General features: G+C 34.8%; 10 protein-coding genes, 1 long non-coding RNA gene and 1 other non-coding gene across 15 annotated transcripts; 6 read left to right on the plus strand and 6 right to left on the minus strand.

Moving 5' to 3' along the window:
* The first annotated feature begins 1,727 nt into the window (after positions 1 to 1,727).
* LOC144572795 (uncharacterized) lies at positions 1,728 to 2,327 on the plus strand. The gene has a single exon (XM_078322468.1). It carries the CDS (start codon positions 1,728 to 1,730, stop codon positions 2,325 to 2,327), a length of 600 nt encoding a protein of 199 aa, XP_078178594.1.
* Positions 2,328 to 9,780: 7,453 nt separating this feature from the next.
* Positions 9,781 to 16,896, plus strand: LOC144572850 (succinate dehydrogenase [ubiquinone] flavoprotein subunit, mitochondrial). The gene is made up of 16 exons (XM_078322528.1): positions 9,781 to 10,010; positions 10,738 to 10,890; positions 11,028 to 11,115; positions 11,546 to 11,692; positions 12,193 to 12,333; positions 12,787 to 12,872; positions 12,965 to 13,057; positions 13,163 to 13,226; positions 13,572 to 13,715; positions 13,957 to 14,144; positions 14,495 to 14,669; positions 15,349 to 15,519; positions 15,903 to 15,972; positions 16,080 to 16,200; positions 16,323 to 16,360; positions 16,554 to 16,896. Exons 1-16 carry the CDS (start codon positions 9,912 to 9,914, stop codon positions 16,654 to 16,656), a joined length of 1,881 nt encoding a protein of 626 aa, XP_078178654.1. The 5' UTR covers positions 9,781 to 9,911; the 3' UTR covers positions 16,657 to 16,896.
* A 6,758-nt stretch (positions 16,897 to 23,654) lies between these two features.
* LOC144572162 (uncharacterized) lies at positions 23,655 to 28,927 on the plus strand. Its single transcript, XM_078321599.1, has 8 exons — positions 23,655 to 23,877; positions 24,570 to 24,651; positions 25,512 to 25,565; positions 26,162 to 26,253; positions 26,671 to 26,784; positions 27,412 to 27,479; positions 27,973 to 28,084; positions 28,443 to 28,927. Exons 1-8 carry the CDS (start codon positions 23,824 to 23,826, stop codon positions 28,536 to 28,538), a joined length of 672 nt encoding a protein of 223 aa, XP_078177725.1. The 5' UTR covers positions 23,655 to 23,823; the 3' UTR covers positions 28,539 to 28,927.
* A 3,047-nt stretch (positions 28,928 to 31,974) lies between these two features.
* LOC144572398 (uncharacterized) lies at positions 31,975 to 33,439 on the minus strand. Its single transcript, XM_078321960.1, has 2 exons — positions 32,827 to 33,439; positions 31,975 to 32,364 (listed from the first exon to the last, which is right to left on the minus strand). Exons 1-2 carry the CDS (start codon positions 33,291 to 33,293, stop codon positions 32,067 to 32,069), a joined length of 765 nt encoding a protein of 254 aa, XP_078178086.1. The 5' UTR covers positions 33,294 to 33,439; the 3' UTR covers positions 31,975 to 32,066.
* Positions 33,440 to 33,487: 48 nt separating this feature from the next.
* Positions 33,488 to 33,560, minus strand: TRNAR-CCU (transfer RNA arginine (anticodon CCU)). The gene has a single exon. It is a non-coding gene; the product is annotated as a tRNA-Arg (tRNA).
* Positions 33,561 to 36,799: 3,239 nt separating this feature from the next.
* On the minus strand, positions 36,800 to 47,692 carry LOC144572851 (FAD/NAD(P)-binding oxidoreductase family protein). Of its 4 annotated transcripts, none has more exons than XM_078322529.1 (16): positions 47,319 to 47,690; positions 45,397 to 45,558; positions 44,864 to 45,043; positions 44,478 to 44,535; positions 43,319 to 43,369; positions 42,839 to 42,921; positions 42,476 to 42,563; positions 41,556 to 41,600; positions 41,179 to 41,253; positions 41,009 to 41,077; positions 40,447 to 40,562; positions 39,763 to 39,875; positions 39,537 to 39,646; positions 38,119 to 38,239; positions 37,479 to 37,545; positions 36,800 to 37,088 (listed from the first exon to the last, which is right to left on the minus strand). In XM_078322529.1, exons 1-16 carry the CDS (start codon positions 47,600 to 47,602, stop codon positions 36,959 to 36,961), a joined length of 1,752 nt encoding a protein of 583 aa, XP_078178655.1. In that variant the 5' UTR covers positions 47,603 to 47,690; the 3' UTR covers positions 36,800 to 36,958. The 4 variants fall into 4 exon arrangements, 2 of the variants coding, with proteins under 2 accessions (XP_078178655.1, XP_078178656.1); XM_078322530.1 differs by having other exon boundaries at positions 39,537 to 39,616; positions 47,319 to 47,689; XR_013517816.1 differs by lacking the exons at positions 36,800 to 37,088; positions 37,479 to 37,545 and adding an exon at positions 38,636 to 39,062 and having other exon boundaries at positions 47,319 to 47,692.
* An 11,325-nt stretch (positions 47,693 to 59,017) lies between these two features.
* Positions 59,018 to 60,217, plus strand: LOC144572853 (glycine-rich RNA-binding protein GRP1A-like). The gene is made up of 2 exons (XM_078322531.1): positions 59,018 to 59,265; positions 59,637 to 60,217. Exons 1-2 carry the CDS (start codon positions 59,152 to 59,154, stop codon positions 60,027 to 60,029), a joined length of 507 nt encoding a protein of 168 aa, XP_078178657.1. The 5' UTR covers positions 59,018 to 59,151; the 3' UTR covers positions 60,030 to 60,217.
* Positions 59,640 to 61,171, minus strand: LOC144572854 (uncharacterized). Its single transcript, XR_013517818.1, has 2 exons — positions 61,057 to 61,171; positions 59,640 to 60,354 (listed from the first exon to the last, which is right to left on the minus strand). It is a non-coding gene; the product is annotated as an uncharacterized LOC144572854 (long non-coding RNA).
* A 647-nt stretch (positions 61,172 to 61,818) lies between these two features.
* TTN5 (ADP-ribosylation factor family protein) lies at positions 61,819 to 65,137 on the minus strand. The gene is made up of 5 exons (XM_078322533.1): positions 64,893 to 65,137; positions 64,686 to 64,796; positions 64,440 to 64,602; positions 63,583 to 63,663; positions 61,819 to 62,243 (listed from the first exon to the last, which is right to left on the minus strand). Exons 1-5 carry the CDS (start codon positions 64,955 to 64,957, stop codon positions 62,106 to 62,108), a joined length of 558 nt encoding a protein of 185 aa, XP_078178659.1. The 5' UTR covers positions 64,958 to 65,137; the 3' UTR covers positions 61,819 to 62,105.
* Positions 65,138 to 90,414: 25,277 nt separating this feature from the next.
* On the minus strand, positions 90,415 to 95,478 carry LOC144572856 (malate dehydrogenase, glyoxysomal). The gene is made up of 9 exons (XM_078322534.1): positions 95,284 to 95,478; positions 94,063 to 94,278; positions 92,471 to 92,785; positions 92,042 to 92,131; positions 91,885 to 91,968; positions 91,548 to 91,583; positions 91,362 to 91,451; positions 90,876 to 90,970; positions 90,415 to 90,652 (listed from the first exon to the last, which is right to left on the minus strand). The coding sequence occupies exons 1-9, from the start codon at positions 95,344 to 95,346 to the stop codon at positions 90,580 to 90,582; spliced, it is 1,062 nt and encodes a 353-aa protein (XP_078178660.1). The 5' UTR covers positions 95,347 to 95,478; the 3' UTR covers positions 90,415 to 90,579.
* Positions 95,479 to 108,788: 13,310 nt separating this feature from the next.
* LOC144572857 (Leucine-rich receptor-like protein kinase family protein) lies at positions 108,789 to 113,009 on the plus strand. The gene is made up of 3 exons (XM_078322535.1): positions 108,789 to 111,139; positions 111,304 to 111,697; positions 112,269 to 113,009. Exons 1-3 carry the CDS (start codon positions 108,911 to 108,913, stop codon positions 112,646 to 112,648), a joined length of 3,003 nt encoding a protein of 1,000 aa, XP_078178661.1. The 5' UTR covers positions 108,789 to 108,910; the 3' UTR covers positions 112,649 to 113,009.
* A 26,159-nt stretch (positions 113,010 to 139,168) lies between these two features.
* On the plus strand, positions 139,169 to 142,958 carry XIP1 (Leucine-rich repeat transmembrane protein kinase family protein). The gene is made up of 2 exons (XM_078322017.1): positions 139,169 to 141,827; positions 142,336 to 142,958. The coding sequence occupies exons 1-2, from the start codon at positions 139,292 to 139,294 to the stop codon at positions 142,719 to 142,721; spliced, it is 2,922 nt and encodes a 973-aa protein (XP_078178143.1). The 5' UTR covers positions 139,169 to 139,291; the 3' UTR covers positions 142,722 to 142,958.
* Positions 142,959 to 144,179: the final 1,221 nt, after the last annotated feature.

Here is a 144,179-nt window from a genome sequence, read left to right on the forward strand (position 1 = left end):
TTCGGCCTCCTTAAATTATGCCCATTTCAGATTCCAGCTGGATTTTCCGAATTAGCGCCCTACGGGCCGTAGGGGACCCCGTACGGGCCGTATGCCTGTGCTTTACCTTGGAGACTTTGTGCCTCTGTTGTGGAACCTTATGTGCAGTTGGGCAGATCCTGTACGGGCCGTACAAAATGTCATACGGGCCGTATGAAAAGTAGTCAGATCCAGTTTTTCGCCCTTTTTTTCCTGCAAAATACCAAACAAAGCACAGCAGTACCACATTTCATCGAAATATAAGTAAAAAGTCCACATTTATAGGCTTTAAAGCACATGTTTCAGTATAAATCAGGGCTGTAATTTAGATATAATATGGAGATATCAATCCCCTTGCCTTTTTCAGCAAAAAGTTGGGACCAAAGAATCAGAATCTCTCCACCTATGAAAAAGAGTTCCTAGCATTAGTTTCTGCAGTGGTGAAATGGAGGCATTATCTCATGGGGGGCAGATTTGTCATTAAAACAGATCATATCAGCCTAAAATATTTGCTTGAGCAAAAGCTTAACACCTCAACTCAGCATAAAGGGTTGAGCAAGTTGCTCGGGTTAGACTATGTGATTGAATATAAGAAGGGGAGTGATAACAAAGTGGTTGATGCCCTTTCAAGGCAAGAGAGAGAAATTTCTGATTCTGATGCTGATTTGATGGCCATTAGTGAATTAACACCAAGCTGGGTTGAAGAGGTACGCAACAGTTATGAAGGTGATGAGTGGATTCAAAGGGTGAAAGAGCAAATTCAAAGCGCCAATGTAATTTCTGATGTGCCAGTCACTAGCAGCAGTGACACCAGTTCAGCCCAAGCAATACAAAACCAGTGGACTCAACACCAAGGCATAATTAGAAAGAAAGGAAGGATCTGTGTAGGGAATAACAACAATTGGAGGGAGAAAATTATGAAGGAATTGCATGACTCTACCTTGGGTGGGCACTCTGGCATGATTGCTACTTATCAAAGGGTAAAGAAGTTGTTTTACTGGCCTGGAATGAAGGAGGCTATCCACCAGTTTATTAGAGATTGTGACAATTGTCAATTGAACAAAGGAGAGCATATTGCAATTCCTGGGCTATTACAACCTCTCCCTATTCCAAAAGAGGCATGGTGTAGTGTTGGTATGGATTTTATTACTGGTTTGCCAAAATCTAGGGGTAAAGATGTCATTCTGGTAGTGGTTGATCGTTTGACTAAATACTCCCATTTTATACCCTTGTCTCATCCCTATAGCGCTAGTGATGTAGCTCAAGCTTTCATTGATCATGTGTATAAATTACACGGTTTACCTGAGACATTAATCACTGACCGGGACCCAATCTTTACAAGCCGATTCTGGCAAGAATTGCTGACTAGGTTGGATGTTAAGCTGAATATGAGTACAGTTTATCACCCACAAACGGATGGTCAGACGAAGAGAGTCAATCAGTGCTTAGAGACATATCTGCGAAGCATGGTGTTTGATAAGCAAAAAGAATGGAGTCGTTACTTGTCCCTAGCTGAGTGGTGGTATAATACCACATTTCACCGCTCGACAAAAATGACACTGTTTTAAGCACTATACGGGTATCAGCCACCTCAATTGGGTCTGGGAAGTGCCCCTAAAAGTAGAGTTGAGGTAGTGAATGCATTGTTGCAAGATAGGCAAACCACTCTAGCTCAATTGAAGACAAATTTGCACAAGGCGCAAGAAAGAATGAAACTTTATGCCGATAAGCATCGCACAGAAAGACATTTCTCAGTGGGGGATTGGGTTTATCTTAAAATACAACCTTACCGACAAGTAACAGTTTCTGGAATGGGGAATCAGAAGCTAAACCCAAAATTTTTTGGTCCTTTTGAGATACTGGACAAAATTGGTACCTGTGCTTATCGTCTAAACCTCCCTGACGGTTCATCCATCCACCCTGTTTTCCATGTGTCACTGTTGAAGGCTCGAGTCGGGTCTAATCAAGCAGTTGCTCCTGTTTTACCTCTGATTGAGCCCAATCCTGAAATTTTAAACCTCCCGCAATCAATTGTTGCCAGAAGAATGGTTAAGCGGCAGAATTCTGCTATTTCCCAATTGCTAATTCAATGGAAAGGGCAAGGAGTAGAAGATGCTACATGGGAGGACTATTCAAGCATGGCGAGGAGGTTTCCAGACTTCATTCTCGAGGTCGAGAAACAGCTTAAGGAGGAGGGATTGTCAGATGCCGCATTAGTGGGCATTGACGGGTCTAATTCAGACTCCGCTAAGAGAACTGAAGAGGGAGAAAGAGGAACGGGTCAGCGCGGTCAGCACTCGTTTAATTGAAGTATCACTGCTTACTGGACCCAGGGCAGCTTAGTAAAGGAAGCGACCGTTATGAATAACAGGCTCTGACGAGAGGGCCCTATTGTCAGATTTACATAAGTAGTTTGTTAGTTACGCTGAGATGGCAGCTCGCGATTCAATTGACGAATCCGCTCATTGTAATCTTGTAATTCTTTCACTTTTCAGATCGCCTATATAAGGCTGATAGTTGTAACCGAATGGATTATGAAATGAAATATCAATTTTGCCTCTTTTCCATTTATCTCTTCTTTCACCATTGTTACTGAGCTGAGCTCAATTGTCGAAATTCGTCCAAGCAGCTGGGATTCTGGCTCAATTGCGAGTGGAGACGGGATAGTCAGATTGAGCATCTGACAAATGACTTGACTTATTGCTAATTTAGGGTTTTTATTTCAGTTTGAAGTCGGACTGAAGGAATTAGGGCAATCTGATGTTCTATAGGAGTCATTTCGATTAACATCAAGATTCGTATGAACAACATTAAGATTCATACAGACAAAGTATACATTAATCAATACATGTGAATTGAACGATTCCTATTAGATATCGGACTCTCCTTTCATCTCTTAACAAAACTAATTTTATTTAAATTATGAATTAATTTAACAAGAAAATCTCTTACCTTTATCATGTATTTAATTGTGATCATTCGACTTTAACTTTAAACCGGAAGCTGCATCTTCTATATCAACTCACAAATCACAATTCGAATTTAGTCCGGACCGTCCAATGAGAATTCAAACTAATTCAGTTCACATCTATAATGCACAAATTCCCTTTAAATTTCATACTAATATGACAAACAGATTACATCTAAACTCAGACTAATCCAATTCACATATGTAACGCACGAAATCCCTTTAAAATTCATACTAATATAACAAACAGATCAGATCTAAGGATTTGAATTTGCTATTATCCAAATGTAGGGGTGTAAACTGATTGGATATTATCCGATTTCGTCCGAATCAGAATCCGGAAAATCACCTAAATTATCTTATCCGTATCCGTATCTGTTTCCGTATCTGAAAAATTATAACGGATAAGGATACGGTAAGACTTTTCACTACCCGTATCCGACCGTTTACACTTTTAAATCACAACAAATGTGTTATATGTTCTTAAATTGATTTATTAAATTGCATATTGTACCAATAATTTATTAAATTACATATAGATATACTAGTATCATACCCGTGCGTTGCAACGGGACATATTATAAGAAACAAATATATCGATAAAACTAATAACTATTTAACAATATAACACTATGACATAATTAGTGACTAATATTTCAAATTATATAATAGATGTTTTGTAATCAACAAGCTAATTATTAAAAATATCCGTATCCGTCCGATATCCGATCTGTATCCGTAACATTAATATCTAATCCGTATCCGTATCCGTATCCGAGACTATCCGTATCCAAAAAATTATAACAGATACGGATACAGATACTGTAAGGCCACTATCCGATCCGTATCCGACCGTTTACACCCCTATCCAAATGAGATGACAGAACTGTTATTTCCAATTCAAATGTTGAATTTTTTTTTTTAATGCGTGAATTTCAACTAAAATTAACAATTAAATTTGAAATAACAGGTTTTCCATTAGAAATGGGAGGTAGCACAATTGGCTAGAAAAATGTCATAAAATTGTTGTACCCAAAGGTCGAGAGTTTGATTCCCTCTCACAACTTCACAACCCCTGCGAAGGTTTTAAAAAAAAAAAAAATTTCCCACTATTCCATTTGAATTACAAATCTAAACTCAAATGGTGCTTCAATGCAGATGATGAATTCAAGACACTACCGTGAATATAAGTCCGTTATTGGATTCTATCTCACCGGACTATTCTACCTAGTGTTCTAAATAGCGCGCTATAGCGTTTTTGGACTCTAAACACTAAGCTATAGCATTAACACACGCTATTTAAGCTACGGATGCTATAGCGGTAATAGCGGTCCGCTATAGCGCAAATAGCGCGCTATGCAACATGAGCTGTTTTTTTTTTTCAATTTATATGGGCTTTAAAATAAATAAATGGTGAAGATATTGTTTAATTTTGATGAATATTACATTATATCAAATTCAGGTCCGCTATAATAATTTTTTTCATTTTGCTCTTGGTTTTTTTTTAACTAATGATAAATCAAATAAATAATTGCTAAATTATGGAAATTTTAGGGACTAACAAGAATTTCTTCAAGGATCATCTGTTTATTTTACTAGAAATATGAATTTTTTTTTTCAATTTCTAGGTTATTTTGAAATTTAAATAGAAAAAAGATAAATTATGTTATGACGTTGAAGATATTTTGAATAGAAAAATATTGATAGTTTATGATATTAGTATTACTATGGATATTTTTGAGTCGCAATTTGGAATTTGTATTGATTCAATATTAATATTATAATTTTTTAATCAATTTGGTATTATTTATTGTTCTATGAGACTAAATAATATTGATATTTAGTACAAATATATAATATAATTTTTATAAAAATAAAAAAATACTATGTGGCATAGTTTTCGCTATAGCGTCGTTATTCGCTATAGCTTTTTTTAAAGACTCCCCGCTATGACGCGATAAACACTATTTAGAACCTTGATTCTACCTATCTCATACGGTTATCGTGAATACAAGGGCTTGTATAGTTTTATGATTAAGACGGATTGCTACTAGATCTCTCCATAATATTCCCTCCTTATCATCTCCTCGTTACCGTTTGCTTTTCAACTACCAATAAACTAGTCTGAAAAAGAAAGAACACATTTTTTTTGAGTGAGAAAAAAGAAAGAAAGAAAATACATTAAAGAAAGCATTCAGCTTAATATATGCTCAAGCACCACTTTAAGAATCAAAGTTGCATCCATAGACCAAATTGTAAATATTCATCACGCCAGAAGTCTTCCAATCTCTATATATTAGCATATTGATTGTTAAAATACTTTATTTTACTAGATTAAATATTTGCAGTTATTTACAAGATCCAGATACCTTTTGATCGTAAAATTAATTTTCATGTCATCCATAATTTTTAGGGTGATTTTAGTAATGCTTAGAATATTTAATGTTTATGATAATTTGGTGTAAGATTGTTTAAGAAATTTTATTTGAAAAAATAGAAGGGATAAGTGCTCTAAAATTTAATTTATGTAACTTTTTTTTTAATTTAGTTCCGTAGTTCGGTAAAATAAATTTTTCTATCAAACCAACATTAAATATTAATTTAAAAATTAAAATCCTACCACGCTTGTCATTTTTTTTCGTAACAAACAAATTATTAAAGAAATATCAAGAACAAATTCAAAAGTTGTTTTTCCTAGATACAATGAAAGTAAAGAATAATAATTTTTTTATTTCATTTACACTATTATATTCAAATCGTACGTCTAACTGAGATAGCGATAGACATTTTCTTCTCATGTAGAGATTTAAGTTTAATTACTTCAAAAGACATTTAAGAAAAGTGAATAACAAATTCAAACAATTAAACATATTTAAATTAAAAATGAATGATATATACATTAAAAAATCCAAAGAGGCTAAAACAATTGTACTTTATAGTTTTTTTTTTAGTAAAGGTTGGAGATCAAGTCACCAAATTATTTAATATTTACAAAAGATTTTCCTATCTAAATTCTAAACCTGCTACCTCCTACACAGAAGGTATTGCCTTCGACACTAGATTAAATGTTGGTTCTCACTTTATAGTTATTATTGTTATATATTTATGTTGCTAATAAAATATTAAAACAGTAGAATGAAATTACCATGTACATAAGACTGGATTTTTTGTCCTAATTGCTTAATCTCTCCATGTATCCCACCACAATCAAGCACCTAGTTTGAATGTGTTCATCCACGAAATTACAATACAAATATGGAAGCATACATTCACATGCATATGCATTTAGACAATCCTTTTCTAGGCATATGTGACATCCACCGGAAAAAGGTAATCTCGTATTTCGTGTTGAAGTTCTTAAATTTTACTTAACAATATCAATACATAATTAAAAAAGAGTTAAGATTCCTTAACAATGATTTGTTTTGATAATTTTACTAACAATTTTTTAAGCCTGCCAAAAAAAAAAAAAATGAAGCTGATAATTGTACCCCAAACAAAGTACCCGTGCGTGTCCCCCAACCTTCTAGAATGTCGTTGACAAATAAAGCATGTTTTACTTCATACAACACAATAACAGTACGAATCTTTATTTATTGTATAGAATTTCGCTGCATGAAGCGAAAAATACTCCATTCAAAAAGTTAACAAAAGCAGCACCAAACGCAGCGAAACAATCGTGTAATTTAAACATACAAATGAAAGCGTTTAATCAACTACGTTCCAGTGTGTTAACTTTCATTGTAAATGAGTTAAATTTTAATTTTTTAAAACAAAAACGAATCATGAATTCGTCCCCGAGTGCAAAATGTTGACAGCTCTAAATTTTAACAAATCCCCGAACCCGTCCCCAAGCACACATTAAAAAAAAATTATCACATAAACAATATAAATCTAACTCATTATCCACCATGTGTAAACAATTAACTATAACAAATTAGAAGCATTGAAAGCTAACGTAAATACCATTAAAAGCTAACTGATACTCCCCCTTTTTAAACCATTAACTATAACAAATTAGAAGCATTCAAAGCTAACGTACAAACCATATAAATCTATTCACTTCATAATTTAAACATCAGTTAACAAACAAAAGTGAGGAATAAAAGTATTCAGTAAAAAATGCTCAAACTTACTATACTGTAAGGTTTGAAACATCGATCAACGATGGAAAGCACGAAGAGGAAGAAAATAGAGAGAGAAGAAACGAAGCAAAACAGAAATAAAATGGAGCTTCAAAATGGAGATTCCTTTTTTAGTTATTAAATATTAAAAGCAGTTAATTTTCATCATTAAAATTTGTGCTTATCATTAAAATTAGAACCAATCCCTGAGCTAATCATTATAACTTGTACTTTAAAGTACACTAAAGTACTTAAGTAGTTAGCAAATGATTAGAGGACTCTTAACAAGCTGGGGGACTAGCTCGGGGATTGGTGATTACAACTGCTCTTAACAAACTATCTACGAAATTAAAACACAGTACAAAAGCATGCATAGCTAACGTTTAAAACAATCAAATTAAAACAATGATGCATTAATTAATGACAAATTAATAAATTATCATTATTAGCGGACGGTTAAACCCAGTTAAACCAGTTCGGGAACGAGCTCGAATTTGGTGGCTTGGAGTACTAGAACATTTCTCTAAAAACAATATACATAGTTGTTTTCTTTATAGATTTGCATTGTTCAATCTTTATACAATTTAAACATTATATGGAATTCCATCAAATGCCATTAAATATGAATAATAAAAAGTTTTATGTCATTTAATTAAAGACTAAACTTGCGTCAAGTTTCATTATTATTTTTTTATCATATAATATGCCGAAATTTTTATTAATACCCAAAAATATAATAAAATTATCAAATCTACCCAGTTTTTGAATGTATTTCAAAAAATGCCCCTTTCGGTTATTAGATAACCGGATTCAGAATACCTTTTCGCTGACCTAGTAATCAAAAATTACCCTTATGTCCGGTTACTAAGTAACCATACTCCCTATTTTTAAAAAAAGATGCAGTTTTTGGCAGTTTTTTTTTACAAAATATTTTTTTTTATTTTTTGTATTAAAATATTAGAAATATTGAATATATTTCTTTAAAAATAGATGAAATACAATATAATTTGATTTATTAGAAAGACTGCAATAAATAATCCGAATCAATATTTTTCAGGCTGGATTTTTCGCGGTTGTAAGAAAAATTATTATATTTCTTTATGTGTTATTGGAGAAAAAATAAAAATACTTAGATTCTGAGTTATTGATCCCGGTTCAAAAGTCACTTCTAGGTAAATACATAAAATATTGTCATCCATCTAGTACTTTAATTTCTAAAAAAGTTGTATCTATTTTAAAAGAAAAACAAAAACTTTAAGTTATTTAATGATTGATATTCAAAAAGAATTCTCAAAATAAATACTATTTTTTTAGAAATTAAATGTACTAGAAGGGTCACAATATTTTTTGTATTACCTAGAAGTAACTTTTGAACCGCAATCAATAACTCACATTCAAAGCATATATATATTTTTTTCAATAACACATAAATAAATATATTAATTTTTCTTACAGCCACGAAAAATCCGGCCTGAAAAAATGTTGATCCGGATTATTTGTTACAGTATTTCTAATAAATCAAATTATATTGTATTCCATCTATTTTCAAAGAAATATATTCAACATTTCTAATATATCAATACAAAAAAAATTAAAAATTTATATTTTGTTAAAAAAAAGCCAAAAATTGCATCTGCTTTTTAAAATAGTGAGTCCGATTACTTAGTAATCGGACACAGGGGTAATTTTCGGTTACTAGGTAACCGGGTATTTTTCATGGACTAGTTCAGCGGAAAGGTATTTTGAGTCCGGTTATCTAGTAACCGGAAGGAGCATTTTTTGAAATCTATTCAAAAACTGAGTAGATCCGGTAATTTCATTATATTTTTGGGTATTAATAAAAATTTCGGTATAATATGAATAAAATTCAAATTATATTTATTGCCGGAGTAAAATTATATATTAATTTTACAATTATTAAAATTGTCAATAAATCTCCAATCTAAAATATTATCTATAGGCAGACTCAAATATTGGGAAATTTTTTATTCATAGAAATTATGAAAAAGGTAGAGAGAGAAATAGAAAGAGTGCATAATTTGTAATATTGGTAGAAAGATCGGTATAGATTTTACCGATCTAAACTATCAAACAGTTAGGATAGGTATAAATTCCACCTATCTAAACTACCAAACAGTTAGGATAGGTAGAAATTCTGCCTATCTAAACTCCATTTCAAATAAAACTGTAGCAATTTGCTGCAAACAGATGAAAGAAATAAAAACAAATTAGGATCGGTAGAATTTTTATCTATTCTAACTGTTTGATAGTTTAGATAGGTAGAATTTCTACCTATCCTAACTTTTTTTATTGTTTTGATCGGTAGAATTTGTACCAATTTTTCCATTAATATTATAAACTATGCACTCTTTCTGTTTCTCTCTCTACATTTTTATTAATTTCTATGAATAAAAAATTTCCCAAATATTGGGTTACTTTAGGTGAGTTCGTTGGAGACGCCAAATTTTCTCTCTGGAAATAGAATAATACAAGTGGACACATCCGTTGTCGCACAAATCCAAAATCCAACGAATGTTGTTGCCTACACATGGTATATGGGTTGCAGCTGCCCCAATAACCGAAATAATTAGAACCCACATGTCAGTATAATGTGGGTTTAGGAAAAACCCGGTTCATAAAATAATATTCTCAAACCCAGATAGACGCTGACGCTGTGACGCACACAGTATAGAGAAAACGGAAAACCCCGTAACCCGTTTAAAGTCCAGTATTCCGTCTTCCATCAATCTTACTTTCTTATATTGCGATCAAGAGAGAGAAAGAGAGAGGAGAGAGAAAAAATGTGGCGAAGCTGCGTCTCACGATGCCTCTCGGCGAAGAGGGCGGCGTCGATCGGAAACCAAATCGGAGCTGCTTCTCGATTACTCTCTACTGACGCGGTATAAATTCATACGCACGCTCACTCTTTACATTATGCGAAATTTGTATTCGAGCTGTTAATATAGTACATAGATCGTATTTGTTCCACATTCCCAAGTACTTATCTATTCTTTTTTTTAGTGTTTGTTTGAATGTTTACTGTTGATTTCATAGTTGAGAAGTTGAAGGGATAATTCCAGTAGTAAATAATTATTATCTGATGTTACTTATGTCTCTTGTTTGGAATTACTCTTTCTTTCTTGCATCTCTAGATTTTGCCGTGCATAGATTTTGTTAATATTAGGTGCTCTTTGACGAGAGATTTGATGATTACTTTATGTTCTAGCTGTTGACCATCTAATTTGATCTATTTCATTCATTATATATAATTGTTGATAAGAAGGCTCAATTCCGTTTGATCTTTTTTGTGGTCCTTTCTGGCTACTATTTAATGTGACAGACTTCATTTAGAACTTGTTCCTCCTATTATGTTTCTAACTAATAGATTATAAATGATTGAAATTTCATGTATGCTTAGATTTGCATAATATTCAGCATTACATAGGATAACCTGAGTATCCAAAATTTAGTTCAATTTTCGGGGATATTTCAACTTTTCATTCTTTTCTTTGTTTATTTTTGTACATCTGCAATGATTAACTGTTGCAATATGTATTTATGTATGATGAAAAGTTTCATGATTAAGAAAATAATGTGATGTGATTTATTTGGTAAAATAAATCGCAGAGCTATACTGTTGTAGACCACAAGTATGATGCGGTTGTGGTTGGAGCTGGCGGTGCTGGGCTCAGAGCAGCTATTGGGTTATCAGAGCACGGGTTCAATACTGCTTGCATCACCAAGCTTTTCCCCACCCGATCTCACACTGTCGCCGCTCAGGTAATATTTTTATCATCTGCTGTTCTTCTTTTGTGCAATTTAATATTTTAACTCTGGCCTGCTTCGGTCAGTGCCCTTTTTTCTTTTGTTGGGTATTTTTCTACCAATTCACAATTGCGTGATACTTTTTTCTGCAGGGTGGTATCAATGCTGCTTTAGGAAATATGAGTGAAGATGATTGGAGGTGGCATATGTATGATACTGTCAAGGGAAGCGACTGGCTAGGTATTTTACTGTTAAAATACTGTTGAAATTTGTCTAGAAAAACCACTTTCTTGCAGTTTCCTGGAAAATCTTGTATTTAATATGCTTGAAAAATGAGAAGAATCTGGCACCCTGATTCGAAACATAAGAATTAGCAACTCCATGTACTCCCCCTTTTTTACAAATGTACTCAGGTACCTTCTTTCTCCACACATGCTTAGAAACAGAGTATGGGAGGGATATATTGGGGCAAGCAAAGGCTGTGTGAGACATTTCTCTTGCCTCACTGGCTTTTATGATATTATATGATGTGTTTTGTTGAGACAATAGTTTATAATTGAGTTTTTGAGGGGTAAAAAAGGAACTTGCTCATTTAGAGCACAGGAAATGGAGATTGCTAATTTTCTTTGCCATGGCAATGTATATCACTTTCCTTTCTCCCCACTGTCAGGTGACCAGGATGCAATTCAGTACATGTGTAGAGAAGCACCGAAGGCTGTTATTGAACTGGAAAATTATGGATTACCCTTCTCTCGCACGGAACAAGGAAAGATTTACCAGCGTGCTTTTGGGGGCCAAAGCTTGAATTTTGGAAAAGGTTTAACAATATATACTCAATTCTAATAAGGATGTCACATTTGACTATATATATATATTTTTTTTTTTTTTGCAATAAACATCATATAATTTAACTTCAACTCCTTATAACCCGTACAAATTATGTTGGATACTTGTTAATAACACCCAAGTGTTAGACTATATGGAAAAGGTTATTCTGATGAGTGATAAAAGTTGATAGTACTCTAAGAAAAAATTAAATGATTATTTTGTCAACTAACAATAGATATTTTACCACATTTGCAAATGACACCACTATTTCTCATACTTGCAACTACATTCACAAACCATCAGCCGGTAATAATACCAAGGACTGGTTGCATAGTTGACTATGTTGCAGTTGAAATTTCATATTAAACAAATCAAACTTTATAAGCTGTGTTTCAAATATAAATCATTCTTGATTAAGTGCAATATGGGTGAAATGAAATTGTTGGTCAGGACTAGGAGAATTTAAAAACATTGTCTGCTTTTGTATAGGTGGTCAGGCCTATAGGTGCGCATGTGCTGCTGACCGTACTGGCCATGCATTGCTTCACACTCTTTATGGCCAAGCAATGAAGCATAACACACAGTTCTTTGTTGAGTACTTTGCTCTAGATCTCCTCATGAACAAAGACGGTATGTGGTTTTGTGAGACCTTACTTTGTACTGTGACCACATTCTAATCTAATCCAAATTCTCTTCAGAGCAAATGTTGTTAATTGATTTTTTAAACATAGCCGGGATTTTTTTTAAATAATTTGATATTCTTTTTATTTGCTGAATGTTGGAAGCCAAATTAGAAAATGCTAACAAATGTACTTATGTACCTGATGCACGTACTATAACATCCCTTTGTTTGACTTAACATATATAAATAATGATCTTCCCTTGGCTTTATTTATTATACACCTTTAAAAGCATGTACAGAAGACACAATTAAAGCACTTTAACATATGTGAGGAACTTCTGTGCTCTATGCTATTTGCTTAATCTATTTACCTCCAGGCAATTTCTGTAACATTTTAGATTTTGATTATTAGTTCTTCTTACACACTTCATTATAATAATCTATTGTATTTCTGAACTTAGGTGAATGCCAAGGTGTGATTGCATTAAATATGGAGGATGGGACACTCCATAGATTCCATGCAGGCAATACTATCCTTGCGACTGGGGTAAACCATTTTCTCTGCTTTCTGTCTTGTTCTCTGTGCTTAATATAAGTGTTATATTTGGATTTAATTAAGTAAAATTGTCACTGTACCAGGGTTATGGAAGGGCATTCTTCTCTGCCACCTCAGCTCACACATGCACAGGAGATGGCAATGCCATGGTTTCGCGTGCTGGGCTAGGTCTCGAGGTTAGTCCTTGGTTGTTTAAAATTTTCTTTTACATTGTTAATTTGACGACGTTTAAGTTTCTTGTTACCTTTTACTGATACAAGTGAAATTTTTATGCTTTGTAGGATCTTGAGTTTGTGCAGTTCCATCCTACTGGTATCTATGGTGCCGGTTGCCTCATTACGGAAGGTTTGCATTTGCATTTCAAAGCAATTCATATCTGTTAAAGAAAATTGCACATGGGACCCTAGGACTACATTTATGGATACCATTTTTGGTGATTTAGTAAGCGCACATGCCTCGGAAAAACAATAAATTCACATAATCTCCACCGAAGAATGGGGATCTGAAAAGTGCTGGAAATCTATAAAGTTTCTTTTTATCGTGAAAGTCTGCAAGAGATTGGAGGGAGTGGAGAGTGAATTTGCAGTCAATCTATTTTTGTGTTTCCTGAATACATGTACATCGGTTACATTATATATTAGTGTCTTACAATTCTCCTTTTCTCTTGCTCTATGAAATTTGCGCTTCAAGGATCCCGTGGTGAAGGTGGTATCCTCAGAAACAGTGAAGGAGAGCGTTTTATGGAGCGGTATGCACCGACTGCAAAGGATCTTGCTTCTCGTGACGTTGTTTCTCGTTCAATGACTATGGAAATCAGAAATGGCCGTGGTGTAGGTATGGAATTAAATTTGATAGTATTGTTTATTTGAAGTTGAGTTTACCAGATAGGGTTTGGGTACTCAAAATTCAGAAACCAAGAGGTGGCAGAATCAAAAATGAAAAGAAGGGCTCTGACACAAGTATGATACCACCTTATTGTTGATGCTTTGCCGGTTATCTGTTTTGGTATGGAATGACACCTTTGGTGTACTGAGTTGGAATATATGTTTTTAATTCTGTACTCAAATTTAATTAGGTCCCCTGAAGGATCACATCTATTTGCACTTAAACCATCTTCCTCCTGAAGTGCTGAAAGAAAGGCTCCCAGGTATTTCTGAAACTGCTGCCATTTTTGCGGGAGTTGATGTGACTAAGGAGCCAATTCCTGTTCTTCCGACTGTACACTACAACATGGGTGGTATTCCCACTAATCACCATGGAGAGGTAACCTTTCAAATGTTGCAAAACAGAAAAAAATGATGGATATATGCAAAAAACCCCACCTTTGCAAATGATAGCTGGAAAGCTTCTTTATTTTTTCCATAGAAACTACCTGCTTTGGCCAGAAAATTAGGATTTACATGATACATGGTTGAAATGAGTTCACGCCACAAGTACTAGACCTCGGTTTAAATTGACCAGTTAAACTAGTTTATAGCTGGTAGAACCACCCTGCATGAATTTTTTTCCAATGACCATTTATGGTAAGCAGAATTGGTGATATTGAAAAAGAACAACATTTCATAGAGAGTAATGTATTTTAAGTATATTTGTATTTTGTTTTATACTGTCAGGTGGTTGACATAAAGGGAGACAATCCTGATGAGGTGGTGCGTGGTCTGATGGCAGCTGGCGAGGCTGCATGTGCATCAGTGCACGGGGCAAACAGGCTGGGTGCCAATTCTCTCCTTGATATCGTTGTTTTTGGTAGAGCTTGTGCAAATAGAGTTGCCGAAACTGCTAAACCAGGCATGCTTTCTCAAGCTTTTTGTGTGGTTCCAAATCATTCAACAACAATAACTACCAACCCTATAGTCCCAAACAAGTTGGGGTAGGCTAGAAATGAAATCCAATCGTAGTGGTTTCAAATCATTCAATTAGACAAATCCCAGCTTCCATGTGAAACATAGAAATAGAAGAAGTATTGTCATAACTTCGAAGTCAAGTGAAAAGCCATCTAGGTAAACAAAATTAAGAAAAGGAGGAGAGCCCATCATTCCTTTTTTCTTGCAAAAACAGTCCCTTCTTAAGCATGGGTTGCATTTAAGTTTAGTAGAGGAAAAGCAATATATGGAACTTAATTGTTTTATTAAAGACGATTTTGATCATTTATTATATTGTTAACCTCATTATGAGGAAATCAATAGCCGGGGCCTCTTAATTTTCGAGTTTCATTAACCTATCCTGGTTTTGAAAGACATGCAAAATAAATGCTGCCTTAATGCAATCAGCAGCCCAGGTGTATTTTTTTTAGTTCATGGTCAAACAGGTGTACCCTTGCATATAATGTTTTCTTGAACAGAGAAACTCTTTTTCAGAACTCCAATAGTTCACTGACAAATACATGTTTTTCTGTGTAGCTTTCATAACTTTGATTGACTTCTATTTCTGTAAACATTATTATTTGGTGGAATGTTTTCTTGATCAGGAGAGAAACTCAAGCCCCTAGAAGCAGATGCTGGCCAGAAGACTATTGCATGGCTAGAAAAGCTAAGGAACTCCAATGGATCTCTCCCAACCTCCAAGATCCGTCTCAACATGCAGCGTGTCATGCAGAATAATGCTGCTGTTTTCAGAACTCAGGAAACCCTAGCCGAAGGTATCTTTGTCCTTCTTTATGCATTTACCCTTAACAAAAAATATTGTTTAACTGCGAGAAGTTGGTTCAGGAAAAAGGCTTCAATTGGTAATCACTTATTAAATTTTTTTCTTAGCTTGACAGCCACTGTCAACATTTTCAGAAAAAAAAGGGACTTAAAGAGTTTTTACTACTGTCAACATTTAAAAAAAAAAAAAAGACTTGAGAGTTTTTACTTCTTGGTGGAGCTCCCTTTGAAATAATCTGTTTGATGTTTGACTCACAAATTTCTTTCATCTTAAATAAGAAAGCTTGCCTTTTGTTCATCAAGTTATTATCCGTTGAATTTATTGTTTGGCTGAGTTCAAGGATTAAGCATAATTATCTTATAATGTCTTTTTTAGGGTGTGAGCTGATTGACAAGACGTGGGACAGCTTTAGTGATGTGAAAGTTTCTGATCGTAGCCTGATATGGTGCAAAAAGATTACTTGCTCATTGTCTTATATACATTTCGTTTTGATTAAAAAACCATTACTCGTCTCATTGTTATAACTCGTTCCATGTTCTTATTTTCGTGTAGGAATTCTGATTTAATAGAAACAATTGAGCTAGAAAATTTGCTGATAAATGCATGCATTACCATGCATTCAGCTGAGGCTAGGAAAGAGAGTCGAGGAGCTCATGCGCGTGAGGATTTCACGGTCTGTTTATTTATTTTCATCAATTTTAAATATTTTGTCCATTCTTGTTATGTTCTCTCTTTCTTTTAATCTATTTATTTGCTAATTGGTATGCTTTTCTTGTTGTTTTTTTTTCTGTACAGACAAGAGATGATGAGAACTGGATGAAGCACACATTAGGGTTAGTTTTCTATATCATTAGCCTACACAATAGATTTATATGGTTCTAATTTGTCAATTACCAATTATAAAAACTATTTTTTTCTAACATATCTTTTCTTTTGACAAGATGCCTGTTTCTTTAGCTGTTTGGGTATATAAAACAATGTGGTGGTTTACTTTTGAAATCTAACTATTAATTTTGTGTTATATAGGTATTGGGACAATGGGAAGGTTCGACTTGCATATCGACCAGTGCACTTGAATACTTTGGATGATGAGATCGAGTCATTCCCACCAAAAGCACGTGTCTATTAAGTTGTTTTTTGAACTTTGACCCCCTTTTTCCTCGGGGTGGTTTTGTATGTCAACCTGACTGATTTTTTTCTTAATAAATCAGGCCTGTTATGGCAGACTCTTTTCTGATATTATGGTAGAAAAAAAAAAAAGGAGAGGCTAATTAATGCAAGCAATGCACAAGATACATATGTTATATATGTTGGGAAATTAGTACAGTTTGTCTTTCAGTGCAAATAAAGTTGGCTTCAATTTTTTTTATTTGTTTTGCCTCCAGTGTAAAAGTAAATTTTGGCACAGTGTTTGGGCATTGAGATCCTGTACCACAATTTTCTCAAGCTTTGTGCTTCTGTTAAGATTCATACTAATAAACTTTCCTCAAAAATCCACACTGTCCATCTGCCCCGACAGTGTGAACTGAGCTTGCATGGATCAAGCATCAGTCTATTGTAATCAACCATTGTCGCCTGTTGTTTTTATATTCTGCAGTTGTTAGTCCCGATATGTTATAATTATTTAATTTCAACTTTCAGCCTCCTGCAAAGTAAAAATACGGCATTCAAATCAGACAGCACAGATTAAACTTGACTGTGTGCCTGCGCGAACATTGCAAGTTTTCAATAGTCTTGTCAGATGTTATTTGCACTGAATATGAATGTTCAAAATGAGTGTCATGTCTCACAGTTTTCTAACTATAGCGTAATACATGATCTATATATATACTTTTTACAACTAAAAATGAAGACACCAGATATCTAGCGGCGGTGCACTATTTACTGCAAGCAAGAGAGCTGCATCTGAGATGTTTCCCAAAAAAGCGAGAAAAAAGATTAAAATAAGTTATAACTAAACTAGAGATGCTAATTTTGGCAAAAAAAAATGAAACGCCGGTTTTGAAAGGAAGCACAATTTCCATAAAAAACAAAATACTACCGACCTTCCTCTAATACATTTGCAAACACTACAAGTTGAAAGCGAGAGAGAATATCATTCGAGTTTAATTTTTCACAAGTCTCTCTCAGGATTGCAAATTCTTGATCAAGACCATTTCTCGGGCAGGTGAGGCTATAAGTTGGTCAAAGTTAGTCAGAGTGAGTTTACACTTTGATTAAAACGCAACAAATTGAAGAGTACTAATTCTGTTTTCTTTATTTCATTTTACCTAATTTTTTTTTTCAATACCAATTGAAACATGACCCGATGAGTTTTTCTTTTTCTTGTCTAACTTTTTCCAAAATGCTCTTATATTTTAATAATCAAATTCTTACAATTGATTTTCGCTATTTCAATCCTACTTTTTTATTGCTTATTTTTTTTAAATAAATTATTTGGAGAATAGCATTTATAAGTCATATTCATTAACAACATTTTTTAAAGATTGTTTTGTCTTTTAATTTTTTTTTTTTTTTGGATAATAACATTTATATATGGAAATATAATCGACCATAACCGTGTCAAAAAACAGAAGTGGGTCCCCAGAGCAAAGAAAAATTAGAAGCACTTTGGTTGGGTCTTGTGGGAAACTGGTAATTAATTATAGCCAAATTCAATACAACCAGACAATTGCTAATTGTGAGAGGTCATGTTGTCAAAAAAATAATAAACTGAGATGATAAGTTTTGCTAAATAAAAAAGGAACAAAAAGATTAAAAACCTACATCCTTCAATTTCTCTCTTTTTCCTCTAATTATGCTTAATATAAATGAATACAGTAAAATTATAGAAATGGAGAAGGTGAAACATATACATAACAATGACGTCGTGGTAGGAGACACGACCTCCTCGACCGGTAGCAATTACGTCATTATTGGCGAATTAGAACTATCAGACGATGCCACATCAAATTCAATCAACCAACATCAATTCCAACCCAAAGCTGAAAGGTTCATATAATTCCAATTGATATCACTATTATGTCCAAAGAAGCTGATTTAATGCACACCGAGAGCTCGAACTTATATATGTTATGGTCTATATAGCAGATAGCTCACCAATTATTATTTCTAGCTTTGATATTTGGTTTTCTATGAAACAAGTTTAAAATTGTATAAATACCAATCGAATTAAGTTGCATCATTAGAGCCAACTCAGTTTTCACCTTATTAGCATATATAAATAGAAGTTAATGTAAATTGTTTGCTGAAACACCAACAATTCAAATCAAATATTGACCATGCACAATTAGAGGCTGAGCTAGTAATATTCTAACTACATAGTATATTTTCTTTCTTTCTTTGTAGTGTTGGATATATATTCAAGTTGTCTAATGGAAAACCTTATAAGAAACAAAGGGACGAAAATAATCTTTTAATTGCACAAGCAGGTCCTTATGATAGCACAGCAGAAAGTGACATCTGTACGAATGAAGTAAGTCAATGTTTTAATTTGGTGCAAGAAAAAATTTCATGTTTTCTTGTTATCAGAATTTCATTTTTCTGTGCTCACATTTTCCAGTTGACATGTTTGTAAACGAGTTGAGGTATAATCGACTCAAGTTACTGGATTAGACATTTCCAGTATGTGCAGGAATTGTCATTATTGATAAATGTTGCTGCTCCTTTCAATCTTTGTATTCATTTGACATTTTCACGATTGTGCTTTTGTGCAGAGGAAATGCACACCGAAAATTATCTGCGACGAACTTGTAAAACTAGGAATTGATCAATACGCCTTCTTCGAGGCTTATGACATGCTCATACATAATACCAAGGAGTCGGAGTTATTTTTTGGTTTGCCACCCAAGTTCCGCAATGGTTGGTTAACGAAGAGAATTCCTAGAAGGAGAGACTTAGAAACTGAGAAGATCCCATATAAGAAAAGAAAATTAAGTGTGGATTGAAAAATGCTTCCATTTGGAATAAAACACAAGCAAATTTTGTGTTTAGCATGAATTTAATAGGTTCATTGATAGTTTGTTTTTGGTTTGGGGAAGAGGAAATTAAAACGAGTCAGAGAGATTCTTTTTGGTCATTTTTGGTGAATGGTATAGGAAAAAAAGATCAATGATAAAAAATTTAGATCATGTTTAAAAACCATATTTTTAGATATGTTATGATAATCTACATTGTATATTGCCTTTGTTAATTATATATAGTAACCGTATCGTCTAGTATTTTTTTTCTTCTTGTTTACCTTCCTTATAGTTTGTCTTTGTATCTCTTATGGCAAATACAGTTTTCAGCTTAGATCAATTCTATTTGTTGAGTAAATTCTACTATACATATTTATATTGGTGTAAGATTGTGATGGTTCCTTCTACTAGAGTATTAGAATGAAATTCAGGTTGATTTATAATATGTCAACCTTTCTTTTGATTTGTAATAAAAATTTGATGGTTTCTTCTACATGCATGGTTAGTTTTTATTTGCGTTTCATATGATAAATTGTATTGTCATAAAATTTTATTTTCAAGATCATAAAAAAAAATGGGTATGATTTCTAGTATATTAATATAAAACTTAAAATTTAATCCAGATTTGTTATTTCCACTTCCAAATTGAAAAAAAAATGTTGTTTCTAACATCACATCAATAATAACTAAGTTGTAGAGGTATGTTCGTAATTTATCAACACAAATTAATATTGTTAATTGAATTTAACGGTGGTGGATGACTATGTTTTAATTTTTGAAAGATTGTGAAAATTAAAAGTTTGGGTAACTAATTGCTACGAAGTGACGAAGTAAACGTAGAGTCCGATAACTTTACTAATAATAATAATTAAAGAGTAAAGCTTAGGTTTATACGAATTCAATGACATTGTCAATGACATTTTAAGTTATTTTTTGCCATTTTTCATAAATTATAAAAAATAGTAAAAAAATTTCAAAAGGAGTAAATATTATATTCTACAAATTAATTATATAACTAATTTACTGAGCTACTTAAATCGAATTTTTAAGTTTATACGATAGGTTTTTGAAAACGTAACACCGAAAATCTTATGCTATCCGTAACACTAAAGTCTTACTCATAATTAAAAGCCGCAATGAGTAACGTGAATCTGTCTTGCTTGAAAATTTTAAACAGTGTAAATTCTCCAATGATATCCCAAACATTAATTTTTGTTATCAAACGTATAGGTGAAACTTAGCTTCAACTCCCACTGTCACATAAACGAAAGAGAAATTTAGATATATGCCCATCATAACTTCATCAATTAGATATTTACCCATCAAAACTTTAAATTTAGTTATTTCCCCATTCAAACCTATTTAATTTATTTATATCCCCATTCAGTGATTTAATCAATCAAAAACACTAATTAATATTGATAGAAAAATAAAATTACAATTTTGTCCTTATCTCTTCATTCCCTTTGCTTATAACCGGTCCTCTTCTTCTCCATTAGTTATTTCTTTGATTTCTTTTTTTGCAAAAGAAGAACTTCAAAAGTGGATAAGAAAATGTGGCTAAATTATAGAGCTAAGAGATAATGATATTTGCCTATGTGCCCAAAATATTTAATCAACGGTTCTCCTCAAAATGTCACACATCAACACACGGTTGGAATCCTCACTTCCCTTTCAATGTCATGATAAACTGATATATGATAAGCTGAAGAGCACAGGTCATCAATGGAAATGGAGGAAATTATTTCAAGGAGCAACTCCATTTTGATTTGACCCGTCGGATTGAAATCGAACAGATGCTAAGATTTTATCTCAGTCGCTATTTCCACAGGGATAGCCTCATTTTGATGGATACTAGGATTATATCGCCTTGCTTCAAGTAATACCCAAATCCTGGTTTAGCCTTTTCTTTATCTTAAATTCTACCTGTTAGCACACTATTTCTTCTTAATTTGGAGGTTTATACAGTGACTTTCAGTCATTCTGGCATGCATTGGGTTATCGGAGATAAATGGAACTCAAATAGGCATTGTTTGGTTCTTTGTTTTATACTTTGATTGAACTCTTTTAAAATGGGGAGCTTTCTCTTTTGGATAAATGCAAGCACGATCAGCAACACTGACGTTGCTAATTGGGTCTCGAATTTGATTGTGACTCAGGACATTTTTCTTTTGCAAAAAGAAATGAGTAATGGAGAAAAGAGGAGAGCCGGTTATTAGCAAATGCCGGATAAGGGCAAAAATGTCATTTAATTTGATTATCAGTGTGAAGTAGTGTTTTTAATTGGTTAAATCACAAAATGGGTATATAAATAAAATAAATGAGTTTGAATGGGGAAATAACTAGATTTAAAGTTTTGATGGGTAAATATCTAATTAATGAAGTTATGATGGGTATATATCTAAATTTCTCTAAACGAAATGTGCTTGATGAATTCATATGATACCATTAAGCGATTAATAACAATTGTTATGTAGCTTATTAAAATAATATTTTATGGATAGTTACTGTTTAAGTGAGACATGGTTATATAAATATTACAGATCAATATGTGTTATGAATTAATATCTCAAGTTGGGCCATGGTGAATTGCAATGTATAACATCTTTTGTACATTGGACTATAAATTACCGAATTCAAAGTCCAAATAACAGATTCAAACCATTAATCTTGTTCTTCATATTAATATGTATTTGGAGACCAAATTTTATATTTTTTGGAAAAATTTTACTATTTTTTTAGATTTATTGAAAATCGCTGTTTTTTTATGGTCCAGATTTGTCTGAAAACAGCGATTTTCAATAAATCTAAAAAATAGTAAAAAAATTCCAAAAAATATAAAATTTGGTCTCCAAACACATATTAATATGGAGAACAAGATGAACGGTTTGGATCAATTATTTGGACTTTGAATCCGGTGATTTATAGTCCAATTTACAAAAGAAACTATACATTGCAATGCACCATAGCCCAACTCTTAATATCTCTATTTTCATATAGTTTAAACAGTTGATTTAATCCATAAACGTGATTTTTATATAAAATGTACATGGAAACTGAATTTTACATTTTTAGAACCTTTGTACTATTTTTATCTATCATAGCACAACTCACTTGTTATGCCTTTTATATTATTTATATTATCAGTATAAACAAATAGTTAGACAGGTATATGAAATAACTGCTACTATTATATGGATGATACATGTACACAATAAAAAATGTCTTCAACTGAAAATGAATATGAAAGTCTTCAACTGACGAATAAGAAAATCTTCAATTTTTTATTTATTTTCGAATTGTTTTCTGAGAAATAAGAAAGTTTTCAACTAAAAATGAACATGGCACGCATACATCTAAAGAATAAAACATGGGACTCTTTTATTGAATGTGAGAGCAAGAAATGTGCATAGCTGATTTGCTGCTTTTTGCGTGGATCCTTTGTCAGAGTAAAAGAGAGATTGAGAAGGGCGCTACGTTACTGCCCTTTTTTCTCTGTTCAATGATTCAATCAGATTCAAACCTTTTGCTCCTTTTCTCTTCATTACGCGTGGAAATCATCACCTTCGTTTTTCTCTTTTTTAAATTTCTGATATATATTTATCCTTTATTTGTTGTTCTCTTGTCCTGTTTCTTTAATTTTTCTCTATTTATTTAGAGTTAACAAGTAGGCTTAATATTAGTTTTGGACTGATTATCTTTATATAATGTTGTTGCTATTTTTTAGTACAAAAAAAGTGGTTCATAAGCACATTTCTCAGCATGTCATCTCTATGTTCAAATAAGAAAGCTCAGATTTTTTTTCCCTTTGATTGTTGACATTTTTACTCTTGTTAGTATTTTGTGTTTATCTCTGACTGAATTTTTGAATCTGCCTCTGTATGTGCTATATTATGAGGATCAAAACGCTTACATGTGCAATACTATAATTTAATTAAGTGGATAACTATGGGATATTTATAACAAAATCGACTCCATCTTGATTATATATAGGGCAATTAAATGTTAAAAAACTACAATATTACCTTCGCCAGCAGGAGCAAAACCAACCGAATTCGTATCCTCTGCATGGGACAGCTTTCTCCCTGGGGGTAAACAATGGAGAAAATTATTTTACATATTGGGCCCAAATCCATTGCTTTCAACAGGGCCGAAAGCCCATTAATTATTCGGCCCAAATTGCTAAGTAAGGCTTTGAAAACTACGGTGTTGCATCTCTACTTCCTGTTTCGCTTTACGGTTCTACCCCTTCTCTCCTTCTCTGTACTCACCGTCATCCCATCGACGTCCGATCGTGAAAAGGAGAAGTCTCCATTTCCTCTTTGCATCTCGCGGCCATGGCAGGGATCATAGCTCGTCAAGCTCTTCAGGCTCTTCGCGGGAGACAGGCGGTATCTTTTCTCTTCAGATCCCAGCTCACTCTACCTTTTCTAGCTCATTAATCGCATATTTAGGGCAATTTTTTGACAGATGTAGTGTTAGTCCCTTTCCATATGCATAAAATGGAAACTGATCGCTACAATTTTGTTTTTTTTTCGACTTGATTAGCTCGGATGCTGTTTCGTTTATGATTATTCTATCGTTTCTTCACATTCGTTTCATTCTTAAAACGAGTTTTGGTGATTGGTCCCAATTTTTTGGCGATGTCATAGGCATAAGAATAAAAGGAGAGAGCTGTTTAGAATATGGTAAGTTGATTAGAAATGAGCTTAGGAAGCACCTGGTTCTGCTTGTTATTTCAAGCCCAACTCTTCTTCCTATCAAGTTACATCAGTTGCTGCACAATTTTTTATCCTTTTTGTGCTCTGGTAACATAGTATGTTCCAGTTTTGACTGTCATGTAACTAACACCCTTACAGAAAAGGACATTAAAAATGTAATGACTTGAACAGTAGTAAAATCAATAACAGAAGCTGTACTGTACATCCCATATTTTATTGTGTTAAAAGTAAATGATAGATTAGATTAGAGTAATTGAAGAAACCGTATTTAAGTTGTCTTGGTATTATACTTCTGTGTTTAAGCTGCTGAAATTGGTGATAATATTAGTGAGTTGCTAACAAACAAAGGACCATGATATCAGGTGCCAGCTGGACAATCAGCAATTGCTTTGCAAAATCAGTGGCAAGGTTATAGCTCCCGTGCTAATTCTTCAAAGTTCAGAGGTTTGTTTTACTGTGCTAGCAACGGTTGGACTTGGACTAAGCACCAATGATGATATGTTTTGAACTGGATTTGGCATCTAAGTGTCAATACTGTATATTTAGTAGTTTTAGCTGTATAATATATTTTGAGATATGATTTACTTCCTAGATTATAGGGATTAGAATAAATGAGATTTACTTCCTAGATTATAGGCTAGATTATAGGGATTATAATAAGTGAGATTTAATGTACAGATTGTATAGGAGATCTATAAAAGAATGGTCTGAACCTCATATTGAGGAGACAAGTTATTCTAATATCTTCTCTCTTGAAATATTCTCCAAGTTGTCACTAAGTACCCATGTCGAACCCATGCAATTGAACTTTGATGCCAAGACTAAACAAAAAATAATTAAGAGGCGTAATAGATTCCTGTATATTAAACCTAGCCAAAAGAGTTGGCAAAAAAATGGTCTAGCTGGTATCACAATCTTAACATCTAGTCCGTACTAAAATTGTTTAGGTTTTGAGACTGATCTTAACGGTGCCCAAGTCACTTTTTTGCTGTGCATGTCATGCTAGTGTGTAGAAGTTGGGTATACTCCTAAATTTCATAGCTCCTAAATTTCTTAGCTATGATATGTGCGGAGCATTACTTTTTGAAGAAATCAAGTGATATCCTCTTTTGTAGAGGGTTTTCACTTTTCACTATCACCTATTTATTGTAATGCAGAATACCCATGATTATTGTTCTCCCGGTATGCATATGCCACATATATCAGGAGCGGAATAATTTCCATTTTCTCCATCATAACTTTTATCCAGTTGGGATATCTAATTTATTTTGTGACTTCTTTTTTTAATATATGAAAAAAAACAGAGGATGAAGAGAGTGAACAACTGGCAAAGGATATTGCCAAGGACTGGAATGCCGGTAAATTCTTTTCCCCCTCTTCTCTCTTTCCCTCTCCGTCTATATTTGAGTGTTGCATTCGTCTGCAAGTGCATGTCTTGTTTTTACCGTGGTCATTATATGCAATCATTTATTGTGTTTTCAATAAAAAAAACCCAATCTAAGTTGTTCACTTTCTGGGTTTAGGGACAAAAAACCATAATGAGCTCTGCTCATGGTCCAATAAAATCCCAAGCTAGCACTTAGTATTGAGCCTTCTCCCTTTAAATTGAATCATTCTCCTTCTAGATTCACCATTTTCCTTTTTAATTGCAATCTGTTAACCTAATTACTTATTAGATAAGAAATTATAAATGAAAAACAGTTTTTTGTAGTTTTTTATCAAGATAACTGTGTATCGAGATAGTTGAAGAGGTGAATTTGTCCAATGGAAAGTTTGCTCTATAGTGTGAGAATTCTGTTTGAAATTTTCATATCCATATGAAGATGGTTTTTTGTTGCAATTGCAGAAAATCATGATTATTGTATGCAAATATTCTTGTTTGAACTTTGTTGTCTACTGGAGTGCTTTTGGCAAATAAAAATTTGCAAAACTAAATCGAAATGCTTTAATGCAGTGTTTGAGCGTAGCATAAACACATTGTTTCTGACTGAGATGGTTCGCGGTCTCATGCTCACTCTCAAGTACTTCTTTGATCGCAATGTTACTGTAAGTGTTAACTGTAAAGGATTTTGATTTTCTCCAAAAGTAATATTACCAACCCTCTTGGTGTAAGATATTGATTCTTGGTAAAAACTTATGTAGTTTGCAACTTGATAGTACTTTTGTGGCATGTACTTTTTGGTAAATAATGTTTTTTATCACAATTTAATGTTAAGTTACAGCATTGAACAGCAGGATTTAGTTGAATAATTGCCGAGATTACAATAGGTACAAACTGCAGTTTCAGTTGGTACATACTGGTACTGTTATGGTATTAACAGAAATCATACCATGCCAAAAATGCGAGTTCAGTGGATGTGCATAGTATTCTAGAGCATTCCTTCACTAATTATGCAAGGTGATGAGAGTGATTGCTCATCATGATTATTAATTTAAGATGATTGCCTCTGAACAATGTTGCAGATAAACTATCCATTTGAAAAGGGTCCACTGAGCCCTCGTTTCAGAGGAGAGCATGCTTTGAGGCGGTATCCAACTGGAGAGGAGAGGTGCATTGCATGCAAGCTTTGTGAGGCTGTGAGTATTTACCAATTTCAATAGTGGCACAAATTTTGAATGCATACCTGGAAAACCTAAATGTCAAATTATTTGTGCACCAAAGTACAATGAGAAATATCTAAGATGCCTCTAATGCCTCTACTATGGAATTTTTTTCTCTAGCTATGACTACCATAAAAAATTCTAAGTTTGAATATCAAGTATGATGCTGGGGCATACAAGGAAAAGTAGCTTGTAGCATTGAAGAAATAACGCTTACAGAAAATCTTGATGTTTTAAATTACCATACACATTAGAACTCTCTTACCTTGGTAAATTATTAGTCTTCTCTGTGTTTTTGTTGAAGAGATTACATGAGTACCCTGCAACACCATTATCTTTGACTTATGCCCTCGTAGGCCTGTACAGATGAGAAATATTGTTTATAGCCTCTAAAACTAAAAATTGTTCCATTATTTCTCTCAAATTTTGGGTAGCAGAACATTGGGAGTGAGGGGGTAGCTTGGCTTTTTTGTAGGAACAAGGGAATATGAGATATGGGATGTTTCTCTTTGATCATATGCAACAATTCTATTGTACATTGTTTTCCAATCCATCTCTGGCTATCACTGGTAATGAAATTTTATTGTATTATATTATAATTAGGTCTGCCCGGCTCAAGCAATCACTATTGAGGCAGAGGAGCGGGAAGATGGGAGCCGTAGAACCACAAGGTATGCCATTAAAATGTTCGAGCTGTGCATACTGGTGTGGGACCAGAGTTCAGAGAGGCGTGGGTCTAGTTATCTAACGGCTCCAATTGAACATCACTAAGTCTTCACTTGACCCAACTGTGCCTTAATTTAACCTTCATTGCAAGGTTGCGACTTGGTTCCAATTGATCCAGAATATTGTTTTCAAGCATCAATTTGACCCAAGTTTGCATCAGTTTATCCTTGCTTTTGCAGTTGAAGGATCTAGCAAGTCAACAGAATTTACACAAGAAGAAAACAAAACACTAAACGTGCTAAATAATTGGTCTAGCAGATATCCGTAACATTACACACAAACTGTTTAGGACTATGTAGTACTTTGCAGAAGATCTCGATTTTAATAATGTCACTGATTATTTAAGGTGTATTTATGTCATGTTTTTTCTGTTTGGGACTAAAGGCTTGGTTGTTGTTGTTTTTTTCTCTTTGGTGGTTTGAATTAATGGTCACACAGGTACGATATTGACATGACCAAATGCATATACTGCGGCTTCTGCCAGGAGGCTTGCCCTGTTGATGCTATTGTTGAGGGCCCCAATTTTGAATTTTCCACTGAAACCCACGAGGTACTTAAAGATTGTTTTTTGTTTCCAATATCAGGTAGTCGGTTAGATTTGGTTCAAACTTATCGTATTGTTCAAATCAAGTTTGGACGGGCATCTCAGGTTTGTGTTTGTTGGGTTATAGTGCATTCGAACATGCTACTGGTCTGGTTTTGTGCAAGTCCGTGCTTTTGGTCTGAGTTGTATCATACGTTGCTAGCTCTGCTTCATCTCAATTCAACATAAGAAAAAATAACAAGGGAAATAATGACTGAAAAGTAGTCTATTACATAGTTGTACTGCACAAGGGGGTATGTAATTTCTTCTGCCCTTGTCATTTCAAATGAAATCTTATTTCCGGATTTGTTGAATTCTTGTATAGGAGTTGCTTTATGACAAGGAAAAGCTACTTGAAAATGGAGATCGCTGGGAGACTGAAATTGCTGAGAACCTCAGATCCGAGAGCCTTTACCGTTGAAGAAATGGAAGTGGATATTTGACATGAAACGGTTCTTCTCTGTTTTTTTTTCTCAGTTTCAATGCTGAATAAGAAAGCGCACTTTGTATTTTCATTGCTGCTGGACATTTGAATTTTACACAAGATTGGAACTTCGTTTTTTTTCCTTTTTTTCTTTTGAAAGTTATTTTCTTTTGTTTTTGTCATCTTTGCTGTGTGGCTGCTGTTAAGACAAAATGGCAAAGATGTTAAAGAGTCCTAATAGCTGTTTTTAGTAGAGATTGTTGTGTGAAACAATACGCTGTTTCATAACCTTCTATTTCATAATTTTGGAAGTACAGATTGGCAGGTATTTGAATAATTCTCAAAAAAACCATAAATTTTCCATATTTGAAGAAGTTGGATGACAAGTCCCAATTTTCTGATATCTTGACAGACAGATTAAAGATTGAGTGAAGATTATCCACCAAACTGGGCCCAACATGGTCTGGTAGCATCATTTTAAAATATTTTGAAACAGTGATTATTATTAGTAACAAGAATAACAATAATAATAAAAAAAAGGCACGTAGGGGGTTGAAGGGCTGGTTCTCTGCAAGTAAAATAGAGGAAGAGAGGAAGAGTGAGAGCTTCACAAATTGAACTACATTTTACACTATTCCTGTTTTCCAATTTTGTTCGGCAATTGAACAAGGCGGAGTGGAGAACTAGACCTATTCTATCTTGTGAGAAAGACGTTCCTTCACTATTGCACCCCCTGCCATTCCTCCGGTGAAATAGGAAGAAATAAACTACAAATAAGAGAGATATGATTTGGAATTTTCAACTTAATTTCAATTTTTACAATTTCATTCTACTCCAATTCGTTCCGCATCTACTCTTAACTCAATTCTGTACTCCCAAAAAGTCCAAAAGTGATCGGTATAAAAAAAATCCAATGCATGCGTTGAACTTATGATGGGCATATATCTAAATTTATCTAATTAATAAAAATTGACATGAATGTTACAAAAAAACGTTACTAATTTGAGAATATGAGTATGGTAAATAATTAAAACAAATACGACACAGTGCCATTGGCATTAATGTTAAGCAATTGTTATTAATTAACTAATAAATGTTGGAGGCTCAAACAATTTAAGCAAGAGTTAACATAGAAAAATCAATGATCAAATAATCATAGTTGTTCTACTTGTTCTTTATGCATTGCACAGTAATAACTTTAGAATTAGAAAAAAGTTCCTCCAAATTTTAAATTCACGAATCTGAATGGAGCTGGAATCTCCTTGATGCATCCAATGAGCTCCAATTTTATTTTTATTTATTTTTGGGTTCAAGCCCGTGGGCATATTGAATTGATTATGGCATTGAGACTTGAGAGTAAAGTATTGTGCCTGCTTTGAGCAGGGATATCAGCAACAGTAGAACATAGAAAAACTGCAGTAGAGCTGATTCATATTTGCGAGAAGAGGGGATAGGTGCAGCCAGTATACGTGATCATTGTAGTGCGCGTCAGAATAGCTAGTTTGTGGGCCTGCGTATTTTCTTCTCGGCTAATAAAAACACATCTGAGACCTGGGTTGTAAGCCATCAGATTGACGATTTGCATGAGGTCAATGTATGCTCACCAGTCTGCACATTGGGATGAGGCAGGCGACTGAAAGGAGTGCGCAAATAGTGATGAATCAGTGTAGAAATTACAATCTGTGAGCCGCAGTTCAGTAGCCACCTTGACAGCCATCATAAGGACTAGAGTTTCCATCTGAAATGGTGAGAACGCCTGGTGGTGTGTGAGGCCATACCTAATCAGCTTGCCTTGAGAAAGAAGTATAAAAGCAGTCCCTCCTTTGTCTGGAGGGCTGAACGAGCCATCCGACCAGCATTGGTAAGAGGATCAAAGGGTACCAGAGTGGAGGGGCAATGGGGTTGATGTCCCCGAGCGTGGGGATGGGTGTATCCACTCAGCAAGCTTTGCATTGTGGATGAAAATGCAAGCTGAGATGATGGTGGATGGGGTCTAGGTGCTTGGAGTCGGAAAAAAAAAAACTGCAACGTACTTTCCAGATGTGCCAGAGGGTTGTGAAAAAGAGTGGGAGGTAGAGGTAGAGGTAGATGCTGTCAGATCATCAGGAAGACATCAGTAAATGACATGTGTTGTAGAATGCGCGTCTTGAATCCCAGAGGTGAGATGATTCAGGTGGCTCTGGCATGGGAGCAGTGGAGAACAGGAGAAGTGCGTAGTTAATTCAGCATGCACCCAAATTTCTATCAATTTTTTTTATTATTTCCTCTGGGAGAAGTGGAGAAGTGCGTCATTCTTTTATATTTCTTATTTTCCATTCAACTTCTACGTAGTTTTTTTTTTCTACTAATTAAATCATGAGGTTAAATATAATTAACTTATAAAGCACTTTTTAGTTTTGAACTTTTGATATGTAGTTTTTTTTTTTTTTTAAAACACTGTTCTCCTTCCCTTTTGCTAAAAAAAACCTCTATCGAACAGTAGCGTCAGATGGAGTGGATTTCAATTCATCTCAATTTCAATGCCCATGTGGATGGGTCATGGATAGGGAAGCAGCTTGGGTCCGATGCCCATTGGATCCAAAGTGGTTTCAATGGGTTTGCGAATTTCGTGTCTGCTTTAAAATTCGTATACACAAATCCTAAAGCAGATCCGACGATTACCGAACCCATTGGAACCACTTTGGGTCCAATGGGCATCGGACCCAAGCAGATTCCCATGCATAGAATGGCAGGATGGAGTAGATTCTGTGCTACACAAAGATGGTGAATTGGTGGCCTATCAAACAGCAGCGTCAGATGTGTGCTGCCCCACACAAGCAGAGGCTGTCAGAGAAGTTATGTTCTATGTCAAAGGCAGGGGTATCAGTGCATCTACCTTCTTTACTGATAATGAAACAATGGAGATTGTCTGCACAAATCTGGAGCCGCCCATGGAAAGCTGATTGGAGGGCATTTTAGGAAATGTATGAAATATGGAAGTTGTTGAAGGAAAACAAGGATTGGCTCTGTCTGCACATTAATAGAAGCTGCAATGATGTAACTGATAAACTTTCAAAGAAGGGTAGTCAAATGGGTTGGAATTATACGGGATTTCCATACCCAATGTTTCATGTTTAGGGCTTACGAGTTATCACCTGTTTGTAACAGGTCAATTTTTTTTACTGGTAACTGGAATGTATGAATACTTTGGTTTCTCATAAAGCGGTATGATTTCTGAAAAAAAAAACACAATTTCCATTCAACTCCAATTCGTTCCGTATCTATTCTTAACTCAATTCCACAGCAGGACTTCTATTCCTTTCTTGCAAAAGGTTCAATTGTTAAACTTTTAGCAAAATATAATAATACGAGCCATCATTCATCATTCATCATACAAATCTAGAATCTTCAGAGAAACAACCGAAGATTGCCATCATTCATCATACCTGTGATTTAAATCTAAATCTAAATCTTACTGTTACTAAAGCAATTGTAAAAAAATCATAAATGTAAAAAACCACAGTTATTCCCTACGTTGACCTTTTCCTATTTTTTGGCAATGAGACGGTACACTGTAACCCCACTCCGCCATTCTGGGAGGGGGGGATCCTTGTGCAAAACCTCAACACTGAAATTTTTCCTGGCCTTCCTGAAGAAAGCCGCATCCCTTTTCTTCCACCGCCTCAAATGGGCCATTACAAAAGCCGTCTCCCCCTTTGCAAACACCTCAACTGTCTTCAGCAATGGCTCTATGAGCTCTTCGTAATATACAACGTCTGAGCCCACCACCAGATCAAAATTCTCGGTGGATGCCACATTGGTCACATCCTGTTCATCCCCCCACCTGCCAATCGTATTAATAATATTACCATGGATAAGATTCCTCTTTCTCGTCAACTTCAACCCATTCGTGAGTCCGGCATTTAAATTTTGTAATGAGAGGAAGTGTTAGAATTGCATGACCTTAACAGTGCATCCAATCACACAAAATTCAGCAGCTTAAAAAATTTCATTAAGAAGATTACATTATCTCATCATATTCTCATTTAATATGGATATACTGACCAGAAAGGGAGATTAGTTACCAGTTCAATCCTTCCTACAGAAGATTACAATTTTGTGATGCTAGTACCTATCATGCCCCTCTATAATGTACTGTTCAAATTATGAATGCACCGTTAGTTGGATATCCAATAATTTATCCTGAACAAAGAATAAAAAATGTTTAGAGGTTTGTTTGATCTCACAAAGGAAAATTCAACAACACGAGAACTTTAAATAGAGAGTAACTGATTGGTCAACTGACCTAAGTTGCTGCACAGAGATGAGCCCACAACGCGAGGAGATAATTGAAGAGTTCAATTCAGCATTGAATTGGAGATTCGGAAGCACATTAGGGAGATCCGTCAGAGTAACATGCGCACCGAGGAGTGCAGCGGCAGCTATACCTACAAGGCCAGTGCCAGAGCCTAGCTCAAGGATTTTGAGAGGGTTTTGCTTCAACTGGAGAGGGGAGAGAAGCAACGAGGGATTGAGGTCCAACAGGGAGACAAGAGAGGAAGCAGCAGGCCAGAGCTGAAAGGAGAGGCCTTGAGACCTGAGCTCTCTAATGGTGATTGTGGAGTTGATTGAGTGAAGACAATGGTGATGGTCGAGCTCCACGAGTGCAACGCTTGTGTGTTGACTTTTTTCTTGTTTTTCACCTTCGTCTGATTCGTCGTGGAGAGTGGAGAGGAGGAAATCGGGGTTTTCGTCGGAGTCTGAGCTGGCCATTGTAATTTAGAGAATGGATTGGGTTCAAGCGGGACCGGGGTACCCCCAAGTGAGAGGAGAGATTCTGAAATTGATGGAGCTCTGAATAAAATGTGGGAACTTGAATTGCGACAGAAAGAATGGGGAACAGCCGAAGAGCATTGAAGAAAAACGGAGCTCTGAAAACTTGAATAATATAATAAAATAACAAAAATCGCGCCAGGTAGGGGTCGAACCTACGACCTTCTGCTTAGGAAACAGACGCTCTATCCACTGAGCTACAGGCGCTTAATGTAATCTAGAACCAATATTAATACTTAATTAATTTCATCTCTCTATCCACTGAAGCCTAAAACCAATATTAATTACTTATTTAATGGCACCAAAAATGTAAACATATTTAAATTATTATCAGGATTACTTTGATAACGGTTACATCAAATAACTCAAATTGATACCTAGACGAACAACATGCATACGAAACATTGTCAAAATTGTGTAAACGCCTTTATAATTACTTTATGTGGTAAAACAAACTTCAAATTTAATTATAATTGTAGATTATAGGGTAAATTTCATCGAAGGTCACTAAATTTTGTTCTTTGTCACGAATTGATCACTCAAATTATCCCTCGAAAAGAATTATTGGGTGGCAATAGCATGGTATTCCCAAATAAGTTAAAAAATTTATTAAGTTTGCCATATAAATTATCTTTTTCTTTTGATATTTGTTCCTTTCATGTTCTTTGGATGGGAAATAGCAGTAATTCGCTATTCTTTTGGATGAAACAAGAAATAGAGCAAAAATAGAGTTAATCTCAAATTTGAGTATAGTAACTAACTCAACTTTTGGTTGAGTTAGTAGAATAATGAGCTAATCCACATGTGACAAACAAATAATAGTGAGTTATTGTTATTTTTGCTCTATCCAAACATCGCAAAGTTCAAAAGAATAGCACTATTCTTAGATTAGTGTTATTCTTACTCTATCCAAACGCACCCATATTCAATTTAGAGGATAAAACAGAGTAAAGTTTGGGTCGGCCAAAGCATTATGTTATGAAGATCAAGAAATTACCAGACATGCTTAATCTACTTTCTCTATCACTTCATAAATGTATTGAATTAAATAGTGTTATCAGAATCGGAGCGGATCGGACGAGCGGACTAAAAAAACCGGAACCGATCACTTGTCCGATTTGATTCGTTTAAAGAATAGTTTATGCTATTAGACCGGGAAAAATCAATTTAATCGAACCGTTATTCAAAAAATCGCTGAACCATTTAAGAAAAAAATCCAGTTCAAAACAAATTTCAAATTTGAAGTGAAATCGACCAGAGAAAACATATCAAATCAGCGAAAGAAAAAGGACGAAGAGAGGAAGAAGCTTATGACAGTGGACCCATTACTTTAAGAGTGTAATTAATGTTGTTTAACTTATGCGAAGCATATCAGCCCAATCAAGAACCCACTTTTTTTAGCTCAATAGTCTTTTTATATAATATATATTTGTTTAATTGGACTGAGAAATAGCTCAAGACGACAAGATCTCAAGTAGCCTAATTAATTTATTTTAAATTTAAGGCCAAATACACTGTAGTAATAGATTGTTGAATGCTTATGCAAAAAAAAAAAAATTATGAATAAGTGGTTCACTTTTGTATATTACAAAAAAGAATAACAATTCTTATGTTTTACTGCAAGAAAAAATATGCTATATTCTCAAACGCTGTTATTTTTTTTCATGTATGTATGTAACATTATTTCATTGTGTAAAGATGGAATTTACAATTCAACTCTATCGAAGTTTCTATTTGTTTTTAATTTTTACATGCTTGTGTTCTGTTGATTCTTGTGATTCCTTATATTCTGTTGATTTTATTAATTTTTTTTTAATTTTAATTAGCATCTTCATCATAAGCAATGTTTTTTCTTTTTCTTCTATTTTTCCGTATGATTCTATTTCTGCGAGAAGAAATAGTTGCTCTATTTCGTTTCGATTATATTTCTTTCCAATCAATTTGTTGACTTCCTCTTCATCTGAATCGAGTTTATCTTCATTCATTTTATTCAGTTCCTCTAGATCTAGTTCTTCTTCAAGTAATTATTTCTCGACATTTTTTTCGTTTCTCTTCCATTCACTCTCCACTTGTAATCATCTTTTTGAATTTATCTTGTTTCATCTTAGAAAAATTGATCAATTATTAAAATAAAGGATTCAAATAGAAATTCTTTTCAAATCAATTCTTTTTTTTTTTCAAAAATTCTTTAAAATGAAAATAGGATTTCATCATGTTTAAATTCTCATTTAAATAAAATGAAATGGCATAATTTTGCATAACACAATTTTTTTATATACTATTAATTTACTCAACTGATAAGATTGACAGTTAATTTATTGGCTCGGAATCAAAAAATGAATTGAGATCATATCTAATGAATCCATTTTTTTATGATTAAATCACTCAATTCTTTTTTTTAGTATTTTATCGATAATGATCAATGAATTTATTATAAAAGTGGGTTATATTTAATTGGCTCAAAAAATTTACAATCAACATAAATTTGTATCATCTTTAGATATTATGCTGACAGGACTTGATATGCCACTAACATTTAAAAATAATTAAGAAAATTGTTATTTGACGTTTTATGTAATAAATTGTAAAAAGCTGGTGTACGTCAATTAGAAAATATATAAACATTCTCGTTTTAATTATGTAGTTAATGAATTTGCTCAAATTAAATTATATACACAAAATATTTTTTCAAATAACAGTAGTTAATGAATTTGCTCGAATTAAGTTATATACACAAAATATTACTTCAAATAACACTTAAGAAATAATATCTCAGTATCAAATATAACAATTATAAAAAATCAACGGTTAAACCGGTTGACCCACTAATCCAACCAATAAACCAGTGACCCGGAGTTTAGGGTTTAGGGTTATATTTATCTGGTCCGGTCCGGTTCTGATAACATTGGAACCGGTTGACCCACTTACGGTTTGTACATCCGTATTTAAAGCTCTCATGCCGATCCATGACCGTTAACCATCATCCTAATACCGTACTTAAGGTTATTTACAGCATTTATACTTCAAAAACAAAAACAAATATATATAAAAGAACTTCAACCACTAATTATGTGCCACGCTACTTAAGCTCAACAAAAGCTTGATCAAGCAAAGAAGAAAATAAAAGAATTTGAAAGCTCATTCCGAACCAGATAACAAACAGCCCACCTGTACTAATGGAACTACTCTCACGTGACATCGGATCTTTTCATTAACATAAACCCCGTTTTAAATCCATGCACAGCGGGCAGAGAGCCCTTGACAAGCTGGTTTTGTTAGATCAGTTCCGGTACTAATCTTGCAAGAAATGGACGGTTCACAGTGTGCAGCATCTGGTGCTGTGCTGGATAGGATATGGATCCCATCCCAGGCCAACTTTGCAAAAAGTTGGCTGTCATTGACGGGTTTATAGTTCACGAGAAAACCAACCAAGAAATAACCAGATAGAAGATAACTGAAAATATTTTTTCACGACAGAACAGTCTAACTTTATCATTTTTATTATTAAAATAGTAATCAATAAGCCCACGAAAAAGAAGCTTTCATTAGGATTCCCATAAACAAATTTTCAGCTCATTCCTATTATTGATGACAGCTCAAATAGATTATGACCTTTTCAGATCTTGAATAACAACAGAGGCTGCATTGCGGCCAGGTGCACCCATCACACCTCCTCCAGGGTGGGCCCCACTGCCACAGAGATACAACCCCTTCAAAGGTGTTCTATAACCAGACCTGTAAATTTAAAAAGGAATCATCTAAATAGCCAGTTCTAGATTGGACTTCAAAATTCAAGGATGCTGCTGTTTTTTTTTTTTTGAAGGCCCTTGAAAGTTTCAAGCAACTCAAAATCTTCATCGTTACAATTTAACATTTCTCGTTATGGTAATTAAAGCTAGAGAAAAAGGAATTAAGAACAATACCATTATAACTGCTGGCATCAAGTAATGAAAAACAATGTCTCAAACATAACATTCACTTCCAGAAACCATATTGGTACGAAATGAAAAACTTCAGGAGATGAAGACATAGTTAACTTCGGAGAATGATCAAAAATTACCCAAGGAAACAGATTGTGTAATATTCTCCATAAAATAGCAAATTGAACTAGCATCCAGGACTTACCATCCTTTGGTGGGCCGCATTAGAAAAAGAGAATCCAACCCCATTGCACCATGAAAGATATTACCTCCTGTTTTATATAATAGCCAAATAAGAGTTGTTAGTTAAAAAATTGACATATAAATAAAAGTTATGAGCACTAAAAATCAAAAGATTGTTATTTTTGTCTTTCGGTTACAAGTCACCATCCTCATTAAATCATATTTTTCAAACAGCGTCCTCTTCATACTTTAAACCAGAAACTTTTTTTTTCTCTAGAAATGTTTACCAACGATCAACAGCATATTAGACTAAGCACATAATACTTGCAAAAAACCATACTCCCCTAAATTATCTGGCCTTAAATCTCTTATGAGCCCTTTGCCTAGACCAAACCAAAATATAATGAAAGAAGAGGATTTGCATATTGGATACCGAACTTTAATGAAGTTGTTTGATTGAAATTCATAATCTGGTTGAGTTACTATTGCCCCTCAGAGACGGTTCATTTATTAAATATATTAATATCAGTTATATCACTTGGTATCCAATGCATAAAACCCAAAATATTAGGAGTTTGCCGAAAATACAAAAATATTAATGGTAGTCCTTTGCAGGTACAGTTTTTAATTGTATGTTTTCTAATTTAAAAGCATGAATCTACCAGTTAGTCCAAATTCCTTTTCCAGATCAAGAGGAGTAAGCATGTCATAGCCAACTATCGAAGAACTAAATCCTGGTGCATATTCATCAATCAGAGAGAAGCATTGATTTGCAAATGTTTCCTGAAATTAAATGAAAAAAAAAAAAATCAGATGAAGCTGAGGACTGACGGAAAGTTTCAATGCCTACAATTAATATTAAAAGGGTTCAACACTACCAAGATAGAGATGGAGGGAGAGGGAGGGTCAGAGAGAGAGAAAGACCACTCCGAGATGCCTATCCAATCCACCACATCATAGCCCCCACAACTGTGGATAGCACTGACATAGTTTTTTTAGATATGAAGGATACCACTTACTAGAGATGGAGGCTTCAGGTCAGTACTCCGCGAGGTCCATTTACAGGGTTATGATTGGAGGGGGGAAAGTAGGATGGAGGTTCAAAGGAATCTGGAAGGCAACAGTGCCACCATCAGTCAAGGTTTTTTCGATAATGCTACTGAAGGGGAAGATACCTACACATGATATGTTGCGTGCTAGAGGAATCCATTGTGAGATGCCCTGTCCAATGTGCTCAAACTGCCCTTGTGAGTCGGTCTTACACTTAATCTTTTTATGCCCTTTTGCGGTGGAGGTATGGTTTGAGTAGCCAGAGAGGTACTCAACATTGCAGCATGGTACCGGACACATCAATTGAAAGGATCTGGGAGCGCTCTAGAGAGAAATCAAGGTTGCAGCAGAATTTTTCAAATTCTAAATGGCTATCACTGTTTGTTTGTACGTACTGGTATATCTGGAGACAACGAAACTCTATGATTTTTTAGAGAAGCAGTCTGCCAGCAAAACTGCTAGCAAAGAGGATTGATGAGGAATGGCAACTTGGGGAGAAGTTCTGTGTAGTTTAGTAAGAAAGGGCATGAGAAGCCTCACAGTAGCATGCATAGCCCTGTGAAGATCATTATAGTGATGTAATTACCAGTATCTTGTTTACTGATGTAGCTATTTTCATAGTGACATAATAGATGTAATAGGAGTACAGGTGCTTAGATGAAAAGAGGACTCCTCTAGTAGTTTGCGGTTCGTAATGTAACTTTATTCTATTCAATACAACACTTGACAGCCACTGTCAAGTTTTCAAAAAAAAAAAAACAGAGAGGATTAGGAGACCACAACACAGGTGTTATTATGCAGGGTGGTGCAGGACACTAATTAACAGTACCTAAGGTTTTGCTAAGTAGCTCTCAGTTTTCAACCTCTAACATACTTGTTTACGTTTCTGAAATATGTGTTGTGTTGTGCTGTACAATGTTTGATGCAAACTATTTCTCTGTCTAATACAAAACAACTTGGCAGCTGCTGCCAAGGATTTTTTTTTTTTTTTAAGAAAAAGGGAGGGAAGGAGGGAGGGAGAGAGACTAACTCTGACAACAGGATCATGCCAACTACCGTCGCATAGTTTGTATGGAGTGTACTGAACAAATAGGTTGATAACATGTTGACCTGATGTATCAATAAAATCAGTTTGGTTTCCTGACCAATAGATCTTAAATTAAAATATGTACCTACTGTAATGACCTCACAAGCTAAAGCTATGATCACTATTCATTGGTTCCTTTTATAAGTATAAGCTGGATAAAATTTTATACCAGGAGGGGAGATTGTTTTATCTAGGATGGAAGGAATCGTCATCTCAATAAGTGGCCTTCTAGAAGGTATGCCTCGTACAGCATCCTTGTATGCTACGTCAATCTCCTCCATGCTTCAAAATTCAAAATTAATTAGAAGAGAAGTGTCAATAGGAAAAATGTAAACCACTCCACGTTCAATATACTTTATCAACTCAAAAAGAAAAATTCAAGTTGATTCATTAACTTACCTTGACTGTGGGTCAGAGATATACCTTATGTTTTGGTAGGACTTTTACCAAAAATAAAATGACAAAGTCCAATATACTCCCCCTAAGAATGGGAAGTATCTCTGTACTCCTTTAACAACATGAAATTATCACATATGCCCAAATTCGCTTAATTATTTGAAGCACCCAATAACTCTCTCCTCTACCTCATATATGTAAATCTAATAGCAAAGGAGGATATTGAGGGGCCTTTTACATAAATTGTGCAAATGATGGACGCATAGAACAGTTTTCATGTTTTATAGTGATATACAATTGCAAATATTATTTTCCACACATGTGCATTATGTTTCTTTTACTTTTTCCACAGGTGAATATGTACATGGCGTATATGGACATGATATTTTGACAACTGATATGGGTATTTAACTATAACTTTTGCATTTGAATATAATTATTTGGTTTTGAACTATACCTCTCAGATCCTATATGTATGGTTCCAACATGCTCAGGGCCTCCCTCAGCAGAGCTACTTTTGCAACACTTAAAATTTGGTAGTCTATCAACTGCCAAGTTAATTTTTGTTGTAGCCTGCACAAGAACAATACAGAAAAAATGAAGATCATAAATTTCCACAAATGGAAGCCGTCAATAATATAATATAGAAATATTAGCCCACTTTTAAAGATATATGGAATGAGAAGGTTACAAAAATTTAAACGCCAATTCCCCTCACCTATGCAATTTTATAACCAAATGAGGAAATGAATGTTTCTTATTGTTAGACTCTACTTTCAAGTTTTATTAAATTGACAGTAGACCTGAGTACGTGAGAGATAAAGATCAGTATTATATGTCTGAGTTCTTGAATGCGAATTGGGGTCAATTTGTCAATATTTCAGCACCGCCAAATTGTCTTAAGACTTATGAGTGATGGACATATTCCATAAGTTTGGCGGACAAATATATTCTGGAGTAAAAAAATTATATATGTTGAAAAATGACAAGATCATTGATTTGGTAATAAAGAATCTTACGGAGCTATAATCCAAGTTTCTAATAGATAAGAGAAAATCATCAGAAAGAAAGTTGTGAGGCACTAGTTCCTGCAACAAAACAAACCATAAAATACGACACAGTAATTACTTTTCCTTTTTCTTTGCCTATAAGAATGTGTATTCTTAGATGGGGTCTATAAATGAGTTACCACAAAAGTTTTATGAGCAGTGGCATTTGAAAGGACAACAGAAGAATGCACCTCAGATCCATCAGCCAACACTACCTGCAAAGATAAATTTCAAAAGCCACAAACTATACATTATACAATAGAAAGTCATATGCTCTGTTCAGTTTTAGTGAAGTACCGGTACAAGTTTCACCGACTCTATTCCAAGTCAAATTTTCGTCCTACTTATCGTGTTTGCTTCTTTTGATTAATTATGCAATTGAATGAGGGAAATTGGAGTGAACAGAGGCTTACTTGACCTAAATGAACCAAATTAATGGTGATAGTATGGTACCGAGGTAAAGCCGTGTGCAAACCAAAATTAAAATCTTGCAGTGTAAATATAAAGAACTGCTCACCCCTATTGCTTCTTTGGTGTTGACATCTACAAGGAGATGTTTCACCTATACAAATAACACTGAAACAATTGAAGTAAAATAACATGAAAATACTTGAGATAAGCTAGTACATAGAAGATTGGACATAAAAATTTTACGAGTCATAGTACAAAAGAGGAATACAGTATCAAACCTATTCTAAAGGTGAGTGAATACATCTCAATATAATATTCTTTTTGACACACTCACATATACAAATATATTTTTCATTCTTTTATGGGTTTGTTCTTAGCCTATTTCTGCTTAATTGGTAGTTCAGGCAGGAATTAATGCTCAAGCCAGGTGTTAAAATGACTTGTTGGAATAATAGTGGCTATTCCATAATGAAGGAAACTGATACAATGGCCCTATTAGATTTCTGCAAACATGCTAAAGTGAATGAACACAATAAGCAAACAGCAATAATAAAAATGCTAAAAGAGAGAAAACACCCGTTGTTTAATTGTTTGCAAAAAATAAAACAAGTATTGCACTAGCGCAGCTGAGATGAGAACTAACTAGGATTTAGAAAAAAAGTAAAAATTGGTCATTTGTGCATAACAATAGACCCCAGTCAACCCACACATTTTCAACCTTTAGGCCTCAGTTGCCGACGCCAAGATAGAAACTTTTTTTCTCCTCTAAATTGTTTTACCCTTTTTACATTTTTGGAGTCTTCTCTCATTTATTGAACACTTTTTGCTAAATGCAAACATTGTATAATGAGGAGAAAAAACAAACTTTATAGTAATTTTGTCAGAAGCCAAAGGAAAAGACAAACTTCTGCCCGAGAATAATAAAAAACGAGTGCTTCTTGCTATAAGCAATGTGGAAAGAAGTCAAGGACACTTTCTGCGAATACAAACAAGTGATTTATTGCAATAAGGGTCGAAATAAAGTACCTCTGCATTGGTCATAATGTGGACCCCGGCTTCAAGAGCAGCTTTACTTATAGCTGAGGAAACTGCACCCATTCCGCCTTCGACATAGCTGTAAATATTAATGTTTGTTCTCTTAAAATATCATCTTCGTATTAGAGTCATATTCTTCATAATGATACCACTTTTGGTTTCAGTATTGGTAATTACCAAAAGAATGTCACAGATATTGGTTTAGGCTGCTAAGTAACTCCTCTTGGTGATAAAATGTCTTTATGTTTTTCGCAGGTTCTAAAATAAGTGGTAATCTACTCAGTGGTATATTCTGGTGACATGTTGAACCTCGCCAATCAGGGCCCAGCTCAATTGAAGAAAGAAAAATCTTACGACCAAATGCCTCGTTCTCCTTTAGTTTCTCCCATCACATGGTGTAATAAGACATATCCTGAGCCAGGTGCATGTGGTGTTCCCTGTACAGGTTTTACATACAGAAGATAGTAGTATGAAACTCGCATCAGCTGTTTTCATGATTTTTACATGAAGTGCTTGTTGCTAGGACTTCATTTACAATCATAAGGACTAGAGAGACATGAAGTGGCAATTTTTTCACATTAAAAGGTAACATATCGCTTGATTTTACAATATGACCCAGCAATTGTACTTGTCTGACATTAAAGAGCATCCCTATAGGGGACAATTTGTCTCCAAATCTAATTAAGTTCCTTTCCAGTTCAATAGGAAAATAACATAAGTTAATGATACTAAAGTACTTTCAAAGGGATATAGATATAAATAATGGGTACCTTTCAAATTTTCTCCTAATTCTACAAAAATCATGCGTAAAAGAAAGGGTTGAGGACTTGTTACCATAGTGCCGATGACAGAATCAGTTGCAAGTGTAGCCTTCAAGACCTCTCCCTGCAAAGTAGTCAGCAATGGTACAAAATTTCAATAATGCAGACTCTCATTTTGATAGATATATCTCTCATTTTGATAGATATATGTTTGGATATGAAGTAGACAGTTTCAATAATGCAAGGATATTTAGAAATAGTAATACTTCAGAGGAACAGAAAGAGTCCAGTCAAAATTTGAATATACTTTTTGTTCTTGTATCTATTCCACGCAATTACAACAAAACCAGTGGAAAGGTAAAACATGCTGATTCTTTCAAGAACAATACCAGTACACACTGCCCAAAAACTAGGGGTGTAAACGGATCGGATATTATCCGATTTCGTCCGGATCCGAATCCGGAAAATTATTTAAATTATCTGATACGTATCCGTATCCGAGACTATCTGTACCCGTATTCAAAAAATTATAACAGATAAGGATATGGTAAGATTTTTAACTATCCGTATCCGACCGTTTACACCCCTAAACCACAACAAATGTACTCATGTTCTTAAATTGATTTATTAAATTGCATATACATACCAATGATTTATTAAACTACATATACATATATATTCTGATGAACAATATAACACTGTGACATGATTAGTGACTAATGTTTTGATAATATGATATATGTTTTGTAACCAACAAACTTATTATAAAAGATATTAGATCTAATTTATGAATGAAAAAAATATATTTAGATGTTATTCTTTACTAGAATATATATTAGTATTTTATTTTTAATTATCCGAATTATATTTATATCTATATTTGTATTTGTCTGATATCCAATCCGTATCCGTATCCATTTAATATCCGATCCGTATCCGAATCCGAGACTATCCGTATTCGCATCCGTATCCGGAAAATTATAACGGATAAGGATACAGTTTGACCACTATCCGATTACCAATATCCGTATCCGACTGCTTACACCCCTACCAAAAACACAAGACAAACAGGTAAATAGTGTAGACCCAGATTACTTCAATGCTTTTCTCAAGCCTCTTTTGATTAATTGAGAAGCAACTAAGTAAAAAGATTGAAAATTCCAATTTAGGAAAGAAAATGCAAAAGCACCAAAAGAGAAGCATAATTAAAAGGACAGGAAATTGGGAATAACCTCGAACCAATTGTTTAGGACCTTTGATGCCGGTGAAAGTAGCAGATCCATAAAATCTCTGGAAAAGGAAAAAAAAATTGTCCCATTACGGTATTATGTTAATAGAGAATCAAATGAGGAAGAACAAAGAAGTTTTGTTCATAAAGAGAGGACAATAGTATAACTATGGTTATGTCAATACCGGTCGAAATGGTACTAATTAAGTTGAATATTTTCCCAACGTTTGTCTTTTGTTTATTTGCCTTCTATTTAGTTGTCTTCGTGTCTATTTAAAATTTTCATCAGGTAAGGGCTAAACAATTTTCATCAGGTAAGGTCAAATGAAGCAATTTAAATTTCTTAAAATTGAGTTGCCAGCTAAGGTCTAATCAAATACATCAACTTACACCATGTCCTTTTGTCCTAGTGTGACAACATGTTGGAGGCAGCGGCTCCAAAATGCAGATTTGTGAAACTTATCCTTCATTTTATCAGCTAGAGATGGTAAATCGTGAACCAGCTCCGGTGGTGGTGAATCAATAATGAAATCCATGAACTTGCAGAATTTTTCCAACTGCATTTCATACCTATACTGAATGTATCAGATAATATATAACATGTTTTCTCTTAACAGCCAATATTTCTCATATCTGCAACTTAACCTTTTAGATTATTTGCAAATAACATTTAACACTACTCTGAATAGTGAAAACATAAGAAACGTTACTTTTTTTGCGCACAAAGTTAAATGTTGAATAACATTAGCAAAGATTTTATATAAAAAATAAGTATTTGAGTATTTATGTACTATGGGGAGCTCCACTGAACAAGTTCAATTGATCAACTCCAACTACAAAGCACTTGAGTTCAGTGGAGAGATTGCAATCTCATTTTTATACATAAGAGATAAAGTAAAGTACAATCGAAATACTTCCACGACCTTGGGTATGCTATTGCATCTTTTTTGGAGAACTTGGCAATTTCTGATTGGTTCAGGTCCTTGTCGGGGCCCAGTAGAAGTGATTTGCCATCAAGGCATGGTGTAAAGGATGATGGCTCCCGCCGATAAAGCTTCAAGCCATGTCTCTCCAACTCTAGATCCCTTTGAGAGTAATGACAGGATAAAATAATCAGAATACTTTTGGTTGCAGCATGATAATTTTCATAAACATAACCTATTAGGTGTTTAACACTCAAGATTCACGAGGTACCAAATGTTTCAGCCTATAACCTGAGACCACTGCACAAATCGCATTACAGATGGAAATTGAGTGAGTTGGTGGATGTAAACACAGGTGGCTGGGATGTGGAGAAATTGTTGAGTAATTTTGGTATGACTCAGACAATGTCTTCTGTAAGACCGCCAAATCAAGAGGCAGGTGAGGATTCTCTAGTTTTCACCCTTGCAGGAAATGGGGTCTTTTCAGTAAGGCATATGAAGCACTAGCACAAGAAGGGACCCCTCTGCAACAGCATAGCGGAGAGGTGTGGAAGCTGATCTGGGACAAAGGCGAGTTAGTTCCAAGAATCAGGCTATTTGCTTGGAAACTTATGCATGAAGCCCTTCCATTAGCCAAGGTAATTCAATCTAGAACTGGGAAGGTGGACCCTATTTGTGCAACTTGTGAGCAAGCGGAAGAGGACCTGTCTCACATGCTGTGGCAATGCACTTTCTCTAGGTGTTGTTGGCATAATGGGTCCTTGCCAATTATATCCAATAGGCTACCCAATTCGGTACAGCAGGTTTTTCTATTGTTTAATACTGATGAAATGATTGAGAGGTGGCCGCAATTTCTTAATTCAATCTGGGCAATTTGGAGGTGTCACAATGATCGGGCCTATAGTGGATTAGAGCCTTCCTTTGGGAAATTCCAAAAATAAAAGATGCAGATTGACAGAGAAACGTTGTATGCTGGTACCGGAGTGGCAAAGAAACGAAAAAGATGGACAGCTGGGATGCAAACGCCTTCTGACTTCTGAGTCTCAATCACTGTCACACACGTGTTTTACGGATGATCCTGGAAGGAAAATTGGACAGGAGGTACCGGTTTTGTTTTAGAACTCAATGGTGAGTTACAGGTGTATGGTTCACATGGACATGGAGTGACAGGTTCCCCCCTTCATGCTGAGGCAATTGCCCTTCTCCAAGGGTGTGAATTTGCTAAGGCGCAAGGTATCACAGCATGTTCATTCCTATCTGACTGTGAGGTTCTGGTAAATGCGGTGTCTCAGTTTCAACCTCCAACTGAAATTGAATGGATGGCTTTTAAGGAAGCGATGCAAGTATGGGAAATTCTGAAGGGAAGTAGAAGCTACACCTGCTCCTATATCACTAGAGAACTGAATACCATTGCTGATCTTCTGGCAAGGAAAAGCCGTGAAGAAGGAATGGGCAGTATTGGGTTTACTTATCCAACCTTTAAAATCTAGAGGTTTGGAGCTAGCTTAGACTCATGTAGGTGGATTCTGGTATTAGTTTCTGTAATAGAAAGTTTGAATGTCTGATGTAATGGTACTGGTCTAGCCTACGGGCATTGTAACACGCAAAAAAAAAACTGTCAGTTGTGTGATACCCTGTTATGCTACTCAACACCCAACAAAACATGGAAAAATGAGGATGGATGGATAACAAAACATGGAAAAACGAAAAGTAAGCAAACAGGCCGAAACATTATCAGACCAGTACCAATGCATAGCCTGTCGTCTTATCTCTCTTCCTTCCTGTGATGGAAGTTATGGTACACGAAATCTGGTATAAACAATGCACAGAAAACGTCCCCAGACAATGTACTAGTCACAGAGGCAATTCAGTTGTACAGTACGAGTGAGGGATAAAGCGGGAGAAAGATGTGACCAGTGAACCTTATAACAGAAGGTCGGAGAAGGCTCTGGAGGTAGCTACAGCGTGAGAACTTGAAGCCAGGCACGATCTCCTCCGTCACTGCAGCGCCTCCGACAAGATGGCGGCGCTCCAGCACAGCCACCGAGAGGCCGGACCTCGCCAGGTATGCCGCCGCCGTCAGGCCGTTGTGGCCGCCGCCAATCACTACCGCGTCCCATTTCTTCGTCGCCACTAAATCCTTCTCCGGGGAAGTGGTGGCGGAGAAGCGCCGGCGGGAGGTGAGGACTCGTGTTAGCCGAGACATGGGAAGAGACGAAGAGTGTCAGTGAGACAGTGAGCGAGACAAAGGAGCAGGCGGGACTCGTGTCAGCACTTTTGGTTTATTGTGTCTTGATTCTCGAGTCACTGCGAATTTATTCTGATATATCTCTATGTCAGCTATTGCGCGGCATATTATGCAACGGGTTACGGGTGGCTCGGGGATCACAGTGACACAAGATACCCGAATTATACCCGTTTATTTTTTTTTTTGGAGATGTCAAACTGAACACCGAATTATTCAGTTGATCAAACTTTGATCGAATTAAACTTGAATAATTCCCGAATTTTTCACGAATTATTCACGATTTTTTTCTGAATTTTTCCAAGAACAATTATTATATTTTTTTTTTTTTTGCTCCGTTGCAAAACTGAGATTTTTGATCCGAATAATTCCGAATAATTCCGAATCATTCCCGAATTATACCCGAATTATTCCCGAATCACGAATTTTTGATCTCACTGAATCGAACCCGAATAATTCATCTGTCACTATGTCGGGGATAGGGACGAGTAAGACTGTGCTCCATAAACAATGGCCTAGAGGAAGGGGAAAGAAAGGAAAGAAAGGGATCAATACTAATTTCATTCTCACTACACTCCGATTTACACTCTCATTTGGAGGTGACCACAACTTTTATACAACAAACTCATTCTTTTTCCCCTTCGCTCCCCTCCACTTCTCCTCCAATTCTCCTCTTCTAGAACAAGGGAACGATTCGATCAAGATCGGTCTGCTGGTCTTTCCCCTCTGCTCCTTTCCCTTTCCTTTAATGAAGGATATTTCATCTCTATCGGAGCACAGCCTAAAACACCAATGATGGAAGGGAAGGGGAGGAAGACAGGAGTGAGCTACTCCTCTATACAATAATTTTACATTTCAATTTGAAAGTGAAAGATTTTGTCAAAAATCAACATGATTCTTACCTCGTCTTCCCTCTGCACAATAATCGCTCATCTCTGTTTCCTCTCTGATTCTTCTTTTCTGGAGAAGTGGCAACTGATAGAACGAGCTGGCGACATTTCTCCTCCGCACAATGATTTCTTCTTTTCTTCCCTCCGTGTACCCTCTTCTGGAGCACACCCTAAATAACTCATACCTTGTGACTCGTTTAAAAGCTCACTAACAATTTATTCATTATCAACTTAATAATAATTCGTTACTTATTAACTTGTTTGTTAATTTAATATAAACAGAGCATGAGTATATTGTAACTCACTCGTTAAGAACTTAATTACATTAAATCATGTCATATCCAATCCCAATCGGATCAAATCCAACTTTGTAGGTATGTGAGAAGGAGATAGTTGTGAGCCTATAACATGTAGGGTCGTGAGAATTGATAAGAAGATAGTTGTCTGATTTTGTTAAATTTACTTATGAACTTTTTTTGTTAAATTATGTATTGTTTAAGCATGTTAGATTATGACAATTTGCTAAATTCTATCAATGTTAATTAATTTTTTAATGATGTATCTGAAACAAAAAAAACTCGAAACGAAATTTAAATTGCCTACAAACTTGATTTCTTAGGCCCCGTTCGGTTGCTTGGGTTTTGATAGGAAAAAACAAAATATGAGTTTTTGTCCCCATATGCGTTCGGCAGTGTGGTATTTTCCTTTGTGAGTTCCCAATTCAATTCCAAGAGATTTATTTTTTCTCTTCTAATGACACTATTCTCATGGGAAAAAACAAATTCAATCAAAGCTCATTTTTTTCTTCCCAAGTGGCACAGCTTATCACAAGCAATAAAATTAGTTACTTATTAGCATAATTAAGATATTTTATCATAATTATTAATATTAAATTTGATTTAGCTAATAATTTAAAATTTAAATACTTCGTGTCTTGTCCGTAGTACGTAAAAAATTTTAATATATATTACTTTAAAATCTTTAATATGTTAGTTTTTATTTTTATAAATATTTTTTAATATATTTGTATCCATTTTCTTATTTTATTTAATTATATTATTAATAATTTTATAAATAAAAATAATTGTATAATATTAATCATTTTAGAAAGAAAATAAGAATTTTCACAACTAATTTCACGGTACAACCGAACACCCATTTGAGCACATTCCCATAATCAATCCCTTACATACTCATAACCATGGGTTCCCACTTTTTTAAAAGTGGATTCCCGTCCCCATCAAATCCCATCCCGTGTAATCCCGTGACAAACGAACAGGCCCTTAATGAGTCGCTTAATGTGTACAAATCAACTCAAGCATTTAATAAACCGAATATGAGCATACCCCAACTCACTCGAACTCGCTCACTAATTACCCCTACTAAGAAATGGAAATTTGCATCCTCTGAGATAATCTCAAACTTCTGAGTGTTTTTTTTTTTTAAAAAAAAAAACTGAACCATTCAAATACGTTTTGCATAGATCTCAACGCACAAATGATGTTGGGACCGAATAGGGACCATACATGTCATTCAAGGAAAAGTTGAGGAGTAAAGCTAGCGTGTGACATGCTCACCAAGAAAGTTTGGTGAGCATAACTCCAAAAGTATATCGGATCGACGTCAAATGTCAAATCCAAACCGTTGAAATCCATGTACTTCATGAGTGATGCATATATATGCAAAATTTTGAAAGTTTCGAGTTTATTTGCTACACGGTCAAGTGGTCAAAGAAATGAACATTTTATTATAAGTTATTTTATATATTCAATTTTTATTATTTCTTTGACCACTTGACCGTGTAGCAAATAAACTCGAAACTTTCAAAATTTTGCATGTATATTCATCACTCATGAAGTACATGGATTTCAACGGTTTGGATTTGACATTTGACATCGATCCGATATACTTTTGGAGTTATGCTCACCAAACTTTCTTGGTGAGCATGTCACACGCTAGCTTTACTCAAAGTTGAGATATCTTATATGATATGCACTGCAGTCTGCAGTCTGCAGGGATGGCATCTTTCCTAATGTGCAAGCAGGACAGCTACATGCTAATGAATGGAGTTTGAACAAGTCGGAGTCTGTTCGTACTTAATTCATTAAATTAATAAATGACGAGCGAATCAATTCGAATTAGAAAGGCATAGCCGAGTTGAAAATTTAACTTGTAATTAATTTAGAGAAGGGTTAAAATGCACCATTGATTTTGTGCTCCAACCATACTTTATGTTTTTATCTCCGTTTACAAAGTTCAAACAGTCGATCTGAACCGTTCATCTTGTTCTACATATTAAAATGTGTTTAGAGACCAAATTTTATATTATTTTGAATTTTTTTACTATTTATTTATATAGGTACAAAATCACTGCATCTGGACCATCCAAAAACAGTGATTTTATACATATCTAAAAAAATAGTAAACAAATTTCAAAAAATATAAAATTTGGTCTCTAAACACATTTTAATATGTAGAACAAGATGAACGGTTCGGATCGACTGTTTGAACTTTGTAAACGGAGATAGAGACATGGAATATAGTTAGAGCACAAAACCAATTGTGCATTTTAACCCTACTCATTAATTTATTTACCAACTCAAGTTGACTCGTAACTCATTAAGTTAAATAGATATTTAAATTTTAAGTAATTTTATTTTTTAAGGACTAAACAATACATGATTAAAAGAAAAACAAATTTAACCTAAACCATACGGTAGGTAATTGAGTTTTCAGGATTGCACTATTATAGTGATTTGGAAATGGGTTGAATCCGATTGCGATGTGCGTTTTGAAATTAGATTTATTGAATTAGGTGACTCGAGTTCAATTGAGATTGGATATGGCATAACTTCATATAACTCGAGTTCGTTAAGTTAATGAGCCGACCAACTCAAACTAATCATGAATAAGTTATTGACGAATATTTAACAAACAAGTTACGAACTGAGTCACAGACTATCTATGCAGCTCTCTGTGCAAGTGGCATTCGCTCTCTAAGTTCTTGGGCCCCTTGGCTCTGCTTGGCTCTGCCAATGCTGCAACTTTTTCCGAACCTGTCCAGCGGACTTTTGAAAATAAATTACAGCCGAGTTTTGAACACGGAATATATAAGAAATAAAAGTGAAAACTCATCTTTGGCGTAAAAAAAATAATAAGAAGAAGAAGATAAATATGTTGAAATTTATTACCATATGTTCTGAATATTTATTAACATTTTTAATAAATAAAAATATTAACTCAAAAGTTCTGCCATGATTAAAAGAGTAGGATTAATATGTATTATTGGTTTTATGCTCTAATCATACTCCACATTTTACAATTGATATGAACCGCTCAACATGATATCTGTATTAAAATGTACTTAGAGACCAAAATTTTAAAAATCTGAATTTTTTTTTAACTATTTTTCTAAACATATACAAAATCACTGTTTTTGAATGGTCTAGAAGCAACAATTTTATATCTATCTAATAAAATAATTAAAAATTTCCAAAAAATATAAAATTTGATCCCTAAACACCTTTTAATATAAAGATCATGTTAAACGATTTGGATTGATTGTCTTAACTTTGACAATAGAGATAAAAAAAATACAGAGTATGATTGAGGCACAAACATAGTGACAAGGTACGCATTTTATTCGCGTTTAATTTGCAAATAATTCATTTTTTTGATATTACCGAACCGAACACCGTATTAAACGTTGACTGAATCTTTAACCGAATAAAACGCGAATTTTACGAATTATTCGTGTTTTTTCCGTAAAAATTCGTCTGAACTGCTACTCAAAAAACTTCTTCTCACGTGGCCTGGCAGAATCATGCGGGAAAAAACATGTGGATATCAAGCTTCTCTCCTCACGTGGCTTTGTCAGAAATATTTGAGTGGATATCAAGATCTTCTGTGGCTAGGAATTACATAAATTTTGTATAGCAACTTAAATTTGGATGATTTTTTTTTGCTTCTTGGTTATATACTTGTACCGAATCATTCCCGAATTATATCCGAATCACGAATTTTTGATCTCGCCGAACCGAATCCGAACTATTCATTTGTCACTATGGACACAAGAGCAACAATGCGTTTTAACTCTACTCTTGTTAAAATTTATAGATATATTTTAAATATTATTTTTTACGTGCTTGTAAATCGTATTGTGAAAGAAGAAAAAAGACATGCACTAGAAAATCATTTACAGTACATTGTGAACGTTGATTGATATTATTTTAATCGATAAAAACATCATTTTATGTCCTAAAATTTACAAATATACTCTCTATAAAACACATTTCTCTGCTTGTAAATTATTTTGCGCAAAATAAAAAAGATACAACGTATGTTATATATGCAGTGAAATATGTCGCAAAATATTTAGAGTGTATCCGTAAATTTTTAATATTTTTAAAACTAGAACAAAGTCTCTGTTGATTAAAACTTTAATATATACATTAGGAATGCGTTGTAAATTAATTCCAACTCATTGATCTTCGTTATTATGTGTTGTATTTTTTAGTTTAGTGCAAAAATATTCTCTAACACGTGCAAGTTAATATTCAGAATAGTAATTTTCATGAGAACTTAAATATATAATCTCTACTGATTAAAAATATTAACAAACATTCACAGTATACCGTAAAATGAATAACAACACATTTGTCGACATAATATAAAGAGTAAGACTAAGATATACACGAATCAGTTCATACTATGAATTCATATTTTTTGTTTTTAAAATTCAAAATAATTGATCTGAACTGTTTGATGCAATCTTCATGTGAAAATATACATGTAGTTGTAGATCAAATTTTATATTTTTTATCATTTTTATACTACCTTTTAAAATCGATAGAAAATCACGTAACTTAAAATATTTGGACCATCAAAAAGTAGTAATTTTAACCTATCTAAAAAATTAGTAAAAAAATTCTAAAAAATATAAATTCCAGTTTTCAATGATATTTTTATATGAAAATCGGATTGAGTGATTCAGATCGACTGTTTAAATTTTTAAAACATAATTTAATGTAAATAGTAGCTGATCTATACTCTGCAAAGTAAAATAGCGCCACTCTAATGTAAATATAATTTTGTTTTATTTTGAGCAAAACAACTTTTTATATCAATGCACGTCGTATTTTTTGGGGTAAATTTCGCTGTAGGTCACTAAACTTTGTTATTTGTCACGAATTGGTCACTCAAGTTTGATTTGTCCCTTTTGAGTCACTAAACTTTGTTATTTGTCCCAATCAAGTCCTTCTATTTTTTTCATCCAAAATTTTAACGGAATATTCCTATTCCGTCCAAAATATTAACGGAATATACTCATTTCATCCAAAATATTAACGGAATGAGCATATTCCATCCAAAATACTAACGGAATTAGCATATTCCGTTAAAATTTTGGATGGAAAAAATAGAGGGACTTGATTGGGACAAATAACAAAGTTTAGTGACTCAAAAAGAACAAATCAAACTTGAGTGACCAATTCGTGACAAATAACAAAGTTTAGTGACCTACAGCGAAATTTATCCTATTTTTTGTAAAGCTTGTGTGATTTATAACGAACGATTCAAAATCGCATCGCAAACAATTCAGATACTATATACTGTTTATTTCGACTTGGTCTATTTCCTTCAACGGATTGCACGTGGAATTAATGAATTCAGATTCAGTGCAATTCATGAATCATGACTGCTTAGAATTAATGAGATCTGAGTTGTTCGTTATAATACGACATAAATCTCAAATAAAAGTCTTAAATTTTAAATAAGCACCAGATGTTCAAATTGATTTTGATTCGATATCAGTAGGAATGTAAATAGATCGGATGCGAATTGAATATTAAGCAGGTATTAATACAATATTAAGAATACAATTTAGATATTTAATTTAAATAGTGTTAAAATTAATACGTTATGTTATTATTCAATAAACTATTTTTTATTAAAAAATAACAAAACAACATAAAATATATTTCTAATTCAGACATTCGTTAAACATGTTACATCGTTTCAAAACACATACATTGTTAACAAAACTTAATCACCAACATAACTGTGTCTTTAATCAATAAATACCAACAAATTAAACAAAATATTCCCCTCCAACTATGTATGATTATAAAACACGAATACGGATGATGATCTGAATAATAATCAATATGTGTTCGAATATATATGCACAAACGAATACATGTAAAACAAAAAAAAATACAAATACAAATAATTATCAATACCTGTATTTGTAATTGCTTCCGAAGACGAAATTGTATTCGTATTCGAATATCTAAATCCACAAAATTTTGAATATAGATCCAAATACATATGGATAAATCCGATCCGTTTGCATCCTAGATGTCCATATTCTATACATAGTTGTATCGTGCCGTGTTTAGGTGTTTCCATAACACATGAAGAGCGCAACAGAGGTAATATCATCGATACATCCTGGCAAATAAGGCAGCAGAAGAAGAAACATGAGCCAACAAAAAGGAACAAGTGTTACCAATGGGAGAGCTACAGATAAGCCAGCTTAATTAAAAAGAAAAGGAAGCTAAGGCTTTTGGGCATAATATAAATCAAAGGCATTTCTCAAGGTTCCATCTTTTCATAACACTGGTTTAGAATTATCGAGTCCACCGATCTCACGACTGCCACCATCACATTATCATCAAGTTCGCCATATTGTGTCAACACGTAGAGATTATCTGGACACGTGATCGAGTTAATTTTAATTGTTAGTAAATTATGTAGGGTTTATATTATCTTATTTTCTCACATCTATGTTTAATTATTAATTGAAACATATTACTATTATTCAAGTTTGTGTTTTAGTGCAGGAACCATATTTTTGGACTATTTTACATTATATGAAGCAAGAATCGGGTCGATTGGTAAACCGCAACATCGGTTTTAGAGCTCTGTTACGGGCCGTATGACCCCATACGGACCAGAGCCTAATACGGACCAATATCTAGATAGTCAAATCCAGCAGCGACACTCTATGAGTATGGGCCGTATGATCTTGTACAAACTGTAACCAAGGCACCATTTGATGAATAACTGCTCCAGCTGTATCAAGATCAGATCACTTGGACTCCGCTCATCTCCAGGCACCCCATCACTCCTATAAAAACATATGGATTGAAGAGAACTCATCTTAGATCATTTGTGTATTTTATATTTTATAGATTAGTATAGAGGAGTGTGTAGAGACTAAGTAGGAAAGTACTCCGTGTATGGTTGTATCCTTCCTCTCATCTCTTGTAAACATGTTGTTTAGCGGCTAAGCATAGTTCTTAGAGTGGGCAGTAAAAATGCTTTGATGTATATTTTATTTGAACATTGTTTAGTTTTTTGTTGTTCGATTGCTTTTCAGCTTTATGTTTGATCTTGCTTGATTTTGTTTATTAGTCTAGACTGCCACTGTGATGGCCACACATGGAAGTTAGTCACTATTAGGCTAATCGAATCGGGACAAGGGAGAATAAAAATACTAGATTATTGGTGGAGACCTCAGCCAGAGATACCATTAATTGAATCAACAATAGTATACATGAGAGTCTCGACATTCGCAGACGAATGTCGCATTGTTGTGCTTTACCATGTGGACACCTAATATGACCAGATGATGGAACTGATTAAGTAAAGTCTGAGATCTTTGGACTAGTCAGAGATCTCCTTGCACCAATTGAGTCAAGCCTTAACGGAAGTCTTGATTGGTAGAGTGATTGTTCGGTGAAAGCGATAGTCACTAAATTTAATATATTAATAATATAAAATATTAATTATATATTAATAATAATTATTAATAATAAAATACTAATTATATAATTATAAATTAATAATAATTATTAATAAAAAGATACTAATTATATAATCTTATTAAAATAATTATTTAATATATTAACAATATAAAATATTAATTATATAATTATATATTAATAATAAGATACTAATTATATTATATTAATATATCAATAACAACTATAATATATTATAATATTATTATAATAATGATTTACTATATTAACAATATTAATTATAAATTAATAATAATTATTAATAATAAGATACTAATTATATTATATTAATATATTAATAACAACTATAATATATTGTAATATTATTATAATAATTATTTAATATATTAACAATATAAAATATTTATTATATAGTTATATATTGTTAATAAGATACTAATTACACAATATTAATATATTAATAATAACTATAATATATTACAACATTATATAATAATTATTTAATATATTAACAATATAACATAATAATTATATAATTATTTATTAATAATAATTATTAATAAAGGGATATTTATTATATAATATTATTATAATAATTATTTAATATATTAACAATATAAAATATTAATTATATAATTATATACTAACAATAATATACTAATTATATACAAATAAAAGAGTAAGGCTACGCTACTTCACGAATTAAACAGGCTGTTTTAATTCGCGCTCACATCTCTAATTTCGAAGTCCAAATAGCCGATTCAAACCGTTAGATGTTTAATCTATATTAAAATGTGATTGGAGACCAAATTTTACATTTTTTGAAATTTTTTTACTATTTACTAAGATGGTTTGAAAATCGCTGTTTTTATTAAAATTCTGCATCTTAATAAATAGTACAAAATACATCAATTTTCAAACCATCTTAATAAATAGTAAAAAAATTTCAAAAAATATAAATTTTTGTCTCCAAGCACATTTTAATATAGATTAAACATCTAACGGTTTGGATCGGCTATTTGGTCTTCGAAATTAGAGATATGAGCGCGAATTAAAACAACCCATTTAATTCGCGAAGTAGCATAGCCTTACTCAAAATAAAATATTATTATAATTATTTAAGTTAGACCATAATGTGGAATAAAAATTAAACCATCATGTAAAGTGATTTAATTTAGGCTGACTTAAAAATTAACTTATGTCATCTTAGTCCGGCTCAATTAAGATATATTTGATGGAATAACGAACTCTAAACTTCTTATTCACCGTTTAGGTCACAACCAAACATGATAAATATGTTTATCGGCGTTAGGTTTGATTTTTGCTAATACGTACTAAGCACGAATCACGATGCACTACATGGGGTCCAGATTTTTTCTGCTCCCGTGCAGAGGCTGTCGGAACGTCCGGACCTGACACGGTCAGCAGAAACAGGACCGCTTTTCCACGCACTCTCTGAGTCCCTTTCCACTAGCTCGGTCTTTAGAAATATCATGAGCCGAGAGGATAAGACCTTTTGGAGGGCTAAAATGGTAGTTTTACGCGTTAGATATTTTGGGCACCATTCTAGATGGCTGATGGCCCCACCACATCACGTGGGGCTGGTTACATTCTTTCCTTTCAAGTTGCCAAAAGGCAATAATATCTCATGAAATTATGCGAAAAGATACTAAAAAGTTTGACAATTACATATTATTCGGGGTACTAAATTACTTATATACCCCTAAAAGATACTTATCACTTTATCAGCTTTTAATACTGTCAAAGATATTTTGTTGAATCGCGTCCTTTGCAGTTGCACATTATTTGACTTTCGGGTTGGGCTCAGATAACCAACGTGCAAATCGCAAATGATTTGAATATTTGGTTTGCGTAGATTTATCTAATAATAATTGAGAGGGCGTATCAAATCGACAATTCATATACTATTCATAGATTTAAAAGCGATAAAAATAGTGTCTTTCAAATCATTTACAAATGTTAATAGAAGCGTACCACGAAATTGTATTTTTAGATTTTTTTCATCGAAGTAATATTTATTAAATAGATTGAGATTACAATTCATATTTGACATAATAAGGAAATATGATTTGTCATTTTTTAAATCCTATGAAAATTAAACATTTGTTTGTGAATGTTAGTATACACTTCAACTTGCTAAGATGGTTGGCGAGTTTAATTCAAATGACAAATTCAAATTGTAGAAATCGATCTACTATGTAACTGTGAGTGACACATTTACATTTTATATTTAATAATTTATTTATTATTCAATAACAAGTGAAGTTGTCAAAAATTTATTTATTATTTTAATCAACTTGATTACATACAACTTCACTTCTTACTCTATTGATCGAAGTAATATACAGCAATATTTTCATATGTCAATATTATATCATCACAATAAATATTAATATTTAAAATGAAAGGTCGAAATGATCGAAAAAAATCAATTTCATCTTTATTTTAACAAATTCAGAATTCATTTTTGTTCTCTATTGCAAGTTTTGTACGTCGCAACTCCAGGTGCAACCACTACAAAAAAACCCATTGGATGGACCAGGGATATTCGCATTCGGAGGGGGCTAAAATTCAACTGCTCCCAAGAGCAACATTGCTAATCCTACACCATCGGTATTGACCGTGCGATCAAAACGGAAATGAATCTCTTTCGTCGGCATCTAAATGGCCAGCGGCACACTGACTACTCGTTCCAATCTATAAATCTAGGGTTTAGTGAGAAGCTTGATTTCCTCGTGCTTTCTATAGAGGTGGGTTGGCTTCTCCTCCCCCTCAGTTCGTTTTCTCTAATCAGATCTAGGGTTTCTCTCCTTCCGATTTTTCCCTGTTCAAAATGGCTGCAACTGATGTTGAGTACCGTTGCTTTGTCGGTGGACTAGCCTGGGCCACCGACGATCGCGCCTTGGAGGAGGCCTTCAAGACGTACGGCGAGATTGTGGAGTCCAAGGTACGATCTACTCATCTCTTCTCATTAATCCTTTCGTGATTTACTTATAGTTAAGGTCTTGTCACCTCTTAATGTTTGTCTGATCTGTTTTTTCTCTATTGAAAAAATACTGCATATTTCGGTATTATTGTAGTTGTCGTGCTTAATGTTTTTGAGAAGTCTGCATTTGTTTTGTTGATTAGAGAGAGATTACAGTCTAAATCTGGGCATCGCATCTAAATCTGTACTTCCAAATAGATATTTTCTTGATCTACAGATCGAATCTATGCAAGTGCTATTTTCCAAATTTTACTAACAAATAATGTTTTAAACTATACGATCTAAGTGACATGTCATATAACTGACAAATTGAAGCTTTTTTATGGACGCAGATCATTAATGACCGTGAGACCGGCAGATCTCGTGGATTCGGCTTTGTGACCTTCTCCAATGAGCAGGCAATGCGTGATGCCATTGCAGGGATGAACGGTCAGGACCTTGATGGCCGACAGATCACTGTCAATGAGGCCCAGTCTCGCCGCAATGGTGGTGGAGGTGGAGGTGGAGGTTTTGGTGGTGGCAGTGGTGGTGGCGGTTACGGCCAGCGCCGCGAGGGCGGTGGTGGTTATGGTGGCGGCGGCGGCGGCTATGGTGGAGGCGGTGGCGGCGGTTACGGCCAGCGCCGTGAGGGTGGTGGCCGTGGAGGCTATGGCGGTGGTGGCGGCGGTTATGGTGGTCGCTCCTCAAGGGGTGGCGGTGACTCTGACGGTAACTGGAGGAACTGAGTTGAGATTAGGGTTTAAAGGTCGTTTGGGTTTGGTACTTGCTGTTGTGTTCGTGCTTCTGTTCTGTTTTAAATTTTGACCGGGTGATGCTGTTCGCTTATGGTTCGAAATGTAGGTGTTCTTATTTTCAGTAATGATTGAACTATGGTGCTTTGCTTAGTAATTGAGAAATTATAATGGCAACTATTTAGCTAAATTATTGTGTGTTTTTGTTGGCTCCCTCTGGTATTTTGTGCGTTTTTGGTGACTGCTGAAACGTGCGTGTCATATCTTTGTCAATTAGTAGCTGTGTTTACTGGAGGCTCGCCGTTGGGGAGCAGTACAGCTTATTAGAAATGCATTTAATCACACATTTTATCCGAGTTTGGCTATAACACGAGTGTTATTTCAACTTGTATAACATAACTCTAAAATCTATTAAATTGACATCAATTTCAAAATCTATCAAATTGACTTTGAACGACTAATTTAAACCGTTCAAATTGATTTACATTATGAGTGATACGTTTATATATAGATTTTTTTTCAACTTGTAACATCAATTCCAAAATCTATTAAATTGACTTTGAACTACTAATTTAAACCATTCAAATTGATTTACATTATGAGTGATACGTTTATATATAGATTCTTTTTCAACTTATATAACATCTACTCCAAAATTCTATCAAATCGACATCAACTCTAAAATCTATCAAATCGACTTCGAATGACTAATTCAAACCGTTCAAATTGATTTATATTATGAGTGATACGTTTATATATAAATTTTTTATATTTTTAAGTTATTTTAGTATTGAATAAAGCGATAAAAATATAAAAAAATTAATGTATTAAAATTAACTTAAAAAATTACACCGCTTGATTTAATAATAAATAAATTTAATAATAAATAAATTTAAAAACTTAAATTTTTTGCATGTAAACACACAACTAATGAATTAGATTGGTTTGAAAACGGTTTGGATTCACTGTTTAAAGAATTTGATAGATTTTAGAATTGATGTTATATACAGGTTAAAATGACATTGATTCTAACTCATTTTATCAATTAACCTTCCAATTAGTAAAACAAAATTTCCTACGAGCAGTACAGCTTAATAGAAATGCATTTAATCAATAAACCTTCCAATTAGTAAAACAAAATTACCTACAATTTATTTGTCAAGAGTTGTGAAATAATACTTAAAAAGAGTCGTGCGAACGGAAAAAAAAGCAGCCATGAACTTTGAGATCAAGGAGGCGTTAAAAAAAACCATCATCAGATTTAAAATAGAGACGAAGGTTGTACCAGTGAGAAATTGGAAGGGGGGGTGAGCTACTGTTTTGACCGGGCTGGTTTCGGATATGGGTTAAACACCAGAATTAATCGGATCAACGTATGTAGCAGTCCGGGTGTTATAGAGGTTGGGTTCTCTTGGGTTAGGAACACAATATAACAATGTCGGGTAGATTATGATCTGAATTGTAGATTTAAATTTTTATTCAAATCATCTAAAATCAGTTTCGTGGTCTGCATAATATAGGACGCGCAATACCCATATCAAGGGATGAGCATATGAACTTCTATTAGGAAAAGGCAATGCTCGATGTTTGCGTAGTTGCATGTACCTTTGGTATGAAAACCTCTTCATGCGTAATATGAAGTTGGTTTGTTCTGATTTGTCCATTTGTCAGTCTAGGTGAACGAATAATAACAAGAGGTTGTTACATCATTTACACCAATTAAGGTTGTAAGAACCAAGGAAACATCATAAAATCTAGTAAAATAGCGCTGGCAAAGATAGGCTGAATAAATGAACGAAATATTCCTCGTAGAATAAATAAGAAAGGACAAAAATGGATCAATCACGCAGAACAGCCTTGCACAAGTTTTCCTCATAACTCAGCAGGTTTTACTCTCCTTCAAGTTTATCCATAGGGCTACCGCCTAAACAGATCTCTGATAGTAATTAATACAGAACTTCCCACTAGAAGAAAGCATACACCAGCAACTAAAAAACCTCATAATGAAGAGAACAGCCTCAAAGCTAACAAATTTATATTCATCTCTAGCTTCATTTAGCCCAACATTGATCAGTCGAGCACATAGATCCGGGAAGCGATATCTTGAACAAGCCAGTCAAAACCTTCAAGCAATCCTTCCCCAGTGTAAGCACTGCATCCCACTATTTGCCAGTGCCTGCTCTTGTCCATTGCTTCCAAATTAAGCACCTATATGACATGAAAGATCAGCAATTTTCTGAGATTCAAATCATGGCGAAAGATTAGGCTTAAAACAGATATCTAATTGTTGATATCCTTGGTAAGTGAGAAATTAATTGTTAGTTGTGGACACTGAGCCTTATTTCAAGTAAAATTTGCCTCAGTACATCAAATTTGAGTGCAATTGTGTAACCAAGGACAAACCAGTCAAGAAAAAAGAAAAAAGACAATAAAAATAGAGTGAGTCTATGGTACTATGCATATTACGATTTGGCACCGTGCTACGGCTCTATATTCGAGTTTTCAAATTCTAACGGTCGATCCGAACCGTTCATCTTGTTCTCCATATTAATATGTGTTTGGAGACCAAATTTTACATTTTTTGAAATTTTTTTACTATTTTTTTAGATATTTAGAAAATCACTTGATCTGAAAATTCTGGACCATCCAAAAACAGTGATTTTCAATAAATTTCAAAAAATAGTAAAAAAATTTCAAAAAAATGTAAAATTTGGTCTCCGAACACATATTAATATGGAGAACAAGATGAACGGTTCGGATCGACCGTTACGATTTGAAAACTTGAATATAGAGCCGTAGCACGGTGCCAAATCGTAATATGCATAGTACCATAGACTCACTCATAAAAATATATACAAAAGGGCATAGTTAGTCGATATTAGTAAAAAACTGGTACTTGTCAAATAAAAAAAAAATAGTACTTGTAAAATGCTATCAACTGTCAAAAATCCTAGTTTATAATCTATTATTTTATCCTTTAGTCCTAATAGAAGATTATTACGAAAAACAGTATATTATTAGAAGCATTTTGTTCTGAAACTGTAAACCCAACAATGTGACTACAGAAGACAATTTAAAGAATCACATTACGGTTCAAGACAAACAATAATGAAACATTAATCAATGTAATTGAAGTTCTTTTCTTTTATGTCAGATGATGATATCTCATATCTATGACTCTAGAAATTACTAAATATTAAACAAAAAGTCGCGAGAGCCCAGTGAAGCTAAACAATGCCATAATTTAAAAAAAAAAAAAAAAGTATCATCAACTATGGGATTAGCTATTATCTTAACTGGAATGAGTATCTTAGTCAATAATGAGTATATTGGACGTGTTACTGCACTGTTCATGTCAAGTAAGCAGCAATACATGATGAGTCATACCAGACGCATACCAATTAAGTACCAGTACACATGGCCTCAGTTTATTTCACAGTTTCCATTACTGTGTTGAACATTTTCAGGGCCTCTTTTCAAATCATAACAAACCTTACCGAAAGATTGTTCTGGAATTTTGATAAAGAAAAATCAAAATCAAGCTAACCTTGGCGATTTCAGATGGTTTGAGTGCCCCTTGGATATCTTGCTTGTTTGCAAATACCAACAGGGATGCTCCTGATAGTCTCTGTCAAAGAAGGAGAGAAATTGTGAAAGTTTTAAATCAAGTACTTAGGCCAGTAGCATACTTGCCAAAACACCCAAATTTCTCCATTTGCAATTAACACCCAATATTTCATCTTTTTTGCAAATACACCTTGCCAAATAATAAATTAAGCAAAACTGACTATTCCCTGTATATATAACTCAACAAACATCCAAACCTCATCATAATACTCCATAGCAATTTGATTGCAGTAATAGATGTAATATGTTTAGTTCAATTTGGATTTGGAAAATGAACTCATGGAAAAATTACCATGTAAAGTGTAATTTATCTTCTCGATCATACTAATCCAACAATTTAGCATTATTTACAAACATCTCAAAGGATGTCTGTAAAAATGTCAGGTCTTATGTTAGATACTATGAAATATAGGGCGGTGCTTGCGAAAGAACCATAGAACAATGTAACTTGTACCAGTTGATCTATTTAAGCCTCTTTGCATATTTCTATTCAGCTCATCTGGTATTGCTTTCCTAATTGATGACTAATATCAATTTAGAATGATGCATAATTCTAACTTGATACAAAATTGCAAAATGTAGATTGGTAATGCATATTTGAGTTACATAGTTGTCTAATAGGACATTTGGTAATTAATTGAGGCTTCATTACATGGATTTTTGTGAGTGTGTTGGTGATGGGTGTGTGTTGCTCCTCCAACATATTCAAGGCGATCACAATTAATCCCCAAAATTTGTCAATTTTAGTACCGACATTTAGACGAAGTTAACAATTACCTCTTCCTTGAGTAGATTGTGTAGCTCGGCTTTGCAATCCTCGAGCCTCCTCACATCAGAGCTATCAACAACCCATACCAATCCATCTGTTTGCTCAAAGTAATTCCTCCAGTATGAGCGGATCGTCTTTTGACCCCCCACATCCCATATATTCAACGCGTACCTGATACAAGGAGATTTCCAAATCTGATCGAAAATGAAAAAAATTTATGTACAGTTCGGAAATGTTGTAATTAGATGAGTTACTTTTGGTATGCAATGGTCTTGATGTTGAACCCAAGAGTGGGGCTGATGATGCTAGTATCTTCTCCGTTTACTTTAAGCACGATTGTGGTTTTTCCCGAGTTATCCAAACCCCTGCATCGGAATCAGGAGAGAGAATAAGAGATCCCTACCAGAGAGAGAGAGAAAGAGAGAGAGAGAGAGAGAGAGAGAGAGAGAGAGGGAGCATACACCATGAGGATGCGCATCTCCTTCTCTTTACGCTTGATCTTTCGTATGATGCTTAGAAGCCCCATTGGAGAGGAGTGACGAACAAATCACTGGTATACGCAGTTGATGTCTAGGTAGAATTCTCGTCACAGCACCTACGGGTCATTTCCTCAAAAAAAAAAAAAAAAGAATTCTCGTCACAGCTCTGATCGGAAGCAGATTATTATTTAAAAATGGGAACAAACAGATTAGAATTGAGACGAAAGAAGGATTCCAATTTTTCAGATGTTAAGAGAGGGTGCCTACGGGCTTCTGAATGACAAAAAAAAAAAAAAAAAAAAAGATGTTAAGAGAGGGATGAGTCGTACCTAATTGCAGGGAAAAGAACGGTACGGATTTAATCCCAACCGAACTAAAAAAAATCAGTGTCTATCATATACTAAACGAGCCTGAGCAATGGCAGAAGCTGATCCAACGGTCGTGATATTACGTAACCATACTGATCGTCCGCCGAAATTCCGAAATTTTTATTTATATCATAATAAAAAAAATAAATCAAAACACCATTTTTTTAGAAAATTTAAAAAGTGGAGGGATTGAGTTACAACAAAGTTCCACAACTATATTTTACATTTTCAAAGTCTAAATCGTCGATCCAAACCGTTCAACATGATCTCCACAATAAAATGTGCTTCTAAATCAAATTTTACATTTTTTGAAAATTTTTTACTATTTATTAAGATGGGTACAAAATTCAATGGTCTGAAATTGATTAGTTTTTGTAAAATACGTAATAAATAGTAAATTTTTTTTCAAAAAATGTAAAATTTGATTTGTAAGCACATTTTATTGTGGAGATCATGTTTAACGGTTTGTATCAACGATTTGGACTTTGAAAATGTAAAAAATGATTGTGGTAACTTTGTTGTAACTCAAAATTGTTGTAACTCGATCCCTCCTCATTTAAAAATTATCCAGGCTGTCAAATACCCCTGCAACCTCAAAGATTGGAAGCTGCCAATTGGCCCTGCGGCTCTAGTCTAGTAGCCTTCCAATGAATTAGCAGTTCTATTTTTTTTTACAGAAATTTTATTAAAATGGTATCAAAGACCGTCCATAACAAAATTCACATTACCCTTCTTATCCACTATGGCAGCGAATTGGTTTCAAGACAAAAAAATTCAGATCTTTGTACCACTTAAAAAAAAAATGAGGCTGCTAAATTATTTGGAGACCCCTGAGTTGGCGTTGCAGGGCTAATTGGTGGCTCTAGTCTTTAAAGCTGCAGAGACGTTTGACGGCCTGAATAGATTTGAAATTATCCAAAAAATAGTGTGTTTTGATTTATGGTATAAATAAAAATATTGGGACGAAATCCCTCCGACACTTGACACTAATATAGTTAAACTATACGCACTAATATTTTTTATCTTCAGAGTTAAAATAATTGATATGATGATTTTTATATAAAAATGTACTTACATAATAAATTTTATAATTTTCAAACTTTTTGTACTATCATTTTTAATAAGTGGAAAATCATTACTTTAAAATTGTATAAAATATTTAGATTAGGTGGATTTCTATCAAACAAACTAAAATAAAAAGATTTTAAATTTTTTAAAATTTAATTTACAAATAGATTTTTATATAAAGATTATATTGAAATATCGATTATTTAGATTTTGAAAACAAAAATATTAGTTTACATTATGGATTAATATACGCTATGTACAGTACTTAGATAGACGTTGAAAATTACTTCTCCGAAACTTTTTCTAAATTCTACGCCGTTTAGACGATTTACGGCCATTTTTATTAATACCCAAAAAAAAAAACATTTTTACCAAAATAACCTGAAATTTTTTTTTTTTTTAAATCTGACCAGACCGCTAGGGTTGCTGGCGGTCTGGTTCCATAGCAGACCGCCAGGAACCTGGGCGGTCCACTATGGACCAGACCGCCAGTGATCCTGGCGGTCCATTATGCTGCCATATAGCAGCTCTGTCTGCTGTCTCTCCAGCACAGTATCATTTATTAAACCACAGAGAAGAAAGAGAGAGCGATTTTGGCGATTTTGAAGCGATTTTAAGCGATTTAGAGGCGATTGCTACAGGTATATTATTTTTTATTTAATTATTTTATGTTTAATTTTTAATTAATAATTATTATACCCGCAGTCTGTAAAAACTATAAATTAGACTTTAATTAATATTATAATTAACTTTTAAATTCCAAAAAATAATGAATCTATTATACTGTAATTCTTATGAATTTTTTTTTTAAATGTAGTTTGTTAAGGACAAAATGCTGGTTGCACTGTACGTGGGCGGTAGGCTAATTAAGGGTGTAGATGGCGTGTATTACTCGAAAGATGCCTCATTCGGCTTGCAGGTTAATGAAAGAACCACATTTATTGAACTTAAGCAACTAGTATATGAAAAGACTGGTGTGAACCCCAACCGGTATGAATTAGAATTGGCTACCCGAATTGACACACAACGGGCTGGGGCGGGTAGACCTTACTTTGTGAGTTTTCCTATAACAGATGAGGAGTTGTGGAAGGCTGTGTACCAACAATTTGAGTCTAGGGGGGTCGCTATGATAGACTTATATTCCAGGAGGGTTCCCCAGGCCGGGGCTAGACCTTTTAGTGCGGCTGGGGCTGGACCTTCTAGGGCTCCCCCTGCTGGACCTTCAGGTTATGACAATTCGGCTTATGACAGCCAGGGGTACCACCACTCCCCTCATGATAGCCAGAGGTACCACCACTCCCCTCATGACAGCCAGGGGTACCACCACTCCCCTCATGACAACCAGGGGTACCACAGTCCCTGTTATGACAACCCGGGGTACCATAACTCCCGTGAGTTTACTGAAGTTGTACCACCACCACCGCCCAGACAGACACCCATAATCCCTACATTTGCAGCTATACCAGAGTCAGTACCGATACAGTTATCCGTTAATCGAAATGATACTAATATTGATGTTGATGCTATTGATGCCATACCGGAAAGAGAAATGGAAACCGGAGATGAATACCAAGGAATTTGGGAATCTGATGACTTATCAGATGGTGATGCAAATGTACCAGGTTTGTCCAGGGAAGAAAAATTCCCAATCAGGGGTCGGGGGAATAGGCATCCTGTCGCCACATTCAACGATACCACAGCTTTTGAAGAGGCTGACATTAGTTTCTTTGGTCCTCGTGTTGTATACAATCGTGAACTTGCCCCAGGGCAAGTCTATACCAACATAGATGAACTTGTAAAGAAAATCTATGAGACTCACGTTCACGGCAACTGGGAATGTATATTAGAAAAAAGGGAATCAAAAAGATTGGTTGTGATATGCAAAAATGCCCCTCGTTGTGAGTTTCGCCTTTATGCAACCCCTGCGGGTTCGGGGGAAGCATGGATAATTAAAAAGTGTGAACCACCTCATACATGCAAGTCTGCGTCCATGATCGGCGTAAAAGCGCAACGCAAGTTTCGGTACGCTTGGGGGCGTACCTTTTAAAACCGCGGTTACACCTTCCGATTAGGGTTGCAAGTGTACAACCCTATCGAGGAGTATAATCGGGTATCGATCCACAGGGACGGTTCCCTTATCTAGATATTTACTTATCTCGACTAAAGACTAGAAGTGAGAAAAAGGGGTTTTGGTGTTTAATTTTCCTAAGGAATCAACTCAAGCAATCACACAATGATATAGAATAGTAAATGTGCAAGAAAAGGTATAAACTGTGTTTTGATTTGGGATAAAAGGTGTTTCAAGGGTTTCAGACTTCATCTCTGATTTGCCTCTAGTGGTACGGCCCTTACCAAGTTGGTACGGCCAGGCCGCACCAACCTGGTATGACCAAGCCGTATGGGGCTTGGTACGGGTAGGCCGCACCACTCTTGTAAGGGCCGTACTGGTTTACCAGAACAGAGCTTACAAGTTCGAGTTGATGCATTTCTTGCTGGTACCTCGTATTAAACTCTTGATAAAGGTTCAATTGACCATACCTAAGGTTCCTAAACCTCAACTCTCGTTTGTTGGTTCAAGATCTAAGTTTTGGATTCAATTCTTCACCTTCTAGGGTTTCTAAACCTCAACTCTCGTGTTTTGGTCCAGATCCTCTAGTTGATTGATTGGAGATCTAAGGTAACCTCTAATCTGTCGATTAGAGGAGAATTCAACCTTTCGGCTTCAATTCGATCAAGTCTACCTAAAGGGATTGGTTTGGTTGAGAGAAGGCAATGGTCACATGACCTTGTTAGGGTTGATCTACCACTATAGGCACACCACATGCAATCACAGAAACACAAAGCAATCAAGAAAAGCAAATTCACAATCAATTCAATCACAAGAGTTCATACAAGATCCAAATCAAGAAAAGCAACACAAATCAAGAAAATCCATCTACAAACCCTAGAAACAAAAGTCTACTACTCACAAGTCATGGATCTGTCCAGATATACAAGAAAAGAGATAGAGAAAGTCATGAAAGAACTAGATTGAAGATCGGGAATGGAGAAGGTGTAGATCCGTCGATTCTCGCCTCTTCCTCTTCCTTGATCTTCTCTTCTTGCTCCTTTGCTCTCTTTCTCTCTTTCACTGAGCTCTCAATCTGGAATGAAGTGGGATTCCCGAAAATGGAGAGATCCCCCGCTTTAAATAGCCTCTGCCAAGATTTGAATTCTGTCAGGCGGCATCTATGTACGGCCCGTACCAAGGTGGTACGGCCAGGCCGTACAAGATGGGAAAGAGGCTGGATCGGCTAAGTCTGGTAAGGGCCGTACCAAGTCTGGTAAGGGCCGTACCAAGTCTGGTAAGGGTTGTACCAAATCTGGTAAGGGCCGTACCAAATCTGGTAAGGGCCGTACCAAGCCTGGTAAGGGTAGGCCGTACCAAGTCTGGTAAGGGCCGTACCAAGCCTGGTAAGGGCCGTACCAAGGTGGTACGGCCAGGCCGTACCAAGCCTGGTAAGGGTCGTACCAGGGAGTCCAAAAACGCCGTTTCTTCGTGTATTTTGCTCCAATCCTGCAGAAAACAAACAAACTCTCAACAGTACCAAATTCTAAGGATATATCAATGAAATGCACATGATTTTGACAATTTAGAACGTGAATTTGGTACGAAATCAAGTCAAATATAGGCTAAATATGCGAGGTATCAAATTCCCCCAAGCTGAACTCTTGCTTGTCCTCAAGCAAAGATCTGTTCTTTGTTACCGGGTTGAACTCTAAATGCAAGTTAAGTTCCTAAATGTGAAAATTTACATGAATTGCTTAAATCAAGAACCTCGAGAATCTTTATGGTTTGATTTGGACTTTCCTTGATCAATTTTGATTCACCCCACAAATTGACTAATCAAACTTCAAGTTCTAGAATGTTTTAATACTTGCAAAGCTGAATACTCGAATTGATCAATCTATCATTCTTTTACTAAAACCAAGCTCTCATTTGTGGAGATTTTCCCTTTTTCTCCCCCAAGCTTGGAACAAGCTTAGGTTAGCAAGTCCCGGACTTCGTGTGTTGATATATGCAAAAGTTATTTTTTTCTTTTCTAAATTTGGGAGACGAGCTCAAAGGCGCCCAATAGGACTTATTGCCAGTACTCTTATTTTCTCCATCATTTATTTATTTCTTTTTTTCTTTTCTAAATTTGGGAGACGAGCTCAAAGGCGCCCAATAGGACTTATTGCCAGTACTCTTATTTTCTCCATCTTTTTATTTTATTTTTTTTTCTTTTGCACATACCATGAATACACACATCCATTGGTATTCATTCATACCAATGAATATCCAAATCTATCTCTATTTAAAATCTCCATTTCCCTATTTAAAAGGCACAGTTCAGTTTCAAAAATTGATTTTTGATACAATTCAAGTTTTCATCCTTTCAAGTTCTCAAAACATCCCTTCCTAATCAGTTCTTTGATCAATTATGAGGTTAGTTCTAATTTTTCAAAGTCATCCAAATCACAACCAAAATTGTTCGAACAAGTCCTTAACCCAAGCAATCACACAAATTTATCACCTAAAAATGCAAATTTTGGAAAAATAAACATGACCTAAATGCAGATACAGTTTTCTTCTATTCAACCCCCCCAAGCTTGAATGAAGCATTGTCCTCAATGCTTGAATTCACACAAGAAAAAGTAAATAGAAGAAAATATGGAAACTAACCAGACATGAAGTGAAGGGTGAGGCGGGGGCGCCTCACTGGTTGGTGGGAGGTGGATCGGGTGGTTTTTGGTGGAGCGCCTTGTCGAATGTGTCGGAGGGATACACCATTCTTTCCTCATAAGAGTCGGGTGGTTTTTTCTTTCTAACACACCAAGGAACATAATGCATCGACCAGGTTGGTTGTGCACAGCCCGTATGATGGTCTGCATGGTCCGTGTGTCTGTGATCATCCGCTGGTAAGGTCTTGTGCATGCATGTGGCTGGGTTCGTGCTCATCAGCTTCTCGATCAAGCTCGCGATCACATTTTGCTGAGTTTGGAAGTCCTCAAAGTGTCCAGCAGTGCAATACGGGGGCAAATCTGAATGGAGCGTTGTGTTCTCAAACACTTGCAAAAGAAAAATCCACCCCATATCTTTCAAGTCTTTGATCGAGCACCCGATCGCGCTTATGTGAGCTTTCAATTTCCCCAAGAGTGTGGCAGTCCGATCAGGATTGAGATCTGCATTTACAATCACAGGACATGCTTTATCTGGGTCGAGGAACTCGTACCTGAAGTTTACTGGAAGAGGCTTGAGTTCAGGGGTCGGACTCTCTGTTTGGATTTTGACGCGGCCCGCGTCTGGTGCAATCGGCTCGCGTGCGGACCCCACGTGGGTTTCATCCGACCCGCTTCCTCTGGTCTCCAAGTCTTCAGGTTGTGGCATGCGACTCGCGTGAGATTCATGCGGCCCGCATCCGGGTTCTCCCAGGTCGACAGTAGTCACATCTGCTCCATACTCTGATTCCAACTCGCTTGTTTCAACCTTTTCAGAGCTTGATGCGAGTCGCATCTCTGGAATGCGGGTCGCGTCAGATGGGACCTGACCTGTTAGGTTGGCTGGTTCCTTGTATTGGGCCCCACTTCTCAGAGAGATTGCCTTTACCTCTCCTCTTGGGTCTGGTTCTGGTTGAGCAGGTAGCTTTCCAGGTTGAGGTTGGCTCGAGGTGACTATGTGACTCAACTTCTCCAGCAACTTGTTCTGAGCAGCTAGTTGAGTAGACATAGATTGCATTTGATCCCACATGATTTGATTCATTTTCCTTTGCTCGTGTGCGAAGTCACTCACGGCGGGATCAATGTACGGCTCGGGTGGATTGGATTGGAATGAGCAATTGTTTGAGTTATCGAATGGTGCATTGTTGTAGAAATTGCTACTGTAGTTGCTGAGATAGTTGACCTGTTCGGTTTCCTCATCCCAATCTGCCAGTGGGCAATACTCATAAGAGTGCCTCGTGTCCCCACACATGACACATGGCTGTGGTTGATGGTTACCGACTGCTTTCATGCTCATTTTGATTAAAGCCTCTTGCATGGCCTCCTCCAACTCGGCAGCTCTAGCATATAGAGCTGTGATCTGATCAACCCTGTATCGACCGCTGCCTCCTCCTCGAGAATTGTCGTGGCCGAACCACTGTTGGTATGTTTCCATAGCGTCTTGAGCTTCTCTGTCTCTTCCACGTGAGTCGCGTCGGTTGTGATGCGGGGTGCGTCGAGAGGTGGTTGTGCAGGAAGAGCTGTGTTCCTGTGGTAAGAGAAAAATAAAAGAAAAAGATACAAATTAAAATCTAGATTAGCTAAGATAAGCAAAAATCCAGAAAATGGTAGCCGTCCCCGGCAACGGCGCCAAAAACTTGATCGGCGTAAAAGCGCAACGCAAGTTTCGGTACGCTTGGGGGCGTACCTTTTAAAACCGCGGTTACACCTTCCGATTAGGGTTGCAAGTGTACAACCCTATCGAGGAGTATAATCGGGTATCGATCCACAGGGACGGTTCCCTTATCTAGATATTTACTTATCTCGACTAAAGACTAGAAGTGAGAAAAAGGGGTTTTGGTGTTTAATTTTCCTAAGGAATCAACTCAAGCAATCACACAATGATATAGAATAGTAAATGTGCAAGAAAAGGTATAAACTGTGTTTTGATTTGGGATAAAAGGTGTTTCAAGGGTTTCAGACTTCATCTCTGATTTGCCTCTAGTGGTACGGCCCTTACCAAGTTGGTACGGCCAGGCCGCACCAACCTGGTATGACCAAGCCGTATGGGGCTTGGTACGGGTAGGCCGCACCACTCTTGTAAGGGCCGTACTGGTTTACCAGAACAGAGCTTACAAGTTCGAGTTGATGCATTTCTTGCTGGTACCTCGTATTAAACTCTTGATAAAGGTTCAATTGACCATACCTAAGGTTCCTAAACCTCAACTCTCGTTTGTTGGTTCAAGATCTAAGTTTTGGATTCAATTCTTCACCTTCTAGGGTTTCTAAACCTCAACTCTCGTGTTTTGGTCCAGATCCTCTAGTTGATTGATTGGAGATCTAAGGTAACCTCTAATCTGTCGATTAGAGGAGAATTCAACCTTTCGGCTTCAATTCGATCAAGTCTACCTAAAGGGATTGGTTTGGTTGAGAGAAGGCAATGGTCACATGACCTTGTTAGGGTTGATCTACCACTATAGGCACACCACATGCAATCACAGAAACACAAAGCAATCAAGAAAAGCAAATTCACAATCAATTCAATCACAAGAGTTCATACAAGATCCAAATCAAGAAAAGCAACACAAATCAAGAAAATCCATCTACAAACCCTAGAAACAAAAGTCTACTACTCACAAGTCATGGATCTGTCCAGATATACAAGAAAAGAGATAGAGAAAGTCATGAAAGAACTAGATTGAAGATCGGGAATGGAGAAGGTGTAGATCCGTCGATTCTCGCCTCTTCCTCTTCCTTGATCTTCTCTTCTTGCTCCTTTGCTCTCTTTCTCTCTTTCACTGAGCTCTCAATCTGGAATGAAGTGGGATTCCCGAAAATGGAGAGATCCCCCGCTTTAAATAGCCTCTGCCAAGATTTGAATTCTGTCAGGCGGCATCTATGTACGGCCCGTACCAAGGTGGTACGGCCAGGCCGTACAAGATGGGAAAGAGGCTGGATCGGCTAAGTCTGGTAAGGGCCGTACCAAGTCTGGTAAGGGCCGTACCAAGTCTGGTAAGGGTTGTACCAAATCTGGTAAGGGCCGTACCAAATCTGGTAAGGGCCGTACCAAGCCTGGTAAGGGTAGGCCGTACCAAGTCTGGTAAGGGCCGTACCAAGCCTGGTAAGGGCCGTACCAAGGTGGTACGGCCAGGCCGTACCAAGCCTGGTAAGGGTCGTACCAGGGAGTCCAAAAACGCCGTTTCTTCGTGTATTTTGCTCCAATCCTGCAGAAAACAAACAAACTCTCAACAGTACCAAATTCTAAGGATATATCAATGAAATGCACATGATTTTGACAATTTAGAACGTGAATTTGGTACGAAATCAAGTCAAATATAGGCTAAATATGCGAGGTATCAAATTCCCCCAAGCTGAACTCTTGCTTGTCCTCAAGCAAAGATCTGTTCTTTGTTACCGGGTTGAACTCTAAATGCAAGTTAAGTTCCTAAATGTGAAAATTTACATGAATTGCTTAAATCAAGAACCTCGAGAATCTTTATGGTTTGATTTGGACTTTCCTTGATCAATTTTGATTCACCCCACAAATTGACTAATCAAACTTCAAGTTCTAGAATGTTTTAATACTTGCAAAGCTGAATACTCGAATTGATCAATCTATCATTCTTTTACTAAAACCAAGCTCTCATTTGTGGAGATTTTCCCTTTTTCTCCCCCAAGCTTGGAACAAGCTTAGGTTAGCAAGTCCCGGACTTCGTGTGTTGATATATGCAAAAGTTATTTTTTTCTTTTCTAAATTTGGGAGACGAGCTCAAAGGCGCCCAATAGGACTTATTGCCAGTACTCTTATTTTCTCCATCATTTATTTATTTCTTTTTTTCTTTTCTAAATTTGGGAGACGAGCTCAAAGGCGCCCAATAGGACTTATTGCCAGTACTCTTATTTTCTCCATCTTTTTATTTTATTTTTTTTTCTTTTGCACATACCATGAATACACACATCCATTGGTATTCATTCATACCAATGAATATCCAAATCTATCTCTATTTAAAATCTCCATTTCCCTATTTAAAAGGCACAGTTCAGTTTCAAAAATTGATTTTTGATACAATTCAAGTTTTCATCCTTTCAAGTTCTCAAAACATCCCTTCCTAATCAGTTCTTTGATCAATTATGAGGTTAGTTCTAATTTTTCAAAGTCATCCAAATCACAACCAAAATTGTTCGAACAAGTCCTTAACCCAAGCAATCACACAAATTTATCACCTAAAAATGCAAATTTTGGAAAAATAAACATGACCTAAATGCAGATACAGTTTTCTTCTATTCAACCCCCCCAAGCTTGAATGAAGCATTGTCCTCAATGCTTGAATTCACACAAGAAAAAGTAAATAGAAGAAAATATGGAAACTAACCAGACATGAAGTGAAGGGTGAGGCGGGGGCGCCTCACTGGTTGGTGGGAGGTGGATCGGGTGGTTTTTGGTGGAGCGCCTTGTCGAATGTGTCGGAGGGATACACCATTCTTTCCTCATAAGAGTCGGGTGGTTTTTTCTTTCTAACACACCAAGGAACATAATGCATCGACCAGGTTGGTTGTGCACAGCCCGTATGATGGTCTGCATGGTCCGTGTGTCTGTGATCATCCGCTGGTAAGGTCTTGTGCATGCATGTGGCTGGGTTCGTGCTCATCAGCTTCTCGATCAAGCTCGCGATCACATTTTGCTGAGTTTGGAAGTCCTCAAAGTGTCCAGCAGTGCAATACGGGGGCAAATCTGAATGGAGCGTTGTGTTCTCAAACACTTGCAAAAGAAAAATCCACCCCATATCTTTCAAGTCTTTGATCGAGCACCCGATCGCGCTTATGTGAGCTTTCAATTTCCCCAAGAGTGTGGCAGTCCGATCAGGATTGAGATCTGCATTTACAATCACAGGACATGCTTTATCTGGGTCGAGGAACTCGTACCTGAAGTTTACTGGAAGAGGCTTGAGTTCAGGGGTCGGACTCTCTGTTTGGATTTTGACGCGGCCCGCGTCTGGTGCAATCGGCTCGCGTGCGGACCCCACGTGGGTTTCATCCGACCCGCTTCCTCTGGTCTCCAAGTCTTCAGGTTGTGGCATGCGACTCGCGTGAGATTCATGCGGCCCGCATCCGGGTTCTCCCAGGTCGACAGTAGTCACATCTGCTCCATACTCTGATTCCAACTCGCTTGTTTCAACCTTTTCAGAGCTTGATGCGAGTCGCATCTCTGGAATGCGGGTCGCGTCAGATGGGACCTGACCTGTTAGGTTGGCTGGTTCCTTGTATTGGGCCCCACTTCTCAGAGAGATTGCCTTTACCTCTCCTCTTGGGTCTGGTTCTGGTTGAGCAGGTAGCTTTCCAGGTTGAGGTTGGCTCGAGGTGACTATGTGACTCAACTTCTCCAGCAACTTGTTCTGAGCAGCTAGTTGAGTAGACATAGATTGCATTTGATCCCACATGATTTGATTCATTTTCCTTTGCTCGTGTGCGAAGTCACTCACGGCGGGATCAATGTACGGCTCGGGTGGATTGGATTGGAATGAGCAATTGTTTGAGTTATCGAATGGTGCATTGTTGTAGAAATTGCTACTGTAGTTGCTGAGATAGTTGACCTGTTCGGTTTCCTCATCCCAATCTGCCAGTGGGCAATACTCATAAGAGTGCCTCGTGTCCCCACACATGACACATGGCTGTGGTTGATGGTTACCGACTGCTTTCATGCTCATTTTGATTAAAGCCTCTTGCATGGCCTCCTCCAACTCGGCAGCTCTAGCATATAGAGCTGTGATCTGATCAACCCTGTATCGACCGCTGCCTCCTCCTCGAGAATTGTCGTGGCCGAACCACTGTTGGTATGTTTCCATAGCGTCTTGAGCTTCTCTGTCTCTTCCACGTGAGTCGCGTCGGTTGTGATGCGGGGTGCGTCGAGAGGTGGTTGTGCAGGAAGAGCTGTGTTCCTGTGGTAAGAGAAAAATAAAAGAAAAAGATACAAATTAAAATCTAGATTAGCTAAGATAAGCAAAAATCCAGAAAATGGTAGCCGTCCCCGGCAACGGCGCCAAAAACTTGATCGGCGTAAAAGCGCAACGCAAGTTTCGGTACGCTTGGGGGCGTACCTTTTAAAACCGCGGTTACACCTTCCGATTAGGGTTGCAAGTGTACAACCCTATCGAGGAGTATAATCGGGTATCGATCCACAGGGACGGTTCCCTTATCTAGATATTTACTTATCTCGACTAAAGACTAGAAGTGAGAAAAAGGGGTTTTGGTGTTTAATTTTCCTAAGGAATCAACTCAAGCAATCACACAATGATATAGAATAGTAAATGTGCAAGAAAAGGTATAAACTGTGTTTTGATTTGGGATAAAAGGTGTTTCAAGGGTTTCAGACTTCATCTCTGATTTGCCTCTAGTGGTACGGCCCTTACCAAGTTGGTACGGCCAGGCCGCACCAACCTGGTATGACCAAGCCGTATGGGGCTTGGTACGGGTAGGCCGCACCACTCTTGTAAGGGCCGTACTGGTTTACCAGAACAGAGCTTACAAGTTCGAGTTGATGCATTTCTTGCTGGTACCTCGTATTAAACTCTTGATAAAGGTTCAATTGACCATACCTAAGGTTCCTAAACCTCAACTCTCGTTTGTTGGTTCAAGATCTAAGTTTTGGATTCAATTCTTCACCTTCTAGGGTTTCTAAACCTCAACTCTCGTGTTTTGGTCCAGATCCTCTAGTTGATTGATTGGAGATCTAAGGTAACCTCTAATCTGTCGATTAGAGGAGAATTCAACCTTTCGGCTTCAATTCGATCAAGTCTACCTAAAGGGATTGGTTTGGTTGAGAGAAGGCAATGGTCACATGACCTTGTTAGGGTTGATCTACCACTATAGGCACACCACATGCAATCACAGAAACACAAAGCAATCAAGAAAAGCAAATTCACAATCAATTCAATCACAAGAGTTCATACAAGATCCAAATCAAGAAAAGCAACACAAATCAAGAAAATCCATCTACAAACCCTAGAAACAAAAGTCTACTACTCACAAGTCATGGATCTGTCCAGATATACAAGAAAAGAGATAGAGAAAGTCATGAAAGAACTAGATTGAAGATCGGGAATGGAGAAGGTGTAGATCCGTCGATTCTCGCCTCTTCCTCTTCCTTGATCTTCTCTTCTTGCTCCTTTGCTCTCTTTCTCTCTTTCACTGAGCTCTCAATCTGGAATGAAGTGGGATTCCCGAAAATGGAGAGATCCCCCGCTTTAAATAGCCTCTGCCAAGATTTGAATTCTGTCAGGCGGCATCTATGTACGGCCCGTACCAAGGTGGTACGGCCAGGCCGTACAAGATGGGAAAGAGGCTGGATCGGCTAAGTCTGGTAAGGGCCGTACCAAGTCTGGTAAGGGTTGTACCAAATCTGGTAAAGGCCGTACCAAATCTGGTAAGGGCCGTACCAAGCCTGGTAAGGGTAGGCCGTACCAAGTCTGGTAAGGGCCGTACCAAGCCTGGTAAGGGCCGTACCAAGGTGGTACGGCCAGGCCGTACCAAGGTGGTACGGCCAGGCCGTACCAAGCCTGGTAAGGGTCGTACCAGGGAGTCCAAAAACGCCGTTTCTTCGTGTATTTTGCTCCAATCCTGCAGAAAACAAACAAACTCTCAACAGTACCAAATTCTAAGGATATATCAATGAAATGCACATGATTTTGACAATTTAGAACGTGAATTTGGTACGAAATCAAGTCAAATATAGGCTAAATATGCGAGGTATCAGTCCACAAGGACAGACCATTCAAACCTGACAGCATCACTAATTGCCGATGCAATTGAGGCAGACATTAAGTTGGACCCATCGATGAGCATCAAGGCGGTGGCTATGGCCGTCAGACACAAATACATACATGTAATCCCAAAATATAACAGGTTGTGGAGAGGTCGTGAACTTGCGATTTGCAGAATATTCGGTAGTTGGAAGGATTCATACAACTATCTTGCACCATTGCTCCAGGCTATGGCAAGTACAAATCCCGGCACTGTATTTCAGCGGTGGCATGGCCCCATTTATGACAAGAATGGAGTACTAATAGAGGGAGTTCAACAATTCAAGGGCATAGCATGGGCTTTTGGTCCTTGTATCCAAGCTGTGCCATTCATCAGACCCGTTATCAGCATTGATGCATGCTTCATGTCTGGCCGTTACGAGGGGAGGCTACTGATAGCATGTGCATATGATGCTGAGAACCAGCTGTTGCCTTTGGCGTTTGCAATTGTTCGGAAAGAGGATGGTGAGAACTGGGGATTCTTTATGCAATTTTTAAGAAGACGGGTGGTTGGGCCAACAAAGTTTTTCTCTGTAATATCAGACCAGCACAAAGGAATAAAATATGTTTTTGATCATGAAGAATACGGTTGGTCAACACATACTGGCGAGTGTGTGCACAGGTTGTGTATGCAACACGTTGCGGAGAACCTTAGCAAGGCAACCGGAAACGATAGCTGGGTCCTAGAAACATTCAGACGTAATTGCAAAAAGAAGAAGCCGAGAAGGGTGGAAGAGATGAGTAGAGAATTTGCAAAGGTATGTGTTTGTTGATTGTTTACATGTCTTATTGTACTTTGTTAACATATTTTTATTTTAATTGTTTACTTATATTATTTTATTTCCTTATTTATATGTAGTATATGCCGAAAGCAAATCTCTACTTAATGAAGGTGGGCAAAAATAACCCCAGAGATGTCCAAGAGCCACCAGCATACGAGAAAATATTTCAAGCACGTGATGGAGGTTACCGTTGGGGAATTATGACCACCAACGGCTCTGAATCGCTGAATGCAGTCTTCAAGGAGAGCCGGACGTTGCCTGTGGCTGCAGTTGTAGAAGACACTTTCTACAAGTTAAATACCTGGTTTCAGGAACGGCGTGCTAAGGCCGCAGAATTAATAAGGATGAACCAGTCATTTTCAACAAGGGTGGAGGAGAAACTAAGAAAACACAGGAATAAAGGTGCAACTATGACCGTGATCCCGATGGGTAATGACGGTACAGAATTCGAAGTGCACAATCCGAATGAGTACGTTCCTTCCAGCCGTAGACCAGATGGCACTATGGAGTTTGTGAAGAGGGCTTTCAAGTACGTAGTGCAATTCCGAGAGGCAAGAGAGGTGACCTGTACATGCCAAGGACCCCAACTAGCTGGAATACCTTGTAGTCACGTGATGGCGGTATGCCGAGTGAGAAACTTCTGCGAGGATCACTATGTCGCTGACATGTATCGTACCGATTACCTTGCTTCTACTTGGGGTGGATCTTTCCATTCTTATCCCAACCAGCATGAGTGGCCTGCGTATGTCGCTGATAGAATACTCCCTTCAGAAGGATGGATAAGGAAGGGGAGGAGGAGACACAAACGTGCTGTAATGACCATGGACGAGATGGGTGGTAGGAGGCCATCGGGAAATCAGGCTCGCCGTTCCGTTTCTGACAGGCGCAGGGCAGGTATGTAGCATTTTTCGGATTTAATTTATGATTTTATTATATTAATAACTGGATTTTGTTGTTATGTTCAGATGCCATAAACGAACACAATGAAAGAGAAAATGCGAGAGTTGTTGCTGAAGCAACTGGTAGAGCACAACCACCTCTTGCGACCCAATCATCTAGTAGCCAAGGGTCTACAAGTACTGCCGCACCTGCAGGTGGCACCAGAAAATCTTCTCGTCTATTGGGTTTATTCCGACGTCGTGAGAGATGAACTTATTATTTTGCTTGGGTGAACTTATTCTTTTTGGTTTGAACTAAGTTATGAATATTGGTGAACTTCAGTTGTATAATTGTGTAGAGTATGTTAGACTACTTTAGAACTACAGTTATATTATCTAGCATATTCAATAATAAATTCAGAGATAAATGATAAATTGTCTGACAAGATTATAACATACATTAAGAAACATCTCACAACGGAAAAACTCAATTGACGAATTTAGAATCCTATTTCTTAGCAGTCGGCTTCTTACCAACTGACTTCTTAGGAGCCGGATTCTTAGCAGCAGTATTCTTAGCCACCGGCTTCTGATTCGTGACACCCGACGATGTGCTCGCCTTACTAGTATGAGTACATGGAACTCTTTTCAGACCATATCCATATGGATTTTCGACAAAGTCATCGTCTGAAAGGGGTGGATTTTCAATGGGATATTTGACACCAACTCTTTTCAAAAGAAGTATTGCATCACAGTGACATTTAGCAGCATGAGTACCTCTTTCGCTATTGTCCATCCTGTTCAACAGGACCAGAAACATAGACTAATTGTACAGTAAACATACACTAATTAAAAAATAATTAGAAAGGAATGAAAAAAATTACTTGAAAGAAAATCGCCTGAAATCGCCCAAACAATCGCCTGCGCTCTGTCTTTCTCCTTCTTTGCAGTGTGTGCTGGAGAGAGAAAATGCTGATTTTATAGGACAGCTAGTGGACCGCCAGAGACACCAGCGGTCTGGTCCCTAGCAGCTGTTTTGGTGAACTTCAGTTGTATCGTTGAACTTTAATTGTATTCGTGAACTTTATAACTTTGATGTAATTTGATTTGATTTGTCAAAAAAAAAATAGCAGACCGTTTCAATTTTGGATAATTTTGGGCGATTTTGAGGCGATTGCTACAGGTATAATTGCTTAGTTTTAACAGTTGATTAGTTATAATTTGACGAAACAGATACGTTGTAATTTCAGAAGACCGTTTGATGTAAAGCAGAAAAAACATAAAAACCAACATGAAATATAAAATAAAACTGCAATCATAATAATACTACAGTCGAAAATACATCATAAAAAACTGCAATCATAATAAATACATCATAAAAAAACTGCAATCATCTCCTATGCTTCTTCCCCGAGGGACTGAACCTAGCAGCTGCTTTGCCTTTGAGCTCCCTGTCCGGCTGCACACGCCGAGGTATCTGCTGGGAGTGAGGACTCACATCTCCTAAGTCCTCCTCTCCACCCTGACTCTCATCAGCAGTGAGGTCAACCTCTCCCGGGCCCTGTGTATACATGTACGACGTACCTGTATCGGCTCCCCAGGGATCAAATGGAATGGCTGACCCGGCAACGGTGGTCTGCGTACGCATCTCCCATGGATCCTCGGCCCAGCTAGGTGCATAGGTGGCAGGAGGCGGTGCGCCAAATAATGCAGATACAAATCCATCTGTGGTCTGAGATGCACTCCCACCAGCCTCATAGTCGTGCTGCATCGTATCTATGTATCTTGGTCTCGAAGAGGCAATCACCTCGTCATCTGTATCCTCCTCGGGAAGGTCGTTCGTGCTAAAACCGAGAGGGTCTTGCCGAGCAGGTACTCCATCCTAAATTTAAATAAGGTCAGATCTGCTATATACAAAAAAACTCTGCTATAAAATATAGAAAGCTGACATACCGGGCCAATCTCCACCGGAACTCCATATTTATTGTAGTAAGCGTCCCATCCTTGGGTATTCAGAATCCACTCGTGGAATGCCCAACCTGAGTCATCAGCTGCATAATTGAAAGTTAACTTAATTAGAACCGAGAATTCGAGGAAAATGAAATGATTATGTGTGTCCTACTTTTAATATTAAATTGTAATCACCTGCAGGAGGTGGCGGCATCTCGGAGGCGTAGATAGGGACTGGTGGCTGATCCGGATTTCGCCTGGTAGTCTTGATCGCCTCCCGCCAATTGATGTTCTCTCCAGCATCGCGCATCATGCCAATGAGGCGGCCTTCCCAACCGCCTACCTCCACGACTGGTGCCGTGTGCTCGAGCATTTGGCATCCTATGGCTCGCCAAGCATCCCTCGCCATGCAGACCAAGCTGTGTCCAACCCCTCTCACAGCTGCCAGTAACTGCACTCAACATATTATCATGATTATGACAACAATAAGTAATTAAAATTTGCAATTTTTAATTAAAGTATATTTCAGTTGTACTTACCGCACGAGCATGGATCGGACCCCAAGGCAAGAAACTCCTAGATGAATCCTCCATCAGTCTACGTCGAAGGGTGTCGCCGTAATGGCCTGTAAGGTAGACTGACGGCATGCCGTGTCTCTGGTACCAGACCTCATATCTCAAACGTCCGGGACCTACAGGCAATGACTCAGGAGATGGCGGACTCCATAAGTGGTGCTCCGGATGTCCAGCCCAGTCGTACTCCAAGCTGAAACGCTGCCTCCAGTCGACTTTGGGCTTGCAGTGAGTCGTTCTGCAAGTACAATTAATTAGAAAGTCCAGAAACGAAATTAAAATGACAATAGTAAAGTGATAACGATATTTTTTCCTTTGTCGATAGTACTTACTTGTGGAACCTGTCCGTCTCATCCTGACCAATCAGCGGGTACTCCGGGATGAAGGCATCCAAGCCGAACTGTCGGGACACCCGATCGGGATAATGGTACTCCACTATCCAGTAACAAACTAACGGTCCCTGATAAAACCAGAGTGGTCTCTGCTCCAATGTCAACCGGCTCAGAAGACCGCTACGATAAAATGCACGATACGGGAACCAATCGATGTTACAATGTCGGAGCATCTGGAGCTGACCCCGGACATAAGAAACCCCCTTGCCCGTCTCCTGGTAGTCGTGATCCCTGCCCCATATAGCAGCATATGCGGGGCATCTGTCTGGGTCTGGAACTCTCCAACGGGGAGGTGGATGTGGTATATCTGGCCGACATATGGGCAGATGTGACCACGACCAATGCTGGAGTAGAAGAAGTGGCCCTTGAATCTGCTTGTTCTTCACCTAAAATTTTAACTGTAAATAAGAACTCCGTATGAATTTTCAACTTTAAAGTAACAACAAAATTAGTACAGACTTACCAAACAAGCGTGACACAGGGATCTGTATAAGTGGGCGAGAACGGCTCCACCCCAGTTCCACCTCTTAGGCTTATCAAGGTCCCTCAGCAATGAGAGAAACATAATCGGGACCGAATCACCGCTAGAGTCCACGAACATGACGGCACCGCACAGATCCAGCACAAAAGCCCTAATATACCTGCAACATGAAACAATCAATATAAAACATTGAAATTATTGAGATTACGAATATGAACGATATTAACAATATTGAAGAACGTAATGGTACCTCCTGACCGCCTCAACATCGTCTGTCTCGGGGAATATCTGATTCTGATTCTGGAAGAAGTGAGCCCGGAGTGATCTCAGAGAAATACAGTAAGCAGAAGACCGGGCCTCTTCCTCCTCCCCCTTCTTCTTGTTGAACTTCTTCTGTAGCTGATTCGGATGACACCCTAACAACTCCGGTATCATCCTCTGCAGGTCTGGATGGTCTGAGACGCCACCTATGGGCTCGCCATCGATAGGCAATCCCCACAATGCGCTCACATCACCGAGGGTGACTGTCATCTCCCCAGGCGGGAGATGAAATGTATGCGTCTCAGGTCGCCATCTCTCCGCTAGACCGTGCATCAGATACGGATTGATATTACTCTGTGGCATCATGGCAATCTGATACAACCCAAGCTGCAAGAGGCATTGGGTCATCAGCGGATGGGGAACAAACGGAATCTCAGACCTGCGGTGCCTCACCGTAAGTAAGCCATCGTCCTGTATTTATTATAAATTTATGAGACTCAAATCGTGTTATTTTTTTAGTAATATGTACATTACGCATAATAATCACATACCTCAAGAGATGCCAATGAGACACGGTGCTTAACATGATGGGTCCACAGAATAGGACTGAAGGTGTCAGGATCGTGGCAGCGATAACTAGGCTCGGCCTCAGACGACTGACCCGCTCCAGTCGGATGCTCAAATCCTGCTCCATCTCCAGCCACATCCTCATCAGACGACGGGCCCGCTCCACCCGAACCCGCTCCAGGCGTAGGCCGTAGTCCCCACCGTCTAGATTTAGGCATACTACATTTAAAAAAAAAAATTAAACAGTTCAAAAAATAAAATATTATGTATATGTGTATGTGTATGCCAAAAGATAAAATATTTGATATATTTACGAAGTGATATCGTAAATTTTTATAACTTTGATTTTTATTTTTATTTTTATTTGTTTGGTGAACTATATGTATAATATACACATACACATACACTTATTTCTAGCATATTCAAAAATAATGCAGCTCATGTTCAACTAAAATACCAGGAATTTAAAATTCATAAAATCCATATACATTACTAAATAATACAGTACCGTCGAGTCCATAGAATAAGGTAACATAAAATTAATACAGCAACAACCAGTTCAAATAGCAATTATACAAACCGTTACAGTTAAAACATAAAATACTACAACAACATACAATTGGGGTCTAAGCCTTACGAGACGAGGAGCTTGCTCCCTTTTTTTTCTCACCCCGACGGACGCACGCAGGACACTCCCACGTAGTGAGACGAGCGTCATTCAGCAGATCTGCATGCAGGTCCATGCAATTGGGATGAACAGCTTTGCCACATTTATAACAGAAGAACATATCCACCATATCTCCCTTCAGCTCACATAAGCAGCACTGTCCCCATCCAGGTGGAGGGACCCTGTCCACCCAGCCTTCCATCAGCATTTTTCTAATTGATGGATCAAGAGTGCTCAGAAATTCTTCATTATTTTTGGGTGAAAACAATCTTTCCAAATTCCGCATCGCGTAGGCTTCAGCCGTCCAAAAATTATTAATGAGTGCTCTTTTTGCTTCGCGTTCGGTTTCAGTTCTTCCTCTATTTTTTTCAACTTTGGGTGCCATTATAACTAGGGTTTCAAGTGACAACAATTGATTAGGAAGGCTAATTATGTGCGTAATTAAATACTAACTGTACAGTAATTGATTAGGAAGGCTAATTATGTGCGTAATTAAATACTAACTGTACAGTAATCAACGACTAATTAGAAAATAATTACAAAATATTTAAAAAATAATTGACATAAATATTTTAAAAATAATTAAAAGAAATATTTTAAAAATAATTAAAATAAATATTTAAAAATTAATTAAAAGAAATATTTACAATTTTTACAAATAATTAAAAGAAATATTTAAAAAATAATTAACTAAATAACATACTTACAATTTTTAAATTTCTAAATTCAAACAACAATGTTGCATAATATAAAAAAAAATTATGATTTTCCTAAGAATATTCAGAACCATTATATTAAATGATATAATATATTAATATTTGTATTTAAGTGGTCAATCCAAGCTACAAATAGTAGGGTCCTCATATCAGATATATAAGGCTTAAAATTACAAGTATAACCAATTACAAGTGCATAAATAGAATAATAGATACATAAATAGTTATTTAATAACTAGGAGAAGTTTCCATAAACATACAATTTAACAGAATTATGACTTATAATTCCTAATCAATTCTTAAAAATTCTTAAAAATTATCAATTTTGTTCTTAAAACCCTAAACTATCAATTTTAGTTTTTATCCGTAAACCCTAACCATAAATTTTTATTAATAACCCAAAATTGAACCAATTCGACAAATTCGACCACAATTTTACAATTCTAAAGCCGATATCCAACTAATTTTATTCAAATATAGCCCAACAACAAAGTCATGGCCCCAATTCCATACAAATTCAACCAACAACAATCTTACGAACTAAACCAATTAATTTACAGATTCAACCGATTAATTTACAAAACCAACCAATTAACACAATTCATTTACAAATTTAACCAATTAACCCAAACCCTAAACCCTAATCGGGTCGCCTTCCGGGAAAATCAACAACCCGGGAAGGTCACAAGCAATTCGGAACAACCAATTCATAACGAGTTTTGATTTAGATAATTACCTGAGATAGCTTGAACACACAACGAGTCAGCGGGTTGCGGTCGGTTTCGAGATCCTTCGCTTCGCCTCCAAACCTTCCCAAAAGCACCAAATCACGATCAATGTACCACAAAGACACCCCTACGAGAGAGAGAGGGGCAAAAATATTCAAAATTGGTTAGAGAGAGAGAGAGGGAGAGTGAGGCAGAAAGAGAGAGAGAGGGAGAGAGAGAGGCAGAAGAGAGAGAGAGGGGCAGCAGAGAGAGAGAGTGCACCTGGCGGAGCCGAGCGGCGGGCGTGGCGGAGCTGGGCGGGGTGGGTGCCGCGGCGCTGCTCTTTTTTTTTTTTTCGTTCTGGTTCGGTAAACAGAGAAGGGAAGAAGGGGGGGCTAACGGGTCGGGTATAAAGGGGCTACCGGACCGCCAGGGATCCAGGCGGTCTGGTATGGAATCGGACCGCCCCAATTACCGGCGGTCTGGTCAGATTTAAAAAAAAAAAATTTGTCAGGTTATTATTGTAAAAATGTTTTTTTTTTTGGGTATTAATAAAAATGGCCGGACGATTTATAATTGATGCCCAGAGTAAAAGATAAAGTACTTTTCCGCTTAAAAAAACTTGAGTGATTCCAACCATTTCGGAGGTGGTAACCTCTAGGATTCCCTGTTCTTTTAAATCAAAATAATTCAAAAATCACATTTTTTTAGCACTTATGAAATTATCTAAATCAATTTCGCACAATCAAAGACAACTATAAAATACGTATTATAACCAGTGTAGTAATATTCAGTCTATTCGGCCGAATATTCAGTCGAATATTCCTATTTGGTTGCAATCCGAATAGAAAATTTATATTCGGTCCGAATATGCGGTTTATAACATATTATCGGTTTATAATATATTAATAGTGATAAAAATACCGGTTTAGAGTATATTAACAGTAGTTTATACCACATATTACCGGTTTAGAGTATAGTAACAATGGTTGATATCACATATTACTGTATACTTGTTTATATATATATGAATTCTCATTTAAAATTCATATAAAAATCTGCATCTGCAGTCGCATACCGCATATTAGGGCTGGGCAAAAAAGCTCGAACTCGTAACTCGCTCATTTATAACTCGTTTAACTCGGCTCATTTACAACTCGAGTTGGCCAACTCGTTTAATAAATGAGCCGAGTTCGAGTTGGCCCCAACTCGCTCATTTATAACTCGAGTTGCAAATTATTGGTCACAATAAATTCCAAAATAATCAAACCCGAATCTCTAGACTGTTATTTGTGCTTTGAGATTCGTGCAAAATATGTTTGAACTTGTGTTGTAATACTATCACTGGTTAAACGAGTTATAAACGAGTTGTGAGCCAACTCGAGTTGATAACGAGTTGAGTTTGAACTTGTGTTGTAATACTATCACTGGTTAAACGAGTTGTGAGCCAACTCGAGTTGATAACGAGCCGAGTTCGAGTTGGCTCTACAACTCGTTATTACCATCTCAACTCGAGTTGGCTCGCTCGTTTATTAAACGAGCCGAGTTCGAGTTGGGGGTAACTCGCTCAAATTCGGCTCATTTACAGCCCTACTGCATATACGATATGCTGTGGCTTTCCGCATACCGCAAATAAACTGAATATTAAAATACTGACTATAACTAGAGATATGTTTGTAAAAAATACAAAAATATATATATTTGACTTCTATCCAAGACACTGTTTAAAATTACTGATTTTCTGTCCAAACCAATTATATTTGTTTAGATTGCATTACTAAATTACTTTAGTGATTAGCATATTTTCTCACTTTTTTAACATCATTCATTTCTACATGAGTAGTAGTTCAAAAAATAAAACAATATGTAATGCTTTTTCTTGTCTACACTTTTAGAAATTAACATATGGAAATCAATCATTATTTTTTACAAAAAGACAATCTTACTTCAACGTTATTTAACATTTTAACATGATATAGAAGAAAATTATTCTAGCAACTTTTTTCTCTTTATTTTTAATCTTCAATTACAAAATATGCAATCACAAAAAATGAATAAAGTGGGCAGATGGAGCATGAGGCATCCAACAATCTAGCTTCAAATAAAAACAGCTCTTTTCTACAACCAAATTCCATATTATTTAGTTTGTACTACGAAAATAATTTAAAGGGAGATTAACATTTGTATCAGCATATAGCATCATAATTATGTATTAGAAGTTACTGTTGGATCTTAATCCAACGTTGAGTATATATGTGATATAATTATGAATTGTTTATTGTCATATATGGTTGTCACAATTAAAGTGATATAATATGGATTTAAGATATTAGACAATCTATGTATTCAATAGGATGTGGTCCATAAGTGTGTAGAACAATTTGGACAAAAATCAAATCATTGATGGACTGATTCTGAGATTTGCAATTAAGAAAACTGCCTTTTTGGAGCCCAGTGCGGGTGGCCCACCCGCACTCAGAACTTAGCCAAATTCTGGGAGCCCAGTGCGGGTGAGCCCACCCGCACTGGACCTGAGTGCACCCGCACTCAGGACTTAGCCAAATTCTGGGAGGTTTTTGGGAGCCCAGTGCAGGTGGCTCACCCGTACTGGATCTGAGTGCGGACGCACTCAGTACTTAGCCAATTTTTGAGAACTTCAGAACAACGCAGGGAAAAGTCCGAGTGTACTGCGGACGCACTGAGCTCCAGTGCGGGTGGGGTTCACCCGCACTAAGGACTTAGTCAATTTTCTGAAAGTTCTGTTTTGAGTCCAGTGTGGGTGGCTCACCCGCACTGAACCTGAGTGCGGACGCACTGCTATTTTTGGGGCTAAGTAAGGCGGTTATCAGGACGCTCCTTTCGACACAGTGCGGGTGGCTCACCCGCACTGGACCTGAGTGCGGACGCACTCGTGTCGCCAGAAGTGTAAAACTATATATAGATGGGTCCCCAAGGCACAAGATAACTAACTCAACTCAAAATTCTAAAAAGAAGTTATTCTTAGACAGAATTTTGAGAGCCTTCTCGCTTCTTCCACCATCAAAGAATTGAGAGGAGAAATCCATTTGAAACTTGAAAATGATTTCTCAAGGGCGATCTTGTTGCTTTGGAAGACCTAATATAAGATTCAACCAAAATGGCGTAAAAGGAAAAACTTGCAAGAGTCTTGTCTCGCGCTCACAGAGATGGTTGCTTCTCCAACCTAGGGTTTGATATTCCATGGCAAACGACATGGAATCAGGTATTGTATTCCGCACTAAAGATTGTGTTTTTGGGTCTCTTTGGCATATGACGGTCTTAGATTAAGGTGGAGATTGTTTCTTCTTTCTCGGGGTGTAAGTGTTTGACCCCTAGATGAAATGTAATTGTTTGATATCTAGATATGACGTAATTGTTTGGCCTTTATGATTCCCAACAGTTACTGGGTCTAAACCACCCATCATGTCATTTATATATAAGCGTTTTGGTTTTATATCCAAGTGTGAATCCTGTTTGATTTAAATCTGCAATCCCTTCTTTGTTACCATGTTAAATCTGCATGTGCAAAGCAACCCACGAGTACATGTATGATAAAAGGAACTTTATTTTTGAAATTCTCACTGCAACAAAATAGTCACATTATTTGTACAGCCACCGCAGGATCTAAATCTACCATTATTATTTTTTCCCCCCTATTTTAACCAGTGATCAGTTATTATTTAAATTATTTCTTTTTTCTTTAAAAAAACGAGCTCTCTAACAGGGTTCAGCTCTTAATGAACGAAACTCCCTTGTGTATACTCTCTGCCAATTCCTTCTTTGCCTTCTCTAATCCAGACCTGCCATTTCCAATTATGAAAATACTAGGTTTAGTTTCTTTTGGAAGACTGGAATAAGCAAAATAATATTATATTACTAGGACACTGAAAATAAGTCAAATCAATAATTCAATACAATACAGATTATTAATACATTAGGCTCAAATTTCTATGTCACAGTTTATTATTTACTAATAAAACATGTATAGTACCACGTCTTCAAAGGAAACAAGAGAGATTTTACCTCTCAAATTCATTTAATGGACCCAGGGGCATAATTTCTTCCACACCTCCTCGACCTAGACGCACTTTTGCGGCAAAGAAAGGAAGCTCAGTCACCTTAACCAAAACAAAATTGACATAGTCAGAAAGAAAAGCTTAAGAAATATGTTTGTCAATCAGACAAGAAATTTAGTCTTGGATTTTCATTTCTGTTGTCCAGTTCAGCACGTACAGATATGTGAAAGTGGTACAGGTTAACACCAATTATTTTTATTTTTATTTTGTGAGGAAAGTGGACATATCAGAGATGAAATCAGAAAACTAAAAGACAGGTACCAAGGGGTCCAATTTAGTTTATACGTTTTTTTTTTGCCTTTTAGTTGCTTATTAACAACATAAAAGCCAGAGTGAAGAAAAATTGATTCTAATGCACAAGTTGTCCGATGATGGCTAACCCAGAATTGAATTCAACCAAATATCAAATCATGTAGAGAGAGAGAGAGAGAACCTGAGAAGCAACATAGGAGCACTCCACAATACCAGCATCTCCACGCAATCCACGCAAGCATGCATCAGCAAATTGAGCAGCCGCATAAGCCTTAAAATCAGTATCATTAACATATAATCAATGACAAGTTGGCTAAAATATTGACAACATGGCAGTAATGGCACTGACAAGTTTATGAACACTAACCATTGATAATGTCGCTGAGCCTGTACCAGCTTTTGCCTGAATTTAATTTTTTTTATTGAAACAATAAAAAGATCAAATGTTAATAACTGTCTTTATTTTTATTATTAATTTTCCTTTGGACAATACCCCACCAGCCTGTTGAATATTTCAAAAGACAGAAATTGACATAAAATCAAGAAAATAAACCACTGTCACATGTTGGAAACAGTTACTGAGGTTAACCAGCAGCTAAATTTGGTACTGACTACTGAGCATGAAAGCTAAGCCAAAAAGAAAAAATACAATTAATGAGCAAGAAACCTTGATAATACTAATAACAACGAAAGAATACTAATACCTCAACTACTTCTGTTCCCCCATTCTGTATGCGGTCCGTTAAATAAGCAACTTCTTCAGGCGTGAAGCTTGAAGGAGGTTTTACCTATTAAAATTAATTTATTGTGACTGACTGACAGAGAGAGAGAGAGAGAGAGATGTGGCCATACGGTCCATACCTGGGAAAGGAGGGGTAGAATTGTCACACCAGCATGGCCGCCAACTACTGGAACGTTGACATCCCTTGGGTCAAGTCCCAGCACCTCTGCCTGTTTTAAACAAAACACAGCACAAATGATGAAGATAGGCCAAAAAGGTTACAAATAGCATATATCCTTCAAGTAGTTGCTGTATAGACCATAAGTTCGACTGTAAATATACATCTTTATTCTAGATTAGCCTAAGTAGGATTCAATTCATTTGTGCAATATACTCCAACCAAGCCTAGAAAAACAGACAGAAAAAAGCAGCATCCAAATTTAGAATGCCACGCCCAATTTATCACCCTGTTTCACTTAACATCTAGATCCTAAAAAAAAATTGGCAACGGTCAACGGACATATACCTGAATCCATTTCGCCAATCAATCAATAGACAATACTACTCACCACAAAAGTATTAGCTCTAACAACATCCAGCGTCGTCACACCTAACAGCCTTCTTGGATTGTATGTGCCAGCCTTCTTGAAGACCTCTGCGGCTATAGGCACAGTCGAGTTGACAGGGTTGCTTATCAGAGTTACAACGGCATTGGGGCAACACCTGGCGACCCCCTCGCAAAGCGTCCGCACAATCCCAGCGTTGATGTTGAATAGGTCATCTCTTGTCATGCCGGGTTTACGAGGCACACCGGCAGGGATTATTACTAGGTCCATCCCAGTCAGTGCATTGTCTAGCTGAGCCTGACCAACAAAACCCTTTACCTAAAGAAATAAGAGAAATAGAATCGATGGTTGTTATTCAATTATCTTTCATCTACCTCAAGTCGGGCTCTATTTATCTAGAAATTCATGTATACAAGGTATTGTATTCTGGGATTTTTGCCAAATAATTATAAAAATTTCAAATTTTATAAAGGACTGGTTTAAAAAAAAAGGTGCATTTTGCAAACAAAAGGCTCCAACTTCAAGCAAACTTAGCCAACATTTATCATCACCTGGGCAGTCAAGAGTTAAATTTAATAACTCCAACTACTAAGGAGTTGAGTTTAGTAAGTACAACCTTAGCGAACATTAATCATCAACTGAGCAGTTGAGTTTAACAAGTACAAATACTGTGAGCTTAAGTTTACTAGGTTTTTGTGAACTTAACCTCAAAAAATTGTTCATAACTCCAACTGTTGAACTTCAACCTTTACTCTCGGTCTTCCCAACAGGCCAATCATTTAAATTTCAAATTTTCAAGTTCATTTTGTAAATGATCAGGATAAAGAGGTCAACAATGTTGAAAAATACACGCACCATAATACTTGACTATTCAACATCTCGATCTCATACAAAACAACCTTAAAAAAGTTAAAAAATGGAATGCAAATGCTTAGCTCATCAAGTAGAGCAAGCTCAATTGTTCAAATCATTGTTAGGAGCCAGTTGAAGTTTTTGCCCCTTTGTTAGCTACAGCTCAATGTTCGAAGCCTATCATAAGCATTTGAGATTAAGCTCACAAACCCCCCCCTCCCCCCTTGTTAGCTTAAGATCAACAGTTCAATTTTATCGTTGGAATCTAAAGTTTTGAGATTAAGCTCACAAACCCTCTTGTTAGCTTAAGTTCACAGTAGCTGTACTCAAATTTACTGATATAAACAAATTTCCCTTTGTTATCATTTTTTTTTAATTACTAGGCAGCATACTAGCCATTATATTTAAAAAAAAAATAGTTAGGGGAATTTACAAGTGGGAGTATAAGGGACAACGAAGAGGTGAAAGTAGTCTAAATATATTAATAAACTGTTATCATTGTCATGAGTCATGAAATTCTGTAACCTCAACCTAAAAAGTAAAAAATTAAAGTCAGGATGCTCACGTAAACAAATAAATTTTTTATTCTGGTACTGGTACACAAAACCAAGATCCTTTTTTAGCCAAATATAATGAGAAGTATTTCACTGATCCTCCACTGGATCAGTAGCCCTCAAGTGCGCATTCCAAAAAGCAATAAACAAGAGAGAATGCAACCTTTCTTGTTAGAATTGAACTCTTACCACAGCACTGGTGTTCATGTGGCTCAGATCTGCCGTGACACCAGGGGTGTTGACAACATCGTAGAGATGAAGAACTGAAACGAGAGGATTCATCTTCATAAGCATTGCCAGAGGTTGCCCAATACCACCGGCCGCACCAAGGATTGCCACTTTGAATCCAGGTGCACCTCCTTTTGCCCTGCACATTGATTGCCTCAGCAGAGATGTCTCCTCCATCTATCAGAAATAAGACACTACTTATATTTGGGAAGAGCTTGTAACAAATGAACTTTAAATAGCTATCTTTATAATCCCTAAGCTTATTTTTTGTCATCATTTTTAGGGTGAAAATATTAATTGTGTAAGTTTAAAATAAAATAAAAATAATGACTAGGAGTTTTTTCAACCAGAAATAAGCCTCTCACATACATGATCTTATATAAAATGTTATGTTCTGTACAAAGGGCAGTAATTTAATATACAATTTCAAAGGCCAATTTGCAATAACTGTCCAATTGCTATTGCTGTTGCTATCATCAATAATATCCCACAAAAATGTGTGCAATTGGGTGGAGAGACCTTCAAGGTATCGGGGTCAATTGACACCCATTTATTTTCAAAAATTTTGTACTTCTATACAATTTTCTATATAGTTTTGACTAACATGCTATGAATCTGTAAAACTGACCCCCATTCTCAGAATTAAAATTTTATATGATTGACCCCCATTCATGTTTGACCCCATAGCATGAAAGTCTGGCTCCGCCGTGCAGATCAATAACGGACAGTTTGGCTAAACAGTTAACTAATATATCTTTGCAACAAACTTTTAAGAGTAGCATTGCAAGAAGCAGAATTAGAAGCAGTTTGCCTGATTGTCAAACTTTGACTTAATATACAACTGCAATTGTAATCCAAATTATATGTTCTTACTAGAACACGCTAATGCCGGAATCGTGTTTCCAAATTTATGCCATGTTCATATTCTGAAAAGTAATTTTCCATAACCATTGGTTTAATTCATGATATGAGGTGGGCTTCACACAATCTCTTATGACAACAAGGCCATCATACGCGTACATACCAAGTTCAAATCATCAAAATTGGTTAAATTAAAGACGGGATATAATAAAATTAGCAAAACACCTTCTCCGAATCGAAATTAAGCTCCTAACAACAATCGGATATTCCTAATCGTAGCAAAACAGAAAAACAAAAAGAATATGAATATTGAAAAATAACCTGCGAAGAGGGAGGATGAAGGTGACTGGATATCCTGGCGATACGCTCTGCGCTGGATTGCATATTTCTGAAATAAAATTTCACGAACGGAGATGAGAAAGAGAGAAGAGAGGGAGGAGTAACGAGCTACAAGCTAAAATAGATCGTATCAAAGACCAAAGTGATGGGAATGGAAACGGATTTGTTAATTTGTTTAGCGCTGAAGACGAGCCCCGATTTTGCCACGCGAAGTTCTTGATGACGTTTTTTTTTCCTTTCTGCCAGTGATTTACTATTAAAATGATAACATGTCTAAATTTCTGATTTACTTACTGATACATTTCTATTGTACCGGTTGATAGCTAATACCAATCTCTCTAAAAAAAAAGATAATACATTTCTATCAACTTTGAAAAATTCGATCACGAATTATAATTGTGCAAAAGGAGCAAATATCTATAAAAAAAAAGGTGATATAACATTTATTAGAATAAAAATATGTTCTTCACATTTTCACTGCGCATATTAAATATGATTCAATTGAAAACTAATATATAAAAAATTAAGGTATACTTATGCTCTGACACTATCCATTTGCATAGGTTTAAAATGCAAAAGGTAGCTTCAATTAAATAGTGTCGATTGAATAAATACAACTCTTATATATTTCTGTTCACAAGGAGCAAACTCATGCAATTAATGCATTTAATTCTATTAAATATAGGCCATATAAAATGAGAAATAACATTTAATTTTACCATTAAAGAAAGTATAAGAGAGGAAATGACAATTTTTTTTAATATTCACATTACTTATTTGTATTATTAAATCTTAATTATATCTAGATAATTTAGTAAATATTCTGAATCATATAAATTTCTTAATAATGAACATTTATTAAATAATTTTGGTCTAACTTGAATATGATTATAATGCTATAAAATAAATATTTATTAAATATATTTTCAGTGACAATATAAAATCTAATAAATTGCATAGAATATTAAATCAATATAATGTAATATTGAAATTTCTTATTAATGATATTTAAAGTTATTAACTAAATCCATACAATACGGAAAAAAATTAAACTAAAATCTGTTTGATTTGAATAAAATTACTTCAACTACTAGTGTCTTAGATGTATATAAATGAATTTAATCAAAATTCAGTGACATATTGTAAAATTGCCCGGCTCTTCAAGCTTTCGGAGAGTTCGGTGGGTGCAATATGGTGTACATAACAACATTATAGCCTTTGTTTTGTTACTTTCTATGTTGTTTTACGTGAAAGATAACATTGTCGCTTAGTTAGCCATTGGATGATGTGACATGATCGAACGGTAGAATTAATGAATTCATATCCACTGAGATATCTCAAACTTTGCGTGACTTTATGGGAAATGCCAACCGTTTAAATACGTTCTACACGAATCTCAAAGCACATATAATACTGACCCCTTACATCACCCCGAATAGGCACCGGACACGTCGGTCACGCAAAAGTTGAGATATCTCAGAGTATACGCACTCAGAATTAATTGTATTGATCAATTTTATTGGGAAGCGCGCTTCTCAATCCTCGTCTAGCTATCGTTCAGCCCAAATGAAGCCCATTTGAAGCCTCATTTAAGATCCTTGTAAGATATTAGTTCCATCTATAGCCCAAATTTAGAAACTATTCAAAACTAGATTTTTCTCAAAAGTTGTTGGTACTATGCCGATGGTTCAAGTTTAGTTTGTTTTTGATATGCCAATTGTCAAGAAATATAATTTAATTAAAGTCTTCTTTAACAAATTTATATTATATATACAACATAAATATTATAGGTTAGTGCGGATCTAATATTGTTGTGTACTTTTATAATTTAACTAGACAATAACGCATGTAGGAAAAATGATAGAAAACTTATTACATTACCAAAGTAAAGAAATAAAAAGGAAAATATCTGGGGTTCACAAATAAAATATTTATAGGTGATATTTAGAGTAGTATAAAATATTTATATGAGGTGTAAATATATACACGGGTAATATTTTCAACTGCATTATAATTATCTGGCATCTATAGTTGTGTACCTATCGCCACTAGTAACACGAGTACACGACAATTGAAACACTCAGCGTAAAACATTGCTCTAATAATATATTTTTATTAGGTACTATATTTGTTATCAGGAAGTTTTTAGGGTTGCAAGTGAAACTAGATAATTTCCGTTTTATCCCAGCTGGCCATTTTTTTCCTCACAAGGCCATGGAAGTCAGAGTGGACTTATGGCCCGAGTGCAAAGTGTCAAGCCCAAGTGATAAAAATTGCATGGGCTATTTAACGACGCCACATGTAATGAACCAAATGTTTCGGCGAGAGAGATATTTGGAAAACCAAATCAACTTTCATGGATATGATTTTGAATTAATCCCGTTGGTGTCCCGGAAGCGAATTTGTGTTGGGTTACCGTTTGGTGCAACGATGGGGCTTTTTTTTTTTTTGCTTGGTTTGATGCTCTGCGAGTTCAATTGGTGGCTTTTGAATGAGATGGAATCTATTTACGTAGATTTGGAGGAGTTTGCATGTAAACCTTTTAGGGTGCAAGTCTGTCTAATTTAATTAATCCGATCAATTCAAACGATTTGATTGAAGATTATAGAATCTGGAGGGTCGATCTCCAGTCCCTCCATATTTCTTCTTCTTCTTAAAAAAAACACGGATCCATAATTTGATTTGTTAGATACGTATTGGAAATGCATAATTTTGTTTTTATTTTAGTATTAAAAGTGGTAAAAGTAAAACTCATTTTCAGAAATTCGGTCCCTTTTCTCACAAAAACAAGTCTCAATCAATTGGAAATGAGGTGCCCTAATTTGTCGGCTTCTGCTCAATTATTTGTGCAAGTCTTTTGACGGTTTAAGAGACAACGAGGGTCAATTTTTCTTTAATTAATCCTCTGTGATTGGAAGTGTTGCTTTATTTATATTATACCTATATGTGCTGGCTTCTAGAATGGCATGGTGCCAGAATCCAATAGGATTATTAGTGCTGTCTGTGATTGTTTTAATATAAATTTGTATTACTTTTCAAAATACATTTGCTAGCTTCATTAGTATTAGTATGTGCTTAAGGCCCTGTTCGGTATGCAAATTTCCGCTGGGAATTTGATGGGATTGGGCAATTCCCACTTTTCTTTCCACATGACTGTTCGGCAGATCAATACTGTCCCCAAATCTTCCTGCGAGTTGTTACCAACTGATCTCATTTTAGTTCATTTTTTTGGAATAAAAAACATGAACTCAGATCTCATTATTTTCTTCCCATTCTCTCTCTCTCCTCTCTCTAATTTCTTTTCTTCAACCACGTGGGGTGCAAACTCACACTCTCTCTCCTCCCACAGCTAACAATAATACGTGCATACACTTTACTTTATATATAAAGATTTAATTCCAATGTTATTCCATTGTGGTACTAAGCTAGCATATGAACCGGATCTGGACTGATTTTTTTCTTATTGTAATTATATACTTTAAATATTTATTTGTTTATAAATGTTTCTAAACGTTTATTTTTTGTAAATGTTTTTAATTTTTATTTATTTATTTATTTAATTATATATTTTAAATGTTTGTTTATAAATATATATTTTTTAAATGTTTTAACTGTTGTTTTCTTATTTTTTAAATTACATATTTTATATATTTGTTTATTTTCTTACTTTTTTAATCACATATTTTAAATATTTGTTTGTTTATAAATGTTTACTTATTTGTAAATGTTTTTAAATGTTTATTTTTTAAAATGTATAAAAATTATTATTTTCTCATTTTATTGATTTATAAATATTTTCTTATTTTATTTGTACCCATTTTCGTAATATTAAATATTTAATTAATTTTATTTAATTACATTATTGTAATTTTTAATAAAAATAATTGTATAATTTTGAAAAATTAAACAAAATGGAAATATTGTATTAATCACCACAATGATTATTAATTTAATTTAATTAATAATTATTTTATTGATAACAAGTAATTTAGAAAGAAAATAGGATTTCCCACGATTATTCTCATGATACAACCGAACACTCATTCAGTACATTCCCATAATTATTCCCATGTGTATTATGAGTATGAGTTCCCACAAATAAAAAAGTGAGTTCCCAAATCCGTCAAATCCCATCCCGCACAATCCCGTGACAAACGAACATGCCCTAAATGTTTAATTATATATTTTTTTCTTTGAAAATATCATGGACTTTAATTTCTCTGGGAACGAAATTAAAATAAAGTATATAAAAGATTGCAAAATCCTATACGAATTTCAGCTATCGGTGGATGAAGTTAGAATAATCTTGACTAGAGTCACTTGATTTCATATTTCTCCTTCTTTCATGAAATTAGAATAATCTTAATTATTATTACCTAAATTATCTTTATTTATTGCACACCAAAATTGCCATTACACCTCACACTCCTCTAACCAGAAAATAACTAAAGTCATTATACTTTCTTCTCTATATAAAAAGTTTAAAATAATTAATAAAGAATAATATCTTAGGGTGTTGAAATTGAAAAGAAAGGACTATATATACACTGATTTTTTTTTTACTATTTGGCAAGTGAAAGGAAAATGGTAAGAATTTTAACTAATGTCATTCTAACTAAAAAAAATATGAAATATTTTTTGAGTTTTGATGAGAAAATAGGCAACTAAAGTTTTCAAGACAAGTCAGACATTTAAAACATTTTGAAGGACCTAAGAACAATTACACACGGTGGAGACTGGAGACATTTAAAACATTTTCGTCTAACACTAGTCAGGGCTTGCTAAGCAATGACTGTGATCTACGTAAAATATCTGATAAAATAAATGCACCGATCACTAATAATTTTGTCCTTTTGACTACAATTTAGCACTGGCGGGCCATTTTAGTCTTAAATCAAGGATCTACGCTCCTTTTATGGTGACAAAGAATTAAATTTGAAGTGACACTCTTGGACTTCTCTTTGACCATCTCACTTTTGTTTTGTATTTATATGGTAATGGTGGTATTACCACTTCACCCGTGCGAGTGGAAAAAAAAAGCAATTAGCCTTAAAAAAAGGGATCAGATTAAGAATTGAGTTAATAGTTTCAAGCGGGTCCGGCATCACACACCTCACTGGTCGATCGATTGATGATTCTTAAACTAATCGGATTAGATTGAATCGGGTCGGGTTAATTTAAAGCAGCTGATGTTGCATTTCAAACGAATCAGATCAACCTTTGTAACACTGTATATATTTACTGTTATTTACTGGTAAGTGATTGAGCTATGTTTCACAAGAGCACCCGGCCTAAGAATGGTTAAACGGCATCATAACACGGCCTTTAAAATCATGACCATCTTGTAGCATAACAGTTACTTATTATGATTTGCTCTTCTTAGAATCAGTCGGGTTTAGATATTGAGCTGATAATGAGTCGAGCAGCTCAATATTTCATAACGAACCAGACTCAAAACTGTAAAAAGTCCGAACTCGATACGGCTCGATTTTAAAAGAAAAAGCTCGGTTCATGTAAACACTTGGCTCGACTCTGCTCGGTTCGGTTCGGTTCACGAGCCGGCTCATATTTTTACTTATTTTCCTAGATTTATTTACAGTATCTTAAAATAATAAAGAGACTGCAGTTTCGAAAGCTTAAAAACCTACGACCTACATCTACTTTAAGATAAAATAAGAAACATCATTCAAATTAAAAATGACAATGTTAATTCATCTAGCTACTCACTCTTTTCACTTATTCAAAAAAGTGAAATTATGAGAGTATGTTTGTGATTTTCCTCTTTTGCTCTCTAACAGCCCCGCTAAATTATCAGTAAATGCTGAGGCTATCATCTTCATCCAAATTCACGTAGTTGACCTCTTATTTAAAAGACTTTTGCTTTAGTGGATGTGTTGTCCTTAAAAAAAACTTTGGATAGAAAGAAAGAGATCACGTAGTTTCATCAGTGTTTAGTGAGAGACGGAGAGAGCCAGAGAGGGAGAGAGCGATAGAAGGAAAGAGGTCACGATGGGCTCATGAGCCAGCTTGGATTCGGTTCGGTTTAAGTTATAAATTTTGAGTCAAGTCGAGTTCGGATTTTTTTCAGTTTCAAATCTTTTGGCGACAATAGCCCTAGTTGCCATCCCTTCTATCTCCTAGCGCCTCCAACCCTCCCACCAACACCCCCGCTACACAAAACACTGGATTGGGACGGGGAGGCTGAGGCTGCATCGGCCTCTCCCACCCGCAAACCTAGCGAAAAAAAGAAAAAAAATATGATGCCCCCTTTCTTCCAGTCACTGGCCAGTCGATGTTAAAGGTCATTGATGTCTACTACCGATGGAGAAGGTTTATTTATTTTGTTATTTTAGTTATTAGATGTTAATGTTCGGATGTTGATGTTGATAGAGTTCGATGTAGATGACGTTCTGGATGTAGAACGACTGATACAATTTATGCTTAATTAATGAAAATTATACTTTTACTGCCAAGGTTTCAAAAAAAAAAAATGTTACTATTTTTCTGCAAAAAAATATTGAGATATGATCAACGATATATTCAAGATATTCCAAATCCTTATGGGAAGCGTGGGTTATATAACTCTAGTGGAAGAAAATTAATACCTTTGTGAAAGCTGCGCCCTTGAGGGGATGTGTTTAATTGGGTAGTATTAGGATGAGTTCCCGAGTAGTCTCTTTTTAAATATCTCGATTAATGTTTCATGCAAAGTTGCAAACTAACTTGGAATGTTTTAAAACTGCAGTGTTCTATGTAAAAATTAAGTCATCCCTTAATCCCTTCTAAGATCTGAAACTTAATTCCAACATATAGTTTGCAATTAAAACCTTATATTTGTTTGGAAATAACTATTACACGAGTAATATTTAATTGTGGAATAAGAGGAGGAATAAACTCCTTACTTCATATTTTAAGCTATTAAATGAGAAATAAATGAAAAAGAAACATGAGTTTATTTAGAGTAAATTCTTCTACTTCTCTGAGTGGATTAACTTCACATTTATTTTGACTATAATAAAACCCACTATATTCATAGGTAGAGATTTATTTTTCAACATTTTATTTCGCTAGACAGATTAATTTAAACTATGAATTTAACTATCAAATAAAATATAAAATATAAAGAGTAAGATAGATAAGCAGTTTAATATTCATTAACTTTACTTCACAACTAAATATGATCTTGGAGGCTGACATTTTGGCCTTGATCTATTGAACTGAGAATGCTAGAAATTTCTTGCTCTTTACTCTTGCTTTGAGACCAACGATCGATATTTAAAACTTGATCCAACTCTTTGGATTCGGCCTAACGTTTGTTTCATTCCAATGTATAATTATTGCTTTGTTCTCTCGTGTATAGTGTACGCTATAATGCTCAGTTAAACGGTGAAATTATTTTCCGACATTTTTATTAATACACAATTAGCAAAAACTTTTAATAATAATAACTATGGTTTAGAAAGATTTTAAAAAATATCCAAATCGTAGAATTTTTTCATGGTTTTCAAATTTTAATTCGGAACCGTGGAAAAATTTCATGGTTCCAAAACTTTTTTTTTTAAAACAGAAATTTTTAAATTTTTTATTTTTTGTATTGAAATATTAGAAATGTTGAATATATTTCTTTGAAAATAGATGAAATAAAATATAATTTGATTTATTAGAAAGACTGTAATAAAGGATCAATATTTTTCAGGCCGGATTTTTCGCGGCTGTAAGAAAAATTAATATATTTCATTATGTGTTATTGTAAAAAAATAAAAATGCTTGGATTCTGAGTTATTGATCCCGATTCAAAAGTCAATTTTAGGTAATATAGAAAATATTGTGATCCTTATAGTAAATTTAATTTCTAAAAAATTGTATCTATTTTGAGAATTCTTTTTTTTAATAACAATCATTAAATAACTTAAAGTTTTTATTTTTTTTTTCAAAAATAGATACAACTTTTTAGAAATTAAATGTGCTAGAAGGATGACAATATTTTATGTATTACCTAGAAGCGACTTTTGAACCGGGATCAATAACTCAAAATCCAAGCATTTTTATTTTTTTTACAATAACACATAAAGAAATATATTAATTTTTCTAACAACCGCGAAAAATGTTGATCCGGATTATTTGTTACAGTTTTCTAATAAATCAAATTATATTATATTCCATCTATTTTCAAAGAAATATATTCAACATTTCTAATATTTCAATAAAAAAATTGTTTTGTAAAAAAGAAGAAGCCAAAACCGGTTACTGAATTCATTGAAACTGGTTTTGGCTTTTTTTTTAAAAAAAACATAAATTTTTAAAAATTTTATTTTTTGTATTGAAATATTAGAAATGTTGAATATATTTCTTTGAAAATAGATGAAATAAAATATAATTTAATTTATTAGAAAGACTGGAACAAATAACATCAACATTTTTCAGGCCGAATTTTTTGCGGATTTAAAAAAATTAATAATTTTTTTTATGTGTTATTGATCCCGGTTTAAAAGTCACTTCTAGGTAATACATAAAATATTGTCATCCTTCTAGTACATTTAATTTCTAAAAAGTTGTATCTATTTTTGAAAAAAACAAAAACTTTAAGTTATTTAATGATTGTTATTCAAAAAGAATTCTCCAAATAGATACAACATTTTAGAAATTAAATGTACTAGAAGGATCACAATATTTTTTGTATTACCTAGAAGTAACTTTTGAATCGGGATCAATAACTCAGAATCCAAGCATTTTTATTTTTTTTTACAAATAACACATAATGAAATATATTAATTTTTCTTAAAGCCGCGAAAAATTCGCCCTGAAAAATGTTGATCCGAGTTATTTGTTCCAGTCTTTCTAATAAATCAAATTATATTGTATTCCATCTATTTTCAAAGAAATATATTCAACATTTCTAATGTTTTAATACAAAAAATAAAAAAATTCTGTTTTTTAAAAGAAAAAAGAAAAAGTTTGGAACCGTAAAATTAATTTTTTTAAAAAATTTATAATATTTTTTCACGTGAAAAAATTCCACGGTTTGAGTATTTTTAAAAATCTTTCTAAAACATGGTTATTATTATTAATTTTTTTTGCTAATTGGGTATTAATAAAAGCGTCGGAATTCTTTTCCATGGTTTCAAGAAAAATACCAGGCACGCTCTTCGAGAAACCTTTATAGCCTTGTATTTAATATTTTTAATAAAAGACGATATTGTTTGGAGCGATGTGCCTTTTTACCGTTCTAGTTTTTCTTTGCAACAGTGCCGTCAATGTTTGCCAAGTCAAAGTAAAACTGCTGCTTTTTAAAAAGTGTAGAAGTTTTTCTTGTTTTAGTCAAGTCATATTATCCATACTTTTATTTATTCGAATGTCTTTTTTTTTCTGTTAAATTAATGTGTAATTAATCATATTATTCATCATTATACACTTCTTAATTGTATAAAAAAATATGATTGTGTCCAATTTTTTTTTTTTTTTGGGTACAGCATAATTTTCCATATAAATAACTTATTTTAAAAAATAATAAATTTCAATATATCTTTCTTTTTCTAAATGAATTTTGAGAAACAAATTATAATAATAATACTCTCAAAGTTGAAAGAAAATTAAATAAAACCAGAACTCCGAAACATAATAAGGACTTTAGGTAATATAGAATGATACATTTAATTGCAAGTAAAATCCATTGTAGTAATTAAGAAAAAGTTTGATATATATCCATAATATTTTTACTAATGGGATGTATCCATTCAAAATTTCAGATCTTAAACGTTCATAAATTATATTAACATTAAAATTTCCTTATAAATATATTAGATAAAATTGAATGAAACAGGTGGTCAATACCACTTTTGCAAAAAATATATTAGACAAAACTGCACTTCTAAACAGAGTGCTCCCTCGTGCAATCATGATCCTTGCTAACGCTCTGACTGTTCGTTAAGCAATCAAGGTAAAAAACAGTATTATTGGTCTCAGTACTATACATTTATAGAGATTTTTATATTTACAGGGAAACACACACTAGCAAACAAGGCAAGAAAGGATGATAGCATCCAGGAGTGTTTGAATTTTGAATTTTAGTGGAATTTGAGATGTTCTGATCAACTTTGTTTCTTCTTGAAATTTTTATATTTACAAGGAAACACACACTAGCAAACAAGGCAAGAAAGGGAGTGTTTCGCGCGGGGGGAGGGGGGGGGGGGGGGGGGGGGGGAGGGGGGTCCTTGAAATTTTTTTTTGCATCCCCTCTGAATATTTAAATTATAATTCGAATTAAATTTAGAGTTAAAATTAAAATAATTTTTTTAAATTATGATTGATAATTAGAATTATAAATTACAAGTCAAAATATTGAAAAATATTAGTTAAAGCAATATTTTTTATCGAGTACCTAATTAGTTAATGGATTTAAATCCGATTAGTTATTTAAATCCGGTTCGATATTTTTTTTACCCCCTGACGAAAATCCTGAGTCCATTCCTGATAGCATCCGTGCTATTCCCAGGGAAGTCACATACAAAACAGAAGTTGCAATCGTTAGAGGTTATTTACAGGTTGAACACTATCTACGATTATTGTTAAGATTTTTATGGGACATTAATAAAGAAGAAAATCAATCAACCGCAGCAAAATACTCGTACTTAAGGGGGTGTTTGGTTCGTGCTATAGATCATTCCAGGGAATGTAATGCCAGGAAATGTCATTCCAAGGAATGTGTTATTACCATGTTTGGTTCGTGCATGGCTATTACTTGAACATTCCAGAAAATGTGTCGTTACTGAAAATCCATCTTTTTTTTGGCTAGCGCGATAGCCACTAAGAAATGATGATTATAGCGGGAATCATATATTACCGTTTCCAGTCCATGCTATTTCTGCCAAACGCAGGAATGGAATGAAGATGCCAGGGAATAATCTTTCTAAAGCACCAACCAAACGCTCCCTAATAGTCTTCTCATTTTCTTTTTATTCGTTCAATGGTGTGACAGAAGATGTAGCTGAACAAATTAAATGGAGGGATTAAAGAGGACAAGGCATGAGGGCAATTTAATCCATTTCCAGAAATTTTTTTACATTAAGTAATTTTTGTAAAAATATTTGAAATTTTGAGATTTGAATGGGTAAATTTTTAATCTAAAGTTTTAAGAGAAAGTATCCAAATAATAAATAACTCCTGGAAATATGGAGCATATTAACTTTCAATTTATTAAAAATTATCTTCTTGGGGCGGGAGTGAATGTGATTGATTATAATATTTTTATTAAATGGGTTGCGGCGCAAGAATCCAAATTAGTCATTTTCTTTTGGTTGGAATTTAGAGCGACTTCTCAGTAGAAAGTTCAAAACTAAAAACTGTTATTTTTCTAGAAGCCACTATTTATCTAGAAGAAAATGATTTACAGCACACGTGAGGAATGGCCATATAATTATCTCGTCTGACTTTGATTGTACCCGTGATAATCATATCTTTTTGGTTATCATATGATTATCAGCTATGCGACTATTTATGTGTGATGTACAGACCAAGAACAGCTTATTTAAACATAAATACATCTAACAAAATAATAAGCCATTATAATGAAAAGTGTAAAAAAAAATTATTACAGTCAAAATGGAACACTTGTTAATATAAGATAATGCTGTTAAAATACAAATATATTCACTTGAAATCCCTGAATGCAGTTTTTACTCATTTTTTGTTTTTTTAATTTACCACACAAGTAACAATTTTTTTTTAGGTATTTGATAATACAACTTATTAGATAGTATATTCAACTAAATCTCCATACATATTTATACATATTTATAATATAATAACTCTTTCAGGTTTTTTCAACAAGTTTTCTCTGTTTCTTTTTAGCTTTTTTGTGTTCAAGATTAACACATCAAACATTTCTTGAACAGCTGGCTTGTTCTAGAGCAATTAACATACAATAAACATTTGTGAAAATTTTCAATTTTTTTTTTATAAATGAAGAAACTTAAAAATATGCAGGGAAATTTATCCAATGAGTAAGGCTTTGGTGCTATGGATAGTATAAGGCCTTCCGTGCTACAGCTTCAAAAATATATCATATAAACTTTAAATTTCAATCTAAGTAACTCAGTAAATTGGTTATACGATGAACTTGTAGAATACCAATTTTTATTATTTTTAATTTTTTTTTACTATTATTTATGATTTATGAAAGATGACAAAAATGAATTAAAATAAAAGAAAATTGCTAATATTTTAGACCATTTTTTGTCATCTTTTATAAATCATAAAAAATAGTAAAAAAAATTTCAAAAAAGTAAAAGTTTGTATTCTAAAATTACATTATATAATTAATTTATTGATCTACTTAGATCAAAATTTGAAATTTATACGGTAGATTGTTATTAATTATTTGGTACTTTTGTTACCTTTAAATCTGATAAAGAACAAGTGTAAAATTTATAAATTTTGAATATGCATGCATCATTTATGAGTTGTGATTATTACTGTATGACTTTATATATGTAAAAATACTAAAATTGAATTTGAAAAAAAAAAAAATATGATCACTTTTAATCCTTCACTCTTGGCGCCAAACGGTCCGGAATGCTCATATTCAGGTACAGCTTTGGCATAGATACAGAAGGCCACTGGTAAAGGTTCTCAGGAGAACAAATATATATGTATCACTGTCGAATATATATCCTCTGAGATATCTCAAACTTTGCGTGACTTTATAGAAAATCCCAACCGTTTAACTACGTTCTGCATGAATCTCAAAGCAGAGATAATACTGACCCCCTACATCACCCCCAAATAGGCACCGGACACGTCGGTCACGCAAAAGTTGAGATATCTCAGAGGATACGCACTCATCACAGTCGGCATAGCAGCACTTTTCTATACGAGTAGAACATGGCGCCTAGTCAAACAGGGCGGCCTGATGACATTACCAGCCCTACTGCTCTGATCTTCTCCACATAGTGACAAATCACCAAACCTATCTAAACGACTAAACCTAGCCCCCTATTAGATGAGTTCCAATTTTCTTTGTGCTGTTGTGATCCGACAAAGTTCTAAATTTATATAGTTATCCTGATAAACTGTTGCTTTTTGTGAGAAGCCTTCGAAGTATGGAATGCTTTTATAAATCAAGACGATATATATTTTTAAGTGCAGATGTCTCTTAATTTTAAACGTGGTTACACCAAATATAATGCAAATGGTGGTTGATCTTGAATTTTACTTGCTTCTTTTCTTTAATGATACCAAAGCTTAATGTCCCATGAGCACACCTATCTGTAAAATATAATGCAAAAACTATATAATTAAGGGCATATATGTAAAATTTCCAATAAAAATACAAGTGGGCTTCTCTTCGGCCCACCTCACTAACCCCCAACCGTGCACCCAGCCCATCCATCCTCTCTCTCTGCTTTTTTTTTTTTTTTTTTTTTCTAATCTAATCCCGCCAACCCCCACTCTCGATCTCTCTCTGACTCTCTATCTGCATTCTCTGCATTTAAGTGATTTACTTGCACTTATTTAAGTAGTGTCCTCAAAAACCGTGTTCAAAACCAAAAAGAAACAAAAAACCTGAAACCTTCCCAGAGGAGGTCGGGGAAAAAAATAGAAGAAAGAAAACATGGCAACATGTGCTCTTTTTTTCATTCTCTTCATCATATCTTCTCTCCCAACGCAAGAATCCATCACCGACACTGATCCCGAACATTCCATCCTTCTTTCCCTCAAAGCCTCCCTCGAAATCCCCACCAACACCACTTCCTTCTTCAGCAACTGGACTTCCAGCAATTCCAAATGCAACTTCGCCGGGGTTTCATGCAACTCAAACAACTCCGTCACCTCAATCAACTTAGAGAATCTATATCTTTCCGGCACAATCCCCTTTGATTCTCTATGTCAACTACCTTTCCTTACTGATCTCTCCCTTGGCCTGAACCAGCTTGCCGGCTCGGTTACTGCCTTGCAAAACTGCACTGGGCTTCTCATTCTTGATATTGCTTTCAACAACTTTTATGGTGTATTTCCTGATTTATCTCCTTTGGTAAATCTTCAGATGTTGAATATTTCAGACAACTACTTCTCGGGACCTTTCCCGTGGGATTCTCTCGGCAATTTCACTGAGTTGCGGGTGCTAAGCCTCGGTGACAATTCCTTCAAAAAAAGCGGGTTTCCTTATAAGATACTTAACCTGACAAAATTGTATTGGTTGTATTTATCCGATACCAATATAGGAGGAGAGATACCACAAGAGATTGGAAACCTCATCGAGTTGCGGGATTTGGAGTTGGCTGATAATTTCATCACTGGTCAAATTCCGGCTGAGATATCGCAGCTCAAAAATTTGAACCAGTTGGAATTGTACAACAATTCTCTCACCGGCACAATTCCTGCCGGATTTGGCAACCTGACCAATTTGGTTTCCTTGGATGCTTCGATGAACTTTCTGAAAGGAAATTTATCGGAGTTGCGGTCTCTGGAAAACCTAGTTTCTCTGCAGTTGTTTTTCAATAATTTCTCTGGTGAAATCCCTCAGGAATTTGGGGAATTCAAACATCTTGTAAATTTGTCTCTGTATTCAAATCTGTTAACAGGGCAGCTGCCACAGAAGCTAGGGAGTTGGGCTGAGTTTAATTTCATTGACGTGTCGACCAACTATTTGTCGGGACCAATACCACCAGACATGTGCAAGAAACGTACAATGGTAAAATTGTTACTACTTGAAAACCAGTTCTCTGGTGAAATACCAGCTAGTTATGCCAACTGTACCACTCTCCAACGCTTCCGTGTGAGCAATAATTCTCTTTCTGGTGCTGTACCAGCTGGTATTTGGGCCTTACCGAATGTCAATATCTTAGATCTTTCTCTCAACAATTTTGAAGGTACAGTTGGTACTGGTATAAGCAAGGCAAACTCTCTTTACCAACTCTACCTAGCAAAGAATCAGTTTTCTGGTTCAATCCCAAATGAGATATCAAGTGCATCCTCTCTGGTTAACATTGATATCTCATCTAACAATATCTCTGGGGAAATTCCTGAAAGCATAGGGGAATTGAAAAATTTAGTGAGTCTTGATTTACACAGCAATTTTATCTCTGGTAACATACCCAGTACAGTTGGGATGTGTTCTTCTCTCAATACCATGAACCTCTCAAGCAACAACCTTTCTGGTTCGATCCCATCGAGCCTAGGCAACCTGATAAGGCTGAACTCACTGGACTTGTCATATAATGAGCTTAATGGAGATATTCCTGCAAGCCTCTCTACTTTGAAATTGAGCTACCTTAGTCTAATTAACAACCAGCTTACTGGGCCAGTGCCAAACTCTCTCTCCATTGATGCATACAGTTCAAGCTTCTCTGGTAACCCTGGTCTTTGTGCATACACCAAAGCATGGTTTCTAAGGGACTGCTCTGCAACCGCCGCTAGGGCATCTGACAAGCTTCGCACCCTGTTAACCTCGCTCCTAGCTGGTGCAACTGTAATTCTCTCATTATTTGGGGTGTATATCATTATCAGAAGGAGGCGTCTTGCTCGTAGCTACACCAGCTCTGGTACAGTCACTGATGGATTCCTCGCAAAGAAGGGTTCATGGTCTCTCAAATCATTTCGGATTCTTAGTTTTGATGAACAAGAGGTCATTGAGTCAATCAAGGAAGAGAACCTGATCGGAAAAGGTGGATCAGGAAATGTGTACCGGGTTAAGCTCAGGACCGGTACGGAGGTTGCTGTGAAGCATATAGTTACTGAGCCGATGCAAAACTTTAGTTCGAATGGCAGTGCTGCGATGCTTGGGGCTGGGAGCAGGTCACGCCGGTCCTCATCGCTGAGATGTCGTGAGTTTGAAGCAGAGGTACATAGAATAGGACTTTCTTCAAATGTTTTTAATCCCATGAAAGTAGGAATAATTTGGTTAACAGATTCTAAGATCACATACTGCTTAGATTTGTTAAAGAATTAATCTTCAATAGTTTAATGTTTTACGATATGTATGTAATGAGAACTTGTCCATGACAGGTTAACACATTGAGTTCCATCCGGCATGTGAATGTGGTGAACCTCTACTGCAGCATCACTAGTGACAACTCGAGCCTGCTAGTGTATGAGTACCTCCCCAATGGGAGCCTATGGGAGCGGCTTCACACGCTAGAGGGACAAAAACTGGGCATCCTAGACTGGGAAACTCGGTATGATATTGCTGGTGGTGCAGCGCGGGGTTTGGAGTACCTGCATCATGGGTGTGACCGCACGATCTTGCATCGGGATGTGAAGTCGAGCAATATTCTACTTGATGAGTGCTTCAAGCCGAGGATCGCTGATTTCGGGTTGGCAAAGATGCTGAGGCCAGCTGGTCCGGCTGATTCTTTACCGAGTGAGGTCATCACTGGCACTCATGGATACATTGCACCTGGTATATTTTATTTTTAATTTGATAGGGTAATTTCATGTGCCGTGCTAACCAGGGTAAATCAATATTTTCATATTCTTCACAACAGGTAGACAGATTTGTTGTGGTAATTTTTTAAGATATTTGCCCTTTTGGTATTAATGGTATATGGAATTTTACTAGGGTACTCTGAGAATCCCCATTCTTGAATTCTCAGGGTAATGATTTGCACTTATCTTCCATATATTTAATTTTTCTTGTGTGGACTTAGTGCGACTTTGATTTTGCTATCCTGTTTTGTGCTGTCACTATCAAGTAGTTTGATTATGCCATATTTGAAGTGTGAACATGGACTTCTCATTTAACATGAAACTTCCTTTTAATTTTTCTAAGGGGTAGTTAGGGACAAATTAAAGGCACCAGAAATGTACACAAGACAAAGTAGTTGGATTTGTTACGAAGAAAATGTAAAAAAATTTAGGGGATATCCAACATTTCACTCTCAAACTTTCGTAGTTTATACATAAAGCTATCCTCCAAGTTGGTGGTTTATCATCATGACTTAATTGTCTAAATATCATTTTCTATAATGCAGAGTATGCTTACACTTGGTGGAATGTGAATGAGAAGAGTGATGTATATAGCTTTGGAGTTGTGTTAATGGAATTAGTCACCGGGAAGAAACCGATTGAGATGGAATATGATGAAAATATGGACATAGTTTACTGGGTTTCACAAAAGATCAACAGCCAAGAGAAAATCACAGGTTTGATTGATGCAAGGATACAGGAGAATTGGGCACGAGAGGAGGCGGTCAAGATGTTACGCATTGCAGTTCTTTGCACAGCACGAGTGCCATCGGGGCGGCCGTCCATGAGGCGGGTTGTGCAGTTGTTAGAAGAGGTGGCCAGCTGTAGGTCTTTTGCAGCAGGGGTGTGTGCAGACAATAAGGCTGATGTAAAATCGAGTGCTTAGGCATCAATGTTGTTTGGTTCGGTTGCAGTTTTGTTGCTGAGTAGGATTTCTTTTGAAAAATGTGACCTCTAGCTTTAGGATAGTTTGGCTCAGTACTTGGTTGAAATCCCATGTGGTAGTAATTAGTAAACAAGTAAATCAATATGCCAGCATTGAACTTTGTCGAAAATCCGGGATCAGTAAACAAGTATAATATGAAGTTTTTTGTGGCCTTTCAATGTAGTGTTTAGTGTAAGTGTAGGGTATATTTGTAATTCGGATATAGTTACCGTGTCTGAAAAATTGTGATGACCAGGTATAATTCTGATATATAATTTGCGTGGCTGGAACAATTTACAAGATCAGAGAAGCCTTACCCACAAGAATATGGAATTTGAAATTTGTAATTTTGTTAGTAATTAGTCATTATGTGGATCTTGACGAAGAGAAAACTTCCTAATTTTTCAGCCAGCAGACAGATTTGATAAAATTTCCTTAATTTTTCATGCCATATATAATACAAATAAACATATTTAAATAGAAAAGATTGTGAGTATCGTTTGTGCTTTGCTCAGTATAGTTTTGTTAACGACTTAAAACGTTAATAATTCATGAATCATATTACCATGATTTAGTTAAATGAGTGTATCTAGTGTTTAGACGTTTGGATGGTTTTGGACATAAATAAATATTACAATCAAATAAATTTTGAATATATGTATACTTTATTATAAAAAAAAGTCTTACAATAAAGTCAAATGAGGCAAGTTTTAAGTTTTTTTTTTTATAAAAAATCTTACAAGTAAATTTAAACATAAATAAATATCTATTTATAGAAGTCTAAAATACATAATTAACTATATGATTTTTTTTATAGAAAAATATAAATTCTTTAAATGAGGAGAGAGAATGAGAAAATATGAGCATTTCAATCATAATATATATAAGAGAGAATAAAGTAGGATATATAGAAAGGGGGAATTTCAAGTATACCCCTCAAAAACTCCAAAATTACGTATTTTCTCTTCTAAATTTTGAAATTACATATTTCCACTCTAATCTTCAAACACTCACATATTTACTCATTTATTGTCTTTTATATTAAAAACATATTCTAAATTTATAAAATACCCATTTTACTCTTTTATTAAAAAGCATAAACCATCGATTTGACTCCAATTTGAATCTGAAGGGTTCCTTTATTGTCCGAACATGCACATATGTTAATGTGTTGCACGCAGATCAATATGTGAGTTTGAGTTTGATGGGGCATTTATACTTTTAATAAAGAGTAAATTTGGTAGCTTAATTACCCACACATTTTTAGATTCTAGTTTGAGTTTGATGGGGCATTTATACTTTTAATAAAGAGTAAATTTGGTAGCTTATAAATCTAGAATGAGTTTTAAAATAAAAGACAATAAAATGGTTAAATATGTGAGTTTTTAAAGTTTAGAGGGGTAAATACTTAATTTTAAAATTTAAAGGAAGAAATACGTAATTTTGAAGGGGTATACGTGAAATTCCCCGTAGAAAGAATGTTGATGATGTCACGCATAAAAAATCTTACACCTTAATATTTTTATGAAATATAAATTGCTGACTAATTAATTCAAATTTAATAATATAAATTATATATAAAGAAAAAATGGGTCGAGCTTCAGCGAGCCAACAAAAAAAGTTAAGCTCGAGCAAACCAAAAGTTAATCTACTGTGAGGCGAGCTTGAAATAAATTCGAGTTGATCTCTAGTGAGTCACGATGAGCTTTTGTATTATCCCTAATAACTAATAAGAAACATACATACTAATTTCACAATTTTGGAGCATGGTTTGCTTTTCAGGATTTTTTTTTTTTTTTTTTTTGTAAATCCCGTAGGTTTTATTGATTAAAGCATGAGAGTACATAAGTATGTAAGACATGTTACAGGGCTGCAATGAAAAACAAAATATGCTATAACTGAGAACAACAAACAGTGACCTGAATAGCAAGGAGAGAAAGCACTATCAGTCATTGCAAACTGCTAAACTACGAAGCCTTTGAAAACAGCGTTAGTAGATCCCAGACAAAACAGAGCATGGTCCTCGCTGAAACAACTTTGTTCCTGGCTGTTACATGGGGTGCAGAAAAATGCCTTGTTCTGGAAAGGCCAAAACATAATGTTTCTGAAAGAAACAGAGACCGAAACCTCTTGTTCCTGGGAAAAACATGGCTGTTCCTGGCAGGTCCTGGGAATGCAGAAAAAGGTGATGGTTCTGGAAAGGCCAAAACAGATTAGTCCTGACAGAAACAGTGGCCGAAACATTCTGTTTCTGACCAAAACATATCAGTTCCTGGGCGTTTTTGGGTATGCAGGAAAGGGGCTGTTCTGGAAGAGCCAAAACAGAAAGCTCCTGGCAGGAACAGCGGCCGAAACACTCTGTTGATGGAAAATATATATATATATATATATTTATATTTATTCACTGTCTAGTCGACAGCTTCTAAGATGCAGAGTCTATAGTATACACGGTACATAACTACAAAAGTGGTACTGTACTGACTAAATCCCCATTGCTTTTAAGGATTGGTTGCACCTCATGAAACAAAGACTGAAAGTCATTTGCTTTTTTTCTTTGAAAGAAAGATGGAGGCCACGTCTTCAAATTTCATCGACAAAGAACAATCGGAAGTGACAATTTTACATATACATTCGTTTTTGTTTAGGTTCTGAAGAAGTTTTTTTTTTAAAACTTGATGTGCCTTTGAACTTTGAAGATGCTATATTGACTACGTACTGTTATGACTCGTCAGGTTTCAGGAGAGATCGGACAGTTTTTTTTCTTTTCTTTTCTTTTTTGGGTCTTTTCCCAGGAAAAAGATGGATAAAGAATTACAGATAGAAGACTCCATGTCGATAATTTTTTTATTTTTTGGCTTATTCTCTCTGTTTTTTTTTTGTTTTTTGTTTTTTGTTTTTGCACAGATGCACTGTGACGATAATTGGCCACACGCCGTTAAGCTACACAGCTTGTTCGGCTGATTTCATGCTTTCTTGTTTTTTTAAAAAAAAAAAATCACTAAATCAACGTGATTATAACTTTTTTTACAAAAATTTTCTCCACCGAAAATGACACTCAGTATGAAAATTTAAAACCTGATATCATATTCAGTATTATATGCTACACAATATTACACATACCACAACCCATTTCAATTAAAAACCGTACCAAATACGGGAGCCGGTTTTCATTTTGGAAAACTGAATATCATTTATCCGTTTCATTTCGAGAAATAAAATATCATTGCCGGTTTTCTATATATATATATATATTTTTTTTTTTTTGCGCTGGTTTTTCCTTTCTTTTTTTGCTTTTTGCCCAATTTGTCAAACGACTAGGCTGTGAATTTTTTGCTTTGAGGATCTCAAAACAATAAAATAATTAAAGTGGGGAGGGTCTTCAAACCAAAATAAAAACTGGGGTCTGGTTTTATTATCTTATTTCTTAAATCGAGAATGGTTTCCGATTTTTAGTTCTACAAACCGAGTATCAAATTCGGTTTTTATTTATTGGATTTTCTGTGACAATGACAAGAAGAAAATAGATTCAAATGAGTTCAATTCAATATCGAATATTATATTCAGTTTTCAAATTTTCATACCAAACGATATTTCCAGTAGAGATGATTTTGTTAAAAAGATTGTAATCATGTTGGTTTCGTAAATTTGTAAGATTTAGTGATGTTTTTTAAAAAAAATATTATAAATTATGCTCAAAATCGAGTGCGTATCCTTTGAGATATTTCAACTTTTGCATCACCGACGAGTTCGGAGCCTATTCGGAGATAGTGCGGGGGATGTACTATTTGTCCTTCGAGATTCGTGCATAACGTATTTGAACATTTTAGAATTTTCTTAAAAAACATTCAAAGTTTGAGATATCTCAGAGAATGCAAATTCCAAAAGATCTGTATCTATGAAACGTCCAGGAAATATTAATACTAATAATAAAATGAAAATTAAACCGAACTTCAAAAGCGTTATTGCAAAACCGGGCCTCTTTTGTATGTTACATTGCTGATTTCATTTTCCTTTCTTCTCTTTTAATCTTCTCCAATAGGCCCACTATTGTTATTGCACTGGAGTTGCTGCTGTTTAGGTCTCAAAATGTTTTTGTAACGGGCCCTCTGGCCCATCTATGGAGTTGCTGCTGACCTGCTGTTGAATGGCATTTCTTGCGGTTGTTATTTGGGACCGAAATTTTTATTTGTACCATAATAAAAAAAATAAAAAAAAAACTTCATTTTGGTGAGAACTCAAAATTCACTCAGGCCGCCAAATCGTTTAGCGGCCTCAAAGACTGAGAGCCGTCAATTAATCCTACTGCTTCAGTCTACGGGCCTCCAAATAATTTAGCTCCCCCCTTTCTTTTTGCACAAAGAATAAGGGTTAATAAATAATCTCATATATAAACGAACAAATGATATCTTAGACTGAGGCCGCAGGATCAATTGGCAATCTCGAGTCTTTGAGGTTGCAGAAGCATTTAGTAGTCTAAATAATTTTCTAGAGTGTTTTGATTGTTTTTTCTTATTATGGTATAAATAAAAATTTCGGTATTTGAGATTGCTTTAACTCTAGTGCATATCAATTCGAACTATAAATTGAGTTGTCTTTTCATGTTTTTGACGAGTTAATCTTGAGCGCACTCAAGGAAAATAGTTCTCTGTATGCAACTTCAAAATATTATGTCTTTTGCTCTTTGATTAGTTAAGTTGTCCATCATTCATTCCACTACATATGTATATCTTATTTTATTTATTTTTTAAAGTTTTTTAGGAAAGGTTCAAAGGTTCAATATCCTAAGACATTCAAATTTTGTACTTTTATTTTATCTTTAACAAACCCACCCAATTTATATGTTAAAATTAAACTCTATAAAATCCTTTTAATTGAAAATAGTATGGTTTTAAATAGCGTGCTATAATGTTTTCGGATCACAAAAGTTATGACGCTATCAATGTCGTTTTTTCAACCGTTCCAATATGACGCGATAAATGCTATTTAGACTTTTGAAAAATATTATCTAATTATTGCGGTAAGTTCGACATCGCTTCGCATGGAGGACTGGGAGTATTATGGACATTGTATTTAAGTATATACTGCTGTAATTATTTTTTTCCGCATAAGTTGTATCAAATTATTAAATGTAATTAGAGTTGCACATAAAGTTGTGTGATGAGTTCAAATTGACATGATATATTGGATAATTGAGTAAAAAATATATATACGAGATTTTAATGAGCAGGACTAGGAGGTTCTTAAGCTTATCAAGTTTATTGGTGAGCTTAACTTCAAAACTTATCGAATTGACGTGATCTCAAACGAAAAATTTAAAATGTTAAAAGCAATCTAGTTTACGAGTGATGGGCTTATAAATAAATTTATAAAATTTTGATTAATTTGGTATAATTCAAGTTGTCCAAAAAACTTATGAATTAATTTTAACACATTAATTTTTCATCTTTTTTCAATCGTTTAACTTTATACTAAATCAATTAAAAAATTTATAAATTTTGCATGTAAATGCATCATTTATGAAATATATCAGTTTTAACTGTTAAAATTTGTTATTAGAAACCAATCCGATATATTTTAAAGTTAAATTCACTAAATTGTTGATGAGTTTAAAAACATCCTAGTTCTCCTCTTAAACGAGACTGACAGACATGAATTTTTTTAAAGGGATTTTTGGCAACTTTTTTTCTCTTTTTATCACGGATCCTTCCTATCTTCTATTTTACCAATGTAGTTTTCCTTCAAGACATATTTGGTCGGGGGTTAAAGTTAAAGGTCATGTTTGGTTGTGGAGTAAAGTTAAATCGGATTAAATTTCTTACTTCAAGCTAAATTGGAGTAAATTAATTATGTTTGGTGGAGTAAGCTAAACCACCTCTCTAGGTGATGTAAGTTACTCCGGTTTAGCTCAAATCTTACTCCATCTTAAACCGCCTATGTTACTCCTCGTTTGGCTCATTAAGCGTGGAGTAAGGGGTTTACTCCACCTCTTACTCCATAACCAAACATGGCCTTTAAAGAGCCTAAGTTGATTATTTTAAAGTTAGATATGCTACTTTTATTTGATGGAAACTTTACAAAATCTAATAGATAATTTAACTTTGGTTGGTCTAAAACTCTAAATTAAGGCTTATACCATCTTAAGTTGGCTCAATTATTTCGTATTTAATGATCTAAATGAGATATACTATTTCGTTTCTAATGATCCAAATGAGATATAAACCTATTGTTCCTCAGTTCAATTCTCCACCAAGTATGGACGTACGTATAATTTAGAGTGTGGAAATTAAGCTAATCCTATATTACAACTAGATATGAAACAGTTTCGATACAGGCCGAAATTCTTATTTATACCATAATAAAAAGTAAATAAAGTAAAACACTCTGAATTTAGAAAAATTCCACATCTATTTGAGCCACCAAGTTAATATGCGGCCTCATTCTTACGGGGCCGCAGATTGGTTTGGCGGCCCCTTAAAAGCCCAAAAATACATTGTAATATTGAATATATTTAGATTTTAAGGGGCTTCAAACCAATCTGCAGTCTCTCAAAAACGAGGTTGCAGATTGGTTTAGAGGCCTTGATAGATGTGAAATTCCTTATAATTTGAGGTGTTTTGAATTTTTTTTTTGTGAAATAGTATAATAAAAATTTCGGCGAGACGGGTGGTGCTAGTAAAGTAAATCGGCTCGATCTTTTATTGTTTTCGCGTCATGAAAGATAATTCATATATTGTTCTTATTTTGTAACAATTAGTTTTAATACAAATAATTGGTTCTACACATGTTTATCCCAATTTATAGGAATTTTTTTTTTTTTTACAGAAAGGATTGGATCAAAACTGTACTGTTCATAAATTGAAAAATTATGAATGTTGACGGACCTCGTCTTTCAAAAAAGAAACACGTATTCAAATTTTACGAATGACATCCAGAAGAATGAATATAAAAAATTAATCGAGTCCTCAACTAATATCAACAAATAAGTGAAGAGTTGAAACCTTTGTTAATGTTTTAATTAAATTTAAGCAGTGGCAGAGCCGCAGAGCCACACTCTGACAAAAGTAGGCAATTGTCTACTGTTAATTTTTTAAAAACAATAATCAGACTCGTATACAGTTGAGATTGGGATTTTACTTACTCCTAACTAGGGGTGATTAATGAGCGAGCATGAGCGAGTTAGGGTATGCTCATGCTCGCTCATTAAGTAAATGAGCGAGCTTTTAATGAGCGAGTTATGAGCGGCTCACGAGTTATGATCGATTTACTCACTCCTACTCCTAATTGAGTCTCATCCAATGGTAAAATCGACTAAGTCACTGCAAACTTGATCGAGCTTTATTTTCGAAAATAGAACGATTATTTTCTAAACATTAACTGTTAAAAAGTGATTTGACTATTAAAAAAGGATAACTACGTTATACTTCAAAATAAAACATAATATTTAATGCTTGACATTAATTTTTCAAAAAAAAAAATCGAGTTTCAGACCTAATCGACCGATTCCTACTGATTCCACTTCCGAAGTAAATTTATAATGATATTATTATAATAAATTAATAATAATTTATTTTGTATACAAATAATCAAGCTTCTAAATAGCTAGCTATAGCGGTTTTGGACCTAAAAAGCTAAGCTAGGGAGTAAAACTGCACTAATCAAGCTACGGCCGCTATAGCGGTAATAGCGGTCCGCTATGCTACACGGGGTTATGATTTTGCAATTTTAATGGGCTTTAATGTCCAGATGGGCTTTTTTTTTTTTTTTTTTTACTTTATCAAGCTATATCAATACAATGGAACATGTGCGGGCTATACCGCTATATCAATTAAATTTTGTATCATGCATTAATATATGGTAGTGGTATATTTTGAATATAAAATATATCGATAGTTTTTGAATTAGAGATATTTTGAATGACAATTTGAACTTTATATTGGTTCAATATGAATATTAGAACTTCTTAATTAATTTGGTATTTTTTTTCTTGATGAGATATTTTTATTATTAATAGAAATATAAAATATAATTTTTGAAATAAAAAAAACGCTATTTATAATAGCTTTCGCTATAGCTCCGCTATTCGCTAAAGTTTTTTTTTTGGTCTCCCCGCTATTTAGATCCTTGCAAATAATAATAATTAAAAAAAAATCGATTATGTATAAAAAATTCCGATTAATAAATAATAAAAAATATTAATTTATTTTGTATAAAAATCCCGATTATGTCCAGAGCACAATATTAATTTTTTTTTTTTGTTCATAAAGTCTTTCTAGTTTCCGACAAATCAAATGTATAAGTTTGATTTTTTTTTTTTGGGGGGGAAACAATAGGCAAAGCGACTACCGACCCCTGATATGTACATACGCATATGAAATGGGCTATGGTATATCACCATATTGTAATTGTAATGTGTAGGTCCTCTTATGCATTGAATTGCAAACTATTTAATTCAAAGTTACATTTTTCATATTAAAATGTGCTTCTAGGTCAATTTTTTTTGGAATATTTGTTCTATTTTTAATGGGTACAAAATCTTTGTTGTTTAGAAAATTTTGGACCATAAAAAATGATTTTAAAAAATTATAAAAAAATATAAATTTTTGTCTCTAAACTATATGAATATAAAGATCATCTTGAAATATATGAATCGGCTATTTAGACTTTAAATCTAACTATTCAATCTAATATACAAAACAACCTATTAATTACAATGTATCTTAGGCTCTTAGCCCATATCATGCGCATGCGGCCATTTTTTTTTTAATACCTTTAAAAAAAATTTAAAGATGTCCTCTGATTTTTTTTTTTTTATAAATGCCCTGACCGCTTGGCCCACAGGCGGCCCAAAACACAAGCGACCGCCTGGCCCCACGGGCAGGTCACAGCACTAGCGGATTGCCCGTGGGACGGGCGGACCTCTTTTTTTTTTTTTAGAGATCTTAGTATTTTGATTTAAATAATTTTGTGAAGAAAAAGTTTTTTTGTTTAGAGTGTATGCCAAAAAAATAAGACATTTGATATATTTATGAAGTGATGTCGTAACTCTTTATAACTTTGATTTTATTTTTTTTGGTGAACTTTGATTCTATTTGTCAGTTGGATATCACAAGTCTAAATATAACACTAATTAAGGACTTGACCCATATTCAAAAATTTCCAAGCTCTGACAGCTTGTTGATCTTCTTCTCTTTATTTATGGTACTAAAACAGTAGTTTAGAGCTACTAAAATATGTTTAAACATCAAATTAGATCTCTATCCATGCAAAAAGTATCCTAGACTGACCTCTTGTATGGTACCAAGTCCAAACTCAGCAGCCAAGCACTAGGCAAAGGCCACTGGTATAGTGCAATGCAATAAAAACATCAAATTTGACATTTGCTGGTAAATCAGCAAGTATGAATTGATACAGGGACTAAACTGTAAAAGTGATTGCACCAGCATGTAGAGCATTCAAAAATACACAGAATTGATATAAATTTCAACTTATTTGGATTTTTCTACAGTTAGTTATGAATTTTCAAAGTTTAATTTTTGAAAAAACTTTAAACAACCATAACTTTGGTTAGGAAAGTCGGATTTACGCACATGAGCACTTTTTGAAAAAGAGAGGATGACATGGATCTGATTTTTTCTAGGAGGGACCGAGCACCGTCGTATCGAAAGCATCATAATTTCAAAAAAATATTGTTTAGGGCCTCAAAAATCCAGTTTAAGTTTTCGTTCGACTGTAGGCATTAAAAAACAACGATTTTCAAACCATCTTAATAAATAGTAAAAAAAATTAAAAAAAATTAAAAAAAATGTAAAATTTGGTCTCCAAGCACATTTTAATATAGATTAAACATCTAATGGTTTGGATCGGCTATTTGGACTTCGAAACTAGAGATATGAGCGCGAATTAAAATGCCCCGTTTAATTCACGAAGTAGCATAGCCTTACTCTACATGTATATATTTATAATATATACATATATTATAAAAAATGAGTTTATAAAAAAAATTGTATATATGTATATGTGTATATGTATGTGTATATGTGTATGTGTATATATGTATATAAATTGGATCAACAATTTTGTAAAATACTTAATAAATAGTAAAAAAATTCAGAAAAATATAAAATTTGGTCTCCAAGCACATATTAATATGGAGAACAAGATGAACGGTTCAGATTGACCGTTTGGATTTTGAAAAATCAAATTTGGACCGGTAGCACTTCGGTCCATATGCAACCGAATGCATATTAGCCACTCTCTATATGTATATGTATATATGGAGATGGGCTACGGTGAGTTGCGAAGTAAAGCGACTATTTTACTTCACGCTCATATTTTGTGATTTTAAAGTTCAAAACGTCGATCTGAACCGTTCATCTTGTTCTCCATATTGAAATGTGCTTGGAGACCAAATTTTACATTTTTTTGGAATTTTTTTACTATTTATTAAGCAATTTTGAAAGTCGCTGATCTGATGGTCCAGAAAATTTTACTGTTTTTTACTGTTCACAGCAAAACAACAATTTAAAACAATGCTTAATAAATAGTAAAAAAATTCCAAAAAAATATAAAATTTGGTCTCCAAGCACATTTCAATATGGAAGAAACTCTAACGGTTCGGATCGGTCGTTTGGAGTTTCAAAATAAAAATACGGCGTGAAGTAGAAACGCGTTTTACTTCGCAACTCACCGTAGCCCATCTCTGTATATATGTATATATGTATATGTGTATATGTGTATATATGTATATGTATATGTGTATATGTATATGTGTGTATATTTATATGTATATGTATATGTATATATGTATATGGGAATATGCTAGCATGTTACGCGTAGTATATAGGCCCTCCATGCAATGGCTCAATATTCGACTTTTCAAAATCCTAACGGTCGATCCGAACCATTCATCTTGTGCTCCATATTAATATGTGTTTGGAGACCAAATTTTACATTTTTTGGAAATTTTTTACTATTTTTTAGATTTATTGAAAATCGCTGTTTTCAGCAAATCTGGACCATAAAAAAACAGCGATTTTCAATAAATCTAAAAAAATAGTAAAAAAATTCTAAAAAATGTAAAATTTGGTCTCCAAACACATATTAATATGGAGAACAAGATGAATAATTCGGATCGACCGTTAGGATTTTGAAAAGTCGAATATTGAGCCGTTGCACGGAGGCCCTTTATGCTACACGTAGCACAGTAGCAGGTTCCTATGTATATGTATATGTATATGTATATGTATATGTATATGTATATGTATATGTATATGTATATGTATATGTATATGTATATGTATATGTATATGTATATGTATATGTATATGTATATGTATATGTATGTGTATCTATATATATAGAGTAAGGCTACGCTACTTCGCGAATTAAACAGGCTGTTTTAATTTGCGCTCATATCTCTAATTTCGAAGTCCAAATAGCCGATCCAAGCCATTAGATGTTTAATCTATATTAAAATGTGCTTGGAGACCAAATTTTACATTTTTTGGAATTTTTTTACTATTTATTAAGATGGTTTGAAAATCGCTGTTTTTATTAAAATTCTACACCATAAAAAACAGCGATTTTCAAACCATATTAAAAAATAGTAAAACAATTCCAAAAAATATAAAATTTGGTCTCCAAGCACATTTTAATATAGATTAAACATCTAACGGTTTGAATCAGCTATTTAGACTTCGAAACTAGAGATATGAGAGCGAATTAAAACAACCCGTTTAATTCGCGAAGTAGGCCTTACTCATATATTATAAAAATCGGAAAAAGAGAAGAAGATGAACAAGCTGTCAGAGCTTGAAAATTTTTGAATAAGGATCAAGTCCTTAATTAGTGTTATATTTAGACTTGTGATATCCAACTGACAAATAAAATTAAAGTTCACCAAAAAAATAAAATAATAAAATCAAAGTTATAAAGAGTTACGACATCACTTCATAAATATATCAAATGTCTTATTTTTTGGCATGCACTCTAAACAAGAAAAAATTTTCTTCACAAAATTATTTAAATCAAAATACTAAGATCTCTTAAAAAAAAAAAAAAAGAGGACCGCCCGTCCCACAGGCGGTCCGCTTGTGCTATGACCCGCCCGTGGGCCAGGCGGTCGGGACATTTATAAAAAAAAATTAAATCGGAGGGCATTTTTAAATTTTTTTTTAAGGATATTAAAAAAAATGGCCGATGCGCATGTATCACTTTGTACATGTTTTTTTTTTTTGAGAAAACGTACAAAGTTTTCTTTTCCTTTCTTACTCAGTTTTTTATTTTTAAATCAACCAAAAATTATGGAGCATTTTACTTTTTTTTTTGGTCCTTCCCGAAATATATTACTTCCACTTGGTACATGCACAAGAGCATAACAACTATTGAATTTCTCTACAGAAACGAAAAGCAAATACTAATAGATAAGATGTGTACCCTTTGTTGCGTGACAATTGACACGTGGAGATGTCAAATTGGATAGGTAGGTCATGTTGCATTTTAACCCCGGAATCTCTATTATTTATTACTATATTTTTGGTGCTGAGCTGCTTTGTGAAAGCATTATTCTCCCACTACTGTGGTAATGCTCGGTGACTCTTGTAATTCTCGGTTGTCATTTATCTTACTCATTTCTCTTTTTGACCATTGATATCTTCTTCATTACTTTGTATACCAAGTTACTAACATATCCCTAGAAGTATTACAAGAGATGAAAAAGGACTAATTTTGTACCTTTTTTTTGCCATGGTCCTGTACAAACATAAATATGCACTAAGATCACAGTAATTAGTATGACTAGGGTTAGCAAAAAAATTCGTAGTTCGTGATTCGATTTGAGTTTAGTTCGATTCGAAATTAGTTCATTATGAATCAAATCAAACTAGTTTGGTTCGAATCTTATTCAAATCAAACTCAAATTGGATATAATTCGTTCGAAATTGATTTGTGAACTATTTAGGTTCGAATCTCAAATAATACAACTAATGGATTCAACCATTAATCTTTAATAATGCAGGAACAAAACTTATATCACAACTCAAAATTGTTAATATAATGGTTACTTATAATAGGAAAATGTTTTAGCAGCGTAACAAATTAACAATGGAATAAGTTCCATTTGACTAGGTCCATGCCGTGATTTTAATCAATCCAGCAGCGTAAAAGGTAAGGAAATCTTGAACTGACTCATAATTCATTAGTGTGAATTCGTGAAAGGTAAGAGGAAACCATGTGAATTTTGTTCCGCGAGAAGAAAACAAATACACAAACTACCGGTATAACTAGGGCTACCAAAAAAAATTGTAGTACGTAATTCGATTAACTTTGATTCGAAAAATGTGTAGTTCACAATTAATTCGATTCGAAACAAATCAAACTCAATTCGATTTGAATCTTATTCAAACTCAAACTCAAACTCGAGTAAATTCGATTCCATTGCCACCCCTGAGTATGACGCTTGATTTCAGATTTTTCTTTCGCTTGAGTTGCGTCTGCTTAAATTTGCTCAATTTGTTTGGTTTAAAATTCATGCTATTACATACCTTTAAAATTCTCTATACAAAACTAAGGATGTATGGTCCGCACAATGATAATGAGATCTCACGAGTCATGACAAACTTTTAGCTCAATGCAAACTCTAAACATTTTCTTTTGATTTTGAAGGACCAAACTCACATGCATTTTTCTTAAAATCATAGTCATTTTTTTTTAAAGGCATCATTATTGCCCTCTCCATTAATAGAACAATTAATAACTTACAAGTTAACCTACTAGTAGTTTTTACCAGTTATAGTCTTATAGATATCAAACATATATATTAAAGTCCTAGATGTTTTATCTATTGTAATTCTACCTACTATAGAATCTGACATTTAGACTTACGGGTGCGTTTGGATGGAGCAAGAATAGCACTAACCCACTATTCTTAGTTTGTCTTATATGAGTTAACTCATTATTCTACTAATCCAATCAAAAGTTGAATTAGCTATTATTTTCAAACTTAAAATTAGCTCTGTTCTTGCTCTATTCCTTGTTTCATCCAAACGTAGCCGCAGATAGTTTCCCTTATAAGCACAGAAATTTCTTTTGCGTGTTTTTCTGTACTAAGTACTAAAAATGCTAACTTGGGATTCCAACAAACATAATATATACCTCCTTGAAATGCCGAAATTCCTCTATTTTCTGTTAAAATCCAAATACCTCAGAATTCCAAGGTCGAACTGTTTATCTAGACGCCACAGAATAGCATAGTTAGCTCCCAATTCGATGCAGTTGCATTCTATTATTGATCCAAACAAGTGGATCCTAAGAAAGGCATCATTGAGTAGACCGATTAGGGGTGTCAATGGCACCTTTTTAGCCGTTTACCCGACCCGTTTCGTATTCGATAAAGCGGGTATGGATAAGATTTTTTTTTCGTTAGCTTATCGGGCATGGGTATGGGTAAGAAATTTTTTTCGTTAACCAAATGGGTGAGAATATGGGTAATAACTATTTCGTACCCATTACCCTATAGGATAATTATAAAATCTAAATATATATATTCAATTCAATTTTCAACCCATCTAAATATATATATTCAATTCAATTTTATAAAAAAACAATTTAGTTGGAATTTATTGCATATTTTTTTTTATTTTTTTTTATTAAAAATGCAATTACATATATGTGAAATTAATGAGTTTTTGATGTTTAATTTGTAAAAAATAATAAAACTAATTATTATATTAGTAATATCCGTTATTACCCGCTACCGTTTCGTTACCCTATAATATTAACGGATAAAGGTAGGGTGGGGTAAAGTCAAATTTTAATGGGTATGGGTATGGTATGGGTAAAATCAATTTTAATGGGTAAGGGTATGAAAATGCCTCCACCCGACCCGTACCGTACCCATTGACACCCCTAAGACCGATCAAGTTGACTTAAAAAGTTCGAAAACAAATCCGAATATTTTATAGATATGTAGGATAATTTTTGCCGTAATTTTCACATAAAAACAATTCGATTTTTTTATTTTGTTTAGTTTTAAAATTATATTTATTAATTGATGAGATAACAATGTAAAAAAAATGAATTGTAGCTTTTTGTTATCCGGCTTGCTGCATTAATGTAATTGAATAGTGACGACATTTTACATATCTTTAATCAGAATATACACTTCTCAAGTGTCTAAATACATATTGGTATTTCTTTATGCCCGCTGAAAATACAAAATAGGCAACCATGACAGTTTAAGTGCAGTCATTAGTGTAGTTAGTGAACAAATAGAATTAAAAAAGAGAGAGAGAAAGTATTAAAGATTTGAAGAATAAGGGTAAATTAAATATTTTTTTTGAAGGTTAAGGGTAAATCAAAAGTTTCAAATGAGTTAATATGTTGGACAATTTCATGATTTTGGTTTTTTATTCTTATTTTGTATAATTACGTTTTGGTGTTGTATGACGTAGAAATAATTTAGTTCTTTATGGTTTCTAGAAGATCATTATTGAATTGGAGTATACTTGATTAATTTATACAAAGAGGTCGTGCTATATTTGTAGTGGTGGGTCCAGTGGCATATATGCGTAGTTTCGAATAATAAAAAAGGAAGTACAATTGAGTGGGGAATAATCCTAAAAAAATAAGACAATCTTGCTCATTTTAATAAAAAAATATTTAACTTTAATTAGGAATTTATTAAGGTATCTTCAATTTATATGAAAGTTTTGGCTATTTAGAAGGATTCTTAATTTTTAACTTCTCTAAATAGTTTCCGTCCATCATTTTGTAATTTATTAGCATAGATTATTTTTTAAATAATTCAAATTCTGATTGGTAATTAGAATTATAAGTTAGAGCATTAAAAATTAAAAATCAAAGCTTGAAAACTATAAGTTAAAACATTATTTTTTTTATCTATATATACATGGTTAGCTAATGGATTTGTAATCGATTAACTATTTAAACCCAATTCGCTATTTTTTTAACCCCCCCCCCCTCCCTCCCGAAATTTTGGATATGCTCATGTTTTGGAAATGAAGCCTCTGTTTACTCTCCATCCATATTCTGCGGTTTCAAAGTCCAAACAGTCGATTCAAACCGTTCAATATGATTCTCATATTAAAATGTACTTGGAAACCAAATTTTATATATATATATTTTTTAAAACTTTCTTTCTTTTAGAATTTTTGAAATTAACTTTTTTCTGACTTCCATAATTTTCTAAACAACAATAATTTTAAAAAATTCTTAACGAATTTTAACACTTTTTTTTTTCCGGAAAATATAAAATTTGGCCTTCAAACACATTTTAATATCAAAATCATATTGAACGGTTTCAGATTAACTATTTAAGTATTTAAATTTTAAAAATAAAGATATAAGTACGAAGTAAAGCCACCTCTTTATTTCCCAAAGACCTCCATACCATATGTTAAACATATCAAAATTTGGTAACAATTTTTGTTTTAAACTTTTACATAAATAGTCACACGGCAGGTTATATGGAAGAACTAGGTTGTTAAAATGGTTTATATATCTCACGTGTCATAATTAATCCTATTTTAGATGTCGTACGAGTCCATGCCCACGGCCCACCCCTTGTTAGTTTATCATCTTATTAACATGAAAAGTTAGGCTATTGTCATCTTAGGGCTTTGCTAAACTAAGTTTACTTTATTTTGTGGCGAATCGTAACAGCCTTAACCAATAGCAAGTTAAGCTCAGGAGAAAATTACACCAAGCCCAATTATGGCCTGAAAATTGATTGGCATCTCAAAACCATTTTACACAACAAGATCTCGATGACGTCAGAACTTATGACTAAATTTTTTTTGTGTTTGTTTTGATGGTTGGCTATAATATGATGGTCTTAGGAAGTAAAAATTTGGTATATACTTAAAAATCCAAAATTCCTTCAGGATTTGTTCAGCTAGAAGCCTAGGACGGAACTATACATGATGAAATTACGGAAACACGCGAGATTTTTATAAGAATTGAATTTTCAAAAATAACGAGATTTCATAAGAATGAATTGTCTGGTTGTATCGGAAAAATTGTCTAAGAGCATCTTTATACCATTAATTCAAATGAATTTCTCATTATCTGTTAATTAATTTTTAGAAATTAGTTATCTAAAGTTTCTAATTCTCACATATTTAAAATTAATTTTAAAATTTCTATTAAGCCACGTCAACAACAAATTAAAAAGGAGAAATAATTTGAGCCAATTACTTAACCAGCATAGAGTTTATAAACAGTTTCTTAATAAGAAACTTTACTGTATAATTTCTAAATAAGAAACTCTCACACATCTCTAAAACTGAATTAGAAATTGTCACATCAGATTAGAAACTCTAATAATATCAGATATAGATGTTCTAAGCAAATTTGAAACTTCTGATTTTATGTTCCGTCTTCGCTCTTGTTATGTTATGGTGTTGCTGTTATTTGAAATATTGTGGATAACTTGATAATAATACCACCTTTGATTTACTTAAATCTCTAGATTGCTCTATATATAGTAGTCAATTTTTTTTGTGCTTCTATTTATAATTATTTAGTGAAATATAACTGTATTGAATATATTATTTTTATTCGACGTACCATTTTTGTGAATTTATAGAAAGCTATAAAGTAAGGTGTCACGAAAGATCTTTTGTTAACATCCTTTTGTCAATTGCAAAGAGAGAGGAGCTTATGTTTTTGTTTGGAAATGAAAAAAAAAAAAAAAAACTGATTGGTGTGAATTTTAATTTCCCATGATTTTGATGATGTGGAAAGGAATATAAGTCTTATCCCATTATCAAGAGAAAGCAACCAAACACTACATGGGAATTTAAATTTATTGGGCATGAATTCCCATTATTATTCCATGTAAAACCTTATAGCCGAACACCTCCTTAAAAGGATTAAAACTTTTCTTTTGTTGGACAAGAAAAAAGCATTGACTAAGAATAATTTAGTGAAAAAGAGGTAGGAAAGTTGCTTATACCTGTGACGGTTGTGATGAAGTAGAATTAATGGTTCACTTGTTTGTAAATTCTTCATTTACACACTTGTTATGAAATTAATATCAAATTAGAATAAATTTTATTTTATATGTTGAAGATCTTTGAACAACTTCTTGTCTTCCCTCAAGTGATAGCGAAATTAATTTAGTCAGATGGTCTGTATTGTAAATATATTTTTTTTCTTTGTTGTTTTTTTTAAGTGGGATTAAAGGGGACGATTCTTTCTTTTATTCACACTTGTAAGGGAACAATTTGGATCTGACGTTCATCAGACTCAAATTTGAGTTCGATGAATTTCCAATATGCTTGATTCATTTTAAGATATGTACGTACTACTTTAATATCTTTAATATTTGTGTGTGCCGTCTTAATATTCGTACAAATCTAGCATGCATAGATCGTAAGCGGATCAAACAGACTGTGAACCTATTAGACTCATAGTTGACTCCGAAAAAAGTCGGACCCAAATTGCTCCCAACTTCTATTGCCATGTGATATTGAAAGTCTTTCAGGAGGTTGCGATTCAGAAGCAATTGAAGGAAGAGGTGGGCTTCAATTCTGCATTTGGAAGAGAGATTGAAGACTTGGCATCTCCGGTTGGTTGGTTAATAGTTTGAATTTTCTTTCTATTTTTTCCATGAACAATCTATTTGTCTTTAAAATGTCTTAGTTTGTGGATGTATTGCGAATATTTGAGGGTTACATTAATATTAGTTCTAGAGTGGAGCTCAAAACAGAGAAAATAGAATTCTATACGCACTTAGAGCATCTTCAATCCAGCAATTGAAATTAATTGCTAAATAACAATTATAAAAAATTTAAAAATTAAGCAATCTACTCCTACATTAGTACAATCAACCAAACAATTGAGAATTAAACACTTGGCCAATAAGAATTAAACATTTGGCCAACTCATCTTTAGAAAAATATTTCTTATTAAGCAATTCTTGTATAAATAAGCAATAGCCATACAACCCAGCAATTATAAAAACAATTGACACATCAGCATAAGCAATCCATAAGCAATAACTGTTGGAGATGCTCTTAGAAACTTTGGACCAACCTTATGGGTACAATAGAAACTTTGTAAAGATTTATACCAAATTTAATGAAACAGATAGGCACAATACACTATTTTTCTAGATTTATTATAGCAAGAATAGTAATTAAGAAAAAAGTTGAAATGGACATACAAAGACTTATATTAGCTTAATTACCCACACATTTTTTATTGAGGGGCAGAGACTTGGAGATGACTACACTAGTGTAACACTTTAATTTGTGGATAATTATACCACCATGTCAATGTCACCTTTGGTTATAACATGATATGGAGCAGTTAGCTGTGGAATAAAATAAGAAATTGTATTAAGTGGGCATCTCTGGAAATAAATTAAATCTGCTGCGATTTCAAAGAATCACAAGACCCTGAAATTTCATATCTCACTATTTATTTTTAAAATGTACGAGTCTCAAGAACAGTTATTTTTTCTGCACAAATCTCAAAACAAATGAAGGGGTGGATGTAGAATCACAGAATCCCTGCGATTCTTTGCAGATTTATTTTCGGCATCTCTTGGGCTCGTTAGTTATGGGGATCCCAATCTGCTGCTATTTATTTTCTCTCTATCTCTCTCTTCAAAGAAGATGAGAGAAAGAACATCACGTGGGAGAGAGAATAAGAGGAGAGAGATAGAGAGAAGAGCATGAAAAAAGTACGGAAAGAATAACAACGGATCTCATTCCTTAGTTATGGCTAGCTCAATTTTTTTTGAATGCATCATGGCTAGCTCATTGAGCTCACCATTTCCTTATCCATTTCAGATTCGCTCTCACACTATCACTAGTCCACTGCAGATTCTCACCTGTAGATCCTATGTGGCAAGAACAAACCACATCGCAAGCTGCACGCCTAGAGGCTAGAGCAGTCAAATTATGTATAGACTTTCCATTTTATTTTGAAATAAATAGATCAGAGAGCTAAGTAATTTTTAAAATTAATTGTTTTGTTTGTGAATTTATTAGCGTTAAAAGCATGACATAAATTGAATATTTAGTTTGTCTGAAAATTTAATGTATGAAAGATAAGATGGTGTTCAAAATAGTGGGAGGATAAGATATCTAAATATCTAATCATTGAACTAATTTTTATGTCATTTCAATGAATTTGGGTGCTTTAATATAAAACAAGCATGATTGTTAGAATCTCACTGTGAAATTTTCGTATTAAATAAATCTAAACAATATGAAGTTTATTCTAAGAAATGGTTATTTTTATTTGAATCTATATTGGATGCCTCGCAGTGCATATATTTAATATCGGAATTTTAAAAAATTTAAATAAGAAAAATTGTGATAGAGTTTTTGACTTTTTTTTTCTAAAAACACTAATTGACTAATTGTACGTAGAAATTTTATGGTGATCGAAAAATTCTAGAATTATTGTTATTCAAAAATAGAGAGTTCGATTTATTCTTAAGACTTTGCAGCTTCTGTAAAAATTTTCAAAAAACTAATCTTACGTAGAAATTTTATGGTGATCCAAAAGTAGAAAGATAAATATAAGTTAATTATTAAAGTAATTTCAACAAATCTAGTTGATTTTCACACATCCATTGGAATAGTCGCATAACATATTCAATACCGATTACCGACCTTGTGTTTGCAACAACGAAACATTTTAATATTTCACCTCATTCTGAAATACCAAGTAAAAGATATATGTTTAAAAAATAGAACAAATTATGTACTTCAATGTTTTGCATGTTAAATAATTTCTTGATGCTTAATGCAAAACGATAATTTTTAATCTTAAGGGGGCGACTTGAATTATTCGATGCCTTCAATATATTTACTGCACGAGAGGTGCCATAAACGACACAAATTTGTTGTTTCAGATTGTGTGTGGCATCATAAATCATTGAAGAGTATGGCTAATATAACATCAGTGTCATTAAAGTCTATATAACACCAACTTCAAAACCTATCAAATCGAGTTCAAATAGTGAATCCAAATCGTTCAAACCAATATACTTCATTAGTTGTGCGTTTACATGTAAAATTTATAAGTTTTTGAGTTTATATCAAGTCAAGCGATCAAATGTGTGAGTTTTTAAGTTAATTTAATACATTCATTTTTTAATTTTTTTGCCGCTTAATTTAATACATCAGATTGTGTGCAAAGATAGCATAGTGTTGAGAGATACTAGAATAATGTGAGAAGTGAGAACAGATATTTTTTTATATTGTGCAAGTATGTGACATAAACACATTATTTTTATACAACTTGGTAGTCGCTATCAAGCATTTCAAAAAGCAAATAACTAATCCGATCTAAAGGACAAATTAATTTTGAACGAAGAATAAATAGCAGGCCCATGGTAATATGCATATTACGGACATACTCATGTTATGAATTTATATTTTTAAATTCAAACAGTCGCTTCATATGAAAATATATATGTAAACCAAATTTTAATATTTTTAGAATTCTTTAGATATGTAGAAAATCAATGTTTGAAATTTTAAATTCTATAATTTTCTATCTACTAAAAAAAGTAGTAAAAATATTAAATAATACCGAGCGGTTCAAATTAACTTTTTGAACTTTCAAATTTATGAAGTCTAATACTCGTAACTTTTGCAGATAAAATATTGAGTAGAATTAGGTGTTTCTAAGTTCACCAAATCTCTTGATGAATTCAACTTCAAAAACTATCGAATTGGTTTCAAACGATGAATCCAAACTAGTGAAATCTATTTATCTTACAAGTGATGCACATATATATGAAAAATTTAAACTTTTAAATTAATTTAGTATAAAGTAAAATGGTTAAAATTAGAAAGTTTATAAATTAATTTTAATACATTTATTTTTTGGACATTTTTTATCACTTGACTTTATACAAAATTAATTTGAATTTTTTTTTTTTTTTGCATGTAGACATATTACTCGTAGATTAGATAGATTTTAACGATTTGAATTTAACGTTTAAAACTAATTTAATAAATTTAGAGTTGAATTCACAAATATAATTGATGAATTAAGTGACATCCTAATTCTACTCTAAAATAATTGCTAGAGAAAAGATAAAGACAAATTTAGACTTGACAGTTGACACTTGATCCACGTGTCAAATGGTTCCCCGTTCGCCTAATTAAAGGGACTCGGCAAATAGTCGCGGAATAGGAATTTGTCATTTGTGTCACGATTATTATCATAAACAGTTCATAGCCCCACTACATATGATCAATTCAGTGTTAGGTTTCCCCTGTACAGCGCAAAAGCATCATATCTTTGTATTGTATCTTAACGTTAATTTTATTTCCCAACAGAATAATCTCTCAACTGGTGCTTTCTAGATAGAATGTACATCAAGTAATAATCATTTATTGACTAGTGAAATTTTAAGCTGAGTGCATTATATAAGAACCCTTTCCCAATTGTTGCTATCAACGTTGGATGCATGCAATTAGTATAGTGCCTCTAAATTTTTATTTCCCAAGCACTGATCAACATGGTTTTTTCTCTTGCTATTCGGGCATAATTTTCCATCAATTCCTACTAAATCCACCGTTAACATGACAAAAGAATGATTTTGACCTAATATATTTCTTTTTTTACATAACCTTTCCCAAGCCCATGAAGTATGAAAATTTCATTCATTGGATCCCTTACCTATTAAAATATTTTCCCTCGAAAATAATTTATACCTAATAGAGATTTTCAATAGTTTTTTTTTTTCTTAAAGATTGGAGTTAAAGCCATCAAACTATTTAATATTTACTAAAAATTTCTCATTCGGATTTCAAGTCTACAACTCTCATTTAAAATTGTTTTTGTCTCTAGACTCAAGATTAATTCTCGAGATATATCATATATATATATATATATATATAATTTTTTTTTGGACAAAAAAAATGGAGGTTAAACCTCCAAATTGATTCATTCATTTGATCCCTTACCTATGAAAATATTTTCCCTTCAAAATAATTTATACCGAACAGGGATTTTTAATAGTTTTTTTTCTTAAAGATTGGAGGTAAAGCCATCCAACTATTTAATATTTACAAGAAATTTCTCATTCGGATTTCAAGTCTGCAACTCCCATATAAAATTGTCTCTGTTCCTAGACCCACGATTGATTCTCGAGATATATATATATATAGTTGGGCTAAAATGAGCCATGGCTCATAGCGTGTTGGTGAGCCATGGCTCATTTTAGTCATTTTGAAAATTGCTATTTTGCTGAGAACATTAAAAGCCAGTAAAATTTTCCAGATTATCGGATCAGCAATTTTCAAAAATGCTTAATAAATAGTAAAAAAATTTCCAAAAAATGAAAAATTTGGTCTCCAAGCACATTTCAATATGGAGAACAAGATGAACGGTTCAGATCGGCCGTTTGGACTTTCAAAATGAAAATATGGCATGGATTACAAATGCTTGGTGAGCCATGGCTCACCCAAGTCAACCTTATATATATATATAGGGTCCGGCTAAATTGCTGCCAGGGCTTTTTTTAGCCGTGTGATATTCAAACAACAAATCAAAACCATTAGTTGTTTAATCTATATTAAAATCTACTTGGAGACCAAATTTTACATTTTTTGGAATTTTTTTACTATTTATTAAGCTGGTTTGAAAACCGCTGTTTTCAATGCTGCAAAAATTTACTGAAAACAGCGGTTTTCAAACCAGCTTAATAAATAGTAAAAAAATTCAAAAAAATGTAAAATTTGGTCTCCAAGTAGATTTGAATTTGTTGTTTGAACATCACAAAATAAAAAAAAACCCTGACAGCACCTTGACTGAAATGCTACCGGCTGCAATTTAGCCGGACCCTATATATATAATTTTTTGAAAAAAATATGTCCAAATTTTATATTCTTATTATTACGATGAATTTTTTCTATTCGGATTTCGAACTCATAACCTCTTACACCTGAAATAATGTGCATTTGTTGGTAGTGCTAAGAACGACGTATCCCGTGGATCTACGCAGTTTGTACCTTATGGAGGCTTATGAAGCTAGAAATATTTTATTACGAAGACAAAATATTTTCTTTTCTGTTAAGAGTATCTCCATCTCTAAAATTGCAAAAGATGATTATTTTTTTACACAATAGCAATTTCAGTACTTACCGGTCAATCAATTTCACATCATATACATTCCATGCAATTAATTACACGTTTACTTGAGTGTTATTATATTACTTTTTTTCAGTTTTACATTCATACAATTGATAATTCGAAGCTGCTTAGTATTTTAATCATATTATTAATTAAACAATACTGTTAGTTTAGCAATCGCTCTATATTCTACAATTCGTCTCACAATTACTTAATTTGCAAACGTGATGTATAGATTCTCTTAAAATGGAGAAACTTTTTGTAACAAATTTTAATTGTAATAAGTCAAACAATAATGAGAAATATAATAAACTCGACTATTTTTCTTGAATCATTATTGACTTTCTACTATATGCTCCTCTAAAGAACTATAAACTTAGTCCGCCATGTTGTTTATCTAAACATGCTTTAATCCAATTAACTAGGGTGTATTTTTTTCTAGAATTACCTGATCTTTGCCAAAGGAAACGATTTCTAATGGAATTTATTCTTCTAAGTATTGTTTTAGGAGCCCTACAAAGTGACAATGTGTACAAGGGTATGGAAGATAAAACTGAATTAATTAAAGCTAATCTTCCTCCTAAATTTAACAGTTGACCAGCTCAATTTTGTAATCTAGATTCGATTTTATCTACTAAAAATTGCCAGTCATCCATGCTAAGTTTTTGGTTATGTAAAAGTAAGCCTAAATGTTTTACATTGAAAGGTTGCAGCTAAGCTAAGAGCATCTACATCCCTAAAACTCAAAATGATTTCTAAATAACTGTTAACTACTTTTTAGAAATTATGGTCTTTAAAGTTTCTAACTTTCACATTCCTGAAACTTATTTTAGAGTTTCTATTAAGCCACGTCAGCAACAAATTAAAAAGGAGAAACAATTTGAGCCAATCATTTGACCAACATAGAGTTTATAAACAGTTTCTTAATAAGAAACTTTCCTGCATAGTTTCTAAATAAGAAACTCTCCCACATCTCTGAAACTGAATTGAAAACTGTCACGTCAGATTAGAAACTCTAAGACCATCAGTATGAATTGGCTACAATTCTGTCTTAAGTAAATTCATCCTTATACCAGAAAGGCCTTCAAAACTTTACATACACCACCACCATGCTGATACGGATCGGATATTATCCATACATTTTTCACCCTTATCTAAGAAAAGACGTTGCCAGTATTTTTTTGGAGTTAGTAATATTTGGACACTCATTTAATTATTTTACCTTGTAGAAATAAATAGGGAAAAAATTAGAAAAAAAAATGCTCTATACTCTTAACTACAAATGCAATCCAAATCATTCTCTCCTTTGATCTAATGCATCAATTTGATTGTAAGTTTGGCTCATTTCGGATGTAATTTATTTTGTTTACTTATATAACTGTTTTATGTTATTCACGATCCAAGTACGTATGCCAAACATTTGTTAATTTATAAATAATTGAGATATCGGTTCATGTATATTGTAAATGTCACTTTGTCATCCTCTTAAAATTTGGGGGAAATTGAAATTTTAAACAAAACATATTGATCATACTTGATTGTAGAGCAAGAGGCTTACTAATCATTTAAAATGTCAAACAAAGAGTAAAAAAAGGTAAGATGGAGTTATAGACGAAATAAGTTAAATCATCTCGAGACATATCCTATCAGAAACATATTAATTTTCTGATATTTCTTTCCCCATTAATCATGACTTTACCCACCAAATAAATTAATTTAAGCGGAGTAAGGAATTCAACCTTTCTTAATTTTAAATAGTAATCATACATGCTATTTGCTTTATTTAACGGTGCATAGTATTTGCCTTAAATTTGATCTATTTATATTTCAATTACGTTTAACTTTATAACGTTTAGCTTTATGTCAATGCAATGATAAGTTGATAACTAAACAATTGAAAATGGTCTTTACTGTAATCATTTCTCGCTGCTATGTTGCTGCAGGTGTACTTTATTTTTTTTTTGTTTTTTCTCTTTCTTGTACAAGTGGGCCAGCCGGGTAGGGGTCTATCTTTGCTTTTTCACCCTTTGGGTCCCATGCATCCGTTGATGCAGAAGGAAGTATGGACAGCTATTATTTCTTTCTCTAGTCGATGTTTTTTAACTGTCCGATGCTTTATCTACGGTTTTTCTATGTTCTTTCGTACAACTGAGATTGCACGGAGCGATGATGGACTAAAATTTCTTTTCGCTATGCGTTGAATTATGTTGGATAGTGAAACTCACGTGGTCCATAGGTGTTGACCGACAATATATGAACATTTGCCACATAATTGGTGGCATAAATGCCTTGTGACCCGTTTTTGCACAGAGAATGCAACATCTCTCTTACCTTTCTCTTGCCACTCTATTCTTTTGCGTCGTTAATTCCCCTCTCACTAACAAGATTCTCTCTCTCTCAATCCCTAATGGCCTAATCCCAACCTTTTATCTCCATATATACACCCCTCTCATCCCTTCCCCATTACACCACCCCACCATGCACACTCTCCATTGCCCCAACACACAACCCCCAGCACATCTCACCATGCATCTTGCCTCAGTTCTCTCCTTCCTCTTCATCTTCTCTATCTTCACTACCTCCTTCTCTTCTCCCCTCACACAATACAACTTTCTCTCTCTCATGAAACAATCGCTCATCGGCCCCGCGATTTCCCGGTGGGACCTCTCCTCTAGTAGCACAAGCCCTTGCAACCTAACAGGCATCAAATGCAACCTCGACCTCGACTTGATCTCCATTAACATCTCTTCGTGGTCTCTCTCTGGTACGTTCCCTCCTGGTGTATGTACTGCCTTACCTAACATTCAAACCCTCGACCTGTCTGATAATGATCTACATGGCGGTTTCCCACATGATATACTCAACTGTTCTTCTCTTCAAAACCTTAACCTTAGCTATACTGGCCTCACTGGTGCCATACCTGACCTCTCCCCTCTTCGCTCGATCCGTTCACTCGACCTAGCTAACAATTTCTTCACTGGGGACTTCCCGCTCTCCATTACAAATCTCACCACTCTTGAGTTGGTGAACTTCAACGAAAACCCGGGATTCAACATATGGCATATGCCTCAGTCATTCATGCATCTCACCAATATCAAAGTTTTGATACTTTCTACAAGCTCTTTACGAGGAGAGATACTGCCATGGCTTGGTAACATGACCTTGCTGACCGACCTTGAGTTGAGCGGTAATTACCTAGTCGGGACCATACCGGCAACGCTTGGCCGGTTGCCAAATCTCAGATTGCTGGAATTGTACTACAACAACTTGAAAGGAGAAATTCCAGAGGAGTTGGGGAACTTGACAACACTGACTGATATAGACTTGTCAGAGAATCACCTCACCGGGCAGATACCTGAAAGTCTCTGTGCATTGCCAAACATTCGAGTTTTGCAAATTTACACAAATGCTCTTACTGGCACCATTCCCCCTATTCTTGGCAACTCTACAAAACTCCTCATGCTCTCTCTTTATAAGAACTCTCTCACCGGGAGCTTGCCTGAGAACCTTGGCCGATATTCTGATCTCGTGGTTCTCGAGGTATCAGAAAATCAGCTCTCGGGCCCACTTCCTCCTTACGTGTGTGAAAATATGAAGCTTCTCTATATCTTGGTGTTAAGCAATCAATTCTCTGGTGGTATACCGAGTAGCTATGCTTCATGCACCAACCTGCTTCGTTTAAGGGTAAGCAATAACCACTTGGGCGGGCTGATACCGGAGGGTATTTTTGGGCTTCCTCATGTTTCAGTTATTGATATGTCATTCAACCAGTTTGAAGGAACGATACCAAAATCAATTGCCAATGCAAGAAACTTATCATCTCTGTACATGTCAGATAATAGGCTGTCTGGTGAATTACCTGCTGAAATTTCAAGGGCCACCAGTTTAGTAAAGATCGAGTTAAACAATAACCAGTTTACTGGTCCGATTCCCTCTGAAATAGGTAATTTGAGATTACTTAATGAACTTGCATTGCAAAACAATCGATTCAATTCATCAATACCAGAATCCCTATCCACACTAAAATCTCTCAATGTGTTAAACATCTCGAACAATGAATTGACCGGAGAGATTCCCGATGGCCTTTGTAGCCTCCTACCTAATTCACTCGATTTCTCCCACAACAACCTAACCGGTCCTGTACCGCTCCCTTTGATCAAAGAAGGCCTTCTGGAAAGTGTCGCTGGAAACCCTAACCTATGCGTTGCATTTCGGCTCAACCTGACCGACCCAATACTCCCTCTTTGTCCCAAACCGAATTTGAGAAAGCGGCTAAACAACTTATGGATTGTCGGTGTCTGTGTGTTAGTATCGGTCCTCGGAGCTTTATTTTTCCTAAAACACTGGTTTAAAAAGCCCAACCTGTTTATGGAACAAGAAGGCCTCTCCTCCACTTCATCATTTTCATACGATGTGACAAGTTTCCACAAGTTAAGCTTTGATCAACATGAGATAATTGAAGCCTTAATTGACAAAAATATTGTTGGTCACGGCGGGTCGGGTACCGTCTACAAGATTGAACTCAGTAATGGTGAATTGGTTGCGGTCAAGAAACTTTGGACCCGAAAAACTAAAGACCGGGAAAACCCAGCTAGCCCCGGTAGCCCGGGACTTGACCGGGAGCTCAAAACAGAGGTGGAAACCCTCGGTAGCATCCGACACAAGAACATAGTCAAACTATATTGTTGCTATTCAAGCAGTGATAACAACCTGTTGGTTTACGAGTATATGCCAAATGGGAACTTGTGGGATGCACTTCACAATGGATGGTGCTTCCTTGATTGGCCTACAAGGCACAGAATTGCACTTGGAATCGCACAAGGGTTGGCCTATTTGCACCATGATCTGATGTTCTCAATTGTGCACAGAGATATCAAGTCATCTAATGTGCTCTTAGATGCTGAATTTGAGCCCAAGGTAGCAGATTTCGGGATAGCCAAGGTGTTACAAGCAAGAGGAGCGCATGAATTCTCTACCACTACCATTGCTGGTACCTACGGGTATCTGGCACCAGGTAATTTTTAGTTAAGAGCAATGAATTAAAATTTTGTACCGTGCATACTGGTACTGGCAACAGTACATATGCCTAAGAGGTATGGTACTGAATAATTCCTAGACTAGTCAACTGGTCCCTAGTATCATATTATGCATGAAGTAGCTCTCAATTGGTCAACGAAATTTTGTTGGTCCCATTTTTAGCCACATATATTCTTTAATTAATGGTGCATGTAGGTATGCCACAATAAGCCTTATTTTGATTAAGTTCATGACTATATTACCTAACATGCCATAATAATACCAAAACCTGTTATTAAGTTCCATATTCAACTGGAAAAGGTTTCACAGACATGCATCTTAAAATTTAATTAAGATACGTTCAAATTTATCTGAAAGCATGTTCATGTTGTTTCCTAAAACCATACGGTATTAAAGTAGATATTGTTTCATGTCATTAAGTTTCTACTTGTAACTTGGATCAATTCACTATACTGAATCACCAATTGCTTGATATCCAAAAACAGAGTATGCATATTCGTCCAAGGCCACGATCAAATGTGATGTGTACAGTTTTGGAGTTCTTCTGATGGAGTTGGTCACCGGCAAAAAACCGATCGAGCCAGAATTTGGCGACAGCCGGGACATTGTCCACTGGGTCTCAACAAAAATGTGCACCAAGGAAGGCACCTCAGAGGTACTTGACAGGAGGCTATTATGGAGCCCATTCAAGGAGGAGATGATCCAAGCATTACGCGTTGCAATTAGATGCACGTGTAGCATACCCGGCCTACGCCCGACCATGAACGAAGTCGTGCAACTGCTCATTGAGGCCGAACCATGCAAAAAAGACACCAAGGGCAATGGCGCGTCATCGTTTAAACTCAAGGAGTTGACCAACAAGAAAGTCTAGCTAATTAATTTGGGAAATATCTGATATAGTTGTTTATTGGGTAGGCTATTTGATCAAAAAATAGTAGGCGAGAATATAGAAAAGTGGAATGTGCTTGTTCGTCTTTTTTCCTTTTCCTTATCGTTTATATATTTAAACTTTTCGCAAGAATTTTGTCTCCATATACGATGTACCGCTTTGTATTGACGCAGAATCTGGTTCTTATGTGACCTAATATATCTATTTGAATACTACTCCTTTATGGTATTCTCTTTCCTTTATGATCTTTTTGAAAGAATTTCTTTTCGAGAGCATTAAAGGGGAGAATCCTAAAAGAAAACTGATGATGTATGATGCATGGTTATTAGCTGAGTATTTTCTCCTTGGAAAATTGGTGCTAGTACCCAGTTTCCTCTTTTATGGCACCAGCTGATATCATGATACAAATTCTTTTTTTTTCTGGAACGTGCAATACTGGAAAGGAAAAACAAGAAAAATTATTGGACAAGTTAAACGCTCCATTGCTAGTTTCATTTAATTGGTTGTAGACAAAATATAACTCGGTAGCATGTTGTCTTCATAACAATTGCATTTAATTTATTTAGTTTAGATGAATGTTTATGTAAAATATAAGCAGAGTTATGGTTTATATTAGTGAATTTCAGTTGTATATCTTGAAAACAATAATTACTTTCATTGTATATATTTTGTCGTCCTTATATTTTGTTCAACAAATTTGAATAAAATATTTTTAATGTTTAAATTATTTAACATAGTAATCAACTAACAAACACAAGGTGTTCATGACATATGAAATTGAATATTATTTTTGCAGTACATTTATGAAGATTTTTATTAAAGCTCAATCAAAGTTTGCTCGCAAGTTATAGGTTTTAAATTTAACTAGAAAATATTTTTATAAATATTAAGAAACTTCACTCTTATTTTATTACAAAAAAAATGACTTACAAGTTGAGCACTAGATACATGCCACCTTCAAGTTTTGATACCAGTCGGTCATAATTCTTCCATTTTACTAAAAACACTTGCCACAAAATAATGCGTATACCAGCTGCAAGTTCATCTTTTTTTTTTAAGGTTAAGATATGTAAAATAACAATTACAACTGTATTGCATAATAGATCGATCTTCATGACAAGCAGCAGTGAATAAACAGAATGCAGACATATATCGGATTCAGAAATCAAGGGAGTAGTTATCTGGGGCATTATAGCATTACTCCTTTTCCTCAAAGGAGGTCCTCTAATCATTCGGACTATAATTCTAGAAAGAAAAAGGTCGTTCTATTCTGCAATCGAGGCCAAGGGTAAATTAAAAAAGAGAGGTTATTTTGGCATCTCTATCTGGCTTTCTCCATCTCGCTTGATAAGAGAGAACTCGTAGAAAGGCAATGCCCTTTCTTTACAATTGACAACATTTTTCATCTCCAACCCTTTTTTTCATCATGACTCAAGAGAC

Source organism: Carex rostrata, chromosome 20 (assembly GCF_964058835.1).
Source record: "Carex rostrata chromosome 20, lpCarRost1.2, whole genome shotgun sequence".
Classification (NCBI taxonomy): Eukaryota; Viridiplantae; Streptophyta; class Magnoliopsida; order Poales; family Cyperaceae; genus Carex; species Carex rostrata.

What these genes read in the sequence shown, in the direction of transcription:
- LOC144572162 (XM_078321599.1), top strand. Translation starts at nt 23,824, where the DNA reads ATGGCAGGGATCATAGCTCGTCAAGCTCTTCAGGCTCTTCGCGGGAGA. An exon ending in TCTTTGATCGCAATGTTACT is followed by an intron (nt 26,254 to 26,670) that starts GTAAGTGTTAAC and finishes ACAATGTTGCAG; the next exon opens with ATAAACTATCCATTTGAAAA. An exon ending in TTTCCACTGAAACCCACGAG is followed by an intron (nt 28,085 to 28,442) that starts GTACTTAAAGAT and finishes ATTCTTGTATAG; the next exon opens with GAGTTGCTTTATGACAAGGA.
- XIP1 (XM_078322017.1), top strand. Translation starts at nt 139,292, where the DNA reads ATGCACACTCTCCATTGCCCCAACACACAACCCCCAGCACATCTCACC. An exon ending in CTACGGGTATCTGGCACCAG is followed by an intron (nt 141,828 to 142,335) that starts GTAATTTTTAGT and finishes ATCCAAAAACAG; the next exon opens with AGTATGCATATTCGTCCAAG.
- LOC144572857 (XM_078322535.1), top strand. Translation starts at nt 108,911, where the DNA reads ATGGCAACATGTGCTCTTTTTTTCATTCTCTTCATCATATCTTCTCTC. An exon ending in GTCGTGAGTTTGAAGCAGAG is followed by an intron (nt 111,140 to 111,303) that starts GTACATAGAATA and finishes TGTCCATGACAG; the next exon opens with GTTAACACATTGAGTTCCAT. An exon ending in TCATGGATACATTGCACCTG is followed by an intron (nt 111,698 to 112,268) that starts GTATATTTTATT and finishes TCTATAATGCAG; the next exon opens with AGTATGCTTACACTTGGTGG.
- LOC144572398 (XM_078321960.1), bottom strand. Translation starts at nt 33,293, where the DNA reads ATGGCCAGCTCAGACTCCGACGAAAACCCCGATTTCCTCCTCTCCACT. An exon ending in ATCTCTGTGCAGCAACTTAG is followed by an intron (nt 32,365 to 32,826) that starts GTCAGTTGACCA and finishes TACGATTGGCAG; the next exon opens with GTGGGGGGATGAACAGGATG.
- LOC144572850 (XM_078322528.1), top strand. Translation starts at nt 9,912, where the DNA reads ATGTGGCGAAGCTGCGTCTCACGATGCCTCTCGGCGAAGAGGGCGGCG. An exon ending in AAGCTTGAATTTTGGAAAAG is followed by an intron (nt 11,693 to 12,192) that starts GTTTAACAATAT and finishes GCTTTTGTATAG; the next exon opens with GTGGTCAGGCCTATAGGTGC. An exon ending in TCTCCTCATGAACAAAGACG is followed by an intron (nt 12,334 to 12,786) that starts GTATGTGGTTTT and finishes TTCTGAACTTAG; the next exon opens with GTGAATGCCAAGGTGTGATT.
- LOC144572856 (XM_078322534.1), bottom strand. Translation starts at nt 95,346, where the DNA reads ATGCAATCCAGCGCAGAGCGTATCGCCAGGATATCCAGTCACCTTCAT. An exon ending in TTAGAGCTAATACTTTTGTG is followed by an intron (nt 92,132 to 92,470) that starts GTGAGTAGTATT and finishes TGTTTAAAACAG; the next exon opens with GCAGAGGTGCTGGGACTTGA. An exon ending in GCTCCTATGTTGCTTCTCAG is followed by an intron (nt 90,971 to 91,361) that starts GTTCTCTCTCTC and finishes GTTTTGGTTAAG; the next exon opens with GTGACTGAGCTTCCTTTCTT.
- TTN5 (XM_078322533.1), bottom strand. Translation starts at nt 64,957, where the DNA reads ATGGGGCTTCTAAGCATCATACGAAAGATCAAGCGTAAAGAGAAGGAG. An exon ending in AAGACCATTGCATACCAAAA is followed by an intron (nt 64,603 to 64,685) that starts GTAACTCATCTA and finishes TCCTTGTATCAG; the next exon opens with GTACGCGTTGAATATATGGG. An exon ending in AACCATCTGAAATCGCCAAG is followed by an intron (nt 62,244 to 63,582) that starts GTTAGCTTGATT and finishes CATGTCATATAG; the next exon opens with GTGCTTAATTTGGAAGCAAT.
- LOC144572851 (XM_078322529.1), bottom strand. Translation starts at nt 47,602, where the DNA reads ATGTCTCGGCTAACACGAGTCCTCACCTCCCGCCGGCGCTTCTCCGCC. An exon ending in ATTCTGTCATCGGCACTATG is followed by an intron (nt 42,922 to 43,318) that starts GTAACAAGTCCT and finishes AAACCTGTACAG; the next exon opens with GGAACACCACATGCACCTGG. An exon ending in GAAACTTGGATTATAGCTCC is followed by an intron (nt 40,563 to 41,008) that starts GTAAGATTCTTT and finishes GTTCTTGTGCAG; the next exon opens with GCTACAACAAAAATTAACTT.
- LOC144572853 (XM_078322531.1), top strand. Translation starts at nt 59,152, where the DNA reads ATGGCTGCAACTGATGTTGAGTACCGTTGCTTTGTCGGTGGACTAGCC. An exon ending in GCGAGATTGTGGAGTCCAAG is followed by an intron (nt 59,266 to 59,636) that starts GTACGATCTACT and finishes TTATGGACGCAG; the next exon opens with ATCATTAATGACCGTGAGAC.
- LOC144572795 (XM_078322468.1), top strand. Translation starts at nt 1,728, where the DNA reads ATGAAACTTTATGCCGATAAGCATCGCACAGAAAGACATTTCTCAGTG.